This window comes from Bubalus bubalis, chromosome 2, assembly GCF_019923935.1.
Source record: "Bubalus bubalis isolate 160015118507 breed Murrah chromosome 2, NDDB_SH_1, whole genome shotgun sequence".
Classification (NCBI taxonomy): domain Eukaryota; kingdom Metazoa; phylum Chordata; class Mammalia; order Artiodactyla; family Bovidae; genus Bubalus; species Bubalus bubalis.
In genome coordinates this window covers 41,523,109-41,666,796 of record NC_059158.1, presented here as the reverse complement: position 1 = coordinate 41,666,796, position 143,688 = coordinate 41,523,109, and the positions used below count along the sequence as shown (strand labels likewise).

The 143,688-nt window shown below is 46.1% G+C and overlaps 2 protein-coding genes and 1 long non-coding RNA gene across 4 annotated transcripts; 2 read left to right on the top strand and 1 right to left on the bottom strand.

Moving 5' to 3' along the window:
* Positions 1-28,316: 28,316 nt before the first annotated feature.
* PNPLA1 (patatin like phospholipase domain containing 1) lies at positions 28,317-83,875 on the top strand. 2 transcript variants are annotated; one of them, XM_025270904.3, is made up of 9 exons: positions 28,317-29,121; positions 57,734-57,966; positions 59,787-59,852; positions 60,919-61,128; positions 62,046-62,106; positions 73,880-74,500; positions 77,344-77,422; positions 78,557-78,682; positions 82,449-83,875. In XM_025270904.3, the coding sequence occupies exons 1-9, from the start codon at positions 28,917-28,919 to the stop codon at positions 82,627-82,629; spliced, it is 1,782 nt and encodes a 593-aa protein (XP_025126689.3). In that variant the 5' UTR covers positions 28,317-28,916; the 3' UTR covers positions 82,630-83,875. The 2 variants fall into 2 exon arrangements, with proteins under 2 accessions (XP_025126689.3, XP_025126720.3); XM_025270935.3 differs by lacking the exon at positions 82,449-83,875 and having other exon boundaries at positions 73,880-74,446; positions 78,557-78,686.
* Positions 83,876-88,611: 4,736 nt separating this feature from the next.
* On the bottom strand, positions 88,612-109,280 carry BNIP5 (BCL2 interacting protein 5). Its single transcript, XM_025270894.3, has 11 exons — positions 108,429-109,280; positions 100,865-101,490; positions 98,212-98,276; positions 97,739-97,979; positions 96,576-96,707; positions 95,016-95,077; positions 94,481-94,718; positions 93,526-93,657; positions 92,649-92,713; positions 90,819-91,061; positions 88,612-89,104 (listed from the first exon to the last, which is right to left on the bottom strand). The coding sequence occupies exons 1-11, from the start codon at positions 108,458-108,460 to the stop codon at positions 89,069-89,071; spliced, it is 1,872 nt and encodes a 623-aa protein (XP_025126679.3). The 5' UTR covers positions 108,461-109,280; the 3' UTR covers positions 88,612-89,068.
* Positions 98,283-105,219, top strand: LOC112580777. Its single transcript, XR_003105085.3, has 4 exons — positions 98,283-98,760; positions 99,351-99,439; positions 102,180-102,230; positions 104,946-105,219. It is a non-coding gene; the product is annotated as an uncharacterized LOC112580777 (long non-coding RNA).
* Positions 109,281-143,688: the final 34,408 nt, after the last annotated feature.

The following is a 143,688-nucleotide window of genomic DNA, read 5'->3' as shown; positions in this document are numbered from 1 at the left end:
CCTAGGGACTCCTTGGAAGAAAAGTTATGACCAACCTAGATAGCATATTGAAAAGCAGAGACATTACTTTGCCAACTAATGGTCCGTCTAGTCAAGGCTATGGTTTTTCCAGTAGTCATGTATGGATGTGAGAGTTGGACTGTGAAGAAGGCTGAGCGCCGAAGAATTGATGCTTTTGAACTGTGGTGTTGGAGAAGACTCCTGAGAGTCCCTTGGACTGCAAGGAGATCCAACCAGTCCATTGTGAAGGAGATCAGCCCTGGGATTTCTTTGGAAGGAATGATGCTAAAGCTGAAACTCCAGTACTTTGGCCACCTCATGCGAAGAGTTGACTCATTGGAAAAGACTCTGATGCTGGGAGGGATTGGGGGCAGGAGGAGAAGGGGATGACAGAGGATGAGATGGCTGGATGGCATCACTGACTCGATGGACATGAGTCTGGGTGAACTCCGGGAGTTGGTGATGGACAGGGAGGCCTGGTGTGCTGCGATTCATGGGGTCCCCAAGAGCCCGACACGACTGAGCGACTGAACTGAACTGAACTGAGGGAACACACATGGGGCTTCCCAGGGGCTCATTGGTAAAGAATATGCCTGCAATGCAGGAGACGTGTGTTTGATCCTTGGATTAGGAAGATCCCCCTGGAGGAGGGCATGGCAACACACTCCATGGGAAATCCCATGGACAGAGAAGCCTGGCGAGCTACAGTCCATAGGGTCGCACAGAGTTGGACACGACCAAAGAAACTGAGCTGAGCTGAGGGGAAACACATTGTCAGCTTCAAATAGATAAAGGCACACTGTTTCCCAGAGTGGTTGTGTCGCTTCTCATACTTGCGAGCTGATTGAGAGTTCCCTTTGCTTCACTCCCTTGCCGATGCTTGGAATCATCAGTTCTTAAAATTTTACAGACTGATACATAACTCATTGTGATTTAACTTTTTATTTCCCTGATTATGCACCATTGCTTTTTTTTTTTTTTTTTGCTTAAAATATATTTTGACAACAGTTCCTTATGAGAGTGGCAAAGAGTTCCTCCTTCTTTCTTGGACTGAAGAGTGTCCCATGGTATGAAAATCTGACTAACCAGTTCCTTATTGATAGACGTTGGGTTGTCTCCACTGTTTTACAATCCGTTCTGCAATGAATAGCTTTGTATAGAGGTGGGGCAGTGTGTCCGTCTGTGAGGGAGTCTGTGTGTAGGTTTCTTACACAGGAAACTTCTGAGCCATTTAGATGAAAATGGAAGATCGTTTTTGCTCCCCTCTGGCCCTCTTGTCCGTCTGTTCCTGGCAAATTCCCTTAATTTCCTGAGTCCTGCGGATGGGAGCTGGGTCTGTCCGGCCTTGTTTCTCCCAGGTGATGGTATGTGTCTCCCCTCTCCTCTCTGAACCAACCCAGAGCCAACTTGTCTGCTGCTCTGCTCCACCCCCTCTCCACCCCACCCCCACACGGATTCCTTAGGGATGCCTACCCTGGCATCTCCTCCTAATGACCATCCCTGCCTCAAGAATTCCCTGGTGGCTCAGATGGTAAAGAGTCCGCCTCCAAGGCAGGAGACCCAGGTTCAATCCCTCCTGGTGGGAAATATCCCCAGTATACTTGCCTGGAGAATCCCATGGACAGAGGAGCCTGGCGGGCTACGGTCCATGGGGTCTCCAAGAGATATGACTCCAAGAGATATGACTAGAGATATGACTACTCAGATATGACTGAGTAGCTAACACTTTCACCAAGGAAAGGAAAAGAAAACTGACCACCACCCTTAAAGAATGGATAGCCTCAAAGGGGAGGGGGTGGCAGATACGTAAATCAACGGGGAAGTCTTAGGACAAATCCCAGCCCAGCACCTATTGGCTGTGCTGCCCCGGTAAGCCTGGGCCAAAGGAGGCCCCATAATCTTTACAAAAGGAGGACAGTACTCTTCCCTGGGGCTTGGGGCGGAGTGGGGTCTGTGTTCACTTACCTGCAGGTCATAGCTTTCTTTGTTACCTAGGGAAGCTCATTCAGGGAAGCCGTGATCATGACTGTGATAGATGCAAGTTGAGGGTCTGAGAGCCTGAGAGCATCCAGAGGAAGGGAAAGGAAACATGTTGGTTCACAAGGAGCTTTTTCTTATTCTGCTAGAGAGCCCACATATGCTGTCTATGGTAGGCATTTCAGGGGGCCTCTGAACTTGTGCAGCAATAAAGCCAACAGTGAACAGCCTTGACCTTAGGTCGTCCAGCATGAGCACGTACATCTGCTAGATGAGGCTCTAGAAGGGGAGACGCTGAGTGCCCTGGGCACCGTTCAATACGTCCTCCCCTGAAGCTGCCCATCAACTCAACCATAAAGAGACTTTTCCCTTCCATAATTAGACTTTCCTAGCACTTTCTCCCTGGAGAAGGCAATGGCACCCCACTCCAGTACTCTTGCCTGGAAAATCCCATGGACGGAGGAGCCTGGTGGGCTGCCGTCTATGGGGTCGCACAGAGTCGGACACGACTGAAGTGACTTAGCAACAGCAGCAGCACTTTCTCCCATAGACTCTGGCTATCTGGGTACATGTCCTGTCTTCTGGGTACTTCTTTGGGGAGTGGGTAGGCTGAATTCCAAACCTCTGTGCCCAGCACACACTAGGTGGGGCACTCAACACAGGTGAACTGAGTTACCACTCACTTCATGGAACATCTCCTCATTTGATCCTCAAAACAACCTTATGTGGGCCTGGCAGAATGATCATCCCCACTTTACAGGTGGGTAAGCTGAGATTCCAGAGAAGGCAATGGCACCCCACTCCAGTACTCTTGCCTGGAAAATCCCATGGATGGAGGAGCCTGGTGGGCTGCAGTCCATGGGGTCACGAAGAGTTGGACACGTCTGAGCGACTTCACTTTCCCTTTTCACTTTCATGCATTGGAGAAGGAAATAGCAACCCACTCCAGTGTTCTTGCCTGGAGAATCCCAGGGACGGCGGAGCCTGGTGGGCTGCTGTCTATGGGGCTGCACAGAGTTGGACGCGACTGAAGTGACTTAGTGGTAGCAAGCTGAGATTCAGAGCCACCTTGTCTTGCCCTTGGCCATACTTGGCCTTGGCCTCAGGCTGAGGAGGAACGGAAATCCAGGGCCCCTTACTCCAAGACTCACTCCCCGTGGGCCACACTCTGAGGTTGGAACCTTGTCACAGTCTTATTCTCTGGCTGTTTCTCCATACATGGAAATACTAATGGCCAGGGCCTTCCAAGCCTTATTTTCTTATTTATTTGCCAACAAAGATTAGAAAGATTATTAGAATATCTACCCAACATTTTTGAGTTCACAAACACTCTAGGGAACCTCTCTGCATATACTTCTCAGAAGCTGAAGGAGCAGGTGACATTATTATCCCTTCATATGTGTACTAAGTTGCTTCCACTGAGTCCAACTCTGCGAACCCATGGACTGTAGCCCTCCAGGCTCCTCTGGCCAGGGGATTTTCCAGGCAAGAATACTGGAATGGGTTACCATTTCCTACTCCAGCAGATCTTCCCAACCCAGGGATTGAATCGGCATCTTCTGTGTCTCTTGCAGGTGGGTTCTTTACCACCAGCGCCACCTGGGAGGCCCCACCCCCTTCATATCAGTTCAGTTCAGTCGCTCAGTTGTGTCCGACTCTTTGGGACCCCATGAATCTCAGAACACCAGGCTTCCCTGTCCATCACCAACCCCCGGAGTTCATTCAGACTCACGTCCATCGAGTCAGTGATGCCATCCAGCCATCTCATCCTCTGTCATCCCCTTCTCCTCCTGCCCCCAATCCCTCCCAGCATCAATGAGTCAGCTCTTCGCATGAGGTGGCCAAAGTACTGGAGTTTCAGCTTTAGCATCATTCCTTCCAAAGAAATCCCAGGGCTGATCTCCTTCACAATGGACTGGTTGGATCTACTTGCAGTCCAAGGGACTCAAGAGTCTTCTCCAACACCACAGTTCAAAAGCATCAATTCTTCGGCGCTCAGCTTTCTTCACAGTCCAACTCTCACATCCATACATGACCACAGGAAAAACCATAGCCTTGGCTAGACGAACCTTTGTTGGCAAAGTAATGTCTCTGCTTTTGAATATGCTATCTAGGTTGGTCATAACTTTCCTTCCAAGGAGTAAGCGTCTTTTAATTTCATGGCTGCAGTCACCATCTGCAGTGATTTTGGAGCCCAAAAAATAAAGTCTGACACTGTTTCCACTGTTTCCCCATCTATTTCTCATGAAGTGATGGGACCGGATGCCATGATCTTCGTTTTCTGAATGTTGAGTTTTAAGCCAACTTTTTCACTCTCCACTTTCACTTTCATCAAGAGGCTTTTGAGTTCCTCTTCACTTTCTGCCATAAGGGTGGTGTCATAAGGGTGGTGTTAGGACCAACCCCAACCCCCTTCATATAAATGAGGTTAAATGAGTGGTGAGTAGCAGAGCTGGGATTTAAACCCATGCAGAGCCCACTTTCTTAACTAGCCTATACCACTGACTCTCAATCAGTGGTTTTTAATATATGACACTAATAAATTGTCATTATAATATCATTTTAAGACTTGAAATGATGGCTCTCTGCTTAGTATTTTAGGGATGATAGGAAGGTCTTTGGGGGAATTCCACAGTAGTCCAATGGTTAGGACTCTGAGCTTTCACTGCTGAGGGCCTGAGTTCAATACCTGATTAGGGAACTAATGATCCCACAAGACAAATAGTGAAAAACAAGCAAACAAATAAAAGAGGAAGATCCTTCACCTATAAAACTAAATACCTTGGGACTTCCCTGGTGGTCCAGTGGCTAAGACTCCATGCTCCCAAGGCAGGGGACCTGGGTTCAGTCCCTGGTCAGGGAACTAGATCCCACATGTCACAGTACACATTTGCATGCCACAACTAAAAGATCCTGCATGCTGCAAGTAAGACCTGGTGCAGCCAAATAAATAATAAAATAAATATTGGGGAAAAAAGCTAAACACCTTCCCACCAGTTAAGAGTTGCTTACTATTGCACAAGTAGAACTATATCCCTTAGGCTGACAGCTTTGATCTTGGATGAAACAAGATACTCTCAGGTCTTGCTCAACCTTTTAATGCTCAGGCCTGCTTTTCATGCCATGAACAGCTTCCTTCTCTATAGTTCTTATAGTAAAAGCAAAAGGGATTTTCCCCAAATGTAACATTAAATCACACTATTAAATATGACTATACAAACTCCTCCTCTCACTACCATCACTATTATATGAATCATCTGAGGGTCTTAAGCTCCTATTACTAAACCTGGATTCTGATCTGAAACCATTCACCTCAGAGCTTCCCAGGTGGCTCAGTGGTAGAAGAATCTGCCTGCCAAGGCGGGAGACTCACGTTCAATCCCTGAGTCAGGAAGATCTCTTGGAGGAGGAAATGGCAACCCACTCCAGTATTATTGCCTGGATAATCCCATCACGGGAACCTGAAAGGCTGACAGAGGAGCCTGGAAGGCTATAGTCCATAGGGTTGCAAAGACTCAGACGCGACTAAGCATACATGTATGTCGTTCACCTCAGATTGGGACTTGAAACCATGTGTCAGGACCCCAGCCCAGCCAAAACCCAGCTTGGGACTCAACCCACATGTCTGGGACTTGAACCCAGCCAAAATCCATGGTCTTCCAACCGAGATCACACACCTGGTTTCGGGACCTAATGAAGCTCAGGTTCTTGTCTCATTGCAGGAAGAATTCATTGAGAGACAAAGTGATAGGTAAGAAGTGGATCTATTTTAGAGAGAGACATACCCCACAGACACAGTGTGGGCCACCTCAGAAGGAAAGGGCCACCTCAATACGTGCTGTGGTTAACTTTTATGGGCGGGGTAATTTCATAGGCTAATGAGTGGGAGGATTATTCCAACCATTTTGGGAACAAGGTGGAGATTTCCAGAAATTGGGCCCAGTTTGGGTCTTGGCACCTGTGGGTGTGTCATGTAGCTTGCTGATGTGTTACGATCAGCTTATACCAAGGATCAAAGTCTAGTGGAAGTTGACTTGGAGCTATTCAGTTTATGTTGTGTCCTCAGGCTACATCATTCTTTTAAAGGCTGTGTCCTGCCCCCTCCCCTCCTGTTTCAGGCCAACTCGCACAGTGAAACCAGCTACCGACACCAGGCTGTGGTGAAGGAATGTCCAGTGTTGATTGCTGTCACTGACCAAGGAGAATGGGCAGCTCATACTCAAAAGACCCCAACTCCCCAGGGGCCTTCAGGGAGGGGGTTTTTAAAGGCAATATTAGGGGTGTGGGTTGCAAGGTGCTTGATCAGCTCTTTTGTCTGTTGGTGAGTGGTGAGGTCATGGGGTGATGTTTTAGGAGTCAACATCATAAACCTTCTGGTCCCAACCAGCCTGAGATTCAGTGTGTGCTTACGGTCAGCAGTTTTCATCAGTGGTAGAGGGTGGGGTAGGTGGGAGGAGTGTCTGGTTTCTATAAAAACAGCTTAGGAATGTGTGTCAGACATCGTTATCTGTATCTTTCAGGGAACTGGGAGTTCAGTGACTGCTATGTAGCTGATTTATGGCCTAAATTTTTATGAGTTTCCCAGCCCAACAGCTATTCTTTGTTTCTATGTGTTCACGTTTCGCAGGTCATTAACTCTTGAGCCAGACTTTTGAGACTGAGGGGAGGCCTGAAGCAAAGCCATTTACTCACAGAGATGGGGAACCCAGGAGGGCAGGCTCACACACCCAGAGGGTCCTAAAGGGTCTCTCTCACTCCCAGCCCACTGTCCTCTGTCCACCCCATCCTGCCACTGAGCTCCGTGCTTTCGCCATCCTCTCACTTCATCCACTGTTGCCCTGGCCTCCCTCTTCCTTGGCCTGCTCTCTTGCAGTGACCTCGTCTTCTCTGGCTCACTATTCAGCCCCACACTTAACCCTGAGGCCCCCTGAAGATCCCATGTTCGACCCTCTCTTCAGCTCTTCAAGCCGTTACTCCCATGGGCCCCATAGTCCACCACCTTTCACCGCCCCCTTCAGATCCCTTCTCTCCTCCTTTCCCCACCTGGACTCCACTGTTAGTTATTGCAACTCCTCTCTTGTCCACACCATCCCCTCCCATACCTCAAACTTGCTAGATTGTATTCACTTGGCAAAACTCCAGCCCAGTCAAATCCAGCTCCACCTGTTCTGCGGTATATTTTCCTGTTTACTTGGCTCGCCTCTGTCTGCCCAGAAGAATGTCAGCCCCAGGAGGGCAGGGACTGTCAGCCCCAGGAGGGCTCTGTCCCAGAGTCAGACCAGTGCCTGGTGTACCCTGGAGGCATGTTAGTGAATGTGCGTGTCTGTTGCATGGATTTCTTTCAGAGGTTGGAGAAGGATCTGAGAGCTTGTTTACCGTGGGGCTTTCCTGGTGGCTCGGACAGTCAAGAATCCACCTGCAGTGTGGGAGACCTGGGTTCGATCCCTAGGTTGGGAAGATCCCCTGGAGAAGGCAACAGCTACCCACTCCAGTATTCTTGCCTGGAGAATTCCCAAGGACAGAGGACCCTGGTGGGCTACAGTCCATGGGGTCGCAAAGAGCCTGGACACAACTGAGCGACTAAGCACCCAGGGAGAAAGTGGAGGATGGAAGTCACAGTGTGACGAGGAAGGCCCAGAGCAGAGGGAGCAGGATGAGGAGGACGGGCAAAGTCCTCAAGTTTGTCCAAGGAGAATGCCACTGTTCCTTCCTGACTAGCTCTTCTTGTTCTGGGAGAAGATCTTGAAAAAGTTCTTCATCCTCAAGCCCAAATTACAGGATTCTAAAACCTTTACTAAATTGTTGCTTCCTGCTAGTGCTGGTTACTTAAGACTTCTGAGAAAACGTTTGAATAGCCATGATTAGCAGAGAACAGAAGGAAGGGTGAGTGCTGGAGGCGGAGCCCCGTGGGCCCAGGGGTCCACCCTGCAGTCACCAGTCCTCTGCTCCTGTCTGCTGCGCTGCCCCACTCTGTGTCACAGCCTGTCGTTTGCCCAGCTGTCCTTACCCTTAAAAGAACCAGAGAACATGTTGTCTAACCCACACTGAATGCTCATGAAAAACACCATGGAAGAGATTTGTTACCAGGTCGAGTCCTTGGACTCTTTAATCAACAGAAGTTGGTAAGAAGCCAGACAAGGAATTCAGGTGAAGCTTTACTGGGACCCAGGCTACAGGGCAAAGGAGCAAAAGCAAGTGACAGGTTCCCTCGCTCTGCTAGAAGGGCGGGCTTGTTCCTTGAATAGGGTGAGGGTAGGGGAGGATTAGGGGCTGGGCCAGGGATGGCTTGGGGGGTATGCCCACCCCCTTGGTGGTAACCGTGTACAGAAATTATGCTCAAGGCTCATCCTGCTTTGGCTCCTAGCATCTCAGAAATGGCTAGAAGGTTGTGGCCTTTTTATATCTTATTGTTCATAATTTCCCTGACTGAGCATGCCTGAAGTTATGTTTTAGTCCCTTATAGTTTCTTTGTATTGTGTTGCTCTGGTAGAGGGTCGCAGGTCGCAGTCTGTCTCAGATGGAAGGATCCAATAAGACTTCAGCAAACCTAAATGATGTGCTTACAGGGCAACACACGTTGCCTCATTTCATCCCCACAGCAGGCCCCTGAGATTGGTGCTGTTATTACCCCCATTGTATGGAGAAGGAGACAGAGACAAGGAGGCTACACAGCTTCACACACAGGAGGTGTTGGAGCCTCTGTGCGATTCAAGAGCCTAAGTTTATAACCTTGATGCTCTAGGGTCATAAAGGCCACACCAAAATGACTTCTCAACGGAAGCAAACTTTCCCTTGAAGGCTTTTGAGTCCTGTCGACAGAAGGAACTCTGACCATCTGAAACAGGAAGCCCTGTGGTGAGGCAGACGCTGCTTGTCAAACTGTACATTTAGAGGTGTTTCAGCCCCGAGTCTGCAGGGGAAGTGTGAGAGGACAGGGGAAGGGGAAATGAGGCATGGTTTATCCCATTTTGTATCCCAGATGCTTTCTATGCATTAGCTCTGCTCAGTTCTCACAGTGGGCCCAGGTCATAGGTTCCCACACTAGCTGGGGGTAGAAATGGGATTCCAGCTGCACACATTTCATCTATCAAGAGGCTTCCCAAGGCGGTGTTACACAGGACGTGTTTAAACACCACACATAAGGCATTTCTGGGTCATGGGCTTGGAATTTAAAGTAATCTTGGTAAGCCCGAGATGAGGCTCTGACCATTACATTCTTTCCTTTCTCTTTATCACTTGAGAACTAAAAATTTATGTACAGAATAGAGTTTCCACTGAGATGGATAAAAGAGTTTGAACCAACTAATCACAAAGTTTTGACTCCAAAAAAGGAAACAACTTGTTCTAATTTTCCAAACCTTAAGTCAAATATATTTTTTTGTAACTGAATTGTCCACAGGATCCCACTTGGCATTTTTGTCTTTTTAAAGATCAGTGAACTAACATGAGATTTCTAAATAGCGGCAGCTCGGTGTGATAGAGCTCTGGACTGGGGGTAGGGCTCCTGGGTCCTGGACCTGGCTCTGATCTGGGCTTGCTGTGTGACCTTGAGCAGGTTACCTCAGCACTACAAAATAAAAGGCTTATGTCTGATGAGCATTCTGTTCCCCTCTAGACCTTAAGTTCATAAGTTCTAGGATAGGATCACAGGCTCTGGACTCAGACACTGGAGTTCAAACTCCTGAGTCATCACATACTAGCTGGTAAGTGAGCATGTTAGACAAGCTACTCTGGGATTCAATTTCTTCATATGTAAAATAGATTAATAATGCATCTGTCACAGGGTTGCAATGACTGAATGAGAAAATTCTGTAGTGCCAGCACGAACAGAAGATGCACTCAGTACTGGTTAGACACAGTAGTGATGAGGGTCCTTTATTTTATGAAAAATCAATAAAGAACCAGATCATAAAAATCTGAACTTGCTTGAAGCTTGGGGTGACCCATGTTTTAGCCATGAGACATATGCTACTGGGTGGCTTCTAGGAAAGCTTTTGTTCCCTGATAGAAGGTACAGTCACAAGAGGAGAGCTCGCTGCTGTGGCCCCTTCTTCTTCATTTTTCTTGCCTTAAAAATAGATATATTATGTGGAGCAGTGGCAACACCTTTGTGATCAAGAAGCACAGTCACAGGGAGGAAAAGCCATCAAACCAGGTGTATCAACGTGTAAGGCTGGAGTCTAGATCCTGGATGACTTTGCTGAACTGAGAAACCAGCAGCTGCTGGCTGTTAGACTTCCCACTATGTTAAAATACAAATCCTGTTTGTTTAAGCCACTGTCATCTGGGCTTCCTGTTCCATAGCCGAGCCCATCCTATCTCATACATCATTCAACAAGCGTTTATTATGTTTCTACTAGTACTAGACACAATTGTAGGAATGAGGTTTACAATGAAGGATAAGACATCTTTAAGGTTTTACAGCCTATTCAGGCAGACAGGCTTTTTTTTTTAATGCAATAAAAATGTAAGATGTGGTACAATTGAAGTTGCTAGATGTTGTTAGCCTGAGTGCATAATGGAAGTGGTAGACAATTCCTTCTAGTCTTTTGAAAATGCTTTCAAAATAGATACTTTGCTTACCAATACATCTCTAGCACCTCTCTTAGTATATAGTCAGTGGATTTGGTTAACTGTTAGTGCTGCTTACCCTGCACTGAAGGATGAGCTCACTTCCGTGCCTTTTTGAAGTTAGGTGTGGCCACAGGACTTGCTTTAACCAATGAATTGTAAGCAGAATCGATAAATGTCACTTTCAGATGGAAGTAGGTAAAAGGTGGTGCCAATCTCTATGTCCTTGCTGTTTGTTGCTGGAACATAAACTCGCCAAACTTGACAAATACAATGAATTAATCATTAGTTGAATGAATGAATGAATAAATTGTGGCAGTGTTGGGGATGGAATAAAGAGTGGGGAGACCCAAGGCAGGGAGTTTGGAGCTAACAGTACTGGTTCCCTATTATTGTTTTCTGGGCTTTTGGCTTAAACCAAGTATATTGGTTCCCTACCCTAACAGAAGCTGCCTTTTTACTCTTTTCTTCTTCCTGCTGACAGAGTCTGCATCCCACTAATGAGACTGAAAATGCCAAGTGATGGCTTTCCCAGGCTTCCTTGCAGCTAAGGCCTGAGCGTGTGACCCACTGCTGGCTAGTAGACCGGTCTTCTGGAGCCCTTTCTGGAAAAGGCTTTTCTCTCACATAAAAAGCCTTGGGCTTCCTGATGGTCCAGTGGTTAAAAATCCACCTTGCAATGCAGGAGACACCGGTTCGATGCTTGGTCCAGGAACTAAGATCCCACATGCCTCGGGGCAACTAAGCCTGCGGGGCGCGACTCCTGCAGTCTACGCTCTGCAACGAGAAGCCAACACAACGAGAAGCCGCAACTGGAGAGTAGCCCCTGCTCATCACAACAAGAGAAAGCCCCATGCAGCAACAAAGACCCAGCACAGCCAAAAAAAAAGATAGCCTTTCCTCATTGTTTAAACCACTGCAGACTGACTTTACTGTTACTTGCAGCCTAAAGCCTCCACAACTGATACAGAACTGGTTGCTACAATTATGGCAGGAACCCATGTGAGAAATGAGGCTTAACTGGAGGCACAGAAAGGAAAGAATAGAGCAGAGGAAAGCTTGGAAGTAAAGTCAGTAAGGCTGGGTGACTGATTGGGTGCAGGGGTTGTGCTGTGTGCTGTGTAGAATAAAAGAAGTTTAAACCCCAGGTTTTAAACCCCAGAGGTTTAAAACACTAATATTAAGGATCCCAGCAAGAGAGATACATACTGAATGAAAGCACCAAGTATACCAGGCAGCCTACGCCAAGGGCCAACCTGTACTGTAGGAATTGTGAGGAGGGAGGGAGGGGGAGCTGGCCCTGGACTTGAAGGATGGCTGGGCTTTGGGTTTGGATGGGTAAAGGAGATTATGATCATCTGGGCAGGCCTTTCCTGATATATCTTTGACCAAATTTTATAGCTAGAACTCTACAAATAACCTTTGCCTTATGACTTCCGTTTTTAACTTTGTTTCAACTATTTTCATATATTAGATGAAAGGCAATAGAGGGACCCAGTTCAGTGTCAAATATCCTTTTTTTTTTTTTGGCTGTGCTGGGTCTGAGTTGTGGCACTTGGGATCTTGGTTGATGGCTGCCGGCTCTTAGTTGCAGCATGCAACATCTAGTTCTCTGACCAGGGATCGACCCCAGGGTCCTGGCATTGGGAGCACAGTCTTAACCACAGGACCACTAGGGAAGTCCCTGCCAGATATACTTTAAATGTAAATATCATTTAAAATATGGCTACTTAGTCATGTGGTAGATACGCTATAGGTCATTTATCTATTTCCTTACTCTCAGGTGCCATTGGTTTTCAGTGCTGGATATCTAAAATAGTGCCATGGTGAGCTCTTTTGGCTAGAGTTTTTCCAATGCCTTAGATTCTTTCCTTAGCATAAACTTTCAGAAATGGAATAACTCATTCAAAGAAATATTGAAGGCAGCCTCACCCAAGACACAACTGACTACAATTCTTGATAAATAGCCAAATTGTTTTCTAAAATTTTTATTTAACATTAAAAGTGCAAGGTTGGATCGCGTGACTCGGGAAGAACTTAGTGTATATTATGGCTATTTCCGCCTTGTGAGCTTAGCCCTTAGGACTCTCCTTTTCATCTCAGGTTCCTAACAGTCCAGGAAGGCTGCTCCTGTTCTGAGCTCATGTGGTCTGAATACAGGGGCTTAATTTGGAGATACAGTTAATGAGCTAGAAAGCAATCAGTTTCCTCATCTTTTCTAGAAACAAAACTCCAATGTTATATCAAACAGCTGAACAAAGCAACGATTAGATAGCCAATAATCCAACGTGATGATTTAAAAAAATAAACTCTTAGGTTTAAGTAATAATTAGGTTTCTTAAGAAATATGTTTCTGCTCTTTTCTCACTTATCCTGAATTATTTTTAAGCATAGCTTAATCTCCTCCTAGGCTTGGTCCTCTGAGTAGAATGGACCATTCTTCTTTTTAAAAAAATTAATTTACTTTTGGTTGCACTGGGTCTTTGTTACTGTGCTCAGGCTTTTTTTCTAGCTGCGTGGAGCGGGGGCTGCTCTTCGTGGTGATGCACAGGCTTCTCATTGCAGTGGCTTCTCCTGTGCAGCGCACAGGCTCCAGGCTTCCTTAGTTGCAGCACATGGGCTCAGTTGTTGTGGCTCTCGGGCTCTAGCATGCAGGCCCAGTAGTGGCACACAGGCTTCAGTTGCTCTGCATCACGTGGAACCCTCCCGGACCAGGGATCGAACCTGCGTCCCTCGCATTGACAGGTGGATTCTTATCTGCCTCACCACCAGGGAAGTCCAGAATAGGCCATTTTAATTGGAATTCAAATTCAAAAGTCCTCAGGGCTGATGTAAGGACCTATCTGGCTTCCTAGACCAGCAACCTGTTATACTGGCTGTGGAGGCTACTTAACTTTCAGCCTTGGTCTCAGACTCCCTTACCTGCCTCTCCCACCCACCACAGGTAGAGACCAGGTTGAGATCACTCTGGGCCCCCAGATAAGCAGCAAGAGGGACCGGACAGACTATCATCTGTCTCCTCCTGAAGGAAGGACAGTCCTGGGCATTGAGAAAGGAACACAATCCTAGCAGAGACTGGAAAAGGATGTTCAAAGGGATGCGAGGGGCTTACCTCCCAATTTGGCTAGACATCAGATGTCTGCATCATCGAAAAACCACAGGAGTACCTGAGCAATGAATTAGCAAACCTTTGCCCAATTAAAGGGCTAATCAAAACTCAATGTAGTAAGTTTCACTTTAATTCTTTGAATCTTGTTTCCCGTTCTGTACATCAGGATTTAAAAACTCTCTTAGTACTTTGCTATAAAAACCAAATGAGGTGATAATGTAAGGATCTCTGAAAACAGATTAAGAAATTATTATTGACTTTGTTTTTATTAATGAAGTACAGCTGACATCTATATTGCACTTGATAGCTTACAGTAGGTCTTCTCAAACACTAATGTGCATCTGAATCACTTGGGAGTCTTGTTAAAAGCAGACCTTAGATTCAGTAGGCCTGCAGTATGAACTGCTGCTGCTTGTTCACACACCATACTTTGAGTAACAAGAGCTGGTAGCAATTTGAAAACATGAAATTTTCTAACTGGCAATTCCTATCAGACTTCAAATCATCAGCTGGACAGTCGTTAGTGTACCCCATATGTCATACGATCAAAACTCGAGGTCTGAACTGATTGTTGGAATAGACACCCACAGTGGCCAAGTAAGTGTTATCTCGGGTTTGACAAACTATCCCTGGAAGATGGACATCTCAGGAAAAGTCCAAGGATAATGGGTCTTTCCTTGTAACCACAGGTAGAGTTAGGGCCCAGAGCTTTGTCTGATAATTATTTAAGCTAAGCTGAGCAAGTGGTGATTATTGTAGGCTTATAAAAAGGACAGAAATGGTAGGGTCCTAACAGAAGCAGAAGATATTAAGAAGATGCAAAAATACACAAACTGTACAAAAAAGATCTTCACGACCCAGATAATCACGATGGTGTGATCACTCACCTATAGCCAGACATCCTGGAATGTGAAGTCAAGTGGGCCTTAGGAAGCATCACTAAAAACAAAGCTAGTGGAGGTGATGGAATTTCAGTTGAGCTATTTCAAATCCTGAAAGATGATGCTGTGAAAGTGTTGCACTCAATATGTCAGCAAATTTGGAAAACTCAGCAGTGGCCACAGGACTGGAAAAGGTCAATTTTCATTCCAATCCCAAAGAAAGGCAATGCCAAAGAATGCTCAAACTACCACACAATTGTACTCATCTCACATGCTAGTAAAGTGATGCTTAAAATTCTCCAAGCCAGGCTTCAGCAATACATGAACTGTGAACTTCCAGATGTTCAAGCTGGTTTTAGAAAAGGCAGAGAAACCAGAGATCAAATTGCCAACATCTGCTGGATCATTGAAAAAGCAGGAGAGTTCCAGAAAAACATTTCTGCTTTATTTGCTATGCCAAAGCCTTTGACTGTGTGGATCACAATAAACTGTGGAAAATTCTGAAAGAGATGGGAATACCAGACCACCTGACCTGCCTCTTGAGAAACCTATATGCAGGTCAGGAAGCAACAGTTAGAACTGGACATGGAACAACAGACTGGTTCCAAATAGGAAAAGGAGTACATCAAGGCTGTATATTGTCACCCTGCTTATTTAACTTATATGCAGAATACATCATGAGAAACACTGGGCTGGAGGAAGCACAAGCTGGAATCAAGATTGCTGGGAAAAGTATCAATAACCTCAGATATGCAGATGACACCACCCTTATGGCAGAAAGTGAAGAACTAAAGACCCTCTTGATGAAAGTGAAAGAGGAGAGTGAAAAAGTTGGCTTAAAGCTCAACATTCAGAAAACTAAGATCATGGCATCTGGTCCCATCACTTCACGGCAAATGGATGGGGAAACAGTGGAAACAGTGGCCGACCTTATTTTTCTGGGCTCCAAAACCACTGCAGATGGTGATTGCAGCCATGAAATTAAAAGATGCTTACTCCTTGGAAGGAAAGTTATGACCAACCTAGACAGCATATTAAAAAGCAGAGACATTACTTTGTCAACAAAGGTCCATCTAGTCAAGGCTGTGGTTTTTCCAGTGGTCATGTATGGATGTGAGAGTTGGACTATAAAGAAAGCTAAGCACAGAAGAATTGATGCTTTTGAACTGTGGTGTTGGAGAAGACTCTTGAGAGTCCCTTGGACTGCAAGGAGATCCAACCAGTCCTTCCTAAAGGAGATCAGTCCTGGGTGTTCACTGGAAGGACTGATGTTGAAGCTGAAACTGCAATACTTTGGCCACCTGATGCCAAGAGCTGACTCATTTGAAAAGACCCTGATGCTGGGAAAGATTGAGGGCAGGAGGAGAAGGGGATGACAGAGGATGAGATGGTTGGATGGCATCACCGACTCAATGGACATGGGTTTGGGTGGACTCCGGGAGTTGGTGATGGACAGGGAGGCCTGGCATGCTGCAGTGGGGTCGCAAAGAGTCGGACACGACTGAGCGACTGAACTGAACTGAACAGCTTAGTGGGTTATCTATACCCTGGTGCTGGGGGATCCCTCCCTCTAAAACCATTGATTATCTCCTGAAAACTGTTAAAAAGTATACTTTTTAAAAACTTTTGAAAAGATGATGTAAAATATCAGTCAGGACTATTTTGAGAAAGGAAGATCCCCACAATACCATCACACAATGGTTTATACTGTTACAGTTTCATTCCAGATGACACGTTTTTATATACTGTGTTTCCTTGATCCTAAAATATCATTGATTTTAAAACTCAGTATTAATTTAGTAAATGCTTTTTAGGGGCAGGAAATCCCATCCCAAGAACCTGTTAGGAATGCCCACTGATTGAGATGTATTCTGACATCAGAAACTTTAAAATGTGAGTTAGAGTTGTGCCTTATGACTTCCTTGGTGGTACAGTGGATAAGAATCTGCCTGCGAATGCAGGGAACACACATTCGATCCTTGATCCGGGAAGATTCCACATGCCATGGAGCAACGAAGCCTGTGCTCCACAACTACTGAGCCCTCACACCCTAGAGCCTGTGCTCCACAAGAGCATCCACTTGTGATTCTCTCACAACAGTCTCAAGAGACTGCAGTGGGAAGCCTGCACCCCACCACTAGAGAGTAGCCCCCCACTTGCTGCAACGAGAGAAAGCCCATGTGCGGGAATGACAACCCAGCGCAGACAAAAATAAATAAATAAAACAGTTTAAAAAAGCTTTGTGCCTTAGCGTTGAGGAATATAGTAGAAAAAAAAATGTATTGATCTATTTTACTTTGCTATGTACCAGAAAGTGGTTTTTTCGTTTGTTTGGCTGCGTCAGGTCCTGGTTGTATAATAGCAGGTGGGATTGTCATTGAATCAGGCAGGATTTTTCGTAGCAGCGGTTGCATTCTCTGTAGTTGGGGCATGTGGGCTCCAGAGCACATGGGTTCAGTAGTTGCTGTGTGTGGGCATGCAGAACGTAAGTTCCCCGGCCAGGGATTGAACCCATGTCCCCTGCATTGCAAGGTGGATTCTTAACTACTGGGCCACCAGGCAAGTCCCCCAGAAAGTATTTTAAATTAGTTGATTTTTTTGAATCAGAAGCACATTCAGCTTCAGCATTCAGAGGGCACATAAGTTGTCAGTGGCTTGTTCCCAGCGGTCCACCCCTCCGTCCCCTTCCTAGAGGTTCAGGTGTTTTCAGTCACTTGGTTTGTTGGTCAGAAGTATTTTGTGCTTACAGTTAGAAGATAAGTCTTACAATCTTTGCCTCCATTTTCACACAAATGGCATCATATCATATTCCTTTTCTGGAATCTTGCTTTTTCACTTAGCAAAATATCAAGATCACCACATCACTCCCAGACCATTTTGATTTCTTTTGTTTTTCTAAGATTACACCACAAGCATTTCTCTATCTTTCTATACAATCACTAAAATCATCCTATCATTCAACAGATATTTATTTGACAACCGTGAATTGCCAGCCTCTGATGTACCAAAGTGCCCTCCCCTACGAGGCAGAGAGTCACGCAGTGGGAGCAGCCAGAGAAATAAATAAGAGCACAGAAGCGTCCCCATTTCCCCAAGGGGCCTCTGAGTATAGTCTGGGCTCTCCCATGGGGAAAAGAGTGAAGATTAAGGTGATGACGGATCCTCCTACAAGCACTGGCCTGTGTGAATGAATGAGTTGGTTACGGCTTATTTGTCAGGTTTGTGAGCTTGGTTAACGTGCATCCACCTCAGATACAGACCCAACCCCCCAACATGCTGACTGTCACTGCCCTGGATGCCAGCTACAGTGAAATTTACAAAGGTGGTAAATGAGGAATTACAAAGGTTAATACTTCGTAAGCACATAAGCCAGGCACCTTCGAGGAGGTGACTATTATTTTCCCATTTTATGTATAAGAAAACTAAGGCACTGAGATGTTAAGTAACTTGGAATTGACACAGCAGTGATGTGAACCCAGAGAGCCCGGGTCCCTGCCCAGCTACACTGCACTGCCTTGAGGAAGGTCGTTGGACTTGACCCTGGGGTACATTTTATCTTTGTTCTGTGGATGCTGACCCAATCCCTTTCCCTTCTCATATCTCAGCAAGGGTAAACTTGGGGTGCCTTTAATTCCCACTGATTGGGTAAGAATTTTTCTAGGTTGAGCTAGTTTTTCCTCCTCTCCAGAGGATTGCCTGCCAGTGCCTTTGAGGTGGGGGCTCTCCTCCTCCCCTGTGGGAGGGATGCGGAGCCTATTCCTACTCTGCAGCTGGGGAACTCAGAGCCTTCGGTGGCCCAGGCTGCAACTCAGCTGCTCCCAGGGCTGCAGGGACCTGGGCAAGTCCAACTGCCTACAACCTTCGTCCTCTTCCCTCTGTCTCCCCCCACCTCACACCCATCCCACAGACAACCTCTCATTGCCTAAGACTCCCAAACACTTCCCCTTGGTTCCCAGACAACTCCCCCTCCCCCAGACAAAGGCAAGCCTGGATCTCATCAACCAGCACGTGGCTGTGAGCACTGCCCTTTATGTCTTCAGACCCAGCTGCAGAAAGAACACATGTAATCAAACTGTCCCAATGATGCCCAGCCTCCTGCCCCATTTCTAATAATTCAATTTCTTCTCAGCTATTGGAACAAAAGGCCCTCTTCACCTCAGAATATTCCAAATGCCAAAACAAATAGCAGCTTACAGCAAATGGCACCACCTACAGCAATTCTTCTTTGTTTACCGTAATGCAAGTAACAATGAAAACAGAAAAGACTGGCAATGAAAAATGGGTTTCCCTCCCACCCTCAAACCCTGGTCCCCCTCCTCAGAAGTGGCCACCCTCAGGAGTTTTGTATCTGAAATTTTCCGTGCACACACACAGAGAATCTTTTTTTTCCCCCTTTTTGACATAAATGGTAGCATATTATATTTATTCTTTGGATCTTTTTTTTTTAATGCTCTCTATTTACCAATATATCTTGGAGAACTTTCCATATGAGTATATCCAGATCTCCCTTATTCTTTTCTATGGCTGCAGATAATTACATTATGTGACATATGAATACTGACTATAATTAATCTAACTAGCTTTCCACTGATAGATACGTAGGTTATTTTCTATATTTTCGCTATTACAATTGGTGCTCTATTTAACTACCCTGTGCATATACTGAGGAGGTGGAGGGGATCTTATCAGTATTTCTGCAGGATAAATCCCTGCAAGCATTTATTGGTTGGTCAAAATATTCATTCATTTCTCTCCGTAAGTTGGCTGTAGTAGCGCTTAGTTGTCTTTAACTTGATTCAAAGCAGTTTTGTTAGATTGTATTGTGACAGCTATCATTATCAGCGTGCAATTTAAAAAAATTATCAAAATTGGTGAATTTTGTGTAGCCATTTTAATATTGAAGATAGAAGAAAAAAGCAACATTTTCAGCATAGTTTGCTTTATGTGAGAAAAGTAAAAACGCAACTAAATACAAGAAAATGTTTGTGCAGTGTATGGAGAAGGTGCTGTGACTGATGAAATGTGTCAAAGCGGTTTGAGAAGTTCTGTGCTGGAGATTTCTCACTGGACCATGCTCCACAGACAGGTATACCAGTTGAAGTAGATAGCAAGCAAATTGAAACATTAGTTGAGAACAATCAGTGTTATTACCATATGAGAGATAGCTGACATGCTCAAAATATACAAATCAAGCACTAAAAAATCATTTGTACCAGCTTGGTTATGTTCATCACTTTGATGTTTGAGTTTCACATAAGAGATAAAAACCTTCCTGATCGTATTTCCACATGCAATTCTCTACTTAAACATAATGAAAATGTTCCATTTTTAAAACAAATTGTGATGGGCAATGAAAAGTGGATATTGTACAATGATGTGGAACAGAAGAGACTGTGGGACAAGCAAAATGAAACACCAGCAACCGCACCAAAGGCCAGTCTTCATCCAAAGAAGAGGATGATGTATATGTGGGATAGGAAGGGGGCTCTATTATGAGCTCCTTCTGGAAAACCAAATGATTACTTCCAACAAGCACTGCTTCCAGTTGGATAAGGAAATGGCACCCCACTCCAGTATTCTTGCCTGGAGAATCCCATGGACAGAGGAGCCTGGCAGGCTACAGTCCATGGGGTCACAAGAGTCAGACACGACTTAGCAATTCAACCACCACCACCACCACCCCTGCTTCCAATTAGACCAACTAAAGATAGCACTTCATGAAAAGCTTCTGGAATTAGTCAACAGAAAACACATAATCTCCCACAAGGACAATGCAAGACTGCATGTTTCTCTGATAACTAGTCAAAAACTGTTAATAGCTTGGCTGGAAAGTTCTGATTCATCTGCCATATTCACCAGACATTGCACATTCACATGTCCATTTATTTCAGTCTTTATGCAATTTTCTTAATGGAAAATATGTCAATTTCTGTAAGACTTTAAAAGGTACGTGGAACAATTCTTCGCTTAAAGAAGATAAAACATTTTGGGAAGATGGAATTTTTATGAAGCTGTCTGAAAAATGGCACAAGGTAGTGGAACAGAACAGTGAACACGTTGTTCAATAAAGTTCTTGGTGAAAAGAAAAAGTATGTCTTTTATTTTTACTTAAAAAAACTAAAGGAACTTTTTGGCCAAGCCAATATTTTAAAACTCGTGGTGACAAACCAGAAGGCAGTTTTTCAAGGGAGATTAAATGAATAGCTTAGGCTTGATACGTAAATCATTTAAAATAACCAAGACTCTATTTAATACGAGAGGGCATCTTTATGACTTAAAGATACAAGCACTTAAGCCATAAAGGGAAAGAATGATACATTTTACTACATTAAAATTTTAAAATTTGGTACCATAGAGACATCATAAAAAAGTCAAAAGGCAGGTCACAAACTGGGAAGGATATTTACAATGCATTTAGTGGAGTTAATATTAGCATCCATGACTACACATTATTAACTGCCCTCACCCCAGTGGGGAAAGGCTAAGAATAAGTAATTCAGAGAAGAGGAATCTGGAAGGACACGAAATATGAGATGATGCCTAGCCTCATAAATAATCAGGAAAATATCAGTGGAACAACAGTGAGTTCACACCCTGCAGATTGTTGTTGCTCAGTTGTTCAGTCGTGTCCAATTCTTTGAGGCCCCATGGACTGAAGCCCGCCAGGCTTCTCTGCCCGTGGAATTTCCCAGGCAAGAATACTGGAGTTGGGTGTCATTTCCTACTCCAGGGACCAAACCCATTTCTCTTGTGTCTCCTGCATTAGCAGATGGATTCTTTACCCCTGAGCCACCTGGGAGGCCCACCCTTCAAATTGGCAACATTTAAAAACTCTAGTGATACCAAGAGAAGGGAAGCTATTAGATCTATTATAAAATAGTACAGCCACTCCAGAGAGCAATTTGGCAACAACTGGTCAAATTGAAGAAGTGCCCTATTTTCCTATTGTGTGTATATATATTAGTATATAAGTTGAGAGTCCTTGGACTGCAAGGAGATCAAACCAGTCAATCCTAAAAGAAATCAACCCTGAATATTCATTGGAAGGACTGATGCTGAAGCTCCAATACTTTGGAGCTTGCTGTCTCCAATACTTTGGCCATGTGATACAAAGAACCGACTCATTGGAAAAGACCCTGATGCTGGGAAAGATTGAACCCAAAAGGAGAAGGGAGTGGCAGAGGATGAGATGGTTAGATAGCATCACTGACTCAATGGACATGAATTTGGGCAAACTCTGGGAGATGGTGGAGGACAGGGAAGCCTGCAGTCCATGGGGTCACAAAGAGTCGGACACAATTTAGTGACTGAACAACAACATATATGTATGTATGTGTGTGTATATATATATACACATATATATATACACACACATAATTGAGGGGGGCATGTGGGATCTTAGTTTCCTGACCAGGGATCAAACCCACGCCCCTGGCAATAGAAGGGCAGAGTCTTAACCACTAGACTGCCAAGGAGTCCCCTTGTATGTATTCATGATGCTCTGGCATTTGTGGCCTTCCTACTGAGGAGAGACCACTCCTCCTAGGGTAGGCCAATTCTTAGTGATAGCAAAAGGCTCAAAGCACACCTTTCATAGCACAGTAACCAATCCAGAGCTCTTACTCTGAATCACCTCCTCCATCTGGCTGTTATACTTCAGGAAGCAATACTCCTCTCCCCTAATCACCTAGGGCTAGGTTCCAGACACCTTGAGACCACCGGAGCCTGCTGACACTATTTAAATCAGTCAATCCTAAGTTCTTTCTCTAACCTGCCTTGCCTTTCTTGCAGAAAATACAATCAAGCTTCTGTGTCATGCCTTCCCCTCATCCCATCTGTCTCTTGACCAAACCTGGTGCCTCTCCATGAGGCCATGCATGGCATGGCAAGCCTCCTTGAATCCAGGATGTAAGTAATAAAAATTTTCTTTCATTGGCATTAGCTTTTCCATGTCACCACTCAGTCACCTCCATATATTAAAATCCCACGGGTACTGATAAACCCACATTGTGATCTGAGAAATTCCCGTATCGTGTAAAGCGAAATGTACAATAAAGAGTTCTCACTGCAGCATTGTTGGTTACCATAAAACACTGGAAACAACCTGAATGCCCATCAATAAGAGAATAATGAATACATTGCCCCATGGTCATAAAATGGGTTACCAAAAGCAGTGTCTAGAGCCATGTATCCCAACGCCGAATGAAAGCAGCAAATCGCAGAATAAGTCAATGTGTTTGCTTATATGAAATTTAAAATATTTGTAAAACAATACTATATATTATTTATAAAACATATTCATGTAATAAAAATATAAAAACGTGGAAGAGAAAGACTTTCCAATCTGGGACATGGTTTCCCACGGAGGGAACAGTAGGAGCAAAATCAGGAAAGAGTGGAAAGGAAGTTTCACCTCTATCTGTAATATTTCATTTCTTTAAAACCAAGCAAATATTTGTCCAAGATGTGATAAAATGTTAAGATCAGTTCGATATGTCTGGTAGGTACACGGTTGTTTGCTGTTCTATTTTCAGCACTTTACCGTATGTTTGAGCTGTTTCATAATGAGAAGAAGGTGTAATTTCGTTTGCATGAATGATCTCAAGGTCATACGAAAGGACAACATGACAGGGTTATGTCATAACCTAGCAAGCTCTGTCCCCATCTCAAGGGTGTCAAGTTTCTCCTCTCACCTTAAGGCTTTTACTATCATTATTACAGACTTTTCATAAAAGGTGTAAACACTTTCACCCCACAGAGGATATACATATATGTTGATCAAGTGTATAAAAACCAAGTCACACAGCTCCAAAGTCAAGTGCTGTATTAGAGGACTATCCAATTAATTAGTAGAACACCACTTGTGTTTTAGGGGGAATGAGGAAGAAAAAAATATTCTATTTCTTCTAACTAGAGTAATAGTTGATAAACAATTTCCAAAAGGTATAATAAAATTCATCTGAAATTTTCAGATTGAATTTTTTAGAATTTTTAGGAATCAGATTTCAGCTATAATAACTATCTATACCTTAAAGTATTTCCTCTGAAAGCACAGGACTAGTTTTTATCTTTTCTTCTCAAGATCATTTCTACGTCTTACTAGAAGTATTGACTAGTCCTTGCATTAGCCCCAAGGTTTTCAGCAGCAAATGTCGAATGCACAGTGGCTTCAACAATAAAGGCATTCAATTATCTGATATAAAAGGAAACGTGCAAATGGTTTGGGGGTTGGGACAGTCACTCAACGATCTTCTCAAAGACCCAGGCTCTTTCTGTCTTTCTCTTCTGATGTCTTCAGTGAAGTAGCCAGCCTCCTTTGTCCCTAAGAATTCCCACCTTCTGGTCTCACAGACCAGCCCTGGTAAAATGTGGGAGGGGTGTGAATATAGCAAAAGGAATGCTATCACTTCTGAGAATCTTGTAGAAAGACGATGGCTCCCATCGGGGGTTCACACTCTCTGTCTCCTACTCTCTCTCGCTCCCCTGCACCTCTCACTCTGGCAGAAGAAAGCTGTCATCTTGTACAGTGGAGAGGCCCAGGTGGTGAAGCTTTCTATCAATAGCCAGCCAAGATCTGGTGCCTACTAACAGCCATGAGAATGCATTTGAAAGTGGATTCTTCCATCCCCACGACCCTTGAGATGATTGCAACCCTGGCTATCAGCTTGACTACGACCTCATGAGAGACCATTACCAGGTTCCTAAAGCTTGGAAACTGTGTAAGTTCATAGATGTTATTTGAAGGAATTAAGTTTTGAAGTAATTGGTGACAAGGCCATAGATAACTAATATGTATGTCTGCCTGTTTCCCCTGATGGGTACAAGACGGCTGCCATAGCTCCAGTAGATTTCCCCTTACATCTCATTGACCAGAACTGTCTCTTATGTTGGTCTCTAGCTGCAAGGGAGGCTGGGAAATCAAGTATCTGCCCTTTTAACTGCTTACGGGGAGGGGAGCAGGAGCAGCAGGCTGGGAATGGCTGCTGTGTAGCAATACTGTCTACCAGACCTTCCCCCGGTTTCAGTTTGTCTTTGTTTTCACATGGTGTCATTTAACTTGTTCCTTCATACTCTGTAGGCTTCCCCACGTGGTTCAGTGGTAAAGACTCTGCCTGCCAATGCAGGAGACACAGGAGACTTAAGTTTGATCCTGGGGTTGGGACGATCCCCTGGAGAAGGAAATGGCAACCCACTCCAGTATTCTTGCCTGGAGAATCCCTCGGACAGAGAAGACTGGTGGGCTACAGTCCATGGGGTTGCAAAGAGTCGGACACGACTGAGCAAGAGGCTTCCCTTCATACTCTGTGTTCACTATAACTAGTAGCTAGGCCTTCATTCGATTCAGGTTAAATGCCATTGGCAAGGACAATGCTATGACGTTCATATTCTTTCATGTCCAGAAACAACCAGGTTCTTCACTAAATAAACATTTTTATAAGATTTAAGTAAAGGGTGGTATACCATCAATGAGAAGCTAACCCAGAACCTCAATGCCGTCTTTCTCCCCGAGAGCAGTGTCCTGGGTGGTTTCACATATTTTATATTTATGGAAACCCCAGGTTCTTCTATAAATTCCTTTGGGTTGTCTTGTTGCAATCATGTGTGATAAGCAGTCTCAGTTTCTTCCATGTGATTTCCTCAGAGGCTGATGAGTCATAAGAGCAGTTAACTTGGAGTAAAACGCCCAAGAGGATTATGAGCCGACTTTAAAATCAAACGCAGGTGTCAGAAGGCGATCCTTTGCTGACAGCGTCCACTTGGAGTTCTCGGGGCTTTGAGCTCAACACCAGGAACAATGGGAAATGAGATGAGGGGCAGGGTGGGGGAACTCAGTGGCCCCAAAGCCCAAGTCAGGTGTGCAGACCTCTCTGCCGGGCCCAGCGTGCGGGAACACGTTGACAACTCCCATGGGCCTTCCCAGTGAGTTTCTAGTTTGCTTGTTTGCACAGAACCTGGCAGGCTACAGTCCACAGGGTCGCAAAGTGTTGGACAAGACTGAAGCAACTTAGCACACACGCACAGACGCTGTGATGTACCTGCTGTGGTCTCCACCATCCCCTTGGAACTGAAGAATATCTTTGCTCAGTGAGGACGGTGGCCTAATCCAACAGCCAGGCCCCAGGAGCAAGGTGCCAGGAACAGAGGCAGGACTCAACACTGTCTTTGCTTTCTTTCTTTTTTTTTAATTTTTGGCCACATCGCATGGCATGTGGGATCTTAGTTCCCTGACCAGGGATCGAACCTGCGCCCCCTGCAGTGGAAGTGCAGAGTCTGAACCACTAGACCGCCAGGGAAGTCCCACAGTGCTATCTTTGAAAGGGTGGTGGGGTCCCAGCCTTCTGGAGTCCCCGCAGTCCATGTACAACAGGTGGCCCAGCCTCCTCTTTCACTGTGAAGAGCAAGATGATCAGGAAGAATACTTGTCCAAGGTTGTCTTCCTTCCACATGACACCATGCCCACCTCCAGCTGCTCATCCTTCTCTGCTGCTCAACGGCAGGGGTCTCTCTCCCTCTCTGGAGCCTTCCCTGCCCCTCCGCCAAAGTTCCAACTTCCAGCTGTCATCTCAGACACGTCCTAAACTCACCCTCCACCCAGTCTCCCCAGCTCTGTCCTAGTTTTCCCAAAGGCAACCCCACCCCTCCCAGCACCCAGGCTGAAAACGAGCATCAGCCATGACTCATTCTGCCTGTCCAACCGGTCCCCAGGTCCTCTGAATCTCTGATGCAGTGGCATCATTAACTTATCTTTCTTCAGCCGCCTCTGTAACCTGGCCGCCAACATCCTTAGGAGGATGTAGCTCTATCCTCCTTCCTCATCCTCCAGCCTGTCACACTGCCTTTCCAAGACTCTCCCCCTCGAGAATTCTTCTAGCTCCTCCTACATGTTGCAAGTGCATCCCACCTTCTTCTGTTGACCCCATCTTTCTATTCCACCTTGGCTCCCAGCTCCACCTGTTCTAGAAACCTTGGCCCTTATTGCCCTTTGATAATAAGAGACACACCATGTGCCAGGCATTTTATAACCATATCTTATGTTTTAACAGTTCCTGTACAGTATATGCATTACTGTCCCCATTTTACAGATGAGGAAAACTGAGGCCTGGAGAGGTTACCACATGTCACATTGCTTATACATAATAGAACTGGGCTTCAACCCACTCCTGTCTAATCCTTCATCCTGTGTAACTGCTTGCCATCACACCCCTTCACCCTCTGTAAGGACTGCACACTGCTTCTTGCCATAGTACCCGCCCTCCTCCTGCTAGCTTCTTTAAACCCCCCAACCCACAACTCTATCACATAGCTTCTCTGAAGGTTCCAGCCCATGCTGCTCACTCTCATCTCTGAACTTTTCTGGCAGGAGTCTCAGCCCTGCACAATTTGGTACCTAATTATAGACTCCCTTGTATGGTTCTCATTTGTCTATCTTGTTTCCAAGTGTAGGTGTCAGTGTTAGGGGACGGGGCTTCCACTCTCTACCATCTCCCGGAGGCAGGGCCCCAATGTGCCAAAAGCTGATTGGACTCCACCCAGCCTCACCCTACTCTTCACCCCAGCCTGTCTGTGGCCTCAGATCTGTGTGTGTGTGTGTATGTGAGTCTGCACACATACACACAAGCACAGACACAGATGTGCACACGTTTTCTCTGTTACAGATACATTTAGTCAGGAGTTCCCTTCTCAAATAGCTGGAACTACCTACCCAAGACAGAAAACCCTTCCTGACCGAACACTGAGCACTGCTCCCCAGTGTGAAGTTCCACTAGATCAGTAAGGTGAACAGAGTTGGCCGGAGGTCCCCTGGTGGGTTTTGGGCTTCCCCGGTGGCTCAAATGGTAAAGAATCCACCTGGGATGTGGGAGACCTAGGTTCGATCCCTGGGTTGGGAAGATGCCCTGGAGAAGGGAACAGCTACCCACTCCAGGATTCTGGCCTAGAGAAGTCCATGGACAGAGGAGCCGGGTAGGCTACAATCCATGAAGTCGCAAAGAGTCGGACACGACTGAGCGAATTTCGCTTCATTTCACTTCACTTCCCCTGGTGGGTTCAGTGTGGCTATCACATCCTAGCAGAGTATGGAGCTGGACTGAGTGTTGGGCAGGAGACTTTGTGTCTCCATTCCAATTCTGACTCAGCTTCTGTGTGCCCTGGGGGGGACAGAGAAGGGGGACACCTGCCACTTCGCTGTCTTGCAACATCCTTGGGCAGTGACATTTGCTGGTAGTGAGGAAGACTCTCCTTGCCAGGGCCATGTTGCACTGCTCCAGACTGGCATGACCAGGGCTCCCTGGAGCTACCCTTGGTCTCCCCACCACCTGCCTTTCCCTTTAGGCTCCAAATCATCTCTCTGCTCTGACCCAGATGCCCCCACACCTGAAGTCCCAAGCTGTTCATCCTTGGGATTACTGACATCTCAAACATGTGACTTCATGACATGAGATGTCATGAATACTGACATTTCAAATGTCTCATTTCAAAATGAGCATACAGTATGATGCCCTAACACAGAATGATGGAGATTTCAGATTGACTTCTTACGGGACACTTAGGATACAGCGCAGAGATTCAGGGTTTAGACAGAGAGTGCTAAGAGTTGGCGTGTTGGCAAAGGGCGGAGGAGAGAAGGTGAGAGCTGGAGAGGCGGTGGGTGGGGGCCCTGGAGCCCAAACTCTTTTCCTTTACAATTTTGCCGGTGGCCAGTCCTAACATGTGAATAAACAGATGAGTAAGCAAAGGGGCACTTATGCAAGAACAAATAAAAATAATTGTGTCACACCTCACACACGCCACCCAGAGCCTGGAGCAGGATCCCAGGGAGGGGCGTCGCGGTGGGGGCATGGGTGCCGTGAGCTGAGTCTCCTTCAGAAACCAGAGCCAACTTGGCAGCCCTGTCGCTGTGGGAAAGGAATACCCTTTCCTGGAGGGAGGCCAGCGTTTACTCCCTTTACAGCTGCAGCGTGCGGGGGAGGGAGGTGCCATCCCATACCCATCCGTGGAGGTTTTGCAACCCAATGAGTGAACCCTTTGGGACTCAGGGCTGAGCAGCACCTCTTCCCGGGCCCGGCCCTGCGTGGCGGCCACCTGCGATCCAAGTGGTACCAGGCAAGTGCAGAGGAGGGCACTCACAGGGCCAGGACACTGCCCACCGGGGCCTTTACCAGGCTTTGGGGCTGCCTCCTGACCGAGCTCAACAGGCCCAGGCAGCTGCTGCCTGAGCCACCGTGGGTGTCCCAGCCGCCCAGGGAGCGACAGCCACATTCCAGGCTCTGGGCTGGCAGGGAAGGTCGGCCGCAAGTTTCGACAGGAGACTGGCTGACGTTCAGGCACATCGGCACTGAGAGGTTCCTCCCTTCCCCGGGAGGTCCCAGGTTGAGGAGATGGAAGAACAGGTGTTCAAGGGGGACCCTGACACCCCTCATTCCATCTCCTTCTCGGGCAGTGGGTTCCTCTCCTTCTACCAGGCCGGGGCGGTGGATGCCCTTCGGGACCTGGCCCCCCGGATGCTGGAAACAGCCCATCGCTTCGCTGGGACATCAGCAGGTGCGGTGGTGGCAGCCTTGGTCATCTGTGGGATCGAAATGGGTAAGGCTTTTGTTCTGGATTCCCTGGGGAGCTTCTGGAGGGGTTCTACAAAGCAGAACCTGAGGGTGGCTTGAGGATACTTTGGGGAACAAAGCCAGGTCTTCTGGGTGGTGGGAAGGGAAGATGTAGGTTGAGTGGGATAGCATTTGTGTTCAGGGTTTGCTGGGTCCCAGTCTCTGACCCACTGGCTGAGCTTGGCAATTTGTTTCCCTCTCCCTCAGCACCCTGACCTGTGACACTGTCTCCCAGGGTCTGGGAGAGGGAAAGGCGGTATCTCTCTGAAACATCCTGTCTTGGGAGTTACACCACGACACAGGCATACAATGGGTGAAGAGCTGCTCCATCCTGGCCTCATTTAAAAATACAAATATCCTTGGGAAGGACAAATTGACATCTTCATCATCTTGGTGGGGGTGGATTCGTGAGACCAGCTTCCAAGTGGCTGGAAGTGAAAGCCCTGGGCTTGGAGGGATGGACAGAGGGGTTGGCGGAGGGAAACTGGGAAGGAATATGGGAGGCCTCACTTTGCCTGCTGCCCCATTTGTCCAGGGGGCCCGGAAGGAAGGATGGGGCGACACACGGAGAAGCAGGAGCGCCATCCTGTGAAAGGGGAGTGGACTGTTCCGAGCAGCCCACACGGCAGGCCCAGACCCGGTCCCGGAGCGGGCAGCGGGAGCATTTACTCATTTGCTGCACTACCATTCTGTGCGAGCCTGTGTTCTGGGCACTGGGGACAAAGTCCCTGCCCTCACGGAACAGAAATTCTAGAGAGAGTGGACGCACATGATAAGCCTCCAAACAAGTAGTCTCATAACATCAGATCAGGAAGTGATAAGAACTATGAATAAAATCACAGCAGGAAAGGGTCAGAGAATAAAGTGAGGACTGTTTGAGGAAGGGTGGTCAGGGAGGCCCTTTTGGAGGAGGTGACATTCAAGCAGAAATCCGAGCAAAGCGAGAGAGCAAGCCATTTGATGATTGGGGAAAAAAGACGGTTCTGGGTGCAGGACCAGCCGGGGAGCCCGTGGTGTTGGGGAGTGAGGAGGGGGCTTGGGGGTGAGGCTGGAGGGGCAGGCAGGGGCCAGGTCACGTGGACCTCGTAGCGGGGAGAACCAATTTCACTCCTGGGGAGTGGGGAGGAAGGAGGGAGGCAAAGGGGACAGGTGGCCGAGAGCGGGGGCTGGAGCCCAGTCCTCAGGCGTTGGGTCCCCGTCAGGGCTGGATGCTCTGTGCCGCAGTTTCTACTCTGTCCAGCTGAGATTCTACTCGCGTCTCATTCTCAGGTTACATTAGAGGGTTAATGGCCTGAGTGAGTGAACTGGTTGGTATGTGTCAACTGCCCCGCTGTGCAGAGTGAGACGAAGGGGGGAGGGCAGAAACAAGGAGAGCAACGCTGGGGGAGGTGGGGGGCGGGTGAAATGAAGGGGAGAGTAGCGTGGAGCCATATACACTAACGCATGTAAATAGACAGCCGGTGGGAATTTGCTGTACGACTCAGTTCAGTTCAGTTCAGTCGCTCAGTGTCCAACTCTTCGCGACCCCATGGACCACAGCACCCCAGGCCTCCCGGTCCATCACCAACTCCCGGAGTTTACCCAAACTCATCTCCATTGAGTCGGTGATGCCACCCAACCATCTCATCCTCTGTCATCCCCTTCTCCTCCAGCCTTCAACCTTTCCCAGCATCAGGGTCTTTTCCAATGAGTCAGCTCTTCACATCAGGTGGCCAAAGTATTGCAGCTTCAGCTTCAGTATCAGTCCTTCCAATGAATATTCAGGACTGATTTCCTTTAGGATGGACTGGTTGGATCTCCTTGCAGTCCAAGGGACTCTGACTCAGAGAACTCAAACTGGGGCTCTGTAACAACCCAAAGGGGTGGGAATGGGTGGGAGAAAGGAGGGAGATTCAAGAGGGAGGGGGCGTATGTACACTGATGGTTAATTCATGTAGATATGTGACACAGATCAAACCAATATTGTAAAGCAATCATCAATTAAAAATAAATATAAAAAAATAATAAAGTTGACAATTAAAAATAAATTAATATAAAAATTAAGTTGACAAAAATAAATAAATACAAAAAATAGAGTTGAATGAGCAATAAAAAAGGGGGGGGGTAGGAAAGAAACAGGGAGAGCAGTAGAAGACTGTTCTCTGAAGCAAGGGATGAACAGGGCAGGTGGCCGGGCGGTGAGCGCAGTGAGGGCGTCAGCTTTAGGGTGCACGTTGGAGGAAGGGCCAGGGATGAGGGGCCCACTGCAGAGTGAGGAGGGGAGCCAGCAGGGCCCCTTCCTGCCTGCAGATCTGTGCTAGGTGAGATGTCTTTCTCTCTGTTTTAAATAATAATTGTAATACCCATTCCCTGAGTACCCCTTCCACGCAAGACAAATTTTTTTTTTCTCATAATTCACAAGTGATCACTTCTTTCTCGATTCAAACAATGCAAAAGTATTTAGAGTATAAAGGGAAAAAGAAGCCTTCACTCACCTCCCCCCTTGTCCCCAATCCCACTTCTCCTCCTGGAGCCCGTGGAAGGACTCTGCTGGGATCCTTCTAGATCTTTTTTTTAATGACAAGTCCTCTGTGAATGTAGCAGTTCATCCTTCAGTTACCCAGTGGACCCTAGGACAGGCCTTCAGAAAGGGGCTGGAGTGAGCATCCTCTACTCCCTGGTCTTGGAGTCACAGACTCCCTCCCCTTGGAGACACCCCCTTTTCTGGGATTTCTCTCATTCTAGGTACTTGGGTCACTCGCCTGCTCCCTTGCCCCCATTTCCTCATGTCTTTAGTTCAACTTCTTAAAATGCACCAGCCAGAAGGGTCAGTGGTGTCTCTGTCTTCGGGCATTTGAGAACTTTCAGAATTAATCCAGTTCAATCAATAAACACTGCCCAGATGGTTGGATGGCATCACCGACTCAATGGACATGAGTTTGAGTTGGTGATGGACAGGAAGGCCTGGCTTGCTGCAGTCCATGGGGCCGCAGAGTCGGACATGACTGAACTGAACTGAAAACTGACTTGGCCAGGCTGTGAGGGACATGGATGCCAGGGGACAGGGACTCAGACCCATGAGAAGGGCCCCTGACGGCGGTGTGACCGAGGGCTGGTCTGCGTGCCGGCCACATGCCTGTGACTGGGAGGGAAGTTCAGGGAAGGGTGAGGGGTGTGGTCTTTTCATTCAGCAGCATGTTTATGAGATTGAGCCACCGTCACTCAAGTGTACTTCATTCATTTTAACTGCCATGCAATTTACTACTAACCAGCCCTCCCCCGAATCAGGCACTGTTCTCTTTGGTGTATTAACTCATTCAGTCCTCACAGCAACCCTCTGAGGTGAAAACTACTATTATCTCCATTTTACAGAGGAGGAAACTGAGTCACAGAAAGCTTAAATCACTTGCCTAAGGTCATGCAAACAGTAGTTGGTAAAGCTGGTGTTTTAACCTAGCCTGACCTTTAAGCCACTTTGCTGCTGCTGCTTTTTTTTTTTTTTAATAAATATCTATTTACTTGACTGCACCAAGGTCATAGTTGTGGCATTCAGGATCTGCGTTGTGGCATGAGGGATATTTAGTCATGGGATCTAATTCCCTGACCAGGAATTGAACCTAGGCCCCCTGCATTGGGAGCTCAGAGTCTTAGTCACTGGACCACTAGGGAAATCTCGCCACTCTGCTTCTTGACAAAGCAGTGTCAGGGGGCATGGATGCTGGTTGTATGGACACCAGGGTCAAGGAAGCCTCTCTGAGTAGGTGGAATTTGCACAAAGACCTGAAGGAGGGGAGGGAGTGAGCCACGAGAACGTCTGGGGAGAGCATTCAGCAAAGAGGGACACATGACTTGTCCCATCCTGTCATCAGTTAGAAGCAGAGCAAGAACCAGGACTCAGTCTCCTGATTTTCTTTAATCTTCTTCACCTCTTTTCGGATCTATTCAATTAAAACTGTATTGTGGTTCATTTAGCCATCCTGTTGATGGACATGGCCAAGTTTTTGTTGTTATAAACAACACTGCAATGAGCATCCTTGTTTGGGTCTCTCAGGTCCACATGGAATGTTTCCCTAGGATACATATCACATGAACTTTACCAGACTTGGCTAAATTATTCGCCAAAGTGGTTGTACCAATTTAACCACTCAGTTCAGTTCAGTTCAGTTCAGTTGCTCAGTCATGTCCGACTCTTTGCGACCCCATGAACCACAGCACGCCAGGCCTCCCTGACCATCACCAACTCCCAGAGTTTACCCAAACTCATGTCCATTGAGTTGGTGATGCCATCCAACCATCTCATCCTCTGTCATCCCCTTCTCCTCCTGCCCTTAATCTTTCCCAACATCAGGGTCTTTTCAAATGAATCAGCTCTTCACATCAGGTGGCCAAAGTATTGGAGCTTCAGCTTCAACATCAGTCCTTCCAGTGAACACCCAGGACTTATTTCCTTTAGGATGGACTGGTTGGATCTCCTTGCAGTCCAAGGGACTCTCAAGGGTCTTCTCCAACACCACAGTTCAAAAGCATCAATTCTTCTGAGCTCAGCTCTCTTTATAGTCCAACTCTCACATCCATATATTTAACCACTAGCAGTTCCTGATTTCCCCACAAAGTCATCATCAACCTTTGGGACTATCAGACTGTAGGGTTTTTTTATTTTTTTGGCCACACCAGGTGGCTGGCAGGATCTCAGTTCCCTGATTAGGGATTAAACCTGGGCCACGGCAGTGGAAGTGCAGAATCCTAACCAGTAGGCCACCAGTGAACTCCCAAGACTGAAGAGTTTTAAGTCAATATGATGAATGTGAAGTTATATCTCATTTTATTTTGCTTATTTAATCTGCAGACCCTGATTACTAGTGCTGTTAAGCATCTCAATGTATTTATCAACCACTTGTGTTTTCTCTTAAAAGAAACAAACAAAACATTTTACTTGGCTGTGTTGGGTCTTAGTTCACGGGAGATCTTTAGTTGCAACATGTGGGGTCTAGTTCACTGCCCAGGGATCGAATCCAGGACCCCGCATTGGGAGCATAGAATCTTAGCCACTGGACCACCAGGGAAGTCCCCACTTGTGTTTCCTCTTCTGTAACTTACCTGCTCATGACCCTTTCCTGGTAATCTTTTTCTCTTCAACATGTGGGTGTTCTTTATATAGGCTGTACATGAATCATTTGTCAGTTATGGACATTGTAGCTAACTTATCTCATTCCACAGCTTGCCTTTTTATCTGACAATGTCTTTTGTTACTCAGAAAATTCCAATTTTGATGCAGTCAGGGATATCAAATCTTTTCCTCCTACAATTTGTGTTTTTTAATACCTCTACTTTGTTACAATGATTACTTCTGTATTTTCTTTCAAGAGTTTGGAAATTTTGCTCTTTCATATTTAAGTTCATCCATCTGAAATTTATTTTGTAGCTCTTTTGAGGTAGAAATAGAAGATTTTGATTGTGGTAACCAAATACCCCACAGTATTTGTAGGCAACTCTTTCCACACTTTTCATACTGTTCATACTGTTCATGGGTTCTCAAGGCAAGAATACTGAAGTGGTTTGCCATTCCCTTCTCCAGTGGACCACATTCTGTCAGACCTCTCCACCATGACCCGCCCGTCTTGGGTTGCCCCACGGGCATGGCTTAGTTTCATTGAGTTAGACAAGGTTGTGGTCCTAGTGTGATTAGATTGACTAGTTTCCTGTGAGTATGGTTTCAGTGTGTCTGCCCTCTGATGCCCTCTTGCAACACCTACCGTCTTACTTGGATTTCTCTTACCTTGGGCGTGGGGTATCTCTTCACGTCTGCTCCAGCAAAGCACAGCCACTGCTTCTTACCTTGGACAAAGGGTATCTCCTCACTGCCGCCCTTCCTGACCTTCAACGTGGGATAGCTCCTCTAGGCCCTCCTGCGTCCCCGCAGCCACCGCTCCTTGGACATGCCCCGGGCGTGGGGTAACTCCTCCCGGCCGCCACCCCTGACCTCGGATGTGGGGTAACTCCTCTTGGCCACAGCCCTTCGGGCATGGGGTCCTCCCGGCTTCTGCCCCTGACCTCAGAGGTGGGGTAGCTCCTCTCCGCCGCGCTTAAGTGCGCCAGTCGCAGCCGCCCACGCTTAAGTATGAACAGTATGAAAAGGCAAAATGATAGGATACTGAAAGAGGAACTCCCCAGGTCAGTAGGTGCCCAATATGCTACTGGAGATCAGTGGAGAAATAATTCCAGAAAGAATGAAGGGATGGAGCCAAAGCAAAAACAATATCCAACTGTGGATGTGACTGGTGATAGAAGCAAGGTCTGATGCTGTAAAGAGCAATATTGCATAGGAACCTGGAAAGATAGGTCCATGAATCAAGGCAAATTGGAAGTGGTCAAACAAGAGATGGCAAGAGTGAATGTTGACATTCTAGGAATCAGCGAACTGAAAGGGACTGGAATGGGTGAATTTAACTCAGATGACCATTGTATCTACTACTGAGGACTGGAATCCCTCAGAAGAAATGGAGTAGCCATCATGGTCAACAAAAGAGTCCGAAATGCAGTACTTGGATGCAATCTCAAAAACAACAGAATGATCTCTGTTCGTTTCCAAGGCAAACCATTCAGTATCACAGTAATCCAAGTCTATGCCCCAACCAGGAACGCTGAAGAAGCTGAAGTTGAACGGTTCTATGAAGACCTACAAGACCTTTTAGAACTAACACCCAAAAAAAATGTCCTTTTCATTATAGGGGACTGGAATGCAAAAGTAGGAAGTCAAGAAACACCTGGAGTAACAGGCAAATTTGGCCTTGGAATACGGAATGAAGCAGGGCAAAGACTAATAGAGTTTTGCCAAGAAAATGCACTGGTCATAGCAAACACCCTCTTCCAACAACACAAGAGAAGACTCTACACATGGACATCACCAGATGGTCAACACCAAAATCAGATTATGTTCTTTGCAGCCAAAGATGGAGAAGCTCTATATAATCAACAAAAACAAGACTGGGAGCTGACTGTGGCTCAGATCATGAACTCCTTATTGCCAAATTCAGACTTAAATTGAAGAAAGTAGGGAAAACCACTAGACCATTCAGGTATGACCTAAATCAAATCCCTTATGATTATACAGTGGAAGTGAGAAATAGATTTAAGGGCCTAGATGTGATCGATAGAATGCCTGATGAACTATGGACTGAGGTTCGTGACACTGTACAGGAGACAGGGATCAAGACCATCCCCATGGAAAAGAAATACAAAAAAGCAAAATGGCTGTCTGGGGAGGCCTTACAAATAGCTGCGAAAAGAAGAGAAGTGAAAAGCAAAGGAGAAAAGGAAAGATATAAGCATCTGAATGCAGAGTTCCAAAGAATAACAAGAAGAGATAAGAAAGCCTTCCTCAGCGATCAATGCAAAGAAATAGAGGAAAACAACAGAATGAGAAAGACTAGAGATCTCTTCAAGAAAATTAGAGATACCAAGGGAACATTTCATGCAAGATGGGCTCAATAAAGGACAGAAATGATATGGACCTAACAGAAGCAGAAGATATGAAGAAGAGGTGGCAAGAATACACAGAAGAACTGTACAAAAAAGATCTTCATGACCCAGATAATCACGATGATGTGATCACTGACCTAGAGCCAGACATCCTGGAATGTGAAGTCAAGTGGGCCTTAGAAAGCGTCACCACGAACAAAGCTAGTGGAGGTGATGGAATTCCAGTGGAGCTGTTTCAAATCCTGAAAGATGATGCTGTGAAAGTGCTGCACTCAATATGCCAGCAAATTTGGAAAACTCAGCAGTGGCCACAGGACTGGAAAAGGTCAGTTTTCATTCCAATCCCAAAGAAAGGCAATGCCAAAGAATGCTCAAACTACCGCACAATTACACTCATCTCACACTCTAATAAAGTAATGTTCAAAATTCTCCAAGCCAGGCTTCAGCAATACGTGAACCGTGAACTTCCTGATGTTCAAGCTGGTTTTAGAAAAGGCAGAGAAACCAGAGATCAAATGGCCAACATTCGCTGGATCATGGAAAAAGCAAGAGAGTTCCAGAAAAACATCTATTTCTGCTTTATTGACTATGCCAAAGCCTTTGACTGTGTGGATCACAATAAACTGTGGAAAACTCTGAAAGAGATGGGAATACCAGACCACCTGACCTGCCTCTTGAGAAACCTGTATGCAGGTCAGGAAGCAACAGTTAGAACTGGACATGGAACAACAGACTGGTTCCAAATAGGAAAAGGAGTACGTTAAGGCTGTATATTGTCACCCTGCTTATTTAACTTATATGCAGAGTACATCGTGAGAAACACTGGGCTGGATAAAGCACAAGCTGGAATCAAGATTGTTGGGAGAAATATCAATAACCGCAAATATGCAGATGACACCACCCTTATGGCAGAAAGTGAAGAGGAACTAAAAAGCCTCTTGATGAAAGTGAAAGTGGAGAGTAAAAAAGCTGGCTTAAAGCTCAACATTCAGAAAACGAAGATCATGGCTTCTGGTCCCATCACTTCATGGGAAATAGATGGGGAAACAGTGGAAACAGTGTCAGACTTTTTTTTTGGGCTCCAAAATTACTGCAGATGGTTACTGCAGCCATGAAATTAAAAGATGCTTACTCCTTGGAAGGAAAGTTATGACCAACCTAGATAGCATATTCAAAAGCAGAGACATTGCTTTGCCAACAAAGATCCATCTAGTCAAGGCTATGGTTTTTCCTATGGTCATGTATGGATGTGAGAGTTGGACTGTGAAGAAGACTGAGTGCTGAAGAATTGATGCTTTTGAACTGAGGTGTTGGAGAAGACTCTTGAGAGTCCCTTGGACTGCAAGGAGATCCAACCAGTCCATTCTGAAGGAGATCAGCCCTGGGATTTCTTTGGAAGGAATGATGCTGAGCTGAAACTCCAGTACTTTGCCACCTCATGCGAAGAGTTGACTCACTGGAAAAAACTGATGCTGGGAGGGATTGGGGGCAGGAGGAGAAGGGGATGACAGAGGATGAGATGGCTGGATGGCAATACTTACTCTATGGACGTGAGTCTGAGTGAACTCTGGGAGTTGGTGATGGACAGGGAGGCCTGGCGTGCTGCAATTCATGGGGTCGCAAAGAGTCGGACACGACTGAGTGACTGAACTGAACTGAACTGAACTGAACTTCCCACACTTGTTTGAGATGCTGCCTCTGGCTTATTCAAGTTCCTGGAATCCCTGGAGTCTCTCTTCTCTTCTATTGGTGAATTTGCCTATTTCTGCACTATATCACAGTATTTTGATCATGATAGTCTTATAATAAGGGGTATGGCATATATGGCAGCCTTCTCCTTCTTTTTAAAATTTCTTCTTCAAATATCGACTCTCACTCTTTGTGCCTGTTTTTGTTGTTGTTGCACTAGGTCTTTGCTTTCCCTCTAGTGCGGTGAGCAGGGGCTACTCTGTAGTTGCAGTCTGCAGACTTCTCATTGCGGTGGCTTCTCTTGTGGAGCGTGGGCTCCAGGCATCCAGGCTTCAGTAGGTGCAGTCCTCGGGCTCAGTAACTGTGGTGCACGGGCTTAGTTGCTCTGTGGCACATGGAATCTTCCTAGACCAGGGATCAAAACCGTGTCCCCTGCATTGGCAGACAGACTCTTATCCACTGTACCACCAGGGAAATCCCTTGACTCTTATTCTTGACCCCCTTTTCCCTCATGTGAAAGAGCTCTCTTAGGATTTTGATTGAAATTATAGCTTCTCATTTATAATATATTAATAGCCTACCCATCTCTCTATTTCTTCTGACCTTTTTTGTCCTTCAGTAAAGATTTTTTGTGTCTTTTATGAGATTTAATAGCTTTTGTTGCTATAGGAAACAAGATCTGTTTTCTACGGCGTTTTCTAATCCAATTGATTATTGCTGATATAAAGTAATGTTGATGGCTTTTGTTTGTTGATATTGTCTTGGGCAACCTCATGAACATCCTCAAATATTTCTAAAAGTTCCTTGGTAGATTATTCTATACTTTAAGTGTAACTAATCATATTATCTGCATACAAACAACAGGCTTATCTCTTTTAAAAAGACTACTTCAACACACGCCCCCAGCCTCTCTCCTGCAGGCCGAGCCCCGTCCTCTTGTTCCCAGCCTGGGCTTTTCCGTCCTCTGATGGTGTTCTCTTCATTGGAAGCGGAGGCAGCTGTGGGTCCATCTTCTGCTAACACGAGCCTAGTTCTGCATTAGGGGCAATTTGGGGGCACCTGAAAATGTTTGCAAAACACTTAACACAAGAGCCTGGTTTTTCATTAGAATTGCATTAGAGAATGAATGTTCATTCATTTACCCGAGGAGAGATGGTTTCCCTGACAACCAGTGGGGGGGATTCAGGATTTCCGACCTGAGGCTAGAAACTACTCCTCGACTTGTCTGTCCCTGTCAAATTTCAACTTACCTTTCAAGCACTAGCTCAAATGCCAAAGTTATGCATTTTTCTCTTATTGAAGAATGAGGATTTGGTGAACTTAAAATCCCATCCCCACTTAAGCTGCTACTTGGTACCTTCCTCCCTAAAAAAACTTCATGGCAAGCCAATTGTTCATTCGTTCATCCAATGATTGTGTATGGAGCATATACAGGGCCCTGCAGAAGATACAGAGATATAACACAAGATGAAGCTCCACCCATGCCCTCAAGGAGCTCACAGTTTACTCAAACTCAAAGGCAGTAACCAACGAGTTATCGTATAACAAGTTCCAACCATATATTAGAAAATTAAAAGGCAGAAGAGTGCAGAGGGAGAGAGCAAACAGATCCCATAGTGGAAGACCTCATGGAAGGGACATCGAGATAGGGCTTGAAAAGTAAAGTGAAGTCGCTCAGTCAAGTCCTACTCTTTTCGACCCCATGGGCTGTAGCCTACCAGGCTCCTCTGTCCATGGGATTTTCCAGGCAAGAATACTGGAGAGGGTTGCCATTTCCTTCTCCAGGAGATCTTCCTGACTCAGGGATTGAACCCAGTCTCCTGCATTGTAGGCTGATGCTTTACCATCTGAGCCACCAGGGAAGTCCAGGGGCTTGAAAGATGAGTAGAAATCTGACATGTAGAGACAGGTTGGGCAGGAGCCTCAGCTTCTAGCAGGACTCTGCTTGACAACAGGGCAAAGTCACGTCATTGGGACACATAATGCCTTCAGGGGGTGGTAAAGTCCTCAGTCCTCTGGTGTCAGGGTTTGAAGTGAGTTTCAGAAAGGCAGCTTTTGACTCAGCAAGAGTTGTCCAAGGTGGGAAAGGGCTATTTGGAAGCAGGGGAACATCTGTCCTTGGAGAGGCCCACGCAGAGGCTGGGGGGCACCTGATTGCCACTGGTGGGTCCCCTTCATTTATCTCGGTGACTGACAGGACCTGTCAACTTGGGGTCTCCAAACCCCCAGGCTGAAAGTTACAGTAAGAAGTACTTTTCATATTGTGACCCAGTGTGAACATAAATCTAAAAGAGAAGTTTCATGACTAAATACTCACCATACTCCATGCCACACTTTTGATATTTTTTTCCTAGTCATTAAAAAATTCTTCACTTAGTCAATGATTCTCAATCTTGCACGATCACCTGGGAGCTTTGAAAACATCCACTGCCCAGGCTTCTCCCCCACACTAATTAAATGAGGATCTCTTGGGGCGGAAGCCGGCACCAGTGTTCATTCAACTCCCAGCTGATCCTGGTGTTCAGCCTCAGTTAAGCCCCAGTGCCCTTGGCAAAACTAAGATGTACTACCCGTTGCAAGTCTAGGATTGTACAACCGGGCAAAGAAAATGGGTCAGGCGTTGAGGACTAACAAAATTCCATATTTATTAATGGGGCATGGATTTTTCCAGAATAGAGAAAAACGGTGTTGCTCCAGAGGCTTCAGACTGGGCTAGATTCTGTGAATTCCTCTGGCTGAGCCATAACCGAGGAAGACAGACCTTGTTTCAGGGGCTGGTCCATACCTCACCCTTTGCCCAAGCTCACATCGAAGCCTATGAAAACCCATGGTTGGGAGCCTCTACTGGCTGTTTCTCTTTTTCTATGGCTTTTTGTATATTTGCAGTTGTATCTCCAACATCACAATCAATCATACAACATTTTAATTACCTGTCAAAGCAACGCCAAACCCCTTAGCTATTACCTCTCAATTCCTCCATTCAATTGCCTGGCAGCCACTAACCTACTTCTTGTCTCTATAGATTTGCCTATGCTAGACATTTAATATAAATGGAGTCTATACAATACAATATTTGTCCTTTTGTGTCTGGCTTTTTTCACTTAGCGTAGTGTTTTCTAAATTCATCCATTATAGCACACGTCAGTACTTCACTCCTTTTTATCGTTGAATAATATTTCCTTATGTGGATATAACACATTTTTAAAATCCATTTGTCGGGGAATGTTTGGGTTGTTTTTAGTTTGAACTATTATAAATGATGTCGTTATGAACATTCATGTACACTTCTTAAACTTTCAAATAACTTTCTTTTTTGGCCACACTGCTTGGCATGTGGTTAGTTCCTCAACCAGGGATCAAACCCATGCCCCTTGCATTGGGAGCATGGAGTCTTAACCACTGAACTGCCAGGGAAGTCCTTAAATAACTTAAAAAAAATATTTATTTATTCTTGGCTGTGCTGGGTCTTTGTTGCTGCCTGGCTTTTCTCTAGTTGTGGCGAGCGGGGGCTACTCTCTAGCTGTGGTGCGTGGGCTTCTCATTGCGGTGGTTTCTCTTGTTGTGGAGCACAGAGAACTACACTACTACTCAACCAACTAAACTAGCTCCTCAGCTGCTAAAGCTCAGAGTTTACTAGTTGCAGCACATGCGCTCAGTAGCTGTGGCTCCCAAGCTCTAGAGCACAGGCCCAATTGTTGTGAAGCACAGGCTTAGTTGTTCAGTCTCGTGTAAGATCCTCCTGGCCCGGGATCAAACCCGTGTCTCCTGCGTTGGCAGGCAGATTCTTTACCACTGAGCCACCAGAGAAGCTCTTAAATAACCTTTTAAGTGGAAAATTTTAGAGTGTCTTGGAGAGAATAATATAATGCACCCTCAAGAACCCACCCATCATCTAACTTCAACACTTATCAATATTTACCAATGGGGCTTCGTCTGCATATTCCCAACCCTGCTTTGTTCTGTTTCTTTTAATATCATTTTGAAACAATTTTGAATCTGCATAGAAGTTGCATGTAGCCTCCCTAGGCTTTGTTTTCTGCAGGAACATTTCACAACAGGTTATCTCTCCAGGTAAGGACTGAGTCTGAGAAGCCCAGGGGGAGTGAGGCTGGTTGGTCTCCTGGGAAAGAATGGTGCTGGGTGGGTACCAGCTTCAGTGGCTGTTCCCCTGCTGGGTGGGGGACAGGGGCAGGGGACTTTTAGCTGCCTTTTAGCTGAGCTCATCAGGTGACTTTGTTTTGTCCTCTAGAAGTAATTATTTTCCAAGATCTCTTCCACTGCCTTCTCACAGTGACACCCCACTAAACACCCAAACCACTAAGTAAAATATGAAAAGGAGGGAGCTGAGGCTGAGGGTTGGAATTGAGAGTTCTCCTCTTCAAGTGCATAGCAGTCTCGGGATGTGTCCTGCCTCTGTGCCTTGGCTCAAGCTGTCCCCTCTCCCATGGGTACTGGCCCCTTTCTTTTCTCCCCGTGTCCTGTCTCCCCATCCTCCAAGTCCCAACGCAGACATCACCCCTGTGAGAGTCTCCTCACTCCTGTTGGTTCCTTGGTGCTCCCACGGCTGATTCTCGGAGGGCACCTGTCTCAGAGATGGGAATCCCGGTGGGAAAGAGGACTTGTCTAGGAAGCAGGCTGTCTGGATTCTGAGAACAAAAGCGTCTACAGTCACACTGTGAGTCTAGTTAGCCACTCACCTTATTTTCACATGGTTTTTCAGAACAGGGTTTAGGAAGCAGCGAGGTAGGCTTCAAACTAGAGCTAGTCTGAACCCAAAGTCTGAACTCTGTCCACCTTCCCTTTCCTCTGGTCCCAGCAATCCACTCAGCAGCAAGTGACCTTGACCAGGCCACCCTGAGACTCAGCTCAGCTACGGAGCAGTGGGAGGGAATATGCCTACCAATCCCTCCCCACAGCTTGCTCGGGATCAGCAGTGGTCCTTGGGAATGAGCTCTGCAAACTCGGATTGACACTGCAGGTTGCACTGGTTGGAGGGGCAGAGCTTCAACAAAACACAAGAACATTGCTCGCTCCTGTGGTCTTTGCACCCCAGCCCCCCAAGGCTGGTGTGGTGGCTCCAGGTTAGGACCCAGGTTCCTTCCACTGTGTTGCTCACAGTCCAAGAGGGCTCCTCACCACGTCTGCATTCCAGCTAGTTGCAGAGGGGAAAGGGGGGCACAAATCTCCCCTCTGAGGGCAGGCCTTGAAGATGACACACATCATGTCACCTCACATCCCACGGATCAGAAGTCATTTTCATGACCACACCTGACTGCAAGGGAGCCTGGGAAATGTAGACTCTATTCTGGAATGTCATGTGTCCAGCTAAAAATTGAAGGCTCAACTGCTAAGGAAGAAGGGGAGAATGGATACTGGGGACAACTAGCAGTCATTGTCATAGTAGTTACAGTTTGATATATGAGATATATGATGATGATGATGGAAAAAGTCTGTCCTTCCTGGGACAAGATCTGGATTTTATAAACACCAGGTCAAGTCCAGTGTGTTGGCTGAGGAGGGGCTCAGCACTGAACCATCAGCAGGCTGCCCTCCTGGCAGCAGGCATGTGAGTGCCCCCCCAGACCTTCTGTGTCCCCTGCCTAGACTTTCTGGTGTCCTATCCAGAGTAAACACCTCTTCCCAACACACCGTCCCATTTTACCCCACTGGATCTCTTTCCAGGATCTCAAGTTCACCCATAGAATCTGTCCACTTGATGGTATCCTGTCTTAATTGTTTCAGACATTGTGTCTCATCCCATCAACTAGATTGGTTGAGCAATCTGAGATCTTATTGGTCCCGTGGCTCCCACAAACTACTGGTCCAACAAGTACTGCTTGATAGACTCCTGACAATTGCCAGCCTTTGGCAGGCGTGACACTGAATGTGTCTGCAATTTCTACTTTGGGGTTTACCTAATATGACTTATAATACTAGAATGCCATAGAAGGAAAGTCAGCAACTCCAACTCCTCAACTTTATGGATGATTGTATTTAAACTTTTGAAGTGGAAGTGACTGATTGAAGGTGGACCTCACTCAGGCTAGTGATTTCCAAACTGTGTTCTAAGGAACCCCAGGATTCTGGCAGGTGGGTGAGGTGGGGCTAGGAAGAAAAGAGCAGGGAGAGGATACACACTGAAGCCCTGCGGCCTTCCCCCAGCTTCATTGAGTACAACCCTGCTATTTTCCATTCTTCATAAAATTTCATTTAAAGAAGTGTTCCAATGATTTTTTTTTTCCTGTGCCTCCCCTGATCTCCAATTATTTTTTTTGTTTGTTTTAAGTTTGAAAGTCACTGCTCTTGTCTAACCTACTTAATGTGCAGACAAAAAAGTTGAGGACCAGTTTCTGGCTGAATGTACAATGATAAGACAGGCCATTTGCCCTGTTGCTCATCCTAGGTCCTAGGGATCCAGCCTCGAACAAAACAGCTCTCTGCCCTCATGAAGCTGGCTCTCCCTCCGTGAAATCAAGCCATAAATAACTCAACATAGAAAAACATCAACAGGCATGCTCAAAGGAGAAAATAAAGCCAGCAAAGGGTGTGGTGAGTGATCAGAGGGTGAGATGTCAGGTGGGCTGGGCGGGGAGGCCTCGCGGAGGCGGAAGGAAGGGAGGGAGAACTTTGTTTTCTGAGAGAAGAGTCTTCCAGGCTGTGAGATTTGCAGGTGCAACAGACGGGCTTGCATTGTCAGGAAGGAAGGCAAGCTGTCCTTCCGGACAGCATATGGGTTCCAAAAGGACCCTGCAGAGCCCCTGGGAGGCCCAGGGGCGTAGCTGGGGCCCCACCCCACACGCGTGGGCACAGCAGGACCCGGCTTGCCTCCTGCAGTGGAGACTGGCGTTTTGGTCTGCCTCCCGTGCCTGGTCGCTGCCGCCTCGGGCAGCCCCTGCCACCCCTCCTGAGGCCCTGGAGCCGCGGGCGGCTGAAGCTGTTGCAGGTGACCCAGGGGTACTCCTGTTAGTGGACCCACTGGGGCCTCGGGCCGGTGCTGAGAGGACAACAGTGCCTCTGTGAGAAGTTTGGCTCTGGCGCTTTCTTTCCTCAGTCACCCACGTGCCTGTCTTTGTAGCTCAGTCAAGGGACAAGACACGGCAGGGCTGATGGAGAACGCAGCTCCCAGGAATGAGGGGCTAGGCTGGGCTGGTCCTCAGCCCACCAGCGACCTGCCGCCTCCTTAGTTTTCCCATCTGGAACTTGGGGGTGGGAACACATCCTTAGGACGTTATGATGAGAGACAAAAGAAATCCTGAATGTGCTGGGCAAATAGTCATCACAAAATAAGTCTTTGATGGATGAATGTTGAATGAATGGATGAACAAGAGCAAAGAAAATGATCTTGAAATGGAAAAGCATAGGTCATGTAGCAGTTTTCAAACTTAACTGAAAGAACACCCTAGAGATGTTGTTAAATTTATTAAAACAGAGAACTGGACTCCAACCTGGTCTGGTTAATATTTTTTAATACTTTAATTGTGAACTCATCTGCACAAAGACTTGGTTTTTCTATGGGAATTCTGTGCGGCCTGGGCAGTGGAAGGACTGACTATCTGAGCTGGTTTGCCTTGGCCCTGGCCAGGCGCCCAGGGTGATCAGCAGCTCAGGACCAATGTTTATGGTGATTACCCTGTAGGTGGTGTCAATTCAAGCTCTAAGCCACAGATAATGCCAGCTTGGGGGCTTTGCATGTTTACGGGAGACTTTATGTTGTTTCACTGACAGCCCTACACAGAGGCAGGCCATTGCCATGTTTCATTGGCCCAGCAGCTGTTGGATGGCCCTGGCTTTAAGCAGGCTCTCGGTTCAACTGACCCTCACACAGCCCAGAACCAAGGCCCTGTCGCTGCCAGTTTCTGGTCCAATAATCACAGCAACAGCTTTCTCTCACTCAGCACTGGCTTTCAGTTCCTTTTTCATTTCTGTTTTCTTTCTTACTTGTGAAGTCAACCACAGTTCTGTTGTGGTCACTGATGATGAAGACAATGTTGTTACTAAAGCTGGAGAGTTTTCTTTTCAGCTCAGCGCTCTATTAGTGGAACCAGAAGCCTCTCCAAAGTTCTTTAAACCACTCTTGCCGCCTCTTGCCAGCGAGCGTATGTGTGTGTTGTTGCCCAGATACAACCTGAAGTTCAGCCCTGGCTGCTGGGTGCACTTTTCAGAATCAAAATGTCCTCATCAAAAATCATCCCCAGAGTTCTTCATCTGCCTGAGATGGCAGTGTTTTCTGTAACATGAACTCTGCTCTGACTCACACTAATAATACTATTTATCAGGCCCTTGGAATGTGCCAGGTATTATGCTTAAAGCTTTGCATAAATCATTTACTTTTATCTTCTCACCATCCTATATTTATACCCATTTTACAAAGTGGGAAACAGGTGTTCAGAGAGATTAGCTACCACAATGAGCCAAGACTGGGACTCTCTTCATTCCTACATTTCTTTATCTTCTCTAATGATTTCAGAAGTTGCTTTGCAAGCAACACATCAGCTCTCCTACCAAACTCCATGGGCCAAGCAATCATTTGCACATTGGTTAAGGAAGCCAGATCAAATGACATGACGTATGCAAAAAAAAAAATACCTTTTTATAAAATGTACAGAAATGACATCACTGGGTGGAGGTGGTTGTAACTCCCCCTGTCGTGTTGGAATCAGTATCTTTCAATTCACTGAATAGAAAGTAATTTGTATTTTACATGTTTCATCTCTCCAACCAAATAGACAAAAAATTATTTTCTCCAAACAAGCCTTTGGACTAAAGTAGAAGACAGTTAAATGGAAAATTGGGTAAAATTCTGAATGTGTTGATTACGCAGTAGAAACATCTATTTGGAAAGCAACTCATGCAGGTGACCTATATTAATTCAGTCCCCTCAATATTAGCAGATGTTAACTGAGCCCCTGCTGGGTGGCAGCACTGTGTGTCTAATAGCCTTGGGCAACCTTTGTTCGTTATTTTTTTTACTTTAATAATAATAAATTTGTTATTCTGAAATAATGATAGATATACAGAAAAGTTGCAAAGATGGTACAGATAGTTCTGTATATCCTTCACCCATGTGTGCATGCCAAGTCGCTTCAGTCGTGTCCGATGCTCTGCCACCCTAGGGACTACAGCCCACCAGGCTCCTCTGTCCATGGGATTCTCCAGTCAAGAATACTAGAGTGGGTTGCCATGCCCTACTCCAAGGCATTTTACCAACCCAGGGATCAAACCTGCATCTCCTGTGTCTCCTGCATTGGCAGGCAGGTTCTTTACCACTAGCACCACCTGGGAAGCCCCCATCCGTCACCTATTGTTACCCTCTCATATAACCACAGTCCATTTGCCAACCCTCAGACATTAACGGTGATACGTTACCATCAACTATAGATTGTGCCAGTTTTTCTATTGATGTCCTTTTTCTGTCCCAGGATCCAATCCAGGATCCTACACTACATTTGGTGGATCCATTTTTAGACCCGCTCACTTAGTATTAAAATAGCGATGTTTTCTTTGCTTCTCTTTGGGATCAAATTTGGTTTGAGTTCTATTTCCAATTCTACAGGGAAAAAGAGGCAGACAAATGATAAACAAATATGTAGACTGGTTTGACTCACATTTGAATTGGGAATTGACTCATCAGTCCTGAGGGTAACCCACCTCTATCCTCCTGAGATCACCATGTAAAGAAGAATCTCCTCTTCAGTCACAGCTTAGGCTCCTGTGTCTATGGATGTAGGGGCAAGAGTTAGGACCAGGCTTGACACAGCAAACTGCTCTGTGGTTTGCCCCCTCGAAACCCCAAGTCCAGCTGAGTCACTGAAGAATTCCACCTTCCTGACCAGCAGTCAGGAAGAGTCCCAACAGTCTAATAGAGAAGATACTCTTTGATTGCCTCCTTCAGTTCATTCATTCGTTTCTCATCATTCATTATTTTTTTTAATTGATTAATTTATGGCTTCCCTGGGTCTTCATTGCTGTGTGTCAGTTTTCTCTAGTTGCAGCGAGCGGGGGCTGCTGTCTAGGTGCAGTACAAGCGCTTCTCATCGCGGGGGCTTCTCCTGTTGTGGAACACGGGCTCTAGGAGCAGGCTTCAGTGGTTGCAGCACACAAGCTCTATAAAGCTGACTCAGTAGTTGTGGAGCACAGGCTTAGTTGCCCCACAGCACGTGGAATCTTCCTGGACCGGGGACTGAACCCACGTCCCCTGCATTGGCAGGCGGATTCTTATCCACCGGACCACCAGGGGAGTCCTTCACCATTCATTACTGATTTATTCCACATTTATTAAGTCCCCAGAGTGTGCCAGGTACTGAATTAAGTGCTGGGGATATAAGGAGGAGCAAAACAGAAATAAGGGAACATTAGATAGGGCTTTCATTTCATTCTTGAATACCTACTAAGTGTTCGGCACTGAGCTAGGCAATAATGGGGGAGGAGGGTGTTCTTAATACAGGTCCTGTCCTCAAGGAATGTGCTAGCCACAGAGACAGGATGGACTACTCAAGGCAGCCTGAGATAAATGGTGCAGACAGTAATGGGGGAGAGAGAGCTAACAGCGGGGGTGATCGGGATGGGGCCCAGATCTTCAGCTGGGCTTTAGGTTGAAGTCTGCAGAGATAGTAAAAAGTCAGTAAATAAATAGAAGTCTGTGTATTGGGAAGAAAAGCAGGATTGTGCACTCTGTTTACTGATGAGAGAAGAGACGGGCTTGAGAAAGGACTCTGGGTCTGCAGATAGGGGAGCATATGTTTGAAGATGTGATCTGAGTTCTGTTGCTCTTCCTGTCTCCCAGGGATATCTGAGCCCTTAGGAGCTATGCCTAAACTAAACCCTAGCAAGGCAGATCCCAAGAGCCTCTATGGAACCAGCCACCCCCACACACCACCCCCCCGACCCTCCCGCCTCACTGTAGGAACCAGAGGCTCTGGAGATGAAGGGCATGTCCCTGGTGGAGACAGTGGCTGTGCTGGAAAGAGCACTGGCTTTGGGGCCCTCAAGAATTCAAGGCCTAGCTCTGCTGTTTTCCAGCGTGTGACTTTAGCCAAGCTACTGGTTGAGCTTCTATTTCCTCATCTAAAGAGGAGATAACCATAGTACCTACCTCAAAGGGATGTCATGAAGATTAAATGAAACTATGAGGCCTTGGAGCCTGGCACAGGGCATGGCACCAAGAGGTACCAAAGAGTGGTAGCCAGTTGTTATTTGGTCACTCAGTCATGTCTAACTCTTTGCGACCCCATGGACTGCAGCACACCAGACTTCCCTGTCCTTCACTATCTACCTGAGTTTGCTCAAACTCATGTCCATTGAGTCAGTGATGCCATCCAACCATCTCATCCTCTGTCATCTCCTTTTCCTTCTGCCCTCAATCTTTCCCAGTATCAGGGTCTTTTCCAATGAGACAGCTCTTCTCATTAGGGGGCCAAAGTATTGGAGCTTCAGCTTCGGTTCTTCCAATGAATATTCAGGGTTGATTTCCTTTAGGATTGACTGGTTTGATCTCCTTGCAGTCCAAGGAACTCTCAAGACTCTTCTCCAGCACCACAGTTCAAAAGCATCAATTCTTCAGCACTCAGCCTTTTTTATGGTTCAACTCTCACATCCATACATGACTACTGGAAAAACCGTAGCTTTGACTATACAGATGTTGGTCGGCTAAGAGATGTCTCTGCTTTTTAATATACTGTCTAGGTTTGTCATAGCTTTTCTTCCAAGGAGCAAGCATCTTTTAATTTCATGGCTGCAGTCACCATCTGCAGTGAATTTGGAGCCCACGAAAATAAAATCTGTCACTGTTTCCAATTTTCCCCCATCTATTTGCCATGAAGTGATTGGACTGGCTGCCATGATCTTTGTTTTTTGAATGTTGAGTTTTAAGTCAGCTTTTTCACTCGCCTCTTTCACTCTCATCAAGAGGCTGTTTAGTTCCTCTTTGCTTTCTGCCATTAGAGTGGTATCATCTGAATATCTGAAGTTGTTGATATTTCTCCCAGAAATCTTGATTCCAGCCTGCGCTTCCTCCAGCCCAGCATTTTGTATGATGCACTCTGCATATTAGTTAAATAAGCAGGGTGACAATATACAGCCTTGACGTACTCCTTTCCCAGTTTTGAACCAGTCCATTGTCCCCTGTCCAGTTCTAACTGTTGATTCTTGATCTGCATACAGGTTTCTCAGGAGACAGGTAATGTGGTCTGGTATTCCCATCTCTTTAAGAATTTTCCAGTTTTTTGTGATGCACACAGTCAAAGGCTTTGGCATGGTCAATGAAACAGAAGTAGATGATTTTCTGGAATCCCCTTGCTTTTTCTATGATCCAACGGATGTTGGCAATTTGATCTCTGGTTCCTCCATAAACAGCAGAGTGGGACTGAATGAACCCTGTAGTTTCATGAGAACTTCAAGACTCACGTAACATAATGGTGGTCTATGTAGGTAGGTCACAGACCCAACTAAGTGAAGTCTTGGACAGCTGGGGCAGTGAATACTGCCAGTCAGCAGAAATGAACTTCAATTACCATGGTTTTGAAAGAGGGAGGCATGGGCATTCCTCTGCAGTGGCGCCCTAATTTGTGCAAATCTCAAATGAGAAGATGCTCTGAGATGATCTTTTCTCTTTATAGCAGAGTTTTACCAGGAAGTCCCCTGACTATACCCGCACACGCAAAGACTGGAGGGTGACTAGTTCACAACTCTTGCATTATCCCAGTGTCCCCACAGTAGTGAAGGGAGAGTCTGTAAGGCGGGACAGGACACAGCCTGGAGGGAGGGCAGTATTTGTTTCTACCTTGGAGCAGAATTCCAAATAGACTTCTGGGTCCACCAAAGAAAACAGAAAGAATAGAGCTGGGACACACTCTCTTTGCCTGTTCCATCTCAAGATAATCAGTAGATGCTTCAGTGGAAATTTGTGGAGATCATGCCTGCATTCTGGGCAAGAAGCACAGAGGGGCTGTGTGAGGCCCCAGGCCCCGGGAAAAAGCACCACAGCAGCTTGATAGGAATCCACGTGATGCACCAGTGGCAGGCACTGCTGTTTCCATGGCAATCTGATATAGGATGATTTGAACTTCTTAATGCCAATTCTTTGGTAAACCCTTAGGGCCAGAAAAAAGGTCTGTGTGGAAAATTGTCATTATCCTTAAGAAGTATTGTTGTTGTTGTTGGTTTTTTTTTTTTTGTAGGGGGGAGTTGTTTATTTAAGTGCTTACTAGGTCAGAGTTGTTTTGCTCTTGCCTAAAGCCAATAATGCATTCAGAACAGAGAAGGAAAATGTGAGTTTTTTCATAGATTCTAGTTCTAGTTTCTGCTAACATAGACAGTATGACCTAGGATATATCCATTCTTTATTCATCTCTCCATTTAGCCCGCCAGCCAGCCCGCCATTCAGCCATGTGTATTGAGCTCAACCTTTGTCCTGCTGGATTTCTTACCTGTGAAATGAGAGAATGAGTCGGTTTAGCATTTTTGACCTAAGCTCCTAGATCCTTAGGCGTTTCAGGGTTGTGCTTTCAGGACCTTCCTTTCCAGGATGGGCTAGGGAGATTGGGCAGGGCCTGAGACCCCACTTGCCTTCAGCCCAGAGCAGCCCTGTTTTTAGTTGTTTTATATATTGAGATTTCTTTTCTTTTTTTTCTCATTATTTACTTTTAATTGGAGTATAGTTGCTTTACCATGTTGTGTTCATTTCTACTGTACAGCAAAGTGAACCAGCCATACATATTCATGTATCCCCTCTTTTGTGGGTTTCCTCCCCATATTCGTTTTGAACAAAGACTCCTTGACTGAAAAACCAGGGGGTCTCTACGGCCCTTCCAGCGGTGACTCTGCAGCTTCAGGCCAATTGTTTTTCAATCAGTGCCCCTGCAGTGCAGGGTACAGAAATAAGACGGAGAATAAACCTGTCTCCCCCTCATCCCCCGCCGGGGGGCTTGCTGTCTCTGTGAGGATAAACTGAGAATATAGTGTGAAAACCTGCCTGGGTAAACGACTGTTGTTAAGATAATGCAAATAATAATTATTACAGTGGAGTCGGGCAATCAAGATATACCCACAGGGAAATACAGCCTATAATTCAGCCTACAATTAGGGATCAGGTAAAAAGCAGTAGACTCCCAGGGTCTCCACTCAGGGACTCGGGGAATTGCATGGCTTTCCTGGGAACGCGAGCCTACTCGCCAATGCCTCCCGGAGCCGGGGTGGGGGGTGGTGGGGGGCGGGCTGCTGCGCCCCCTACTTCAACCCCCACCCCCACACCCTTGCCCACCGCTCCCGCAGCTGCAGGGAGCCTCATGGTGATTGGCTAAGCTGGAAGTTGTTGCTAGGCTACCAGTCCGCGGGAGGCTGGGGCCTCTAGTCCCATCCTCCACCGCAAATTCATCCCGCACAGCCGAGTTAATTCGGGCACCCTGTGAATGGGATCCCCAGCAGTTTAAATTGTCAGCTGCCAAGCGCCCATCTTTCTAGGATTTAACACTCAGCATGAAGGCTATGTGAAGGAGGGGCAGAGAAGCCCTCTGTTTTTATACTCTGGGTCACCTTAAATAGCTGTTTCTTTGAGCCTCAGTGTCCTCCCTCGAATTCTGGGTTTACTCATATATTCATTATTCATGGATGCATCTGTGTTTATTAAGTGCCTACCATGTTCCATGCACTATGGGACAAAGGGATGAATGATGTGGAGACCATCACTGCCCACGTGAAGGGGGAAACATTAGGCACTTAAGCAAATAAGTAAGATAAACATGTATCTAATTCTTTCTTTTCTCTTCAGTGATTTTACTAAAACCCCCTTTCCCCTATTAAATCTGTAGGGTCCCCCAAGTTGACAGGGGAAGGACTGCTACTGCCAACTGTGCCTAACCTACATTGCACCTAACCCATCCCCTCACTGTGCCCTGAAACTGGGGTACATCCTCTCATCTCCATAGTGCTTGTACTTTGCTCTCTTGAACCCGTAAGTGAGCCTGAGTGCACCTTGATGAAGATGTGGGTTGGAATCATTGTCCCATGTTCAGGTGAGAAAGCTGAAAGCCAGAGACATCAAGAAACACTGTCCATGGTCACATGGAGAATTACTAGCATAACCAGTATTAAGCACTTATTATGTGCAGGCTCTTTAAAAAAAAAAATTGTCTTCCTAAAAAGAATGGAAAAAAAAAAAATCTTCCTCATAACAACCCAGTAAGGTATAATTGTTATTATACCCATTTTATAGGTGGCAAAATTGAGGCTGGAAGAAGTTATTTGACTTGCCAAGGTAACCCAGGTAGTGTGTGGCAAAGCTGGAATTTGAACCAAATCTCCCTGGCTCCAAAGCCTAATCTCTTTTTAAGAACTGGATCTGGTCACAGAAAAGAGTCTCTGAGTGGCTAAGTCTTGGAGTGGTTTCCAAATGCTCTTCAAAACCTCCCAGTCCCAGGATCTTATTTATTTTTCAACTGAAGTTTTTGGTACAATACACTCATAAAACCTGGTGAATTGGCCATACTTATCAATATGACTGACTCTGTTATCTATCCATCTGTGATGATCTTGCCTTCAAATTTTTAATGAGTAATTAAGTAACTCTTCCCTGTAAGCATTTCCATTGCTTGCTCTGTTAGCTTTTTATTTTCCTTTGTTCATGTTCTGAACAAACACCGAGCACCCACCAAGTATTGTGGGAGGCTTGGTGGGTGTAGGTGAGCGTGGCCCATCCCTTCCTTGAGGAGTTCCCAACGTAGAGCAAAGTTTCTGAAGGGTCTTCCATGGGCAAAGTGCAGTGAGAGGTCATGGAGAGAGGAGGACCACAGAGACCTGCCCTCAGAGAATCTCCTTGATTTTGGAGACAGACCCACAGTTAGATTAAAGACAAAGGTGGGAAAGGAGGTGGGAAGGAACAGAAGCGGCTGTTGTGGCGGGTGTGGGCTGGGGGTGGGAGCAGCCCACCTTGAGTTTCCCACAGAGCTGCTTTTAAATCCTATCTTGCTGTGGTCCCTGTGGGACACTATGTTTCAGAGCCCAGCAGCCTGCAGCTTGGAAGGAGGACTTTAAATGGGAGAAGGTGCTAGAAAGAACAGAGATGCATAAAGAAGCCAGCCAAATTTATCCCTCCTCGAAGCACCCAGCAATTGCTATGCTTAACATTTGATTTTCTACCAATAGAGACTAGTTTAACCAGAAGATTAGGTGTTTTTCTCTGAGAAGACAGAGGGACAAAGAGATGCAGAGAATGAGACCTGAAGAGAAGCAAGGTGAGACAGAGATAACTGCACACTTTGGGATGCCATCCTAGTGAGCAGTAGGAAAAAATATTAAACTGGGCACCTGAGTGGGAGCAATCAGACAATCTCTTGCCCCCTTTCAACCTGGCCACCCTCCTAATTTCCAGATAGCATCATTTTTCATAGGTAAGTATATAGGAGATATCCACGTTGTCTTGGCCACTGACCTGTCCCTGTCACCCACCACCATCCCTATACAACTGAGAGTTGACTGTAAATGGATAATATACCAAAGCAATGATTTAAGTATTACAAGACTAATATGCATGCCTTTGACCTAGCATTCCCATGTACAGGAATTTATCCTGACGACAATAATTAAGGACATGGCAAAGAATTTAGCAAGAGATGATTCATTGCAGAATTGTTTAGAAAAAGCAAGGAAACTAAGTAGCCAACCCCTGCTGGGGACCTGCTCAATAAATGATGATATATCTTTACAAATAGCTGTCCATGATGCTCGTGAATTAGGTTATAAATGGATTCTTACTGATGTGGAAAGACATGATTAGGTAAAAAAAAAGCAAGTGTATGTAGTATGACTCCATGTAAGTATTCTTGTAAGAATAAGTATATAAAATAGTCTAGGAAGACACAAACCAAATGTTAACCTCTGGGTGGAGGAATTCCAAGACATTAATTTTACTTTCTTTTTGCTCATCTGCATTAAAAAAAAAAATTCTTTTTTCCACAATGAATATGTATTTCCTGTGCAGTGAAAACAAATTTCCTTCCAGCAGTCTTAGTGAGCACCTCCTGCTAGGAATCTAGGAGTGGGGGGGTTAAGCTGAGCCAGGTACTCCTGACTCTGGGGCTTGTGAGAAAGGCCACCACCCCTGGTAGGCCACTTCAAGCTGCTCTTTAAGAATTGCCAAAAAGCGAGTCCCCACCCTAACTTGACTCTCCAACCTGATTGGTCTTATGGGCAAGAACTCAAGTGACCCAACAACACCTTGGTATCAAAATGCTCGGTTGCCTCATAACCTACTGGTGGGTTGGCTGCCGCCGCTCCCTGCCCCCAAGGCAAAACAGTCTGTACAAATTGGTACTTGGTAAAGGGTAACCCTGCTAAAATTGCAGAGCCTTCCCAGCTCACCAGGAGCATCCTCCCCTGTAAGGGGGTGATGGCTAAGATGCTGCGTTGATCAGGCCAGCCCCTACTACACCCAGGCAGCTGTGAGTCTGAATGCAGGAGAGAAAAGGCCGTCACCATGGCAACCCAGGCTGGCTCAGCCTCTGGGATCAGTCCAACACCCAGAGAAAGGAGGTGGGGTCTGGAGTCAGAACAAACACTGCCTGGTTGTCTGACCTCAGGCAGTACTCTTCGCTTTTCTTTGCCTCAGTTTCTACATCTGTAAAGTGATACGGAAGCTCCTTATCTTACGTGCTTCCAGGATTAATGAGGAATAACCTGTGAATGGTAAAATGTGAGAGGAGTAAAGCACCCCTAGCTTTGGTTTGTCCCCAAATCGCTGTGTATGACCTTGGACAAATCACTTAACCTTTCTGTGCCTCAGATGCTCTGTTTGTAAATAGGATAGTAATGTCCCCTGTGATGGCTTCTCAGATTTACTGTCAGGAGGCCATGAGAGTCCCAGAAGTTGGAAGGAATCTTGGTCCTTACCACCCAGGCAGGAATCCCTTTGATGAGTTCTTTGGCTGAGGTACTTGTCCTCTCTCTGCTGTATGACCTAAAGTGCCAGAGAGCTTACGACTGCACAGCTTTCCAAGTAGCCATTTCTACATGATGCTAATTGTAAGAAAGTTCTTTTGTATAGGATGTTTTGGGTTTTGCTTTTAAAAAAAACATTCAATTAATTTCTTTATTTTTGGCTGTGCTGGGTCTCCATTGTGGTGTACGGGCTGTTCGTTGCTACTCCCAGGCTTTCTCTAGTTGCTGCAGGTGGGGCTGCTCTCTGGCTGCAGTGTGCTGGCCCTAGGGCAGGCAGACTTCAGTAGGTGCTGCACACAAACTCAGAGTTGTGGCTCATGGACTTAGTTGCCCTGCGGCATGTGGAACCTTAGTTCCTGGACCAGGGAGTGAAGTCCTGTCCCCTACATTGGCAGGCAGATTCTTAACTACTGGGCCACCAGGGAAGTCCCAGTATAGGTTGTTTTACAATTAAATGTTTGCTGTAAAAATAAGCAGTCCTTTTCAGATCTGTTTCCACTCCTGATTTTCCCAGCGGGTTTGCACAAGATAAAAATTAGCAGCAATTGGCAAGAAGCAGGTACAGGCCCAGTTCTGAAAGCTTTTAGCTTAATGTAGTGAAGGAGATGAGTTCCTGGGTCACACACTCTAGGTTAAAATCCCACTTTGTTCACTTACCAGATGGTTGCCCTTGGGCAACTTATATTAGCTCTCCGAGCCTCAGTCTCCTGATTGGTAAAATGAGGCCAGAACTACCTACTTCACAGTATTACTGCTGGGACAGCGCTTCTTATTCAGTGCACAACTCTAATTTCCCTGGTGGAATTCTGGGGGTGGCAGGGGACAGGGCGGGTCACACCTTCCTCTGCCAGCCCCTGGACAACACATCTGACCTCTGAGCACCCCTCCCCAATCTGGCATGTGTAGGCTCTTATGTGCCCAGGCTGTGTCCATCTCAGAAGCAGGCAGACGGTTCACCTCGCTCGCCCTCCTGGGAACCCCTGCAACACAGCCTTGTGTGCGCATTTCAGGGCCTTCTTCCTCTCAGGCCTATGCCAGGGACCATAAAAGGAAGATGATGCAATGGCTTCAAGACAAAGCTTACCCTCCCTGTGATTCCCCTGCCTCAAGGTTAGCGCCCGCTCCTGCCCACAGATGCAGCAGGCAGAAGCATGCGCCCCAGGGTGTCACTGGGTGAAGCCTTTCAACTATATCACTGTTTTAATAGGACTCTCATAGAGGGCAAAAAGCCTCTAAGATTCACAAGAATGCAGTCTGGTGGTGGGGTAGAAACGTGGTCCTTTGCCCTCAATTGAAGGAGTCAGGACGCCTGACTAGCGGTGGGCTCTCGGGAGCCAGTGATTTCATTCCTCTGTGCCTCGCTTTCCTCACGTGCAGAATGACAGGTTGATGCCTGAGACCTCTCGTGTCAGAATTACAGGTTTTTCTATTTATTGGATGCAGGATGAGATGGCATAATCGCCCTTGACCTCTTTATGCCATAGGGACTGCTGAGCACCCGCTCCTCTCTGCTTCCTCCGCAGATGAATACCTTCGAGTCCTCAATGTGGGTGTGGCCGAGGTGAAGAAGTCCTTCTTGGGTCCCTTATCGCCGTCCTGTAAGATGGTGCAGATGATGAGGCAGTTTCTGTACCGGGTCCTGCCTGAGGACTCCTACAAGGTCACCACCGGGAAGCTCCACGTGGCCCTCACCCGGTTCACGGATGGAGAGAGTGTGGTGGTTTCAGAGTATACGTCCAAGGAAGAGCTCATTGAGGCAAGGGGGCGGGACCTGGGTGTGAGGGCGGGGCCGGGTGGGCGGGGCACGGAATCGGGGCGGGGCCTGGGTGGGCGGGGCTGGGAATGAGAGCGGGCCGGGGAGCTGGGGCCGAAAAGGAGAGGTTGGTCTTGGTTTTTTGACAGGCCTCTGGGACGGTCCACCTGTCTGCCTCACTTCCTTCTGTTTTCTGCCTCCCAAGTTCTTCCCTCCCTTCGCCTTCCTGCCATCCGTCTTTCTGTGTTAGGCACGCTGTTAAACGAGATGGACACAGAGAGACGCCAAAAACGAATCAGACTTGGTCACCATCCTACGCTTCAGCGCTCAGAGTCCCGCCCGTTTTGCCTCTGCCTTGCCCTCTGCTTTGATCCTGCAGCTTCTTAGAGGTCCGTCTGTATTATCAACAGAGGTCCTGTGGCTCCTGTCGGTCTGGGCTGCAGTGTTTCCCCGCTGAATTACTCCCAGTTTGTGGGAACGGCCTCCCTTCGCCTTTCTCTTCCTTTGGTCCTTGATAAAAAGGATTGCATTATCACGAAATGGAAAGGGGGCTCTGATAGTGCACTTTTCTAAGCTCCTTAATATAATTTAAAAAATAATTTTATTTACTTATTTATTGGCTGCTTATTTATTGGTCTTTGTTGCTGCATGGGCTTCTCTCTAGTTGCAGAGAGTAGGGGCTGCTCTCTAGTTGAGGTGCAAGGGCTTCTGTTGTTGCCGAGCCCTGGCTCTAGGGTGGCCAGACTTCAGTAGTTGCTGCTTCTGGGCTCTAAAGCACAGACTCAGTAGCTGTGGTGTGCGGGCTTAGTTGCTCCGAGGCATGTAGGACCTTTTTGGAAACCAGGGATTGAACTCATGTCTCCTATATTGGCAGGTGAATTCTTTACCACTGAGCCACCAGGGAAGCCCCCATTAATGTAAACTTTAGTTAGGAATTGTTAGTGTTGAAGAGTGCTGTGGATATCCCCAGTTTTCTTTCAGAACAAAGGGGTTGAGCACATGCCCCTCCTCCCTTATTTCCACTCCCCTTCCCTCCTCTGAATGCAAGGCCCTTGCCACCCATCCTCACTTCCCCACACTGGCATGGCTTTGATCCCGGTGAGGGGGAGGAATAGACAGTGGGCATGGACACTTCCTCCAGCTGCCTCATGTCCCTTGGGTTTATTAGCACCCAGTTCTTCCAGACTTTTGTCTCCCCAATCCTCTTCCACCACTTCCCCCTCCTACCCATACCAGCCAGAGCAGATCACACAAAGCAGGCTTTTGTGCCTTTGCACCTGCTGTTCCTTCTGCCTGGGATGCCCTTCCCCGCCCCACTTTACCTGCTCAATCAGACTCCAGTCACTCCTGCCAGGGAACTTCCCTTCATTACCTGCCAGCCTTGCACCCACTGGGTTGGGTGCTTCTTTAGGGCCACGTTGCCAATGCCCACCTCCATCACAGCATCGGTCACCACCCTCTTTGTACATTCCCAAGGGTGGGCATATCCTTTGATTCCAAAGGATCAGATTCCAAAGGCCCAGGCCAGATACATAACAATGGTTGTTGAATCCCATTGGATTCATGGAAATTTGGTGCCAGAAGGAAGCCTGGAGATCACTGAGGCCACTCTCTCCCTTTAAAGCTGGGACACCCCACCCAGACCAACCAAGGAGGTTACCAAGGGCCCAGCCAGTGTAACTGACTTGGGGCTCCACTTTCCTGGGCAAGGCCTCCACTTTGGTGTAAGGAGGCCAGGCTGGTGGTGGCCCAGAGGCTGCAGGTGAGTCCTCCCCACTCAGCCCCCAGGCCTCGGGCGTCTCAGCCCTGTTCTCTCCCCACAGGCCCTGTACTGCAGCTGCTTTGTCCCTGTGTACTGTGGCCTTATTCCTCCAACTTACCGTGGCGTGGTAGGTGCTTCAGTGTGGGAGGGGGCGAGCTGGGATCCAGGGGGGCCCCTGTGACCCACATCTGTGAGGGATGGTCTCAGAATTCAGTGGGAAGACCACAAGAATTGAAAAGGCCCTTGCGTTTTCCTACTCAGAATTCTTAATGTAGATGGATTTCTGGGGCTTTAAGATGGCCTTTCCCCCACTGGGTTGGGCTTCTCTCTGCACCCACCAACCCATTACTGAGCCTGGCAAGTCAAGGCTCCACAAGTTTGCCAGATTTTCCCAGTAGGAAAATGCAGTCAGGGTGAGACTGCGCCTCTAACCAGCTTCAGCTGATGCAGATGCTGCTGGTCCGCAGACCACACTCTGAGCAGGAGGATTTAACCTGCATCTCCTCCTCATTTTACATCTAGAGAAAATGAGATCCAGAGACTAGGAGTCAGCTAGCAGATAGACTCTTAATGCATGTCATCCATGTAATTTTCAGGCGCCCAGAGAGTTGGAGCCTCTGTGTCTGTGATCCTTTCTTCATAGTTGAGGAAACAGAAGCCCCAAGAGGGGAAGGGACTTCAGGGTGGACACTTGGTGGTGAGGAGGGTTCTGAAGGGTTTGTTGGGGGAGGTCTGACCTCAACAGAGGAAGGCAACTGGGCCCTGCAGCAGCCTAGAGGGGGAATATCTCACAACCTGCTCAGACTCACCGCATGTACACCTTCTCATAAGGCCCAGGGGGAAGGTTCCATTCCCCAGCCCTGCCCTCAGCCATTGAGGGACTTCACAAACAGTGACTGTGCCAACTTTATCCAGAGCGTGGATGCCCCCGAACCTTGGTGTCAGAGCTTCTCCCGAGGGACCCATTTCCTTTGTTTTTTTGGCCTTACCACGTGGCCTTTGAGATCTTGGTTCCCAGACGGGATCAAACCCATGCCCACGCCCCCACACCCCTCCCCTCCCACTGGGATGGCAGAGTCTTAATCTCTGGACCATTAGTTAAGTCCCAAGACCCATTTCTTTGATGACCTAAGTGGGGGAGAGGGCCTCTGACCCCAGATGAGCATTTCTCATGGGCACCCCCTGCCCCACAGCGGTACATCGACGGGGGCTTCACCGGCATGCAGCCCTGCTCCTTCTGGACCGACTCCATCACCATCTCTACCTTCAGCGGGCAGCAGGACATCTGCCCACGGGACTGCCCCGCCATCTTCCACGATTTCCGCATGTTCAACTGCTCCTTCCAGTTCTCCCTGGAGAACATTGCCAGGATGACCCATGCCCTGTTCCCCCCAGACCTGATGGTGAGAGACACGAGGGATCTGAGAGTGGGCACAGGGAGAGCCAGGGAGGGTGGTGGGGTGGGGAGGAGGACTGGGTTGGGGGAGCCAGGGGGGCCCACTCAGTCCATCTGTGTTTTCCCCCTTCACTGGTCCCTTAAACTAACTTGTAAACCTGTATCCTGGCCTTCCTGCTACCCAGGAATGAGCAAGTGCCCAAGGTGCTCCTAGCCTCAATTCTTTCCCCCTGACTATGTCAGAACTGCTGATAGGAATGTTGGCTGAACTCTTGCCCTCTGACATGCAGTGTGGGGTCAGCAAACTATGGCTCAGGAGCCAAATCCAGCCCATCGCTTGTGAGCTAAGAATGGACTTTCTATTTTTAAGGCATTGTTAAAAATAAAAATAAAAAAAGAAATGACAGAGACTATATGTGACCTGCAAAGCCCCAAATATTTACTATTTGGCCCTTTACAGAAAAGGTATTATGGGCAATATCTCGGGTAATCCGCCAGCATCCTCTGTAATACATACAGTTATTATTCCCATTTTACAAGTGAAGAAACTGAAGCTGTGAGAAGTCACATTCAGATAGCCACCAAGCCAATAAGTGGCCATGCTGGGATTTGAGCCCCGTCTCCTCGTTCCGCTCTTCCTACTGTCCAAATGCACCTTCTCTGGTTCTACTAGAGACCTCTCACACTCTGCGGCCCAGGGGACACTAATGATCAGCTGCGAATGGTTTAACACTTTCATGCAGCATCACTGTGGACACATGGTCAGGAACTGCCCCCCACTTAGCAGATAGCAAGGGAGGAGTACATTTTGAAAAGCCCATCCAGGGAAACTGAAGAGCAGTGGAAGCAGCTGCTTTGGGCCAGGGGGCCACTAGGCTCTGCATTGCTGCACCCTTACTTACTTCCTGGTGCTCTGCCTTGCAGATCCTCCACAATTATTACTACCGAGGGTACGAAGATGCCGTTTTGTACTTGAGAAGGCTGAGTGAGTACCATGTGGGGTCAGGAGGAAGTGGGGCGGGGGTGAGGGGGCGGTAGGTGGGGCAAAGACAGAAAGTAGAAGAGCTGAGTAAAGGAGCGTTTCCCCCAGTTTGTGAACTGGAGGTGCCCTTCAGCCAGGAGAGCCAGAAATGGGTACAAGAACCGACTGTCTTCATTCTCCAGGACAGGCCGCTGTGGCCAGAAATTATGGTCTCTGTGGAAAGGGGGCTTACTGATTAGACTGTGTCTACAGTTTTTGTACAGATAAATTTTCTGGATTTAAAAACTATGTTTAGGTTGGGACTTCACAGGCAGTCCACTTGTTAAAACTTCACCTTCCAAAGCAGCAGGTGTGGGTTAGACCTCTGGTCAGGGAGCTAAGACTGCACATGCCTCGTGACCAAAAAACCAAAACATAAAACAGAAGCGATATTGTAACAGATTCAATAAAGGCTTTAAAAATGGTCCACATCAAAAAGAATCTTTTAAAAAGCCAATATATTAAAAATAAATAAATAAAAGTAAAAGCTAGGAAATACATACCTCGTATCTCCTTCGAGAACTCCATTACATCTTCTTGTATTTTATTCTCTTTCCAATGAAACAGTAGTGTTAATATAGAACTAAATATGACTAGTTTATGTTTGCATGAGACTTTGAGTGACATATTGATCAACAAATGAGAGAGAAGAGCCCTCACCCTATGTTGGTTTGGAAAGCATGGTCCCATCCCTGTGTATCCTCTGTGCATTATCTGATATCAATGGCATCTATTACACACTCTAACTCCATGCAAACTTTTTTGTTAAAATGAAAGAAAAATGCTTTTCTATATCTAGAATTAATTCCAAGGGGCATATTTAAAAAAAAAATGATTGCTGGATCAAAGCATGTTTACCAAATGTTCGCTTCAGTTCAGTTGTTCAGTTGTGTCTGACTCTTTGAGACCCCATGGACTGTAGCATGCCAGGCCTCCCTGTCCATCACCAACTCCCTGAACTTGCTCAAACTCATGTCTGTCAAGTCGATGATGCCATCCAACCATCTCATCCTCTGTCATCCCTTTCTCCTGCCTTCAATCTTTCCCAGCATCAGGGTCTTTTCCAAGGAGTCAGTTCTTCGCATCAGGTGGTCAAAGTATCGGAGCTGCAGCTTCAGCATCAGTCCTTCCAATGAATATTTAAGACCGATTTCTTTAGGATGGACTGGTTAGATCTCCTTGGAGTCCGAGGGACTCTCAAGAGTCTTCTCCAACACCACAGTTCAAAAGCATCAATTCTTTGGACTCAACTTCCTTTATGGTCCAACTCTTACATCCATATGTGACTACTGGAAAAACCACAGCTTTGACTAGATGGACCTTTGTTGGCAAAGTAATGTCTCTCTTTTTTAATATGCTGTCTAGGTTGGTCATCGCTTTTCTTCCAAGGGACAAGCATCTTTTAATTTCATGGCTGCAGTCACCATCTACTGTGATTTTGGGGCCCCCCAAAATAAAGTCTGTCACTGTTTCCTCTGTTTCCCCATCTATTTGCCATGAAGTGATGGGACCGGATGCCATGATTTTAGTTTTTTGAATGTTGAGTTTTAAGCCAACTTTTTCATTCTCCTCTTTCACTTTCATCAAGAGGCTCTTTAGTTCTTCGCATTCTGCCATAAGTGTGGTGTCATCTGCATATCTGAGGTTATTGATATTTCTTCCAGCAATCTTGATTCCAGCTTGTGCTTCATCCAGCATTCACATGATATACTCTGCATATAAGTTAAATAAGCAGGGTGATAATATACAGCCTTGACGTACTCCTTTCCCAATTTGGAACTGGTCTGTTGTTCCATGTCTGGTTCTAACTGTTGCTTCTTGACCTGCATACAGATTTCTCACGAGGCAGGTAAGGTCTGATAGTCCCATCTTTTTAAGAATTTCCCACAGGTTGCTGTGATCCACACAGTCAAAGGCTTTAGTGTAAGTCAATGAAGAAGAAATAGATGTTTTTCTGGAACTCTCTTGCTTTTTCTGTGATCCAACTGATGTTGGCAATTTGATCTCTGGTTCCTCTGCCTTTTCTAAATCCAGCTTGAACATCTGGAAGTTCTCAATTCACGTACTGTTGAAGCCTAGGTTGCAGAATTTTGAGCATTACTTTGCTAGCATGTGAGATGAGTGTAATTGTATGGTAGTTTGAACATTCTTTGGCATTGCCTTTGGAATTGAAATGAAACTGACCTTTTCCAGTCCTGTGGCCACTGCTGAATTTTCCAAATTTGCTGGCATATTGAGTGTAGCACTTTCACAGCCTCATCTTTTAGGATTTGAAATAGCTCAGCTGGAATTCCATCTCCTCCACTAACTTTGTTCGTAGTGATGCTTCCTAAGACCACTTGACTTCACACTCCAGAATGTCTGGCTCTAGGTGAATGATCACACCACCATGGTATTTTGGGTCATTAAGACCTTTTCTGTATAGTTCTTCTATGTATTCTTGCTACCTCTTCTTAATATCTTCTGCTTTTGTTAGTTCCATACCATTTCTGTCCTTTATTGTGCCCATCTTTGCATGAAATTTTCCTTTGGTAGCTCTAATTTTTTTGAAGAGATCTCTAGTCTTTCGCATTCTATTGTTTTCCTCTATTTCTTTGCACTGATCACTGAGGAAGGCTTTCTTATCTCTCCTTGCTATTCTCTGGAACTCTGCATTCAGATGGATATATCTTTCCTTCTCTCCTTTGCCTTTCACTTCTCTTCTTTTCTCAGCTATTTGTAAGGTCTCCTCAGACAACCATTCTGCCTTTTTGCATTTCTTTTTCTTGGGGATGGTCTTGATCACTGCCTCCTGTACAGTGTAGATGAACCTCTGTCCATAGTTCTTCAAGCACTCTTTCTATCCAATCTAATCCCTTGAATCTATTTCTCACTTCCACTGTAAGGTATTTGATTTAGGTCATACCTGAAAGGTCCAGTGCTTTTCCCTATTTTCTTCATTTTAAGTCTGAATTTTGCAGTAAGGAGTGCATGATCTGAGCCACAGTCAGCTCCTGGTCTTGTTTTTGCTGACTGTATAGAGCTTCTCCATCTTTGGCTGCAAAGAATATAATCAATCTGATTTCAGTATTGACCATCTGGTGATATCCACGTATACAGTCATCTCTTCTGTTGCTGGAACAGGGTGTTTGCTATGACCAGTGAGTTCTCTCAGCAAAACTCTATTAGCCTTTGCCCTGCTTCATTTTGTGCTTCAAGGCCAAACTTGCCTGTTACTCCAGTTATCTCTTGACTTCCTACTTCTGCATTCCAGTCCCCTATGATAAAAAGGATATCTTTTTTCAGTGTTAGTTCTAGAAGGTCTTGTAGGTCTTCATAGAACCGTTCAACTTCAGTTTCTTCGGCAAGGCAAACCATTCAAGTCTATGCCCCAACCATTAATGCCGAAGAAGCTGAAGCTGAATGGTTCTGCAGATATCTGCAGAATAACTCAAAGATATTTTTGTGTGTATCCTTTGATGGGAAACATGACCTTGCCCCTAGGCTGCTCTTGGCTGTTTCTCCTTGGTCTCCCATTCCCTCCCTTCCCTAATTAACAACTGCTTGAACCTACCCATTTGAACTCGGGGAAGGTTGAGGAGGCTGAATGAAGGCTATTTCCTATAATCAAAGAAATAGGGGACAGAGCAAGACTTTGTGCCTAGGAGCCTGTAGGGCCCTGTGGAATCATGGTGAACTTTTTCTGTATGTAGGTGAAAAAAATATGTGTTTTAGGAGTGAGATTAAAAGATTGAATGTGGTTTTTCTTCCCCCTAGGATATATGCATTTAAAAATTTTTTTTCCTCCAAAATTGCCTCCTGCTTTCCCAAGCTTCCCTTGTCATGAATCTACTTTCTCCTGGGTCCTTTCTCCCAGCTAGAAGGATGGAGAGCAGGATGGAGGGGATGTGGACTCTGGAAGTGGGTGGCCCTGGGCCAGAACCCCCATCCCTCAAGCTGCTCGAGCTCCAGGAAATCACTCCACTTCTCTGAGTCTTGGTTCCTAATCTGTACGAAGGGTTTATTTAGATCCTGGTTCTCGACACACCAACTGTGTGACCTTGAGTAAGTAATTCACCTCCTGGGGCCTGTTTCTCATCTGTACAAGGTGGCTGGTGGTGTACCATATCTCCACTCCTAGCCACGGTCAATCCAGTCCACTGCCTGCTCTGACCTCAGAGACAGGCCCCTCCTCTCACCTCTCTGCAGACAGACACCTCCTAATCCTGACTGTCCTCTGACAACTCCTCCATCCTTCGCATTTGCACAGGGGACAGCTGGGAGACTGAACCGCAAGTATCCAAAAGGAGGACCACCTGAAGGGTGTGTGGTGGTGGAGATGAGGTCTCACCTCCAGAGCCCCAGGAATAGGAGGGTCTGTCTAGGGCCTGGGCTCCTTCCCACCACCAGCTGGGGAGTCCCTCCATTCTTTCCTCAGTGATGGTGTATACTGAGGACTTGGGGTTTGGGAATCCCCTGCTTGGTTCTTGGATCTTGGAGCAGACACCAATTCCCTGCTGTAGGAAATCCCTCTACAGCTCAGATTACAGCCTGGCTACCAGGCTGCCTCCATACCTGTCTCTCCCTTAGAATTTTCCTTTATCTCCCTCTTAGGGCAAGCCCCAGGGAGAGATACAAAATGGATTTTTAAGCATCTCTCATCTCCCCTGTTTCTCAGGAGCCCCATATTTCACCCTCTGGAGGAACCCATGCCTGGCCAGACTTCTCACCCTTCCCCCTCCCACCCTTGGCTGGTTGGGACGTTCTCACAGGTGTGAATGGTGGTCTTGAACCCAAAGATGAAACTCGAATAGTAGCATTGCAGCCATCCACTCCTGAATTGGGGACAGTATGTGGAGGATGGCAGATTCTCCCCAATGGCCCTGGAATCACTCCAAGTAGGAACAGACGCAACTCATAAGGGAGAAAGTGTCTCATGCTGGCTGCCAGCTGTTTTTGCTTCCTCTTCCAATTTGCCAGTGTGTGCGTGGCTTTCTCAGTGCAAGCTTCAGCTCCAGCACCTCAACCCTCTTGAGTTTGATGGGCCTGGAGTTTTCTCCTGGCACCAGATGCAGGCAGGAAATACTGACATATCCTGAGAAACTGTGGTTGGTGCCCAGAGCTACACTCTCTTAATCCCCACCTACCATCTGGGAGCAGAAATCGGAAGTCTGCTCCAGCCTCCTGTTTTCTGAAAGGGGGTCAGCTCCGGCAGGAAGCCACACCTGCAAGGTGTCACCCTCAACTCCTCAGCTCACATCCTGGCACCCTCAGTCTTCCCCCCTCCTAAAGGCTCACATTGACTTAATTATTTCTGCCAGCAGGTGAGCCTCCCTCTCCACCCTTGGTCTCCCCTGGCAGTCGCCTTCTGCCAAAACAAAGGGCACTGCTTGCTGGCATCCTTGAAAATCCGCCTTCCCTACACAGATGCGTGGACATGGGTGCTGAGTGAGACTGGAGCTCAGAAGTTGCCACGTTTGAAATATCCGTCCCACATCCAGGCATGCCTGGCTAGACTGATCTTCCTGCCTCTCTTCCTCCTGCTCACAATTGGATAGGTTTTCACACAGACACACACACACACACACACACACACACCTGTGAAACCAGCACCACAATCAAGATTGGGAACAATCCATCAAGCCCCCAGTTTCCTCATGCCCTTTTGGGATCTCTCCCACCTTCCCTCATTCCCCCACCCTCAAGCAAACCTTGATGTCTCTCTGTCATTATACATCAATTTTCATTTTTAGATTTTTTTTTGATAGATGGAGTCTTATAGTATGAATTCTTTTTTGTCTGCTTTTTTTCACTCAGCATGATTATTCTGCGATTCATCTGTGTCATTGCTTGGTATAAATATTTCATTTCCATTTGCATTCCAATCAACTGTGTGAATATACCACAGTTCATATATCCATTCACCCTTTAATGGGCATAGAGGTTGTACCCAAATTGGGGCTGTTATGAATAAAGTCGCTATGTACGTTTCCTGGCTTTCCCAGGCGGCGCTAGTGGTAAAGTGCCTGCCTGCCAATATGGGAGAATGTAAGTGACATGGGTTCAATCCCTGGGTCAGGAAGATCCCCTGGAGGAGGGCGTGACAACCTACTCCAGTATTCTTGCCTAGAGAATCCCATGGACAGAGAAGCCTGGCAGGCTATGGTCCATAGGGTTGCAAAGAGTCGGATATGACTGAAGCGACTTAGCATGCATGCATGTACATTTCACGCTTGAGTTTCTGTATGGACAAAAGCTTTTATTTCTCTTGGGTAAATACACAGGAGTGGAATGGCCAGATAGTATGGTGGATGTATGTTTAATATATAATGTATGTATGCAAATATATGTATAATATATAGTATTTTAATATAAAATATAATGTATATAATAGTTGTAAAACACACATAGAATTTATCATCTTAACCAGTATAAATGTACAATTCAGTAGTGTTAAACATACATTGTTGTGCAACCAATCTCCTGAACTTTTCCATCTTGAAAAACTAAAAGTCTATCCCCATTAACCAACTCCCCATTCCCCCTTCCCCCAGGCCCTGACAACCACCATTCTATTTCTATGAGTTTGAATACTTTAGATACCTCATGTCAGTGGAATCGTAACAGTATTTGTCTTTTTGTGACTGGTTTATTTCATGTATAATGTCCTCAAGTTTCAGCCATGTTGTAGCATGTGACAGAATTTCCTTCCTTAAGGCTGGATAATATAGACCGTGAATATAGACCAAGTTTTCTTTATCTATTTATCTATCAATGGACATTTGGGTTGCTTCCACCTCTCGACTATTGTGAAAAATATACTGCAAGGAACATGGGTGTGCAGGTATCTCTTCGAGATCCTGTTTTCAATTCTTAGATATGTATAGACTGAGACACATACCCAGAATGTATGTTTGACTATTTAAGAAGTTGCCAAATTATCTTCCAAAGTGATTGTATCATTTTACATTCCCAACGGTGTATGAGGATTCCAGTTTCTCCACTTTCTCACCAACACTTGGTATGGTCACTCTCTTTTAGCTTTTGTGTTTTTTTAAAAAAATATTTATTTGGCTGCACTGGATCTTAGTTGCAGCATGTAGAATCTCTTAGTTGTGGCATTTGAACTCAGCTGTGGTATGTGGGCTCTAGCTCCCTGACCACAGGTTGAACCTGGACCCCCTGCATTGGGAATGTGGAATCTGAGCCACTGGATTCCCAGCCACGGGAAGTTCCCTGGTCAGTCTTTTTACTATTAACCATTCTAATAGGTGTGTTTGTGGTATCTTATGGTGATTTTAATCTGCATTTCCTTAATGACTAATAATGTTGAACATCTTTTCATTTGCTAATTAGTTGTTCAAGTATATTCTTTGGTGAAGTGTCCGTTTGACTCTTTGGCCCAATTTCCCCCTAGACCTTTATTTGTTAAGCTTTATTTTTTTGAATTGTTTTAGATTTACAGGGAAAATGTGAAAACAGTACACGGAGTTTCCATATACCCCACATCTAGTTTCCCTCTTATTTTATGTCTCACACTTGTTAGATACTATGCTGCTGCTGCTGCTGCTGCTAAGTAGCTTCAGTCCTGTCCGACTCTGTGCGACCCCATAGACAGCGGCCCATCAGGCTCCCCCGTCCCTGGGATTCTCCAGGCAAGAACACTGGAGTGGGTTGCCATTTCCTTCTCCGATGCATGAAAGTAAAAAGTGAAAATGAAGTCGCTCAGTCATGTCCGACTCTTAGCGACCCCATGGACTGCAGCCTACCAGGCTCCTCCATCCATGGGATTTTCCAGGCAAGAGTACTGGAGTGGGGTGCCATTGCCTTCTCTGTGTTAGATACTATAGCATAGTACTTAGTACATGTATGGTGTATTGTTTATAATTAATGAACCAACACTGATAAATTGTTACTAACTGAAGCCTATTCTTTATTCAGATTTCCTCAGTTTTTACCCAATGTCCTTTTTCTGCCCCAGTATCCCATCCAGGATCCCATGTCACATTTAGTTGTACTGTCTCCTCAAGCTCCTCCTGTCTGTCACAGTTGCTCAGACTCTCCTTGTTTTTAATGACCTGTGTACTTTGGCCACCTGATGCAAAGAACTGACTCATTTGAAAAGACCCTGATGCTGGGAAAAATTGAAGGCAGGAGGAGAAGGGGATGACAGAAGATGAGACGGTTGGATGGCATCACCGACTCAATGGACATGGTTTGAGTAAACTCCGGGAGTTGGTGATGGACAGGGAGGCCTGGCGCGCTGCAGTCCATGGGCTCGCAGAGTCGGACTCGACTGAGCGACTGAACTGAACTGTGCTGTACTTAGTTGCTCAGTCACGTCTGATACTTTGCAACCCCACGGACTGTAGCCCACCAGGCTCCTCCATCCATGGGGATTCTTCACACAAGAATACTGGAGTGGGTTGCCATGCCTTCCTCCAGGGGATCTTCCCAACCCAGGGTTCGAAACCAGGTCTCCCTCGTGGCAGGTGGATCCTTTACCGTCTGAGCCACCAGGGAAGCCCAAGAATACTGAAGTGGGTAGCCTATCCCTTCTCCAGCGGATCTTCCTGACCCAGAAATTGAATCAGGGTCTCCTGCATTGCGGGCAGATTCTTTTCCAGCTGAGCTACCAGGGAAGCCCTTTTAATGAACTGCTGGCCAGATATTTTGGAGGATGTTGCTCAGTTGGGGTTTGCTTGATGTTTTTTCTCATGGTTAGACTGGGGTTGTGGATTTAGGGGAGGAAGACAACTGATGCAAAGTGCCGTTCTCATGACATTGTATCAAGGATACGTGCTGCCTACATGACATATCACTGATGACATTGACCCTGGTCTCCCGGCTGAGGACGGATTTCTGGTGTCTCCACTCTAAAGTTACTCTTTCTCCTTTCCATACTGTGCTCTTCAGAAGGAAGTCACTATGCAAAGCCCACATGGAAGGAGTAGATTATTTTCCACTTCTTTAAGGGCTGAAGTATCCACTGAAATTATTGGGAATTCTGCATGAGAGATTTGTCTCTTTCTTCCCCATTGACTTACCTATTCAATCATCTGTTTATATCACTATGAACTCTCGAGTACTTATTTTTTACTGTGAGTTATTATTCAGTCCTACTTTATTTATTTTGTTAGTCAAATTGTTCCAGTTTTGACCACTGGGAGCTCTTTCAATTGGCTCTTTGCCCATTTACAAAATGGAATTGGTTGTTTTCTCATTAAGAGCTTTTATGTGTTCTCTATAAATGCCCTTTTTCAGAAATACTATTTGCAAATACTTTCTCCCAGTCCATGATTTCTCTACCCAACTCCTTAAGAGTGTCATCTGAAAAGGAGAATTTTTTATTTCAGTAGGTCCATATTAACTTTTATCCTTTGTGGATCATGCTTTTGGTGTCTTTATCTAAGAAATCTTTGCTTCATTCAAGATTACAAAAAATCTTTCTCCTTTGTTTTCTTCTAGAGGATTTTTAATGTTTTAAAATACAAAGGTTTTATTATTAAAAATCAAATGACTGAGTCATGATGAACTCAGTTCAATTATTTTAGGCAAGTGCAGTATACAAGGAGATTAACATTTACCAGTAAGAAAAACAGGTATAGGCAATTAATTTCTTAGAGACATTCGTGATTGGAAGGAGTCTAGGGAAAAGGAAATGTTCAGTCTATAAAACAAAACAAACAAACAAAAATGACCCCCAAATTAAATAGAGCTATTTTTGCAATTTTATTAAAAATTCAGTGTTTTAATAATTAGGTGAAATAAGATATGTGCCCTCCAAAGAGTCACTCCACTTGCACCAAAAGACTTGGTTCTTTTTTTCCTAGTAGAGCAATATTTCTTTTTATTTTTTAATTGAAATATAATTAGAGATATAACTGACACAGAGCATTATATTAGTGTCAGGTGTACAAAGTGAAAGTGAAGTCGCTCAGTCATGTCCGACTCTTTGCAAGCCCGTGGACTGTAGCCTACCAGGCTCCTCAGTCCATGGAATTTTCCAGGCAAGAATACTGGAGTGGGCTGCCATTTCCTTCTCCAGAGGATCTTCCCAACCCAGGGATTGAACCCGGGTCTCCCGCATTGCAGGCAGACGCTTTACCATCTGAGCCACCAAGGTGTACAGATGGTGATTAAAAATTTGTGTATGTTGCAAAATGACCCTCACAAAAAGTCTGCTGCTGCTGCTAAGTCGCTTCAGTCATGTCCAACTCTGTGCGACCCCATAGACAGCAGCCCACCAGGCTCCCCCGTCCCTGGGATTCTCCAGGCAAGAACACTGGAGTGGGTTACCATTTCCTCCTCCGATGCATGAAAGTGAAAAGTGAAAGTGAAGTCGCTCAGTCGTGCCCGACTCTTAGCATGGACTGCAGCCTACCAGGCTCCTCCATCCACGGAATTTTCCAGGCAAGAGTACTGGAGTGGGGTGCCATTGCCTTCTCCGCACAAAAGTCTAGTTACTTCCATCACTACACAGAGTTATAAAAAACTTTTTTTTTTCTTGTGATGGGAACTTTTAAGATCTACTCTCTTAGCAACTTTCAAATATTCAATAGAGTATTGTTAATACTAACTCTAGTCACCAGGCTGTACAGTCCATCCTGTGACTTATTTATTTTATAACTAGAAGTTTGTACCTTTTGACCCCTTCACCCATTTCACTCACTCCCCACCATTCTTCCAGAGGCTTTTCATTTTTTTAGGTTTTCATTTATGTCTGTGATCTATCTTGAGTTAATTTTGTATAAGATACAAGATATAAATCTAAGTTGTTTATAAAAAATGGATATCATGTTATTCCAGTGTTGTCTGTCGAAAAGACTTTGCTTTCTCCATTGAAATAACTTTGCGTCTTGGATTAAAATCAGTTGTCTATGTATGTCATGGGTCTATTTCTGGACCTTCTGTTTGTTCCACTGATAGATTTACCCACCTTTATGTCAGGACCATCCTGTCTTGATCACTATAGCTTTACAATAAATCTTGAAACCTGGTAGTCTTAGTTCTCCAGCTTTTGTTCCATTTTCAAAGTTGTTTTTGTTATTCTAAGTCCTTCATATTTTCATATGAATTTTTAAAATGGCTTGTGAATTTCTACACTGAAAGCAATCACATTATATTTTTCTTGTCAACTTACTTTCTCATCCTCTGCAATTACCACCTCAAATCTTCTGCTCCTGACCTCCAGTCTTCTACTCTACTTGGCTTCCTACTTCACAGAGAAAACCAAAGCCATCCGAGGGGAGTTCTCTCGACGTTGCGCCACCAAATATACAGACTCACCTTTCCCTGACCCTTCTTCGCATATGTCTAGAGCTCACCCACCCACCTGGGCTCAGACCCCATTCCTGTCTCAGAATTCTTCAATTTTTCATCATTCCCCCTCTCTCTCCGACCTCCATCTCTCAACTGGATCCTTACCAGCAATGTTTAAATCTACCCCAGCCTTCTATCAGTACACAATCATTCAATATAAATTCAAGTAAGTAAAGAAAGGCTATTGAAAAGCACTAATCCAGGAATTCCCTGGTAGCCCAGGGTTAGAATTCTGGGCTTTCTCCACCATGGCTGGGTTCATTCCTTGGTCAGGGAACTGAGATCCCTCTGGACACATGGCAAAAGCAAAACAAAAACAGTGACCAGCACTCATCCTGTTTATTAAAATAATTTGGGAAACCATTTTTTGCAAACATCATGCTGAGGTCAGGGGTTAGAAATGCCACCTGTGACCCCATGCTGTTGTTTTTCCTAGATGCTGCTTATCTTAATTCTCCTTCCAAGAGAGTGATTTTCCCCCGGGTAGAAGTGTACTGCCAGATAGAACTCGCCCTTGGCAACCAGTGTCCTGAATGCTGTCAACCGAGCCTCCAAAGAGAGCCGGCCAGTCCAAAAGAATCCAGACAACTTCACACACAGTGGGCTCCCAAAGGGGATGGAAGGGGTGGCCACAGTCCACCTCTGTCCCCACCCATGCAGGCACCTGAATCCACATGTGACTGGCCTGTGGAGTCACCTGTTTCATCACCTGCATCGCCACCAGCCTCATCAGCATCATGTTCTCCAACTGACTTGCCACCTGCGTCACTCCCAGCTGTGCCCTTACGCCCCAGCTCAACACCTGGGCTGTCACCTGAATCACCATCACAGCAGATACAACCGGCTGAATCACCACCCACGTCCCCACCCGCACAGGCATCTGCATCACCCAGGCCATCCCTGGGGCCTTCCACTGTGGGGGCACCTCCAGTGTTGCCCCGATATTCTTCAGCATCACCTGCACAGCCACCTGTGGAGGAACTGGGCCCAGAACAGCCCCAAGGTGTGGACCCTTCTGGCCTGTCTCAGCTGCCTCACATCCGGAGCCCATTGGCGAGTGTGTAATGATGTGGTAGCTATAGCCATCGCTTTAGAGGGGTGCACTGGTGAAGTTAGCTAGCCCTTAGCTTTACTGGCTCTACTGGCTATGAGGAGAGGCGACCACGAGAGGGCAGTGTACTTGACTTTTTGTCTTTTCCTTTAGTTTGTGTATGCGTCGCTTCCTTCGTGTCCGACTCTTTGCAACCCTATGGACCGTAACCTGCCAGGCTCCTCTGTCCATGGGATTCTCCAGGCAAGAATATTGAAATAGGTTACCATTCCCTCCTCTAGGGGATCTTCCCGACCCAGGGATCAAACCTGTGTCTCTTATATCTCCTGCATTGGCAGGCAGGTTCTTTACCACTGGTTCCTGTCTAGTGATTCTCAAAGTGTGGTCCCCAACCAGTGGCAATAGCACCACCTGAGAACATGTTAGAAATAAAAATTCTCAGGTCCTACCACATACCTATTAAATCAACAATTCTGGGGGTGGGGTTCAGCTGTCTGCATTTTTTACCAGCCCTCCAAGTTCTTTTGCCCTCTCACGTTTGAGAGCTGCAATTCTAGTAGATTTGTAGTGTGAAAGCCACTGTGCCAGGGCAGTGGTACTCAAAGAACAGTCTGTGGACCAGTGCCAGCCTCTGAATTATCTGTTACTTGTGCACAATGAGATGAGTGCAGAAAGTGAGAGCAAGCATTTTGAAATGTTTATAGCAATAAGACAGAGCCGTGACATCCAAGAGTTTCATCATTTTCCTACTAGTTCATTTGTAATGCATTTTACCAAAGTACTAGTCCATTATGGATTGTAAGTATGATTTTTAGAAATTGGTTCTTCAGTACAGGTAGTTTGAGAGGCTTTGAAGCCCCCAGAGAGGCTTCAAAGATGAACTGTTCTCAATTCCTCACTCTCAGGAAATCTCCCTTCCGACAGAGGGAATGGCATGGATGCTAACTTCAAAAATACAAGAAGAAATTCTTACGTACTGTGTAACCAACAAAAACAGTGTTGAGGGTACTTACAGAGAATAAGATCATCTCTCTCTGGGGGGATATAAGGAAGGCTTCTCGGAGGTGAGGGGTAATTTGAAAGGGGCAGGATTTTGACAACTGTGGTTTGTGGGATCTGACCGAGTAGAAAGAACATTTCAGATTTTGTTTATTCTAGAGGTCCGGGTGCAGAGAAGGAAGGTACAAGGCACCTTCAGTGTGAAGGGGACACCTGATTGGCCACTGTAGGTGGTCTGGGTGGGGACCAAGGGAGAGAGGTCCAAGTGATGGAATGAGGCCAGGCTGTAGGGTCTTCATGGTCCATCGGTCGGGTTTTCATAGTTATTATGATAAATAGTAGCACAGGTTAGCAAGGCTTCCTTATTTGTGATTCTGCCCCAGGTCAGGTGTGACCCCCTCCTTTTTCTGGAGTAAGTTCACTTTGGCTTTTCTGTTTTTCTTTTCTTTCCTTTTTTTCTTTCTGTCTTTGGGAATAGGTTCACTTTGCCTTTTATTTTGTTTTCATTTTTGTTTTCTTGTCTTCCTTTCTTCCCTTTATTTATTTATTTATTTGGAATAGGTTCACTTTGATTCTTTCAATCACAAGACAAAAATACCAGAACATTAGGAGTCAGAAAGTTGGTCAAAGTGTTTCACTTGCTTTCTTATTCCCAGTTAAATGAAATGCATTTATTTTATGTTATCACACCAGTGCTTAAAGCCAGCCATCTTCAGGGGCCTGAACAATCATGGATCTGGAGTTGGCATTCCTCACTTGTATCGGGGGTGGGCAGAGGGTACAGATAGCCCAGTGATTTTCCACTAGAGGCAATATTACCCCAGGAGACATTTGGCAGCACCTGGGGACATTTTTGGTTGTCACCTGGTGGGGAACGTAGTCGGGAGAAGCCAGGGATGCTTCTAAACATCCTACAGTGCTCAACCCTTACACCAAAGACTTGCTTGGCCCGTGGCGTCAGGAGTCCTCAGGTCGAGAAGCCCTGCTGGGTCTCAGCGGTGACATCGGAGGCCATCAGGGGGAGTTAGACTGAGTGCTGCCCCCAGGGGTTCATGTTATTTGTTGTTTTGCCATGTTGTTGTTGGGGGTGGGAGTGTTGCAGAAAGTCCTGGGAAAAATCCATAAACAAAGGAACCACAAATAGATCTGGGCAAGTGAGGGACAGCCAGCAGGTCCCCAGATGAAAGGTCTCCAAGTTCCTCAGATAGACGAACGTGCTAATTTATTCCATATTATTAATCATTTACATGTGTTACATAATTACACCTTAATATTCATGTATTATATATCCCCATACTCGTCAAAAACATGCGAAGAGCTTACTTAAGAATAGTGGCCATGATGGGACTTCCCTGGTGGTCCAGTGGTTAAGACTCCACGCCTCCGATGCATGGGGAGTGAATTTGATCCCTGGTCAAGGGAACTAAGATCCCACATGGCCGCAGCATGGCCAAAAAATTTTGAAAAGAATACTGGTCATGAAATGATTTGTATTTCCTATTCCAGTAAAGAAGACCAAAAAAAGCATTACAGAAAGCAGATGATGGAAGGTTCAGGCCCCTGTGGGGGATTTTCTTGAAAACTTTCCCTAACACAACTGGCTGCTTTTCAGGGCAGAATTGTTGATAATATTATGTCAAGGGTTAGCTTCAGGCCTTTCCGCAGATGCTGCTACCCTGGATCTCAGTCAAGTCCCCAAATATGATTCTGGTCCCAAATACGAGAATTTAAGAAAAAGAGTTTCTAAACATTCTCACTTTCTTCTTATTGTTATTTCAGAAATGACTAAGTACTCCTCCTCGCCATCCCCATCTCACTCACGTCTTCTATATTTTTATTTTTGGCTGTAGCTCCCTTTGCCTCTTCAAATTTGAAAAGCACCGTGCCTCTGGCTAATGTGAAGGAAACCGCCAGCAAACCTCACGCAGTGTGAGTGTCTCCTTGACTGGGGACAGTTTCTTTCCTTTGGTCTGGGAAGGAGCCCAGCTAAATGATACTTTCCATCTCTTTAGCTGCCTGGGGATCCTCTTCTGGATGTGATTACAGACCACCGCCTCCCTTCTCTCTCCTTCAGTGGGGGGACATGGGGACACGAGTCTGTTCCTCCCAACAGTGTCAGTCCCAGTCCCTGCTGTGTGCACTGGGGAGTGTACCTCCTCTGGATGCGGTGGGGGAGTGTGCACGCTTCCTCATACCTGACTCTCGGGGATATCTCAGGTCAAGAGAGCTGGCAGGCTTGCTGCACCCTAGCCTTGGGTGGGTCCTGCACAGTATAAATTAAGGGGACTGTACCCCAAATCTCCCTTAATCCAAATTCTTTTCTAACAGCATAAGAAGGGGGCTAATACTGCTATGTTGCAGATTGTCTCCAGAAAATCTTCTTTCATAATGCACATCAAGCGTCTGGGTTGTGTAACATGTGCTCTGTTGTTACCCTTGCAGCTATTACGAGATGGCCGGGGAAGCTTTTTTTTTTTTTTTACTTCTCTGGGAATTACAATACCCAGACTCCCTTGCTGACTGAATGCCAGTGGGGTTGGCCGGTGGAAGGCCCCAGCAGGAGATCAGAGAGTAAATCAGGGTGTTGCTATTCACCAACCTCATCCCTCCCCTCCTTGGGGTAGGTCTGGCAGTGGCTGAGTTTTCCTATGGCCACCGTCAGAGAAAAGGGCCCAAGGCACTTTTATTTTTTATGTTCTCACTCGGTATCATACCCAGGATATTAAGACATACCTGCTTCTCACATTAAGTATAGTTTTAATTATAAAATTTTTGGAAAAAGTTTACATACATAATTTTGTGCTTGGACATAAATTATGCGTTTTATTCACATGAGAGCTTACTTTATTGCATTGATGTGTAACTGTATAAAAGTTTGGGTTTCATTTGACTAGTGGGTATGATGTTCCTTAGATAAACATTCATTGATTACAAAGTAAAAGTTCACTGGGGAACTCTGATGTTCAGCCGGGGTTGAGAATCATAACTCTGTGTGTCTGTCTACCTTCTGAGCTGGAGTGGAGCCCTGTCATTAACCAACCATCACTTCATCTCTTTGTCCAGGGAGAGGCCTGCTGAAGAGTCCAACTGGGTGAGCAAGGTATTCAAGAAGAACAAACAAAAGACAAGTGGCACCAGAAAAGGCTGCGTAAGACATCCACGAAGCAAGAAAACAGGCAGCAAAGTGCAGTGAGCATGACTAATGTTTCTAATTCCACAGAAAGGGAATGGTCTGCAGGAAGATTATAGGGGTAGTGAGGGGGTCAGTAAGGATCAGGATGAGGAGCTGGGCTTCGGAGTTGGATGCACCCAACATAACATCCCTGCTCAGCCACAGTCTCACCCAGGGAGCGTGCTTAGGACTCTTGGTCTTTCTGAGCCTCTATCTCCTGATCTGTAAAATAGGGCTAATACCCACTTGTAAGGCTGTTGTGAGGGTTTAACTAGGTCAACTGTGTAACTTGCTTCGCAGAGTGCAAGATGTGTAATAGTAGTCAATAATTAGTAGATATTATGATTATAACTCCTAGAAGTTAACTAGCTACTTCTTAGCTTCTGAATAGAACTCTACTTAAAGAATATTAAAGTTGTCCACTAGTCCACTAGTCCATCTGCTATCTTCTGGAATAAAGTTGTCCACTAGACCACTAGTCCATCTGATATCTTCTGGAATAAAGTTGCTATTTATTCCTTGCCCCGTGCTAAAGTCACTTCAGTCGTGTTTGACTCTTTGTGATCCTATGGACTCTAGCCTGCCAGACTCCTCTGTCCATGGAGTTCTCTAGGCAAGAATACTGGAGTGGGTTGCCATGCCCTTCTCCAGGGGAAGCTCCCAAGCCAAGAATCAAACCTATGTCTCTTCTATCTCTTACTTTGGCAGACAGGTTCTTTACCACTAGCACCACCTAGGAAGCCCATTCCTTATCCCAGAGTGGGGAAAAAAAGAACTGTTCTTAAAAACCCAACCTGTGGGTGCTCATGTGACTCACCATGTAGAGTTCCTAACTCTTGCCAACCTACAGCTAAAAGTCCTGACCAATGTAGGCCTGCTTTTAATTGCTTCTGACTCTATTAGATTGTTTTGGCTTAATTAGTCAAATTTTATCGAGCACCTACTAAATGCCATGGGGTCACAAAGAGTCAGACACAACTGAGCCACTAAGCACAGCACAAATGCCAAGCGCTCTTCCCCATTCTGGGGATATCAAAGATGAATTCAGGGACTTCCTTGGTAGTCTAGTGGTTAAGACTCCACGGCCCAAAGCAGGGGCCATGGGTTCAATCCCTTGTCAGGGAAGTTCTGCATGCTGCAGGGCATAGCCAAAAAAAAAAAAAAGATATTGGCTGATACAGCCAATAATGTTTGCCATGGCAGTATAAGGGACTCCTCTGGTGGTCCAGTGGTAACTCTGTGCTCTCAATGCAGGGGGCACAGGTTCAATCCCTGGTCAGGGAACTAAGCTCCTGCATGCCTCATGGTGTGGCTGGAAAAAAGCAAGATAAATTCAACTTGATCCCCAACTTTGAAGATTTACCCTAAAGTTTGATTTACATGGGTTTGATCCTTGGGTTGGGAAGATCCCCTGGAGAAGGAAATGGCGACCCACTCCAGTATTCTTGCCTGGAAAATTCCATGGACAGAGGAGCCTGGTGGGTTACAGTCCATGAGACTGCAAAAGAGTTGGACGTGACTGAGCAACTGAGTGCACAGCAAGGGTGTAGGACTCAGGGCAGTCACTGGTTTCTGGAACATATGGGTGGGATCAGTGCAGCCTGGAAATTAGTCACTCTGTTCCTTGGTCTCTAGCCTCAACACTTCCCTGACCTTTGAGTCTGTCTCTAGGAGCTCAGGGTCAGGTGTGTTCATGAGGGTGTAGGAAGGTCTGCCTTGGATGTGGGGAGCTTCCCTGCAGCTGGGGTGCTCTCTGGGAGCCAGGTCCAGACTTGGCTCTTTGACTCCAGAGCCACACCTCTTTCCATGCTCAGAAGAGTGGGAACTGTGCGCTTCAGCCAGAGCTTCCTTGGTTGATAAACTTCTAGGAATCAAGGTGTTGTACAAAGAAGCAGGATGTGATAAAAACAAACAAAACGATTTTCACAAGCTGTGGGAAACCTTGTTGTTGGTGAGTCACACATCCTGTGTGCAGTGTTCCTTTATAGAACAAGTTAATGAAAGTACTGGAGGCAATATACCAATTGATCTTAAGCAATTCCTTGCAGATTTATTGCTTTGAGTTTCAAAGACAAGGTTAGGGGACAGGGCGGGGGGAAATATATATATAAGGCATAGAAAAATAGAAGTGATCCAGCAAGAGGAAAGACCTGTTCCGAAACGACAGTCACAGGAGACACTGCCACATCCACTGGCTAGTCCTGAGGAAACTCCTGGTCTCCTGGCAGAGGAAAGAGTCTCGAATAAAAGCTCAGGATAGATGTTCTGGGTGTGTCTGTGTCTGTTTTAAATCAAATGTTCAATCTATACTCTGGCATGGGTTGTATTAGTCAGTTCTTGCTGCTTTGATAATGCTGTATAACAAACAGCACTCTTTCCCGCACCGCCCCGGCCAAGATCTCAGTGGAATACAAAACAAACATTTGACTTTTCTCTTTCATAGGTCTGTGAATTGGCTACGATAGCTCTGCCTAGGCTTACAGCTTGGGGTCAAGTCTGTCCCTGTCCCTTTTATTCAGGACCAGCAGTAATGCCAGATATGCTCTTCTCCTGGAGCATGGCTAGATAGATGTATCAGCCTGGCTGTCCTCTGCTGGCCTTATCTCTCCTCTAGTAAAAGTTCAGTGGTCATCTGACTCAGGATGTGTCACTGGCCTCAAAGTAGAAAGACAAGTAGAAAGAGAAACTGAAATACTGCCTACAGGCTACAGATGGAAAAGAAGGAGATCCATCTTGCTGATTGCTACTCACATCCTTTTTTTTTTTAATGTTTATTTATTTTTGACTGTACTGGGTCTTTGGGCTTTCTCTACTTGCAGCAAGCAGAGGCAACTCTCTAGTTGCAGGGCACGGGCTTCTCACTGTGGTAGCTTCTCTTGTGGAGCATGGGCTCAAGGCACTCAGACTTCAGTTGTTGCAGCTCACGAGCTCTAGATCTTGGGCTCGGTTCTTGCGGCACACCAACTTCATTGCTCCGCAGCATGTGGGATCTTTCCAGACCAGGGATCAAAACCTGTGTCCCCTGCATAGGCAAGCAGGTTCTTAACCACAGACCAAGTGTCAGATTCCCCAAATTTCCACTATTAGAGAACCTTTCCTTTGAGTTACTATGGAACCTCCCCCTATTCAAAGATAAATTTATACAACCTTGGAAATCAACTATAAGCCAATGAAAAATTTTTAATCGGTGAATTTAATAATAGTTAAAAGTTACATAGTAGTTATTATAGTCCAAGCACTGTGGCACAGACAGGCTAAGTAACAAGCCCAAAGTTACACAGTTGGTAGATGGCAGAGCCAGGATCTGAATCCAGAACATCTGTCACCAGGATTTTGATGTTGACCATTAAGTGGTCCAGCCTCCAGGGTAGAAGGAGCGCTGGAGTGAGGGTCAGAAGTCACAGGGTCTAGTGTAGCCCCTCCATTTGGGCAGGGAGAGGCCTGGAGAGGCGCTCGGATGCATGGCAAGGGGCAGGTCAGTCTGGCTTGGATGCCATGCTAAAGAGGTTGAACTTTGTCTGTGTTGCTGGGGAGTCATGAGAGGATTTAAACAACAGAATGACACAGTCAGATTTGAAAATTATCCACAAATACCACAAATCCACATCCCAGCATTTCCCCAGGATGAGTTCTGCAGGTGTCTCCCTGCCATTTCCCAGAGAGGGCAAGTGACTGGCTCAGGGTCACACAGCAAGTGGAAGAGGGCTTGGAAATCAGGATTCCCAGTTCCCCCTTCTGGTCTCATTTCCCCTCACGCGTGCTTCCTTGGCTTTTCACATCCAGGTCTGCCCCCTGCCCACTTGACTTCTCTCTGACCTCCACCTCCGAGACAGTTTGGGTCGCCTACAAGCCTCATCCCAGCTGCATCCAGGAATACAGCTGCCCCGAGGTGTGGAACTCCCCAGGGTGTCCCTGGGGGCCAGACACTGCCGGTCCTGTGCCAGGATGCTGTGGTGACCTCTGAGCCCCGTCAGCCCATCTTTCTTTCTGCCCCCACCTGCCTCTTCCTGGTCAAGGGTCAAGGCCAACACTAGCCTGTAGAATGCCTTGTGCACCAAGAAAAGAGCACCCTCTCCTTGAGAACTTGACTGCCACCTGCTGGAAAGTTGCCGTAATGGGCTGGGTTTTTTTGAACAATTGATTACTGACTGCTTGAACACTGTATGAATGACGTGCAGCATCAGTACGTCTGTGAGCGCCTGCCCTTTTGGACTGGCAGTGTATCCTTGTTCAGTGTGCAGTCCACACGACTGTACTCAGCATACTGGAGACCCCTCTACCTCTTCCTAAAAAACCAAATATCAACCAGACTTTTGTAAGTCAAAAAATATGGCAAACACGCTTTCACCAACTCCTGCTTTGCAAATGGAACTCTGCTTTTGCAGAAGACCACTTGTATGACAAAGTAAACCCTTGAACTGGCTTTTGATACAAATTGAGATTTCCTATTTCCACATATCAATGTGGCTATTTGCTCAGGATGCCCAAAGCATATGAAGCTGTGAGCAGTGGTCTCAGTGGATATAAGGGGAGGGGAGTACTAGATTTGGGACTTGGAGATGATGAATTTGTGTCCTTTTTCTAGGAAACTGTGAGCTGAGAGAGGAAACTTGAGCTGAAACGGGAGAGAACCTGATGCCCGGGAGGCTGAACCTTCTCCTCACTGTTCTCAGACGCCCTCCTTTCACCCCAGGCCTTGCAAGGACCGGGGTCCCACCCACCACCAAGCCTGTTGGGGTAGAGGGTCCTGCTTCCCCCAGGCAAGAGCCTCCTTGTCTAAACATCCTCCCAGCTTCCCTTGGGTCCTTCCACTACTCTGCTCTGGACAGACAGATGGACGTCAGAACAGACAGTAAGAGAGGGCAGCACAGCCTCCTCCCAGGCAGCTGGGCTCTGAGTCCTCCTCCCAACCCGGCCTGAGTTTGCTTCTTTGAGATCCTCGTCCTCCCCCAGGAGTTCATCCACGGGGCAAAACTGTCGGGGGTCAGGCAGAGCTGAGCCATGGACACCCTTTCCTGTTTCCTGCAGTGTCAAGAGACCACATCTTCTTCTGCTATTTGTTTTTTGTTCACACAATACACAAAAGGCTTGACCTGGAACCAGCAGACTCCATCTCGGCCACTCACGGGAATCCCCTGGAGGCACTGACCTGGCCAGAAGCCTTTACCAGCTTTTACCCCGGGGATTACTGGTGCAGCTGGGGGAGCGGGCGGCCCTGGCCTTCCCCAAGTCCTGCTGTGCTGACAGAGGAAATGGGAGGCCGTGTGTGTCCCCCCTCCCCTTTCCCAGCCCAGATGAGGGCAGACTCTGTCTGCTGTTCACACCTCAGTGAAAACGGCCCACAAGAAAGAGGCCTTTAACTTCAATTTTTGTAGCCTGTCCAGAAAAAAAAATAAAATTAAATTAACTCACTGCTTGTGGATAACCTCTGGCTCCAGCCAAACCCAGTAAGGAAAAACAGACTGTCCACAGGCCTCAGATCCATTTGCTCAACAAATCCTAGAATGCAAATCCTAGAAGACTAGGTGGAAGACAGCCCTGCACTGTGGCCCCTGAGAAGGATGCATGCAAATCTAAGCCCAGGTGGGTGGGAGGCTATGGCATGGAGGCGGGTGGACCCTACATGAAACAGGACCATGTGAGGGAACAAGAGTCCACACACATCCTCTTCAGACGGATCTACCTGGAGGAATCTAAGTACCTTTGAGAGGCCTGAGAGGAACCAAATCTCAGGTGTTCTAGTGTCCGCTGCCTTGTTCAGTTCTGTGGCCCCGCCAGTCAAGAGAGGAGCCCCGGGAGTCAGGTGGAGCGGTCCTGCTGCCTTCAATCCTTTCCCTAAGAAGGTCTTGCTGTTTGCGAGTGACTGTGTGTCCAGAGGCCCTGGGAATGTGAGCTGGGAGGGAGGGTTGCAATCTTGCACAACTCAGGAATGCTTATTCCCTGGTGTGGAAAGGAGAACTGAATATAATATTAACTATTGCTCTAACTCAAAGCCTGTATTTGAGCCCAGATGCTCTGAGGTAGTTAGAGAATTGTTCTTGCCTGAATTCCAGGGTGGCTAGAGAAAAAAAAAAAAGATACAGGACTCCTTGTTAAATTTTAACTTCAGATAAACAATGAATAATTACCTCGTGTAAGGGTACCCCCAGCATTGCAATTATTTGTTGTCTGAGGTTCAGGTTTAACTGGGCCACCCATATTTTTCTTTGCTAATTTTGGCAGCCCTAATAGTTCCTCTCTTCTTTTTATGCCTTGGGGAAAAAAAAAAAAAGAAGAAACAGCAACAGGAATGGGTTGTGTTTTGAAATCAGAAGGTGTCACTGGTGCCAAGGCCAGAACACTTGCTAGTTTTCCAAACAAACGTATCCGAGTAACGCACCCCCTGCAGCCCAGCTAACACCCAAACTCAGCCAGTTCTCTGCTGACCCCTTTACCCCATTATCTCTGGGTTTGTTTTTTTGTAGAGTTGGGTTTTTTTGGGTTTTTTTTTTTGCCACCCCGATTGCACAGGATCTTAGTTCCCTGACCAGAGATTGAACCTGCGCCCTTGGCAGCAAAGTTGGAGTCCTAACCACTGAACTACCAGAGAATTCCCACACGTATCTCTGACCCACCCAGTTAGCCTCCTGACTTGTCAGGACACTAAGAGGTTAGTTAATTACGTCCTGTTATCACTCGCCCACCTTTCAAAAGCCTTTCAAAGCAGCAGGGTCTCCCCTGTGCCTCAGTGCTCTTGAGGCCTCCAAGGTGAGTGGAGGAAACCCCACGGTCCTGTATTCCTCTTGGCACAAGACTGGCACCGCAGCCAGCGAGGGCTGTGAGTGTGCTGAGGGCAGGGGTCGTGTCTTGCCTCTGTGGATTCCACAGAGCTAGCACTAGACCCGACACATAAATATTGGTTGAGGGTGGGCGGGCACTACAGTGGCTCTCAGAACAGCGTCCTTGGTGGCTCTGTCTGTCGCTGGCTGTGTGACCTGGAGCACTCCCAGCCTCAGCGTCCTCGTCCGTGAGACAATGGTTGTGTGGCTGTCTCCTGCCCTTCTCAAAGCATTAAGGCGCACCTTCAAGAGCTGGGGAAAGGAGACTTAACTTTTCAAAGAAGACAAGCTATGCATACAAGTTCCCTTTCCTCAGGTTGCCGCTGGAAGAACTCACGTGTTATCTGAGACAGGGGAAAGGAGGCTTTAGATGACTTTCAATGGAGACCACATTTTCTGGACCAAAAACCAGGCGCTGTATCCTGTCCATTTTTATCCTGGTTTGAGTGACTGAGTTTGGGTACCAGAGTTTAGGAATCAATAGGACAGATGATGCAGCTTTAGGACTGGCCCAGATTTTCGCAGACATACAATTCACTGTCACCTGAAGAATCACAGAGTTGTAGAATGGCAGGTCTGGAAGGCAAGAATCTTGTCTCCAAGGTCATCAGCCTGAAGGCAGCTGGATTAAAACCCAGGTCACCCAATGCTCAAGACAGGGCACCTTTTTTTTTTTTCCACTGCCTCAGCAAGTTGGCACCACAAGGATGGGACACCTGAATAGCATCTGGACAGGGCCCCCAGGCAGGAAAAAGGAGGCAGACCCCTGCAACCTTGCAGGCTCTGGACTGGCCTAGACGTGGCAGGTGGCTCCATCTTGCCTCCACGGTGAATAATCCAATCCAAGTCAGACTTCTTTGCAAACCAGTTTCTTTATTTGCTCAGATAACACAGTACAAAAATGAGACTCAGATGCCAGCATCGAAAACTCATACCAAATACTTACATAACTTAAAGAACATCATTTCAAATAAGAAACTCTGTACAGAAGGTGCCTGACCTTCTTCTCAAAACTGATTCTGATCTTTCACATTTTAGTGCTGTGTTCCTGAACACTGCCTAAAATGAATCCATAAAATAAATAAACCTCCCCCACTTCTTGGGAGCAGCAATAACACTAAATGACTTTCAGAATCTAAAACTTTGCCTCAAGTTTGAGGCTAGTCCCTGCTAAGTGCCCAAGTTTCTCTGCCCTTGGCTTCTCCCCCTCCTCAGCTCTACCCTATGGAGCTCGTCACAACAGCAAGACAGTGTCCACCAAGGATAACAAGGATGGGTTGGCCATCCAGGTTTTAACACCCTCTCCCCGATGGCCATGTGTTCCAGGCAGTGTTAGAGGGCTGTGTTCATAACCCTGTCAAGCATTCATGCAGATAATAGACACATGTCAAGTTGACCAATTGAGCCAGGCTGTTGGAACCGTTGAGCTGTGTAGAAGACAAAACCTTGCCTTGGTGCAAAAACAAAAAGGAGCCCATTTCTCAAGATACTTTTCTGCCATCAGCTGGAAAATCATCATCATAAATCTATAAATCCACAATGTCTCAGGATTCAATGTCTCCTGCAGTTTGGTGTTCTTGAGCAGTGCACACTCATTCAACCATCCCTGGCAATCTAGCTTGAAGCCCTCTCCCATTTCCTGAAAACTACCCAGATTATAGCTATCATAAGAATAGCAACTTATACAGACATGGCACTGTGTCATTTCAGAACTCTTTGTGTTGATTTTCTTAGTGACTTTTGGCAAATCCCCACGATTGAACCCCATTCAATTTCCAAATTTAGTTTTAAATATCATTGTGTGGATTATTTGGACTTCCCAAGTGGCTCAGTGGTAAAGAATTTGCCTGCCAATGGAGGAGACGCAAGTTTGATCCCTGGGTCAGGAAGATCCCCTGAGGAAGAAATGGTAACCCACTCCAGTGTTCTTGCCTGGAGAAACCCTTGGACAGAGGAGCCTGGCAGGCTACAGTCCACGGGGTCACAAAGAGTCAGACATGACTTAGCGACTAAACAAGCAAAACATGAGATGGCAGAGCTGAAAGGCATTAGCTTCATTTCTTGGTTGTAGAATTACAGGACAAAGGGCTGCTGGCTGCTGCTGCTGCTAAGTCGCTTCAGTCCTGTCCGACTCTGTGCAACCTCATAGACGGCAGCCCACCAGGCTCTGCCATCCCTGGGATTCTCCAGGCAAGAACACTGGAGTGGGTTGCCATTTCCTTCTCCAATGGACAAAGGGCTAAGAGGATTCTAAGACCAGTTGACCCTACTCTGCTGCTTCCCCATCTAGAGGTTGCAGGGTTCCTGGGAGGGTCTACAAATCCATATGGGCACTAAGTACTGTTGAAGTACAAGCTGAACAGATTATGTGATCCCTGGAGCTACACAGCTGTCACGGGCATGTGGATGTTCAGGTGAGAGACTAAGCATAGATGTATTTTTAAAACTAAAGTCAGTCAAAGTTGTTCAGTCATGTCTGACTCTTTGCGACCCCATGGACTATCCAGTTCATGGAATTCCCCAGGCCAGAACACTGGAGTAGGTAGCCTTTCCCTTCTCCAGGGGATCTTCCCAACCCAGGGACTGAACCCAGGTCTTCCGCATTGCCGGCGGGTTCTTTACCAACTGAGTCACAGGGAAGCCCATGAATACTGGAGTGGGTAGCCTATTACTACTCAGGGGATCTTCCTAACCCAGGAATCGAACTGGGGTCTCCTGCATTGCAGGTGGATTCTTTACCAACTGAGCTATCAGGGAAGCAAGAGACTTATTTAAAAAACTAACATCTGAAAAAAGTATCAGCAGCTCTTCTACATGATGTGGGCATATTTTTAGCCCTGATGAACCAAGAAAACATGTGATAAACAAACAAACAAGGGTACATAAGTCAGCACTAGGCCCTAAGGCTGGCCCCAGAATGCAGAGGCCTTGATTTCTGGTCCAGGGCTCTAGACCAATGCCTACTGAGGTAACTCCCCTATTTCCTCTCCAGCTACCAATTCAGAGGAGAAACACTGGTCTCACAATTCCAGTTGAGGACCAAGGCCTCCCAGAGAATGTCTGGCAGAATTGCCTGGATCTCAGGAGTTCCATTCATTCATTCATTTGGTCAGTACTTAAAGATTGCCTCCAGCTATGTGGGGTGGGTATATTTAGCCACAGAGTGAAAGCGTTTGCTATCTCTCCTTAGAGATATTTTAGCATAATAAAACCAGAAGGGGTCTGATGGGTCACTAATCCAGCCCAGAATCCAAGGTCTGGAGAGGAGAAGGGACGTGGGACTTGTACAGAGTTTTGCAGCAAGTTTGGAGGTAGGTCAGCACGTGGAGTCCTGGTCTCCTAATTCCCAGTCCAGTGCATTTTCCCCCATGGCCTTTGCCTCCAGTTTTGTAGACGAACACCTTGTTCATTCTCTGTCTCAATGAGCCCACGATGGTGCATAGACACAGAACAGCTGTCCACGCTTGTCTTCAGTCATGTCTGTGAAGCACTGGATTGGGAGAACATGGAGCGTTTTCAGGGTTCCCTGGCTGAAGCTACCAACGTTTGCATAGTTCAAGGGAACTTGAGTGCAAAGCACAGCTTTCAATCTGGACTCTGGATCTGAGAACTTGTGATGTTCTGGGAGGAGAAAAAGAATACAGATTTTAGCCATAGTCCAATTACGTATGGGTCCCACCCTGATAACAACAGACTTCTCATTAACCCACTAGCTCCCACCTCTGGGTCTTTGTTCACAGAGTACCTCCTGCCTGCAGTGTCCTCTTGGTCCTTTCTCCCCATCTACAGCCTCTCCATCCTCAAAGGTCAAAATCAATGCCTGCTACCTTCTGGAAGGCTCCCAGAACCAACTTGCTTTATTGGCCACAGTGCTAATTTGGCATTTAATTGGTATTTACTTTTATTATCAGTAAACAGTCTGTCTTTTTCCATTAGAACCTTTCACAGGCCCTCAGAACCTTTCACAGGCATCTTACACAGCTGGGCTAATAGGAGGCTCTCAATATGTACTGATTGGATGGATGAGTGAATAAATAAATGAATGGCTAGTAAAACCAGAAGATACAGTGTTAGGGCTACTGAGGATGTCAGAACTGATGTCTCTATAATATCTTCCACAAAGAACTCAGATCACTCCATCCGGTGTTACCTAATCCACCTTAGAGGGCAAATTGTCCCTAGTCTCCAGGAGAAGACAGTGAGTCTGAGAAAAGAGAGGTCTAAGGTCATAACGGGTTCCCACCAGGAAAGTCATTGAAATGATGAGGTACAAGTATCATGAAATAAGGCCTGCTTTCTTGAGAGACTTATCACAACGGCTTCTAAAGTTAATTCCAGGGGGAGACAAAGGGTTTGAGTAAGAGTGGCATCATTGCAATAAAGGTCTGGTTCCCCAGGGGACCATTTGGATCTGGAAGTTCTGGTCCTTTTTGTCGAACACCAATAGGACGTTTCATTGCTTTAAAATCACAACTTCCCTCAGTAGTTTTTGCACTTTGCTACTGCTAAGTTGCTTCAGTCGTGTCCGACTCTGTGTGACCCCAGAGATGGCAGAGACGGCAGCCCACCGGGCTCCCCCGTCCCTGGGATTCTCCAGGCAAGAATACTAGAGTGGGTTGCCATCTGGACTTTAGAAGTGGTTAAATGTTTGTAAGCTGGTCATCTTAAGTGAATTTGAAAAGGGCGGGGAGAACTTAGAGTCCAGCAGAAAATTCAGATTTTAAAAAAGATAATAAGTTTTCTGTCTACAGGGACCATTCCAGAGCCTCAGGGAAGGGAGGATTATTAGGGAAAGCCTGAAACCAATCAAAAGAGTGAGTGATGGCAGAAGAGAGGCTATTCATAATCAGTCAAGGCAAGGTCCTTGAAGAATGTCCTCTGAGAAGCCTTTCAGAACCAAACAGCCCCAGGGAGCCTTCTCATCTACCTCACCATCCCTTATGTAATCTTACTGTACTTTTTTCTTTAAATTTTATGACCGTCTCAGTTGGCAAGCCAAGCGGCACAACCCCTGAAACAGCAAGAGGGTGAAGCTAAGATAGTAGCTGGTCCAATATTCCATACTGATATCAAGAAGTATGAAAATACCCCTCCTGTTGGAGACCAGAGCCAAATAAAAAGAGGATGCTAATTAGCTTATTAGCAGGTAAAGCGGGGAGGCTGGGAAAGATAAAAGACCCCTGTGGTACAGAATTGTCTCAGAAGGCCTGGACAAGGAGGTGGCATTTGAGCTGGACCCCACAAGCCCTGAACTAAGCAGGGGAGGGGAGAGGACACAAAGCAGGTCCTTGTGATCTGAGTCTGTCACGCCTCGTGCCACGGGGCCGGTTCTCACCTGCTGGGCCTTCTCGTATGGGAACTGGCCGTAGCTGGATCTCCTGTATTGTAGGCCTGTGAGACTGAGGACGGTGTGGTAATTGTTGCCAGCACCTTGGTTTCCCAAGCCAAAGACGAATGGGTAGGTTCTCTTGGGCTCGGTGGCGTGGGCCCCTCGGCTGCGCAGCGTGGCTACGAGCTTTCTGAGGGAAGAGACTGAGGGCTCGTAGAAAAATTTCTTAAAGCTGGGGTGTCGCTTGATCTGGAGGCAGAAGTGAAGGCAGGCCATCAGTGTGGCTGGCAGGTAGGTACTCCCCACCCCCTAGCACCCCTCTTCCACCAATCCCACGCAGTCAGGCTGGGCACCTCCCTGTCCCTGGGACAGCACGCCTTGTTAAATTCCTCCACCTTCCCTGGCCTCTCAGAATCTGCTCTGCAAGGTACAGCTCCAAGCAGCACAACAAAGTGGGGAAAAAAAACCCAAAAGACAAAATCCAGGTCTTTGGATTCAGATAATGGATACTTAAATAGGATTCACTAGCTGTGTGACCTCTCTGAGCCTCTGTCATGTGTAAAATGGGGGTAATAATACCTTCCCCCAACACACTATTGTTGGGCAGAGAGGATTAAGTGAGATAGTTTAATGTTTTGTGAAAAGTGGATATTGGGTGAATTTCAGTTCCCGCCCTAAGCCGCCTCCTCCTAATACCTAAATGTCTTAGGTTGGGTTCCCCCAGAGGCAGATCCAAAGACTAGGACTCAGATGCAGCTCCCTTCTGTGGTGAGTGATCCAGGCAGACACGGATGGGGGAGTGGAGACAGAGGGGCAAGAATGGGAAGCACCCCCTCAGGCTGGCAGCTGAGCCTGATCCCCTTGGGGCACTTTGGGAGCCCCAGAGTTATCCCCTCAAGGTGGGAGGGAGCTGGGGTATGTGCACACCAGCTCCCATCAGCTGATGATTGAGGGCTGCTCCTGGCAAGGTGGAGAGTGTCACGCTGGCCTATTGTATGGGTGTAAATGGCTCTGGAGGGGCCAGTCTTCAGGCAAAAGGATGCAGGTGCTGGCAGTCGGGAGCTGGGCCAGGTGATCTGTGGTGCCAGAAGATGTACCAATAACATTGGCCACAGGCTCAGCTGTGAAGAATCTGCCTGCAATGCTGGAGACCACTTACAATGCAGTAGATGCTGGTTTGATCTCTGGGTCGGGAAGATGACCTGAAGGAGGGCATGGCAACCCACCCCAGTACTCTTGCTGGGATAATCCCATGGACAGAGGAGCCTGGCGGGCTACAGTCCATCGGTTCACAAAAGTCAGACATGATTCAGTGACTAACCCAGCACCACCACACTGATCACTCATCTATGACCTGCCTCTTTGTATGTGATCTGTGTCTGTCTCTCCCAGTAGACTGTGAGGTTTTCAAAGGCGAGGAACCTTATGTTACGAGCTATCTAGCAATAGAGGGAACTCTAAAAGCTTGAAAGAATTAGAGGCCTTATAATTGCTGAAGCGTGTGCCAAGACAGAGTGAAGGGCAGATAGAGGACGAGATCAGAGGGACTTGGGAAAGGAGGCTTCCTTGAGCTGAACTTCAAGGATGATTTGGACAGGGGGAAGTCCTGGTTGGCAGGTGGAGACACAGAGCTTTCCGTTATTTTAAATTAACATTGATCTCCTCTGCTGTGTGTCTGGCATATTCTATATATGCACTAAAGTTGGCAAGTAGGTATTTATCCTCCATTTTGCAAAAGAGAAAACAGGCTCACAGATGGGCAGGCCACGGTCACCCAGATGCAAAGATGGGGACTGAACTCCGGTTCAGTCCTTGGGGGGACTTAGCACTCCTCACCTGCTTTCCCAACTGGCCATCCACTTCTTGGAGAAGGGCTACCAGCTCTTGGATGATCAGTTCCTCTAAGAAAAATAAAGAAGGATTGAGGGACTGTTAACAAGTTCTGCAATAATCCATCCATCGATCCCAGAAGTATTTTGCCTCTAAAACACAGCACACAGATTAGTTATGAAGAGCAAAGAAAAATCTTCCCCTAAACTAGAGCTGGAGCATGAGGGTTTTGTTTCGTTTTGCTTTATAGACAAAGAAGGCTCTTGGACCTGCCGAGCCTCACCTGCCACCACATTCAGCTCCATTTTGACAGATGGGGAAACTGAGACCTTATCCAGGCTTCAGAATAGCCTGCACCATCAGCCTGGGCCGTAAACAATGGCGTGCGGGTGGTGGCTCTTACCAAGACTTAATTATGAATATTCGGAATATTTGGAGACCCATTGTTATAAACTGTTGGCAACTTGAAATCAGCCAAGGTGGGAATTTTATACCACAGAAATCTGCAAAGGCTACAAATCAGGGCTTCCACTGGACCCCGTGCCCCTAGCGTACCGGAGCTTGTTTGCAGTAGGCCACTGGTTATGAGATCCAGAGCAAGCTAGGAGTCTTACATGAAACATTCACGTGAAGCAGTGGCATGCCGTGGGGGTGAAAGCACATCCCACAGAAGGGACAGACATTCTCTACCTGAAGAAGGCTGTCCACCTGCAACTCTGCCCCAGTTCAAAGGTCAACCCTGTGTCCTCTCTGCCCTTCTAGAGTCTCCTAGGGTATTTGTAAAGCTGCCTTCCCAGTTCCCTACTAGGGTTCAGCCTGTGGAAGCCATGCAAAGGGGAAGCCCCGGGGCAGCTGTCCCAGGAGAGAGCAGGGTGACACTAACTGGATTCATTCGCTCCATCCGGCTGACGTCCCGCTTCCAGCTTGTGGCTTCTGGCCTGGGAGGGTGCTTCTGGGGCTCCAACTGGCTCCCCTTCTGTGGGTGGGGACCCCTGGAATTCGAGATCCTCCGGATCTGAGGGCAAAGAGGAGTTGGTGTGAATGTGTTTGCACCTGTCTCAAATCCATCAGCACATTACTGAACCCAGGTTCTGACAAGAAGCTGTCCAAAGTCTCTGGCTTAAGAGGGGTCCTGGTTTCCCAGGCTCCTCAGGGAAGCCCCAGCCCCCCTGGACCTGCCTCAGAGGAGTTCACAGAGCTCTTTGTCCCTCCAGAAATCGCATTCTCTCTTCCACCTACCCCCTCTGCCTCCTTATATCTGGAAGGAAAGCAAGCAGGCCTGCCAACAAGTCTCAGCAAGTGAGCCCCCTTCCCCTTTAACTTGGCAAGCCTTTGCTGAGCCCCTTAGCCTGTCTGAACCTCACTTTTTCCATCTGTCAACTGGGAGAGTTGTGAGGGGGATTAAATGAGATAGTATGTGTGAATGTGGCATGCAGTGGGCACTCTGCCAATGTTGGGGGGGATTGTTGTACCCCAGTGGTTCTCACACCTTAGTGTAGTGAAAAAGCAGAGGCCCAGGACATGTCCTACTTCATCAAACCTGAGTCTCTATTTCTCTCTCACCTTTCCAGGTGATTCTGATTCATGTATGGTGCTGCTCTCATACAATATTTGTTCTCAGGTGTTTACAATGGGCGGGGGGGAGAGTGTGTGTTGTGGGGGGTGAATCCTGGCATCAACCAACTCCTTTCTCCTCTTGTGCCCCCACACCGCCCTACTCTGCTCAGAGTGAAAGTCAAGACTGAACGGTACACCACACATCTGGCCAGCCCTGCCCTGGAGGAAGCCACGGGGCCAGCGGCAGCCTCTGTTACCATGGCAACCCCGGGTCTGCTCACCAGAGTCGCTGGAGATGGGGGGCCAGTGGCCACCGACACACAGGGGCAGAAAGCTGGGCTTCTTGGGTGGCCGGGAGTCTGGGCTGGCAGCACCTGCAGCCCCCGCTCTCTTGGGGTCCTTGGAGCTGTGTTTTTTACAGAAGGCTTTTCTGAAGCTTGACTTTCTCTCTTGGCATTTCTTCCTGCAGGCTGGGGCCAAGTTTTCTACAGCTACCTCCGGCTCCTGGACTTGAAGTTGCTGTGGGGGAGATAAGGGAAACTGAGTCAGGGCCCCTGACTTTACAAGTCAGCTGAGACCAGCAGCCCCAGAAACAGAGACCCACTGTGGGCCAGATGGTGTGGTTAGGGGAGAAGGGTGATGATGCTCAGAGCTGGGGAGACAAGGACAGCCTGCAGCAGTTAGGGGAGGCTCTGGGAAGGAGGGGAGAAGGGAGCCAGGCTCTGGCAAAATGTAGGATTGGGGGAGGGGCTGTGCCAGGTTCAGGGGGTGGGTCCAAAGTGAGGGCAGGGTCTACATGGGGGACGTCTTCCTCACCTTGTCTCTGCACTGCTCCTCTGCATCTTGGAGTAGGGCAATGATCTTCTGGATGAATTCTTCTAAAAAAAAAAAAACAAAGGGGATGCTCACACTTGAGTGCTGAGAAAAGCTTTTCTGTGGTTAGTCTTCATTTCCTAAAGTGTTGAGAAAAGCTTTTCTGTGGTTAGTCTTCATTTCCTAAGACCCGGTGGCTCCCTGGGCGATTCTCACAGGCCTCCAGGGTGGATGCTAATGAGCTTGCATTTGAGGTCATCCCTGGCCAACCCCTGGTGGGGACCACAGATTCCCCAGAGGTGGCCTGAGGGCAGAGCTGGTTTCATGGGAACATGTGCTTAGTTGCTCAGTCATGTCCGACTCTGGGAGCTCTCCAGGCAAGAATACTAGAGTGGGTTGCCATGCCCTTCTCCAGGGGACCTTCCCAACCCAGGTCTCCCACATTGTAGGTGCATTCTCTACCATCTGAGTCACCAGGGAAGCCCCAGAATACTGGAGTGGGTCGACTATCCCTTATCCAGGGGAACTTCCTGACCCAGGAATCAAACCACGGTCTCCTGCATTGCAGGCGAATTCTTTACTAGCTGAGCTACCAGGGAAGCCCTGAGAACATATTCATGTATTCATTCACTTATTCATACCATGGGAACATATTCACTTATTCATTCATTGCTGTGGAAGGGCCTAGACATGCCTTGTTATGCTTAGGAAAACAGCCGAGACCCCTGCCTCCAGGGGAAGGTGTCTCAAGGCTGTCTGGTCCCAAATGCCCCCTCCCTGCTCCTTCCTCCACTTCTAGGTAGATCAGGGGCCCTTCTCAATTCTCCTTCAAGGCACGTCCTCTGTGAAAAGCAAAGAAGGCAAAATGGGAGAGGTAGGGAGAGCTGATCTTCAGACAGACAGAAAGGACAGTGATTACATGATTATAGGCTTGGCTCCACCAATGATAAAATAATAATGATAAAGGTGGCAGCCACCATCGGTTCAGCTTCTCTCCTAAGGCCTCGCCCCTCTTCCTATCCTCTTTATTTCTCCTGAGGCTCTGCTCTCAAGCTGGGTTACACGACAACACTAATAGTCACAATAAACTGCAGCTGACATTTTTTTAGCAGCTCCCAGGTACACCTCTAAATGCTTCATCGCCACTAATTCATTGAGAACTTCCAACAACTCTAGGGAGTGGGTACTATTCTTATCCCCAATTTATAGATGAGGAAACTGAGACCAGAGATGAAGGAGCTTGTCCAAGATCACTCAGCTGGAGAGGTCAGAGCTCAGGTTCAAATCCAGGTTCTAAAGATGTACCTTCTACGGAGCCCTTGCCACAGGCCAGTGCTTCCCTTGCATCTCCTAGTGTCGGCCTCCCCAAGGAGGGCATTATTACTTGTGTGGTTTTACAGCTGAGGCTCAGTTTGGCTTAGGGCCTGTGTTCTGGACCCCGAGCTGCCTCCCCAGCCCACAGTGCTCAGAGGCAGGAAAGGACAGGTCACTGCCTATCTCTGGTTCAGTTTCTCTTCTGACATTTTCCAAGGGGCCTCTGAGAAGAGAAGAGTGGGTACTGACTGAATTCTGTGGCTCTGTCCTGCTGCAGGTCCTCATTGGGTCCCCCACTTTCTGCTGGGGTGCAAAGCTCAAAGGGACTTGGATCTCCACCATCTGTAGGTACAGCCTCTTGGACTTTAGGTTCTTCCACACCTAAAAAGCAAGAGGAAACGGTGGGTGAGCTTCACCAGCCTGAGGGTGTTGACTAACGCACAGAAGTCAGCAGAGACTCAGAGTGCGCTCCATGGCTAGTGCATGCAGAGGCCTTTTTGGGGTGGCAGGGGGCTGCTGGGCAGGGCCGTGGCTCCGCTGTACTGAAGACCAAGCTCCCTCACCCCTTTGCACGTCCATCCGTACAGCTGTGCCTGTCCTGGGCTTCTCCGCCACCCCTCCTCCTTCCCCTGGAAGCTCATCCCGCCACCATCTTGGCTTCACCTGAGAACTGGAGAGTAGATGCCTGATGCCCTGGCCCAAATTAGACCCATCGCAGCCAGGCTCCCTCTACATGAAAATATCTCCCGTGGCCTGAAATCCCACCACCGGGGATCCACTCTTTAGTGTTCAACATTGCTTCCCCCTTTTTAAAATGTGAATTCCCCTGGCCAGGATGACCTGCTAGGCTGCTCCTCCCTGACACCAGGAAGACCGTCTCTCCCAGTAACTCTGGCTCTATCGTGATGGGCCCCGTGACCACACACATGATTTTACCTCCTGAAACCCTAGTTCCCTCATCTGTGAAATGGAGATAATAAGATGTACTTCCTAAGATGAGGACTGATGGCCAACACACAGCCAGAAAATGTCTTATTTTTACAGGCGAGGAGATTTGAGGCGCAGAGTTAGGGATTATACAGCCCGGCACCTGGATCTCCTGCCTCCCAGGCTCCAGTTCCCTTCTGCACGTGCTACCGGCTGCCAGGGTGTGGAAGCTGAGGCTGCAGAGAGACCACGATAGTTGGTGGAATTCTCTGAACAGTTTCCACCGGGGGCTTAGCTGGGTTGCCTAGACGATGAGGGTTGGTGTGTGGAGGTAACCTTCTGGCATTCCTTTTGCCCTCCCCACGCTGCTCAGGGCAGAGCGAAATTCAGAACTGGGAGGCAGCTCTGCACATGGCCAATTCAAGCCGTGGGGAATGTTCCAGCGCGGGAGGCAGTGTTGCTATGGTAACCGTGAGCCTGCTCACCGGGGAGGCTGGAGCTGGAGGGCCGATGGCCGCCCACACACAGGGGCAGAAAGTTGGGCCTCTTGGGCTGCCGGGACTCTGCGCTGGAAACATGGGCAGCCCCTGCTCTCTTGGGTTCCTCAGAGCCACATTTCTTAAAAGAAAAGGCTCTCTTGAGGCTAGACATTTTCTCTTGGGATTTCTTCTTGACGACTGGTGCTGGGTTTCGTGGGGTCACCACAGACTGAAGGGCTTGATGCTGCTGTGGGAGAGATGAGAGAGAAACTGAGTCAGGCCCCTGACCCTCAGGAGAGGGGAAAGGTCCCCAAGAAGCAGCCGAGGAGCACGCAAGGGCTTCAGGGTGGCCCCAGGCACGGCTGGTGACGAGGCTGGAGCAGGGGGGCAGGCAGGCCCGCAAGGACAGGTAGGGTCTGAGCGAGCAGGAGGGAGGGCAGCGTGCCCCTGGGCATCTGTGCAGATGGTTCGTGCCTCACCTCATCCTCCCACTGGTCTCCCACTTTTTGGAGCAGCTCCACTATCTTCTGGATGATGATATCCTCTGGAAGAAAACCAATACACCTGGTTAATCTTTGTAGGTGCAGAGAGGACTCTTTTTAATGACTGCCTTGGCCTCCTGAGACCAACTTGGGACTTCTGGATTAAGTGAGGGTCCTCTTAAAACAGCTCCTTTAGGCCACAGACTGGGGATGGGGGAGCACAATCCCAGGGCCTGGTCCTTCTAAGAAAGGCTTGGAAGGTCCACAGGTGAAGGGTACTAGGCCAAAGCATGCAATTTTACGCAGAAGTTTCGAGTCAGTCCTTCAGGCATTCAACTTGTACCCCACAATTTCCTTTGAACTTTACAGATCTGTAAACATCTACTTTGAGTTTGTGACCCAAGCTGTGTGACCTTGGGTAAGTGTCTTAACCTCTCTGGGCCTTCATCGCTTCCTCTGTGACATGTGACTCATAAGTCCCATCCTGGATCCCTCAGGAGGCTGTCAGGCCGTCAAAGGAGACTACGTTTGGAAATACCTTACAAGGTTAGAGATGATTCGACCTACAAAATTTCAGCCAGGGAAATGATGGAGCACCAGCCCATCTGAGGTGGACAGAGGCACTCCAGCAGGCAGGACACAGATAGACTGCCACGCTGGTGCCCCAACCACACTGCCAAGTCTTTACACAGAAGCCCAAACAATGTAAATGGTTTTCTTTTGATATTCCAGTTGACCTACCCAAAGACAGTGTGCCCAGAGTGGCCTCTGCTAGTTGCCAGCAGATCAGTTTACACAAAAGAAGGTGCAGACAAGATCCCCTCTTCCCAGACTGTCTGCAGATGTTCTTACCCCTTGCCTCTCATTTATAAACCCTGTTAGGCTTTTGTTCCTTGACTCAGTCTACCAGCCATCTCCCTCTCACGTGAGAAAACAATCATCCTGCAGATTGCCTGCAAAATAACCAATTAAATGCCTTTGAGCTACTCCTTGACAGATGCATAGCTCCTCCATTTTCATATCTTTTAAAATATGCCCCTTCTTAGTAGGAAATTAGATTCATACAGCCTTATGGATTTTACTAAGGGCAATAACAAGACTGGGGTAGTGTATGAGACTGTCCTTATTTCTTGCAGATGTGTGTCTAAGTATTTAAGGATGAAGCATCACTTTACTTAAAGGGGTTCAGCAACAATGAAGCAAGGATGGCTGACTATTAACAATTGTAAGTATGTGAATGTGCACAGAACTATTCTTTCCACTCTTCTATATATTTAAATATTTATGTATATATATGTGGGTGTTTATATATATATATATGTATATATTCCTTCTATAAATTTTAAATGACTTAAAAAGTTCCCATGCTCATTAACACATAAGGCAGAAGCATTTTCCAGAGACCAGTCTAATTCCTGAGATTCCCTTCTGTGAAACTCTAACATAAATGGACCAGAAGCACCAGAACAGCCAAGGTCAGCACATGCATTTTGTGAGGTCTAAACACCCAAGGTCCAATCAGTCGTCTGGAGCAATCCATTTTGTTTGCTAACAGTAATATCGAGCTTTCTGAGCTTCTCTTCCTGCTGGTGACCTACGGCTTGGAAAGAAACTTTCCAGACTCTAGCACCCCCACCTTCGAGGAGCAAGAACTGGTGGAAATCAGAGACTTCTCCACCTATAATAAAGATGAAACCAAGTGTGTGGGACTATGTGTGGGTGTCAGTGAGATTCTTCTGACTTTGTTAATCAACACAGTGCATGGAATTCACAGCAGGCCAGGCACTGCTGGAGCCAGCTCTTGGCTTAACCAAAACCATCAGAAACCCTCCTGGGTTTCCATTTGAAAAGAGGCTGCCTCAGCCCAGACATCTTTCTCCACTCCCCTACCCCCAAGTATCCTGGATCTTCCTTAGATCTCTTCTCCCCCTGAAAAACATGGTGAGTTTTGAGTCCTATAGGGCAAATTTCCATCTTCTTCCAGCTGCCTGTGGGACATTCAACTCTAGGACACGAAACATCAGAAACGGAAGGCACCTTAGGGACCAGCTCACTCATTTTACAAATAAGAATCAAAGAGATATCAGAGAGGGATAGCAACTTGCTCAAGGTCACACAGCAAACTTATCCCAAACTTGATGGAATCAAGTCTAGAACCAGCAGCCAGCTGTTTCTACTTCCCTGTCATCTACCCCAGGCCTCACACGTAGATTAATGTTGAGGGATAGAGCTTCCTGCACAGCTTCCCCTCTGCCTTCATATTTCTCCCTGGCTGTGCTCCTCAACTCTGAGTACTTAACAATAATAGCATCTGCCACTTATGAAGCCCTTGCTGTATGCCAGCTCTGGACTACGGCTACCTGTTATAGTCTCCGTTGTATCAGTGAAAAAAAAAAAACAAAATTGAGGCTCAGTGAGGCAAGTCTCCAGCCCCAGGTCACCCAGCCGGTGAGTGGTGGAACTGGGGTTTCACCTCCAGTTCTCAGCCCCCGTGCGGCTCTGCCCCTAAGAAGAGATGCTGTTCCTGATGGTAGCCCTACCTTCCAAGTCCCTTTCTGTTGAGAGGTTTGAGGAAGCAGCTCAGAGCACCCCAGCCCCTGGGGTAGGGATAGGGGTGGGGTCACCATAGAAACAGGCACAGTCTGCTCACCCCTGGCTGCTGGGCCCAGGTCAGCCCCCTCGCTGCGTGAGGCCTCAGCCGCCTTGGCCTCTTGGCCCTCGGCCTCCTGGTCTCGGGCCCCCCTGGCCTCCTCCGCACTGCGTTTCCTTTGACTGTGTTTCTTGCGGCTGGCCTTCTTGCTGTGGGCCTTCTTCCTGGGAGCTGGCTCGCCCAGGCTCTCGGGGGTTTCTGTGGGCTCGGAGGGGCCCTCCTTCCCCTTTGCCTTCTTGTTGGTCTTTTCCTTGGGCTCCTCAGGGCCTGTCCTGAAGAATAAGTTCACCACAAACCTCAGCCACCCCTGAGGGGCCTGCCACTGGGCCTTGTCCTTCTTGGCGTCCTGCAAAGGCCTCTGCTCGCTGAGAAGGTCCTTGGTCTCCTCTGGGCTGGGGGCAGCAGCTGTGGTGTCCTGAGCCTCCACAGACTGAACTGGACTCTTGAGACATCTGGCCCCATCACTGGCCGTCCGACAAAGACCTCCCCTGAAGGGGCCGGTGGGCAGGGAAGGGCCCTGGCAGTCCCACGACTCTGAATCCTTCTGGGCGTTCTGCAGCCTCTCCAGAGACTTGGCTCTCCTCCACGACAGAGGCTTCCTCGGGCCCCACAGAGGCTCCATTGCACTACAACCGAAACAGACAGCTCCCTTAGAAGAGGCCTCGGAGATTGCGAGGTGGGCTACTGGTGCTGACCTGTGTGCCCATCCAACCCACCCGTCATGTGAATACTATCAACTCTCAAAGCCATTGTCTCGTTTAAATTCCTCAGCATCCCTGGGAGGGTCGGGTATCCTTGTCCCGTGTCCCAGAGGAGGAAACCGATCCACAGGAGGTCATGCCCCAGATCTCACAGCTAGACCCCTAGAACCTCCAGGAGGAACACCCTGCCAACACATTGATTGTAGTCCACTGAGACTGAGTTTGGTGATCTTAGTTCCCTGACCAAGGACTGAACCTATGCCCTCAGCAGTGAAAGTGCCATGTCCTAACCACTGGTGTGTATGTGTGTGTGTGTGTTCAGTCACTCAGTTGTGTCCAACTCTTCGTAACTCCATGGACCGTAGCCCACCAGGCTCTTCTGTCCATGGGATTTTCCAGGCAAGAATATTGAATTGCCATTCTCTTCTCCAGAGGATCTTCCCGACCCAGGAATCAAACCTGGGTCTCCCTCATTGCAGACAGATTCTTTACTGTCTGAGCCACCAGAGAAGCTCTACCTTCCCAAAGGGGCCCTCCTATTGGCAAGATTTCTTCACATGTTTAGCAGTTTGTTGCCTGAGCCTCTCTGCCTCCCCTCTTGTCTGTTTTGCTAGGTCTTGTTTCCTGAGTACCTACGAAGATGCCTGGCACATCACTGGCACACAGTAAGTACTTATTAAACAAAGGAATAAATGTATAATGAGCATTTAGTAAACTGAACAATACCTAAGAGTGTGTAGTTAACATACAATAAATGAATTCGGACCCACTCCATCTTAAAGCAGCCGGGACCCTTCCGTTCTCCATCCAAAATGAAGCAACTACTCATGGAAAAGAAAAAACAACCTCCTCTTTCTGGGCAGCATTTTAACCAGGCTGGGGTGTGGGCAGAGCACTTGAGTTGTGTGCCTTTAATCTGAAACTCCTGAGGCTTTCCAATTTTCCTGAAGTTGTTCAGAAACCCTTTGCCCTTTGGTGGAAGCTAAGAGAAAAAGGAAATATGGTTTGGAATCTCAGTCCTGAGTTCCCAGAGATTCCTATGCAGTTTAGATTTGTGGGTTGCCTACTCTAATTTGTGGAGAAGGCAATGGCAACCCACTCCAGTACTCTTGCCTGGCAAATCCCATGGACGGAGGAGCATGGTAGGCTGCAGTCCACGGGGTCGCTAGGAGACGGACACGACTGAGCGACTTCACTTTCATGCATTGGAGAAGAAAATGGCAGCCCACTCCAGTGTTCTTGCCAGGAGAATCCCAGGGACGGAGGAGCCTGCTGGGCTGCCGTCTCTGGGGTCGCACAGAGTCGGACACGACTGAAGCGATTTAGCAGCAGCAGCAGCACTCTAATTTGTAATATAGCTTCATCATGCATTTACTATTATTATTGTATTAAGTATTAATGTATCTACATTATATCTTCTGTGTTTACCAACTGATTCATTCCTTTAAAATGTATTCTATTACTATGTCCAGCTTAGAGACAAAAATGAGAAGCTATAATTGTAGTTTCAGATGTGCAGGGATCTGTGTGAATATAAGGAAGATACATAAAGAGAGGGAAGAAAAGGCACAGGGAAAAACAGAGAGATTTGAAGGTGAGAGTTAGCAGTCAGTGATGCCTTTCTTCCTTCAAACATGAGTTTCAGGAGGAAGGGTAGGGAGGATGGCCAGAAGCCAGTGGGTACCACCCGGCAAGGCATCCACATGCTTGCAGTCTTGGAGGAAATGAGGTGAGGAAACAGGCAGTTTGTATGGATTTATTTGTTGCTCAAGGTTCCTTAAAGAAGCAATAGAGTTACGTGAAAACTTTCAGCAATGTTATTTTATCTGAAAGTTGTCTAATGTTCTTCAAAGCCTCAGAAGCCGCCTTACAGTTATGCTTCCAAAATGTGGCATTAAGTGGGATAAGAAAAGAAATCATAGAAGAAATATTTTGCTTTCTTCCCATTAATTTCTTTCAGCAAACCTTTAACAGGCGCCCACTATGTACCAGGAAGTGCTCGGTGCTAGGGAACGAAATGCACCTGGAGCCCTCACATGGGCAGGGGTAGAGGTGTATGTGGTGAGGGCAATAATTCTCTATTCCCCTGATAGCTACTCTCACTCTTTATTTATTTAGTTATTTTTAATTTTATTGTTTTTTTTTTTTTGCCTGTACCCTGTGGCATGCGAGATCTTAGTTCTCCTACCAGGGATCGAACTTTCCACCCCCAGGACTGGAAAGGCGGAGTCTCAACCCCTGGGCTGCCAGGGAAGTCCCTACTCTCTTTAGTAGCACATGGTTTAAAGAGAAGATAACTTGAGGTCGAAGTTCTATTTGATGTTAAGATCAAAGTTAGCTGAGCCAGAAATATTCCTTGAGGGACTTCCCTGGCGGTCCAGGGGTTAGGATTCGCTTTCACTGCCGAGGCTACATCTGGGTTTCGTCTCTGGTGGGGAAGCTGAGATCCCACAGCTGCTGGCCAAAAAGAAAAAGGGGGAAAAAACAGAGATATTCACTGAATGATGTCAGGGTGCTCTCTGCTAGCTCCATATGTTCCTGTGATCGGGCAAATTGGATGAGGTTGGCAGAGAAGCTGCTCAGTAACAGAACTACCAAACCAGCCCCTTTGCTTCCTGCACTAACTTGGCTCGAGGGGGTCTCCCACACAGAGGGCCTGGCATCTTTGATCAATGAAAGAGAAAAGAGGCACAGTTATTACTGAAAAAACCTGTCATTGCTATGGAAACGGTTTCCCCCATTGCTGATGGTGGCAGTGTCCTCCTACCACATTCAAAGGACACTCTGCTACTTCTAATCAGAGCATCAAGACAATTCTACTTGACAGTGGTTTTCCTTCGTGCAGTTTTTTCAAGAAAACTGCCATGATTTGGCCCCTGCTTTCCTGAAACAACAGTGCTCCCTAGCCCAGAGGAAGGGGAGGGAGGCCGAGAGGAGGAGCAGCTGCAGGGCCCCAGGGGCAGGGCGAGGTGGGGGGCGGGGTGGGGAGGGAGCATGGCCTTGGCATTCCAAGAGTGTTCCCCAGGGAAGAGAAACTCCAGGGTGTAGCCAGATAAAGAAATAAACATTTTTTTTAAAGCCAACCCTCCTCCAAGGAGACACCTGGAAGATCTGTGGGGCAGATGTGTCCTCAGACTTTTAAAGTCTCTAAGCCCTGCCTGAGAAGATTGTGTTTTAATATTAACCACCTCCCCCTCCCCCCCCACACACATACTACCCACACCATACAAACACACGTACACAGATTCTGTGCGTGCTGAAATTAAATCTTTTCAGACTTTCTAATTATAAAATTCTGCCTATCCAGAATTCATCAAAGCAAATCTTTCTTTTTCCTTCCTCTTTTTTTTTTTGTTGTCCTGTATCCCTGCTTTGCCTAGGACATCATCTAAGTTCTGCCTGCCCGTAGGGGAATTCCACCCTGTCCAGGTCACGCCTCCAGATGGAAACCCTGAGACAGCTGCAGACCTTGGCTGCATGAAACCCAGCTGCTCTTATCAACTTGTTGATTGCATTGACAGAAAGTGGATTTCAGAGCAAAGTCCTAGTCTGCTCAGAAATACCCGTAACACCCCAACAATCTGCTGATCGCAGGACTTCTGACATGTACCGGTGACGTATTTAAAACCAGCAGTAAAATACCAGAGAAAGTGCACAGAGCGGACCTTGAGTTACTGCGGAAAGGGAAATTGGCCAGTTTTTCACACGTGTGCTGCCATTTGGGGTTTATTTTCTAAATTATACGCTGACCTCATCTATACATCATTCTCTAATTCACGCACCTGCCAAGCTCCTCTGTAACAGCTCTGTCACCGCTCCCTACAGGGAGTTTAGCTGCTCCCCTTCTCCACTCCTGGACTACAAACAATAGATACAACAAACAGCTGGCCACTCCGAGGGAGCGTGGTGTGGACCCAGGGTCACATCCACAGACTCTCATTGCTATTGGCTGGAGGTTTGCGTCCCGCTCAGATTCATATGTTGAAACGTAATCCCCAGTGGGATGGTAGTACAAGTGGGGACCTCTGGGGTAATTAAGTCATTTGACCAGAGCCCGAATGGAAGAGACCAATGCCCTTATACAAGAGATCCCAGAGTGCTCCCTCACCCCTTCCACCGTGTGAGCACATAGAGAGATCCGGTCTCGGAACCAGGAAGCCTCACCACGCACCGAACCTGTGGGCGCCTGAGTCTTGGACTTCAGCCTCCAGAACCGTGAGAAACAAATCCCTGCTGCCTCTAAGCCACCCTGTCTATGAGAGTTTGTGACGGCAGCCCAGTCGGGCTAACAAGCTCATGTGACCCCGAAACATGCTCTCTTACCGTCAACCTACGAGAACTCATAACACCCTAAAGTTTCCCTCCCAGGCCCCCAAGTGTAAATACAGGGCCTCATTCTCTGGGTATCCGTCTGCCCTCTGCCCTCCCTGTCTCGATCCAAGTTCCAGAGAAAGGGCCCGAGTCTGCCTGGTTTCTATTGTGTCCACACTGCCTGGGAGGCTCTCAGTGTTTCTGGAACAAATATACAAACACAATCAGCTTACCAGCCACAGGGCACCCAGCACATCCTCCATACACAAGCTCTCAATTCAACTTGGCCCCAGCCTGGCAATGAGCCAGGCTGGCAGTGGGAGGTTGAGGCTCTGAAAATAAAGAGATTTCCCCAGGGTCTCGCAGTCCAGAAGCAGGGAGAGACGGGGCTTGAATCCACTTCTCTGGATTCTGAATTCTTTTTCCAGCACTCAGTGGCCTCCCGCAAACACACTCATACACACACACACATACACACTTAGGGGTGAACAAATCTGCTATTTCATGCTGACATGGATAACCATGTTCATACACGTGCCTGCTGTGACTTGTACGGCTGGAGTCACACACTCACGTGTGCCCAGGTATTAACATTTCTGTCCCAGAGGCAAAGATTGTAGACACAGGGTAGGACTCACAGACTCTTGGCCGGAAGCCAGTCGGTGAGTAGGAGAATCAAGGGCTGACCCTCAGCTCACGTTTCCTACTCATCAGCACAAGTGAGCCCATGGACACTCCGAACACCAAAGGTCAGTGCCTGTTTGAGGTCAAAGTCTTCCATTTGGGCTCTCAAGATAACTGGTCCACACCCACAGCCCACACCCTCTGGTAGGACAACTCCAACAACCACTGGAGGACTGGAGTGGGGGACAAGGTGGTCATCTCTTCCCTCAACACTGGACCCATCCTGCTCTCACACCCGCCTCCCAAGTGTTAAGTGGGAACAATCCAGGTATTCCTTCTCCTTCATGGGGTCCCTAGGCGGTTCCTAGAATTGGAAGAGTCCTGAGAAGTGTAGGGCTCCTTCGTACACTCGCCTTCCCTGTTGGGACACTCCCTGCAATGGGAGCTCACCACCGTTCAAGGAAGACAGTTCCACCGTCAGCCAGCGGGAATTAAGGACAGGCCTCCCTAAACAGGGGGCTCCCCAGGCGGTGCTAGTGGTAAAGAACCCACCTGTCAATGCAGGAGACATAAGAGATGCAGGTTCGATTCCTGGGGCAGGAAGATCCCCTGGAGGAGGGCATGGCAACCCACTCCAGTATTCTTGCCTGGAGAATCCCATGGACCAAGGAGCCTGGTGGGCTACACAGTCCATAGAGTCACAAAAAGCTGGGCACAACTGAAGGGACTTAGCACACACACACTCCTCAGAGCTGACCTGGCTAGCGGCAGGCCCTCACGCCCTGAGGAGAGGCTACCTCACCCCGAGTCCCTCCAGCCAGCCCATCACCCGACGGCCCAGGTCTCTAGATGTGTCCTCATATCTCGTTGCTTCTGGACCCCTCTCCTGCCTGGATATCTGTCCCTGAGAACTCTCCAGCTCGTCCTTGGCCACCTTAAAATGTGAGGCTGGGCAGGGACGAAGGGCTGCAGCCATGGCCTGACCACAGCAGAGCCCAGTGGGGTTTTGCCTGAAGCTTCGGATCAAAGAGGCATCTGAGCCTGGGGCTGGAAAGCTGGGGTCAGCTCTGCCAGAGCCAACCTGCAGCTCAGTGTCAAGAGCTAGACTTGGACCATCTGCCCAATCTGATTGTCACCATCAAACACACATCACCTGGTACCTATTTTCCAAAAGGTTGGGATTTGCATCTTTTGAGGATCTTTTGAAATCCCAAACAATGAACTCCCTAACTGTGGACCTTCAGACTCCGAGACACAGAGGTGGGACAGATTGTGGGGGCAGTAGGGTCATCAACACAGAGCAGGAGAACTCCAAAAACGACCACAGCACCCCTCCATCCAGCACTAGAGTTTGTGCAGGTACCCCCATCCCATCTTCACCCCATCTTGTGCTCTATCCACGACCACAGACCACAGGCCACGCAATGTTATAATTGCCCCTAAAATCCCTGTTGGAGCAGCAGGCCACCAGAACTCTTTTCATAAGATCTCCCTGTCCTTGGACTAGCTTCCAAGAAATGTAAAGTGATAAAACCTTCATCCGACCATCGGTAATAACACCTCTGTTTCTGCAAACTTTCTCTTTACTACATACCTTCACGCCAAGCTGTCACTTGACCTCCACAACATCCAAAAGGGAAATGAGCAGGAGAGGTATGTAATGCTGCCCCCGTTCTACAGATGCAGAAACTGAGGCCCAGGGAAGTGAAGTTCCCTGCTCAGGACTGCTAAGCAAGTAAGCAGCAGGGCTGGGACTTGAGTTCAGAGCTTCTAAATCCAGGTGAGTCCCCAGCTCCTTGCATGACACCTGGCTGAAATCATGTCATTGAACTTTGTACTTTTCTGGAGATGAAGAGACCAGGAAGCTAGAAGCAGTGTTGGGACTGGACTCGGGGTTTACCCTCCTTTCAGGACCCCAAGATACCCACCTACTACTCCAGTCGTCTAAGGAGAGTATCATTCAGTCAGCTTCAGAGCATGGAAGTCGCTTCTGTCGCAGGACACTTGTCATCGGAAGCTCCCAATCAAGGGGCTCCGCGTCAGGTACTGCCCACAACGTCTGGGCACCATTCCCTGTCTGCTGGAAGGTGTATCCAATGAGGGGTAGTAGTTCCAGCTCTCCCAGGGAGATGAAGCTGCCGGTTTCCAGGCTGTCTCAGAAGATGCTTTGGTCAGAACCTTATATATCATGCTGCCCAGGGGGTGAGCTCATGGACAGCCAATCCGGGCCCCCGCCCCCGCCACCTGCCCATCCTATCCCAAGGGCTGCTTCCTGCTCCCCCAGAGATAGCAGGCTTACTGCAGCTACTCCGGAAAAAACAGTTTCGCTTGACAACTTCCTTATTACACCCAGGATGAAACCAATGCTCAGAAAAACAAACTTAGACCTGGCTGGAGGAAGCCCAGTGCATAGAATGGAAAACAAGAAGTTCTTATGGGAAATACAAGTGGGGAGATGGGAGGAGGTAGATTCAGCATCTGCACACCCTCCTCTGTTCTCTCCAGAGAACACTGAGGAGGGGATGATAAAGAAAGAAAGGTCACTGAATGTAACATAAAATCCCTGACCTGGAGACAAAACATGGAAGGAGGAGTTGATGAGGAACCTGCTTTCCAAATCCTGCTACCCCTGGTAGGGTCGCCGTGAGTCTTGACAGAACATTCTAAGAAGTCTTAATTAATAGTTTCATTTTCTGTGGTGCCTGAATGTTTTAATTTTTAAATATTTTATTTTATTTTTAAATTATTTTATGCCTTGGCCATGCCCTGTGGCTTGTGGGATCTTAGTTCCCCGACCAGGGATTGAACCCAGGCCTCCACAGTGAAAGCAACAAGTCCTCACCACTGGACTCCCAGGGAATTCCCATGCTTGAATTTTTTTTAAAAAAGAACTTATACATGCTTGTAATCAGGAAAAACTAGTTTTATTCAAACGAAAGTAAAATGTGTCAGAAATCCTGTTTTGGTTAATTGACATGGGGAAGTGTTGCAAAGTAAATACTGAACCCACTGAGCTTTGGAATCACCCAGACCTGGAACCATCTGCAAGCTGTGTGACCTCTGGCAGGGGACACTACGTCTCTGAATTTATTTCTCACTCAGAACTGAATGACCACCTTCGAGGATGATTGCAGAGCCAAATGTGATACTTCTCATAAAGAAAAAAGAAAATATATTGAGCTGCAGTCCATGGGGTCTCAACGAGTTGGACATGACTGGGTGATTGAACAACAACAGGTACTTTTCTAAGTCCTTTCTGTGTATTGAGTACCTAGTCCCTGGTAAGTACTTAACAAAGAGTCAATATTTTATTAGTGGAGCAGAGTTAATGCTTTATCCACTCCATCAGCAAAGAGGTTTTAGATCCAACTTTGCCTGGCTACTGGCTCAACACTGAATTTAGAGAATTTATTAGTCCAAGAACCAGCCCAGATTTCAAACAAGGGTTAAATTTATATCCCACATTTTTATTTAACAAAGCTTTTTGTTAACCATGTTCTTCAGGTCCTGGGTGCATCATACATACTCTTCTTTATTCTCAAGACAGTGCCCTCTCCTGGCCCTCTTGCAGGCTTCCCTGGTGGCTCAGTTGGTAAAGAATCTGTCTGCAATGCAGGAGACCTGGGTTTGATTCCTGGGTCGGGAAGATTCCCCTTGGAGAAGGGCATGGCAACCCACTCCTGTATTCTTGCCTGGAGAATCCCATGGACAGAGGAGCCTGGTGGGCTACAGTCTATGGAGTGTACATGTAGCTGGGAAGAGAGACAAACAAGAAAAAAAATATATATATAAAAGCAGGTGGAAGAGAATGGGGAGAATGGGGAGTTAGTGTTTCATGGGTACAAAGTATCAGTTTGGGAAGATGAAAAAGTTCTAGAGGTTGGTGGTGCAGATGGTTGTACAACAATGTGAATGTATTTAATGCCACTGGGCTACAGACTTAAAAATAGTTACTGTGGTCAGTTTTATGTTCTGTATATTTTATCACAATTTTTGTTTTTTAAGGCAGATGGAGGCATGGGGCAGAGAGCCATGTGGGGTATGGTGCATGTACCTGCCCTTTGTTGGTTGTTTTTAGTCACTAAGTCGTGTCCGACTCTTTGAGGCCCTGTGGACTGTGCCTGCCAGGCTCCTCTATCTATGCGATTTCCCAGTCAAGAATACTGAAGTGGGTTGCCATGTCCTTCTTCAGGGGATCTTCCCAACCCAGAGATGGAATCCACGTCTCCTGAATTGGCAGGTGGATTTTTTTTACTGCTGACCCACCAGGAAAGCTCAAAAGGCTGCAAGAGTCAACAAATAATTACAATGATTTTTGGTTTAACAAGTACATACAAACTATGCTGCCAAATTTTTTGAAAAAAGAAAAAATTCACATTTCTTTAGCAGATGAAGAATCTGATTCCAAAATTAATGATTTCTAAATAAGGTGAGAAAAACAAAATATATCCTTCCATCAAGCAAATTAGTATGTTTTGAGAAAGATAATCTTCTAAAATTTCAGCAAAATCAAGTAACAATAAATGTAAGTTTCAACTGATCTAACTGCTAGCCAAAGTCAGCATTTTAACAGTGACTGTACATATGATGCTGACAGAATAAATCTTCCTCTCATTTACAAACTGAAAAGAAAGCCAATAATTTTAAACACCTATATTAGAACTAGGTGTACACTTGGTCTCATAAGAAGGACATTTAAATGACTACAGCACTTTAAAAAGTACATCCATTTCTTCTCCCATCTGACCAGGATTTTCAGAGCATTGTTTATTCGTTAAAAATTCGTGTTTAACAAGTTAGAGTTTTGGTACCTGTGTGTGCCTGCTCAGTCGTGTCCTACTCTTTGCGACCCCATGGACTGCAGCCCACCAGGCTCCCCTGTCTGTGGAATTTTCCAGGCAAGGATACTGGAGTGGGTTGCTATTTCAGTATACAATTTTGTAAAATGTGCCACATCATTAGACTATTTTTACATTAATTGGACCCTAAATAAAGAACATCAATAATTAACCAGATTAATACACCTGATTACCAACTTAATCTTAACTGTGGACTCTGTTACACATGTTTGCAATATGATGAAACCTGCTAATAATTTCCTAAAGCAGACTTAGGTAAATATAGATAATTGCATAGCTATTTATTAAAATAAAGGATATTGCTCAAGCATCATAACCCAAAATAGTATGAACATGTTTTATGTGAACTGTTCACTGTATTTTTCAGGATTAAAGAGAAAGCAATAAGGAGAAAATGAGAAAAGCAATATCATTGAGCATTTCAAACTACCCTAAATTAAGGGTTCCTAACCCCAGACCTTTGTACCTGGGGCAGGTAAAATTATCTTTGTTGTCATGAAATTTAGCTTGTCCTTCAATTATTATTGTAGGCAACAAACCACATTTAACCACACTTCTGTGATTTAATCACTAACAGAAATCATGTATTTTCATGTTGCTTTATGACTGTTAGGCTCTTAGTATCTTGCTTATGTTCATTATGATGGCTTGTAAACTGCCTCTATCTCATGCATCATATGATAAAGAAGTAAATATATCATTCAACTTGTTAAATATTGTGTCTTCCCTGGTGGCTCAGGCAGTAAAGAATCTGTCTGTAATGCAGGAGACCCTGGTTGGGAAGATCCCCTGGAGAAAGGAATGGCTACCCACTCCAGTATTCTTGCCTAGAGAGTTCCATGGACTGATGAGCCTGGTGGACTACAGTCCGTGGGGTTGCAAAGTGTCGGATATGACTAACAACTATATTGTTGTAGCTATTTTTATACAATTGGCTTCCTTTGTAATCCTACTTATACTATACATTTTGAAACAGTATTCTGAGAATTCGGCCTGAGATCCCAACTAACTGCTAAGAGGTTCATGACACTAAAAAAGGAATCCTTGCTCTAAACACATCTTAGGTTAAGTTTATGGCAACAGTGACTAGACAAGTAGCTTAACTATCCAAAACCAAAGTATCCCTAAGTACAGTTAGTTTGTAATGAACTAAATGAAAAATACCTTTTCCGTACTTTCAGGCTATCTATATTATACATCTAAATATAAGCTGATATTAACAGTCTTATGAAACCAACTCATTACACCAAATGAAATGAAATAGGACACAAGAAGGAATTATTCATTTTGTCAATTTCCAAACCAGATCCCCTCATAAAATCACAAAGCTTACCCTAACAGTTATAGAAAATAACTCAAAACTTAAAAAAAAAAAAGTCCTTTGATGCCCATTTAAGAAAGCCGTGATAAAAGAGCAAAATGTACAGAAAAACACGTGCTGCGTTTAGGCCTTTGGCTCAGTTCTCACGGTCACTAATATTGTCCTCTACTCAGTCCTGGCTCTCAAGGCCGCTGGGACCTGGACTCAGTAACCGAACGTTTCTATCTCCTTTTTCCTTTCTGTGTGTATCTTCTGCTCATATCAACCTATGAGCACACCAGGGTCATTTCCGTCTCCATACCTCTGTTCTCTTAAATGTAGCAATATACGTTCCACTTGTCATTCAAGTTAGGGCTATGCAAACTTGGTCCTCACTGAGCCCTCCCCTGGTCTGATAGGATCCTTGACCAACAACCGATTTAGCACTTAGTGCGTCAACTGTTTCACAACTCTTTCATGCACTGTCTTACTATGAACATTAACTCTGTTCGTGCATGCAAGCGTGTTCAGTTGCTTCAGTCGTGTCCGACTCTTTTCAGCCCTATGGACTGTAACCCGCCAGATTCCTCTGTCCGTGGGATTTTCCAGGCAAGAATACTGGAGCGGGTTGCCATGCCCTCCTCCAGGGGATCTTCCCTACCCAGGGATCCAAGCTGCATCTCCTGTGTCTCCTGCATTGCAGCTGAATTTTTTTACCACTGAGCCACCAGAGAAGCCCCTAGCTCTCTGTTCACTATGGACAAAACCTATGTTCCTGGAAGGACATAACAGTCAACAGTTAACTGACTAATATGGGCAAAAGAATGTCTAAAACTGCTACTAAACTAACACTCTGCACAAAAACACTAAACCATGACAGTTAAGTCATCACTTCTTAAAAAAGCCTTGTTAATACCTATAAGGCAACACAGCAGAATTGCTAAGAGTCGCACTATCTGTGCAACCTCACAAGTCACTTTTTTTCAACCTCGACTACCAGCTCGGGTGACTATTTCTGCATTATCTATTGAACATGTATATGTTAATATCTAATTTTAAACCTTTAATCCACTAGGTTCTCCACTGGAATTTTCATTCTTTTCCTGGTATAAACAAGTCTTACAAAGCACAGCTCAAGATCCACCTCTTCCATAAGTCCTTCCTTCCCCAGCTAAGAGTACGCTCTCCCTAGGACCTGGACATAAAGGGTCTCATCAATTGTTACCGAGTATTTCCTTGCACCATTTAAATGACCAGATGAGCCATGATAACTAAACTGAGAGCTGAACCTACCCTGTGTGTGTGCTATGTTGCTTCAGTCATGTACAACTCTGTGTGACCCTATGGATGGTAGCCTGCCAGGCTCCTCTGTCCATGGGATTCTCCAGGCAAGAATATTGGAGTGGGTTGCCATACCCTCCTCCAGGGGATCTTCCCGACCCAGGGATGGAACCTGCGCCTCTTATGACTCCTGCATTGGTAGGCGTGTTCTTTACCACTAGTTCCACCTGGGAAGCCAAACCTACCCTATGACCCAGGAATTCCATCCACAGGGAAGTGCAATTCCATGTTCCCGCAGGAGGGAGAACCATCCTGGGGCCAAACTGGGCCTCTGGCACGTTCTCTATTCAGGAATAGGGGCACCCTGACCCTGTCCTCAGAGACCAAGCCTGGGAAGGGGGCCTGTGTAGATTCTGAGGGTGCCCGTGGCCAGGGTGGCTGCGTGACATCTGAGGCTCAGTTCCAAAAGCAAACAAAAGGCCCCTTGGGCACCAAAAATTTCAAGACAAAGATGGCAGAGCATGAAGCCAATTGCAGGCCCTTCTGAGTGTGGGACCTCTGCAACTGTACAGGTTGCATGGCTGAGAAGGGGCCACTGGTGGGGACAGTTCCCAACCAAGTACTATGAGGAAAGATGACAGAGGGAGAGAGAGGGGGAGGTTGAGAGAGAACTTCTTTAGAAGTTTTTAAGTATAACACACAGGAAAGTGCATGAATCCTGACTACACAGCTTGGTGAATTTTCAGGCCGTAAATGTGTGTAAGCAGCCCCTAGATGAAGCAGAACATCACCTGCACCCCAGAAGCCCCCCCTCCTGCTTCTCATGGGTACCACTATCCTGTGTCACATGGCATGTTTTCTATTACATCTCGCTTTTTTCACTCTATTCCGTGTTTCTGTTTCTGAGGTGCAGCCATGCTGCTGTGTGTGGCTACAGCCGTAAACTCTCCAACTGGTGACACCAAGTCAGAGAGGACGTGGGCCAGTCAGATGTCGTGCTGGTGGGAGTGGACAGTGATACAGCTACTTTGGAGAACTGAGTACTGCTGCTGCTAAGTCGCTTCAGTCGTGTCCGACTCTGTGCGACCCCATGGACGGCAGCCCACCAGGCTCCCCCGTCCCTGGGATTCTCCAGGCAAGAACACTGGAGTGGGTCCAATGAGTACTAATATCTAGTAAAGTTGACCCAGCACCTCCACTGTTTTTGTCTTTTTAAATATTTTTCTTTCTTTCTTTGGCTGCACCAGCTCTTAGTGGCAGCTTGTGAACTCTTAGTTGTGGTACCTGGGATCTAGGTCCCTGACCTTTGGGATGGAATGTGCTTTGGGAGCGCAGAGTCTGGGACTCTGGGATGTCCACTCTTAGATACATACATGACAGAAATGCACGTGCTACCCCAAAACAATGTTTGTAAAACTGCCTTACATCAGCACTATTTGTTATAGCCAAAGACTCAAAAACTTGAAACTACTCAAATGCCCCAGAACAATGAGATGAGTAAATAAATAAATGGCAATATATTCACAAAATGGATATTTTTGCCCCCTGAGAGTCTGAATATTTGTTTATTTAGAAAGTCTATTTACCCTCTTGTGTGGCCTGGGTTTGCAACACGGAGACACAGAAGATAAACTTCGTCTTGAGTGAAAATGCAGGTATTACATGCTAAGAGAGATGGATAGGACTGAGGGCCCCAGTCTCAGGAGCTATCGGGAGAGCAGCTCTAAGCAACATATTTAAGAGAAGAATAATTTTCACAAGAGACACTCACACCTGTCTATGTTTGGAAACTCAGTTCCCACAAATCTGCCCCCAACCTGGCAAGAGAATTTGCGTTATGGAAATACTGTGTGTGTGCCTTTGGTGATTCCCAAGAGCAAAGAGCAAGTCCGAGAATGCACCCTCCTTCCCAGAGCCACACCCTCTGCCTGGAATCAACCAGGGCAAAGTCTAGCCCCCACTCTGTGTTTGGGCTCCAAGTTTCCTGGAGGGATGTCTTCTTTCTCCTCAATGAGAGGTCCCTGAGAGACTGTGACCTCACTCTTTCTCAAGCCAGGTAAGGACCAAGGACCAAAGTCCTGCAGTCAGAAGGTCTAAATCTTTTGGGGGATTTCCTGGCAGTCCAGTGATTAGGACTTGGCTGCCTGTTGTGGCAGCCTGGCCTGGGTTCGATCCATGATCAGGGGACTAAGATCCTGCAAGCTGCTCAGCATGACAAAAAAATTAAAAAAAAAAAAATATAAATATATATATATTCTTTTGGTTCCTGTGCAAAATGACTGAATTTAGGTCTTGCACCTGAAGTGCTCAATGAATCTCAATCTCCATTTACACTTCCCTGTCTCAGTTACTTTTTCTCTCCCTTCAGTGGCTCCCAGAATCTCCCCTCCCTCAGCTGTTTCTAGGTCTCCACAGCAAGTAGCTGACTCAGGTGGTCATGATGATGACCTGGCTTTGACCTTTGCACTACAGCCCAGCTTCTCAGCCCCAGAGGGCATATTGAGAATAGTAAGAACAACAGCCATTTGTGAAATGTTCACCATCTGTCAGGCCCTGTAATAAGAGCTTTTACATGGATTATTTATTTTTACTCCATAATAACGTTTATAAAGTATATAGTGTTATTTTGCAGATATGCAAAGTGAATGCTCAAAATGATAAAACGCTTAAGGGACACTGCTAAATGGCAGATTAAAATCAGTCTGTCTCCAAACATGCCATTAACCATGGCACTCCATTGTTCTTCTGAACCTCAATTTTCACAGCTGTACAATGGGAATTTAAACAAAAAAATTAATCAGCCACTCTAAGAAAGAAATGGAAAATTTTATTCAAACCAAACTGAGGATTATAACCCGGGAACAGCTTCTTGCAAAACTCTGGGGACTGTTCCACCCATTAGAGGTCAAAGCACAGTTATATACGTTTTTGAGACAGAAAAGGGAAAGTGTTAGTTGCTCAATCATGTCTGACTCTTTTGTGACCCCACAGCCCACCAGTCAGGAGCCCACCAGCTCCTCTGTCCATGGAATTCTCCAGTCAAGAATGCTGGAGTGGGTAGTTATTCCCTTCTCCAGGATATCTTCCTGACCCAGGGATCGAACCCAGGTCTCCTGCATTATAAGCAGATTCTTTACCATCTGAGCCAACACAGGTGTCCATTAATAACGTACTATTGATGGGTGACACAAAACAAGTGGTAGGTCATGGGTCAGGGTGGCCCCTTATAAGATCAAAAAGGAAGGTTATCTTTTAAGGAGTTGTCTTGGTGTTAGGAGAATGTTGCTCTTTATGGTTGAGCAGGTGAAAGCATGTAACTCAGATTGGGACTTGAACCTATGGTCTTTTAACTGAGATCACACACTTGGTGTCAGGACTTAATGAAACTCGGGTTCTCAATGTCTCATGGCAGAAAGAATTCAGTGAGACAGCTGCTGCTAAGTCGCTTCAGTCATGTCCAACTCTGTGCGACCCCATAGACGGCAGCTCACCAGGCTCCCCCGTCCCTGGGATTCTCCAGGCAAGAACACTGGAGTGGGTTGACATTTCCTTCTCCAGTGCATGAAAGTGAAAAGTGAAAGTGAGGTCGCTCTGTCGTGTCTGACTCTTAGCAACCCCATGGACTGCAGCCTACCAGGCTCCTCCATCCATGGGATTTTCCAGGCAAGAGTACTGGAGTGGGGTGCCATTGCCTTCTGCATCAGTGAGACAGAGTGATAGGTAAAAGTGGATTTATTTAGACAGAAACACACTCCACAGAGTGTGGACCATCCCAGAAGGGGGGAGTGGCACCAGAGTATGGGGTTGTCAGTTTTTATAGGGGTGGGTCATTTAACAGGCTAATGAGTGGGAGGAGTATTCCAACTATATGGGGGAAGGGGTGAGACTTTCCAGAAGTTGGGCCACTGCCCACTTTTTGACCTTTATGGTCGTCCTTGGCACTGTCGTGGTGCCTGTGGGCGTGCTACTTAGCTTGCTGATGTGTTACAGTGAGAGTATACTGAGGCTCAAGACCCATTGGAAGTCAACTTGTGCACCGTCTTGCGCCTACTTGGTTCTGATCAGTTTATGTTGTGTTTTCTGGCTATGTCATTCTTTTAAAGGTTGTGCCCTGCCCCTGCCCTCCTGTTTCACAGGTATTTCTGCCAATGGGGAGGCTTGGTTGATGCACGATGCACAGTAGAGGGGAGAGAGGTGGCCAAAGGGCAGAGAAAAGTATTTGTGTTTAAATTTTCCTTGACTTGCCTTAGAATATGAATATTTATTTCATCTGGAATAAGTGATACTGACCTTTCAGAATCACTGAGAAACTTTGAGGAGGCAATTCACGTGGGCACTTAGCCCAGGGCACACAGCAGGCACGTGGGCACAGGCAATGTTAGATCTAGAGAAGCCCACAGAGGAGCCTGGCGGGCAAAGAGTCAGACAGGACTGAAGCGACTTAGCACGCACAAGCCTATCATGCAAATGACAATGCAAACATCTCCTTGTTCCTCCAACAACATGATCTGATCCCTCTGGCCATGGACATGCTGTTCTCTTTGCCCATAATGTTCTTCTTGCCACCTGCCTTTATCCATCTTCACATGGCCAATTCCTTCTCACTTTGTAGGTCTCTGCTTGGATGGAACTAAAACACTTTAACCTCAGACTGGGACTTGACCCTATGTGCCGGGGCTTGAACCCAGCAAAAACCCAGTTTGAGACTCTAACCCAGATGGCTAGGACTCAAACCCAGCCAAAACCCACGGTCTTCCAACTGAGATCACACACCTATCTTTAGGACCTAATGAAACTTAGGTTCTTGATGTCTCATTGCAGAAAGAATTCAGTGAGAGACAAAGTGATAGGTAGGAAGTGGATTTATTTAGAGAGAAACACACTCTACGGAGTGTGGACCATCACATAGGGTGAGTGCAGCCTCAAAATGTGGTGTGGTTAGATTTTATGGGCTGGGTAATTTCATAGGCTAATGAGTGGGAGGATTACTCCAACTATTTTGGGGAAGTGTTAGTCACTCAGTCATGTCTGGCTCTTTGTGACCCCATGGACTGTAGCCTGCCAACCCCTCTGTCCATGGAATTCTCCAGGCAAGAGTACTGCAGTGGGTTGCCTGCACCTCCCTCCCCACCCTATCCCTCTGGGTTGTCCCGTAGCGCTGGCTTTGGGTGTCTTGCTTCGTGCGTTGAACTTGCACTGGTCATCTATTGTATATATTGTAATATACATGTTTCAATGTTATTCTTTCAAAGCATCCCACCCCCGCCTTCTCACTCAGAGTCCAAAAGTCTGTTCTTTACATCTGTGTCTCTTTTGCTGCCCTGCATGTAGTATTGTCGTCATTGTCTTTTTAAATTCCATATATATTTGTTAATATCCGGTATTTGTGTTTCTCTTTCTGACTTACTTCACTCTGTATAATAGGCTCCAGTTTCATCCACCTCATTAGAACTGACTCTAATGCATTTCTTTTTATAGCTGAGTAACATTCCATTGCGTATATGTACCACAACTTCCTTATCCATTCATCTGCTGATGGACATCTAGGTTGCTTCCATGTCCTAGCTATTGTAAATGGTGCTGCAATGAACATTGGGGTACATGTGTCTCTTTCAATTCTGGTCTCCTCAGGATGTATGCCCAGTAGTGGGATTGCTGGGTCATCAGATCAGATCAGTCGCTCAGTCGTTTCCGACTCTTTGCGACCCCATGAATCACAGCACACCAGGCCTCCCTGTCCATCACCAACTCCCAGAGTTCACTCAGACTCACGTCCATCGAGTCAGTGATGCCATCCAGCCATCTCATCCTCTGTCGTCCCCTTCTCCTCTTGCCCCCAATCCCTCCCAGCATCAGAGTCAACTCTTCACATGAGGTGGCCAAAGTACTGGAGTTTCAGCTTTAGCATCATTCCTTTCAAAGAAATCCCAGGGCTGATCTCCTTCAGAATGCACTGGTTGGATCTCCTTGCAGTCCAAGGGACTTTCAAGAGTCTTCTCCAACACCACAGTTCAAAACCATCAATTCTTTGGTGCTTAGCCTTCTTCACAGTCCAACTCACACATCCATACATGACCACAGGAAAAACCATAGCCTTGGCTAGATGAACCTTTGTTGGCAAAGTAATGTCTCTGCTTTTGAATATGCTATCTAGGTTGGTCATAACTTTCCTTCCAAGGAGTAAGTGTCTTTCAATTTCATGGCCGCAGTCCCCATCTGCAGTGATTTTGGAGCCCAAAAAAATAAAGTCTGACACTGTTTCCCCATCTATTTGCCATGAAGTGATGGGACCAGATGCCATGATCTTCGTTTTCTGAACGTTGAGCTTTAAGCCAACTTTTTCACTCTCCACTTTCACTTTCATCAAGAGGCATTTTAGTTCCTCTTCACTTTCTGCCATAAGGGTGGTGTCATCTGCATATCTGAGGTTATTGATATTTCTCCCGGCAGTTCTATTCCCAGTTTTTCAAGGAATCTCCACATTGTTCTCCATAGTGGCTGTACCAGTTTGCATTCCCACCAACAGTGTAAGAGGGCTCCCTTTTTTCCACAACCTCTCCAGCATTTATTGTTCGTAGACATTTTGATGACAGCCACTCTAACTGGCGTGAGATGATACCTCACTGTGGTTTTGATTTGCATTTCTCTAATAATGAGTGATGTTGAGCATCTTGTTAAATACTATTCTTAAAAATATTTTTTTCAACCATCTGAAAAATGTAACAACCACTCTCAAAGGTTCTCAGGCCATACAAAAACAGGTGACAAATGATAGTTTGCTGACCCTGGTAATACTGAGGGTCATATGCTTTGGGTTGTCCAAGCTACTCTCAGGGATGCAGCAGAATCACTTAGAGCAATGACGCACGCTGCTAAGTTGCTTCAGTCTTGTCCAACTCTTTGCAACCCTATAGGCTGTAGCCAGCCAGGCTCCTCTGTCCAGGAGGTTACCCAGGCAAGAATACTGGAGTGGGGAGTCATTTCTTCCTCCAGGGAATCTTCCCAACCCAGGGATCAAATCTGCGGCTCCTGTGGCTCTTTCATTGGCAGGTGGGTTTTTTTACCACTAGCGCCAGCTGGGAAGCCCAGAGCAATAATGGTGCAGGGAAAAGTGGGGCATAAGAGGATGATCCCAGAGAATTTGACTTTGGAGGCCAGTGGGATTTGATTACAGAACTTTCACAGGACTGCGGAAACAGACTCTTGGAGGGCACAAACAAAACCTTGTGTGCACCAGGAACCAGGAGAAAGGAGCAGTGTCCTCACAAGAGAGTGAGCCAGATTTGCCTGTGAGTGTCCAGGAGTCTCCAGCAGAGGTGTGGGTCGACAGTGGCCTGCTGTGGGGTCAGGGGCACTGAATACAACAGTGTGGGCAGGCATAAGTCCTTTTGAAGAAGGTTGCATTACCCCTACCACAGCTGGCCTCAGGCCTAACAACAGGGAGGGAACACAGCCTTGCCCATTAACAGAAAATTGGATTAAAGATTTATTGAACATGGGCCTGCCCATCAGAACAAGACCCAGATCCCCCCCAAAGTTAGTCTCTCCTATCAGGAAGCTTCCACAAGCCTCTTATCCTTATCCATCAGAGGGCAGAGAGAATAAAAACCACAGTCACAAAAAACGAACCAATCTGATCACATGGACCACAGCCTTGTCTAACTCAATGAAACTATGAGCCATGCCCTGTGGGGCCACCCAAGACAGACGGGTCATGGTGAGAGTTCTGACAAAACGTGGTCCACTGAAGAAGGGAACGGCAAACCACTTCAGTATTCTTGCCTCAAGAACCCCATGAACAGTATGAAAAGGCAAAAAGATAGGACACTGAAAGATGAACTCCCCAGGTTGGTAGGTGCCCAATATGCACCAGAAAAAAACTGGATAAATAGAAATAACTCCAGAAAGAATGAAGAAATGGAGCCAAAGTGAAAACAACGCCCAGTTGTGGATGTGACATGATGGAAGTAAAGTCCGATGCTGTAAAGAACAATATTGCATAGGAACCTGGAATGTCAGGTCCCTGAATCAAGGTAAATTGGAAGTGGTCAAACAGAAGATGGCAAGAGTGAACATCAACATTTTAGGAATTGGTGAACTAAAATGGACCGGAATGAGCGAATTTAATTCAGATGACCATTATATCTACTACTGTGGGCAAGAATCCCTTAGAAGAAATTGAGTAGCCCTCAAGGTCAACAAACGAGTCTAAAATGCAGTACTTGGGTGCAATCTCAAAAATGAAAGAATGATCTCTGTTCATTTCCAAGGGAAACCATTCAATATCACAGCAATCCAAGTTTATGCCCCAACCACTAATGCAAAAGAAGCTGAAGTTGAACAGTTCTATGATGACCTACAAGACCTTCTAGAACTAACCCCCAAAAGAGATGTCCTTTTCATCATAGGGGACTGGAATGCAAAAGTAGGAAGTCAAGGGATACCTGGTGTAACAGGCAAGTTTGGCCTTGGAGCACAAAATGAAGCAGAGCAAAGGCTAACAGAGTTTTGCCAAGAGAACACACTGATCATAGCAAACACCCTCTTCCAGCAACACAAGAGACGACTTTACACATGGACATCACCAGGTGGTCAACACCGAAATCAGATGGATTATATTCTTTGCAGCCTAAGATGGAGAAGCTCTATACAGTCATCAAAAACAAGACCAGGAACTGACTGTGGCTCAGATCATGAACCACAAATTGCAAAATTTAGACTCAAATTGAAAAAAGTAGGGAAAACCACTAGACCATTCAGGTATGACCTAAATCAATCCCTTACGATTATACAGTGGAAGTGACAAATAGATTTAAGGGATTAGATCTGATAGAGCGCCTGAAAAACTATGGACAGAAGTTTGAAATACTGTACAGGAGGTGGTGATCCAAACCATCCCCAAGAAAAAGAAATGCAAAAAGGCAGAATGGTTGTCTGAGGAGGCCTTACAAATAGCTGAGAAAAGAAGAGAAGCAAAAGGCAAAGTAGAAAGGGAAAGATATGTCCATCTGAATGCAGAGTTCCAAAGAATAGCAAGGAGAGATAAGAAAGCCTTCCTCAGGGATCAGCACAAAGAAATAGAGGAAAACAATAGAATTGGAAAGACTAGAGATTTCTGCAAGAAAATTAGAGATACCAAAGGAACATTTCATGCAAAAATGGGCACAATAAAGGACAGAAACGGTATGGACCTAACAAAAGCAGAATATATTAAGAAGAGGTAGCAAGAATACTCAGAAGAACTATACAGAAAAGGTCTTAATGACCCAGATAACCACGATGGTGTGATCACACACCTAGAGCCAGACATCTTGGAATGCAAAGTCAAGTGGGCCTTAGGAAGCATTGCTATGAACAAAGTTAGTGGAAGTGATGGAATTACAGTTGAGCTATTTCAAATCCTAAAAGATGATGCTGTGAAAGTGCCGCACTCAATATGCCAGCAAATTTGGAAAATTCAGCAGTGGCCACAGGACTGGAAAAGGTGAGTTTTCATTCCAATCCCAAAGAAAGGCAATGCCAAAGAATGTTCAAACTACCACACAATTGTACTCATCTCACACGCTACCAAAGTAATGCTCAAAATTCTCCAACTAAGCTTCAACAGTATGTGAACCATGAACTTCCAGATGTTCAAGCTGGTTTTAGAAAAGGCAGAGGAATCAGAGATCAAACTGCCAACAGCCATTGGATCATAGAAAAAGCAAGCTGCTGCTGCTGCTGCTAAGTCACTTCAGTCGTGTCTGACTCTGTGCGACCCCATAGACGGCAGCCCACCAGGCTTCCCCATCCCTGGGATTCTCTAGGCAAGAATACTGGAGTGGGGTGCCATTGCCTTCTCCAGAAAAAGCAAGAGAGTTCCAGAAAAACATCTACTTTTGCTTTATTGACTATGCCAAAGCTTTTGACTATGTGGATCACAACAAATTGTGGAAAATTCTGAAAGAGATGGGAATACCAGACCACCTTATCTGCCTCCTGAGAAATCTGTATGCAGGTCAAAAAGCAACAGTTAGAGCCAGACATGGAATGATAGACTGGTTCCAAATTGAGAAAGGAATACGTCAAGGCTGTATATTGTCACCCTGCTTATTTAACTTACATGCAGAGTACATCATGTGAAATGCCAGGCTGGGTGAAGCACAAGCTGGAATCAAGATTGCTGAGAAATATCAATAACCTCAGATAAGCATATGATACCACCCTAATGGCAGAAAGTGAAGAGGAACTAAAGAGCCTCTTGATGAAAGTGAAAGAGGAGAGTGAAAAAGTTGGCTTAAAGCTCAACATTCAGAAAACTTCCATACTCTGCAGGCAGATAGGGAATATACGGACTGGTACAGCCATTCTGGACAACAATCAGGCCGTGTTAGTGAAAACGGATGTCTACTTTCCAGGGACTAGCAATTCCACTCCTAGCCATTCTCACAAAGCTGTTTAAGGGCACATAAACAAGCTGTGAAGAGAAGAGAAGTGAAAAGCAAAGGAGAAAAGGAAAGATATACCCATTTGAACGCAGAGTTCCAAAGAATAGCAAGGAGAGATAAGAAAGCCTTCCTCAGCGATCAGTGCAAATAAATAGAGGAAAACAACAGAATGGGAAAGACTAGAGATTTCTGCAAGAAAATGAGAGATACTGAGGGAGCACTTCATGCAAAGATGGGCTCAATAAAGGACAGAAATGGTATGGACCTGACAGAAGCAGAAGATATTAAGAAGAGGTGGCAAGAATACACGGAAAAACTGTACAAAAAAGATCTTCATGACCCAGTTAATCACGATGGTGGGCTCACTCACCTAGAGCCAGACACCCTGGTATGCAAAGTCAAGTGGGCCTTAGGAAGCATCGCTAAAAACAAAGCTAGTGGAGGTGATGGAATCCCAGTTGAGCTATTTCAAATCCTGAAAGATGATGCTGTGAAAGTGCTGCACTCAATATGCCAGCAAATTTGGAAAACTCAGCAGTGGCCACAGGATTGGAAAAGGTCAGTTTTCATTCCAATCCCAAAGGAAGGCAATGCCAAAGAATGCTCAAACTACTACACAATTGTACTCATCTCACAGACTACCAAAGTAATGCTCAAAATTCTCCAAGCCAGGCTTCAGCAATACATGAACCGTGAACTTCCTGATGTTCAAGCTGGTTTTAGAAAAGGCAGAGGAACCAGAAATCAAATTGCCAACATCCACTGGATCGTCGAAAAAGCAAGAGAATTCCAGAAAAACATCTATTTCTGCTTTATTGACTATGCCAAAGCCTTTGACTGTGTGGATCACAATAAACTGTGGAAAATTCTGAAAGAGATGGGAATACCAGACCACCTGACCTGCCTCTTGAGAAACCTGTATGCGGGTCAGGAAGAAACAGTTAGAACTGGACATGGAACAAGAGACTGGTTCCAAATAGGAAAAGGAGTACATCAAGGCTGTATATTGTCACCCTGCTTATTTAACTTCTATGCAGAGTACATCATAAGAAATGCCAGGCTGGATGAAGCACAAGCTGGAATTAAGATTGCCAGGAGAAATATCAATAACCTCAGATATGCAGATGACACCACCCTTATGGCAGAAAGTGAAGAGGAACTAAAGAGCCTCTTGATGAAAGTGAAAGTGGAGAGTGAAACAGTCGGCTTAAAACTCAACATTCAGAAAACTAAGATCATGGCATCTGGTCCCATCACTTCATGGCAAATAGATGGGGAAACAGTGGAAACAGTGTCAGACTTTATTTTTCTGGGCTCCAAAACCACTGCAGATGGTGATTGCAGCCATGAAATTAAAAGACGCTTACTCCTTCGAAGGAAAGTTATGACCAACCTAGACCGCATATTAAAAAGCAGAGCCAACAAAGGTCCGTCTAGTCAAGGCTATGGTTTTTCCAGTGGTCACGTATGGATGTGAAAGTTGGACTATAAAGAAAGCTGAGCGCTGAAGAATTGATGCTTTTGAACTGTGGTGTTGGAGAAGACTCTTGAGAGTCCCTTGGATAGCAAGGACATCCAACCAGTCCATCCTAAAGGAGATCAGTCCTTAGGTGTTCATTGGAAGGACTGATGCTGCAGCTGAAACTGTAATACTTTGGCCACCTGATGTGAAGAGCTGACTCATTTGAAAAGACCCTGATGCTGGGAAAGATTGAGGGCAGGAGGAAAAGGGGATGACAGGAGATGAGATGACTGGATGGCATCACGGAGTCAATGGACATGAATTTGAGCAAGCTCCAGGAATTGGTGATGAACAAGGAGGCCTGGCGTGCTGCAGCTCATGGGGTCACAAAGAGTCAGACACGACTGAGCGACTGAATTGAACTGAACTGAACTGAACTGAAACACGGATATCCATGGCAGCACCATTTATGGTAGCAGGGAGTTGAAAGATCCTGGGAGAAGGACAGATAAGAGGTAGTGGATGGACACCCTGGAGAATTATTTACACATTAGAAGCAACCGATAGAAATGTGGAAGTATCCTAGAGATGCAGTGTTTACCAGGGGGAAAAAAGTGTAAAAGAGAATGCTGCTAAGTCACTTCAGTCGTGTCCAATTCTGTGCAACCCCAGAGATGGCAGCCCACCAGGCTCCCCTGTCCCTGGGATCCTCCAGGCAAGAACACTGGAGTGGGTTGCCATTTCCTTCTCCAATGCATGAAAGTGAAAAGTGAAAGTGAAGTCGCTCAGTCATGTCCGACTCCTAGCGACCCCATGGACTGCAGCCTTCCAGGCTCCTCCGTCCATGGGATTTGCCAGGCAAGAGTACTGGAGTGGGTTGCCATTGCCTTCTCCAGAAAAAGAGAATGAGATGTACCAAACAACATTATGTAAATTAAAAATACAAATTGGAAAGACAACAATGCCAGCTTTGTAAGAACACATGCAAAAAGATACACATTCAGCAGTAAGCAGGATTCCTCAGGGGGAGAAAGACATATATGGCATAAACACATACAGGCATCCCCGGAGAGAGTACAGAAGGGATTGTCTTCCCAGGACCCAGAGCCATCCCCAAAGATAACCACATAAATGAAAGACAGTTCTCTTGAGGGCTGGCAAAAGGATTCTAGCTGCAAATGCAGTGGAATCCACATCTCTATCTAGCCATACCTAGCCACAAATGGGGTGCAACAGACATTTCTATCTGGCCATATTTGGGGATCCCCAACCTGATGAATGCCAAGCCAAGTTCTCAGGACACAAAATGAAACAAACAAGAAGGTAACAGCTAGCTCAGGAGAGAAAAATCAATAACCAATGGATCTGGATTCCAAAAGGAAGGGACAACATGAAATTCTATTTTCTTCTCTTTCTTGGGATAGACAGATTCAGGAGCGTTGACTCTAAAAGAATTCTGACCCTTCACTTGGTCTCTGCCAGTTTTCCTAGGATCCAGTGTGTAGGCTCCAAAGTGAGTGGGGTTTAAAATATAGTGTAATTCTGGTCTTTACCAAAATTTGGCAAGGTTTTCCATTACTTTTGTTTGTTTTCTTGGCCATGCCACATGGCATATGGGCTCTTAGTTCCCCGACCAGAGACCGAACTTATACCCCTTGAATTGGATGCTCAGAGTTTTAACCATTACTCTTAAATTTAGTTTCCCCTTGGCTATTTAAGGGAATAATTGGTAGCAGTTTACCAGAAAACCCCTCAGAATCCTGTCAAATCTGGGACAGACACATGTGGGGGCCATTCTTTGAGGATGGATATGAGGTAACTAATTCAGTGGATTTTTGTTTACAGTCCTGTAGTCTCTTCAGAGTGGAAAGGCAATTCGGAGGAGAATTGGTAGAATGAGTACCCAAGTCAAGGAGGACAGAGGGCAGCAGTAGGCGTTACATCAGTCTCATAGTCTTTTGTTATAGGTACTTATATCTTTAATTTTTATTAGCTTTTCACAATGAAGTTTTCAGTGATGTTTTCAAATTTTGGAATTTTGAAGTTTTTGGAGGCGTCTGCATACCAACTATAATATGTATCCATTCTATTTGGTTTGGGAACACTTGCCTTCAAGCACATCTCTTAAATGAATGATCTTGTCTAATTGGAACAGTCTTCATAATGGCCAGTATAATTCTAGGTTGTCATCAGTAAGATTAGTCCATTCACATGTGGAGACACTGTAATTTTTTAAACATAAAACTGGCTGGGGTTCCTAAAGAGGAGCCAACCTTAAAGCCTTTAGATGACTAGGATCCCATTTTTGGAGTTTTTCTCCAAGAGCAAGCACACAAAGTCCTAGATAGCCAAAGGGATATGCTTAGGGCTGGGGCTTGAGTTTTGTTCACAGCGTGACTTTCATGGGATACTTCTTTTTTCTGGCGGACAGCCTTTGCCCTCTTTGTCCAACCTGTGCCCCAGTGTCCCTTGTTACATGGAATTTTCTTGTGAGTGCTAAGTGGCCTATCGGGAAATCTGCTCACTTGTGACCCCTTTATTCTTACACAGGAGTCTTGTGCCTTGAGGATGGTTGTCTCTCATATATAAGTGGCAAGCACTCTGGCAGCATTTAGGTGTTCAATCTGTGTCTGCCAATTTTAGTTTTTGGTTTGCTCTCAGGAAAATCCAAGTGTATTCTAATTCAGAAACTAAAAGATCACTCACTGGAAGGACAATCTGTCCTTATCCAAATCCTAAATAGATTTGGAGAGCGCGACCTAAGGGAGGGAGCTTGAAATCCAAGAGCAGACTCATCAAGCCGGAAGAGGCGACTCTAAGAAGCACTGATCACAAGGGCTCAGCACAGGTACCTTGCTCACGGATGAGAGTCACTGTCCCTCCTGAGGTGCTCTCCCTTGGATCCCACTTCTGACACCATCCAATGTCAACCTAAATAAGGAGGTAAACTGAGGCAATCTCAAATTACCAGAAATTTTAGATTTGAGAGTAGCAGAGGAATTGCAATTTGGGAAATGCATGCTGTAGCCTGAATTAATTGACGGTTTGGGAAGGAGTCTATTTATGGGCAAGGAGTGCAAAGACAGGGAAATCCAACCAGAGACCAAACAGTAAGCTTATTGGCTTGAGAACGGGGAGAGATTCTTGACAAATGTTCATTGTTAAGATGTCTCAGTCTCCTGTAAATCAGACCTTTAATGGAAATCAATTTCTCTTTTCTTTTTTAAAAAAATATTTAAGTTCAGACAGGATCTTTCCTTGGGGCACACTGACTCTCTAGTTGTGGTGTGGCCTCGGCAGTTGCTATGCGGGCTTAATTGCTCCACAGCATGTGAGAACTTAGCTCCCCAAACCGGGATCAAACCTGAGTCCTCTGCAATGCAAGGTGGATTCTTAACCACTGGACACGAGGGAAGTCCCAGTCTCTCTGTTCTGAAGTTGTTATTCTGAGGGCACATGTGTGAGATTCTCCATTTCATATTTTCATTCATTTTATATTGAAATCCTTTATAGATATGGATGATACAGATATATAGGAAGGCAATATTGTTATCACTTGTAAAAATATTATACAGCCAGAAAATTGGAACCTACTAAAAACTCAGAATAATACAAAAGAGCCTGTGTGCCAAATAAATGTACACACACAAAAGTCATTTTTCTATTTACTGTTACTTAATTTTCTATTTACTGTATTTCTATATAACCAATTAGAAGATATTATAGCAGAAAATATCCTAGCCACGACAGCAATTTTTAAATAATTCTAGTTACCCTAAAGAAGAAATGATGAGATCCATAAATGATATAAAAGACGTGAGAAAATTTAGAAACATCCATGAAAAAAATGTCAACTCTGTTAATTCATAATCCATCATATATCCAGTTAAAATTCAAAAGAAATTGACACAGAATTTTAAAACTGACAAAAATTCCCCTAGCTCTATATCACTGGAAAATTAGCAAGTGAGTTTACAAATTTTTGGAAAAGAAAAATAATTAAGATGAGGAGGGCATGTTTTCTCTGCTAGATAGTAAATGTATTATAAACAAAGAAGTAAATCAGGCTGCATCCAGAATTAATGGGCAAATCAATCAAGGAAAAAAATAAGCTCTGAAGCCATACAAAATAGCATACAAATTTATTGAGAAAGAAAGCTCACAAACCAAAAAGAAGAGGGGATTGATGATACAGTAAATGATGTTGGAGAAACTGGCCGGAAATCAGAGGAGGATCGTTTTGGATCTACACTGTAGTTTAAAATATTTTCCAGACGCATTAAAGCATTACATAATAATTCCACTTAAAAAAAAAGCAAACAAAAGAACTTTAAAAAAAAGGTAGATAAATAAATTTGGATAAAAGACTTTGTAAGAACAGAAATAATAAACAGACGTTAGCTGCGCGGGGCTCACTTGGAGGCCGCAGCCGAGGCTTCGCTCGGGAAGAGACGCCAGACGCGGCCGCGCTCAGGCCCCGCCGCCCACACCGCGGTCTCGCGACCAGACGCTGAGGCGGCAGCGATTCCAGCCTCGGGACCCCAAGCACGCTCCTGGCTGCTTCCAGCCGCTCCCTCCTTTCTTTCCTAACCGCAGGCCCCGCTCGGTGCCGGACGACGCCGAGGGCTGCCGGCCTGGGTAGAGAGGAGCCCTGCCCTCAGCCTCGCCCGCCACCGGGCCTGCAGGGGCCGCGGGAGCTCGGCGCCCGCCCTTCCGCGAGCCTCTCCGTCGGCGCGCGGGAGCGGTGTCGGCGCCGGACGCTTCGCGGGCTGAGGCGGCGGCAGCCCCGCCGGCTCCCTCCCGTCCGCGGGCGGAGACTTCCGGACGCCGCTGAGGAGATTCCAGCCGGCGTTCGCGGGGGCGCAGAGCAGTGAGTGCGCGGCTTCCCCGCGCCGGCTCCTCCCCCAGCCGCCGCCCGCGTTCACCCACCCCTTTCGGCCGCCTGTTTCTCTTCGCCGCGATCGCCGGCGGGTTTCGACCTCGCGTCCCCGGCTCCGCAGGCTCCTTTCCCGCCACCCGGCCCTCTCCCCGCCCAGCCCCCGCCGCCTGAGCGTCCCTTCGGGGCACTGGACTCACTCACTCACCCCCGCTCCCTGCTCGAACCCCAGCCAGCTCCTGGCTCTTATCCCGGCTGGTCAGCTCCATGAGGCCCACCCGGGAAGCCCCGCTCCGGATCCGGCCTCTTCGTCCTTCAGGGAGGGTGCGGTCTGGGCTCTGCTTTCCCCAGAGCCTTGGCCCCCAGAAGTGCGAATCTTGTGGAAGGAGGGAAGTGGAGGTCCTGGGCGCTACTTGGGTTGTTTCCCCCTGGATGGGGAGCTGGTGTGGGTTATGGAGGATGTGGCTTCCCTTGTAGCTCAGTCGGTAAAGAATCTGCCTGCAATGCAGAGTCGGACACGACTTGGCGACTAAAACCACCAACCATGGAGGATGTGTATTTGGATTGGAGGCGACTTGAGGATGGTGTGGTTGGGGAGTGAGGGAGCCGGGGGGGGGGGGGGGGGGGGGGGGTGGCGATTTTTACCCCTTGGGTTAGGCTGTGGCCTGTTGGAAAACCTCCTTTCCTTCTCTTGACTTGCATCCTTGACAGTTCTTTTGGCAACGTTGATGCTTTTCCTAATCTGTGCCAGATGCAATTTTTAAAAAATGTTTATTTTTATTTTACTTACTTGGCTGCGCTGGGTCTTAGTTGTGGTAGGGGATGTGGTATCTAGTTCCCTGACCAGGGATTGAACCAGGTTCGCTGCATTGACCACAGGGGAAGTCGTGATGCAGTGTAATTCTTCGGCCTACTTGGCATTTTTCACACCTTTCCTTTCCTTTTTCTCCTCTCAACACGAAGCAGTGTCTGATTCTCCTCAGAGTGGTGCAAACAAGAATTACTGGGGAAGTGTTAATTATTCCATTTCTTCTTGAGTATTTTCCAATTATATATTTAAGATTTCTGTGAGAGAAGACTTTAGAATAAGGGACATCTTTGTTTTGTAGGATTTCTTTTGGGGTTAGGAGTAATAGAGAAGGAATAGATTCATCATCTAGTTATCTCAATTAGATTTAAGTATTCACTGCTTTATGTAATTCCTTCCAGTTAGACCTGGGAAATAATTTTTCTCCTTTCATACATAATCTTTTCTCCTTGCCCCCTTACTAGGTCTCCTATGCTTTTTTCCCCTGAAGTAAATATAAACTTGTTTCATTCTGGGTTTTTTTTTTTTTTTTTTAATTATTAAAGTGTGATACATTTACAGGAGACTTGGAAAACACACAACAAGTAAACTTGTTTCTTGAAGGAAATAATGTAGTTAGACCTATGAGGTTGATCCTTGTCCAGGCATTTTATGACAATTTCAGGACAATGCCATACATAAAGTATAGTCTATTAGTCATTATTGTTAAATAGGGATCTAAAATACTTATTGTGCACTCCAAGGGTATTATTGCCTGTCTTGTGTTTTGATGCAGAGCTATTTAGTTTGTATGAAAAATCCATTGATCTCTGTCCTAGAAAGATTTTAGGGTGAATAGAGATCATAAGTATCTGTGCATCTCCTTTGAATTTCTTGAGTTGTATTTTAATATTTATTTATTGGCTGTGCTGGGTCTTAGTTGCTGCACAAGGGACCTTCCATCTTCATTGTCGCATGCAGGATCTTCAGTTGTGGCGTTCGAACTCTTGGTTGTGGCATGTGGGATCTAATCCCCTGACCAGGGATCAAACTGGGGCCCCCTCCATTGGGAGTCCAGAGTCTTAGCCAGTGGACCTCCAGGGAAGTCCCTTTTGAGTTATATTTTAATTCACATTGCAGAGTTTTATGGCTTATCATTTCTTAATTTAAGTCTTTTACTAACTTCCCTTCCTTCCACCATAATTCCTGAAGCCATCTTATATATGTTTTTTAGAAGTATACTTGATTTTGTTTAAAACAGTTCTACATTTACAAAAAAATTAAGATCATGCAGATACCCCCACCCAGTATCCCCCATTATTAACATCTTACATTGGTATGGTACAGTTGTTACAATGAATGAACCAATCTTGATACATTATTAACTAAAGTCTGTAGCCTATTCAGATTTCCTTCTTTTTTTTTTTTTTTTTTTCCTGTTTCAGTATTCCATTCAGGATATTTTTTACTCTTCTTTTTAAAAAAATTTATTTATTTGGCTGCACAAGGTCTTAGCTGTGGTATTCGTGGTCCCTAGTTGTGGCATGTGGGATATAGTTTCCTAACCAGGGATGGAACCTGGGCCTCCTGCACTAGGAGCATGGAGTCTTAACCACTGGACGACCAAGGAAGTCCCTCCATTTAGGATACCACGTTACATTTGGTTGTCCTATCTCCTTAGGCACCTGTTAATTTAATTTTTTTTTAATATTGTGTTTACAAACTTTTTAACTCTGTGGAACTGTGAGGTTAATTATCTTATGAGGCTCCTATATTGCTGAGTAATGCCATTCATAGCTTTGACAGTGAAAGATTGATCTCTCTCTCCACTGGCAGTGTCTATATGCCGGGAGCCAGCGTGAGGAACTCCGCCCGTGACAAAGGTCATGAGGAAGGAGGCTCGGCATACGCAAAGGCGGGATCGAGCCTCAAGAGTCCCCCTGGAAATTCTCGAGCATCTACCCCCAAAACCAGATTCTGCCTACTTTACTGCTTTGTGCTCTCACTTACACCTCTGACTTTACAGGGGGCTGTCCCCCACCACCTCTCTCTGAAAAAGAGTTAACTTACAGCTCCAGTTAATAAAGTTCCTGGGTGTGATACTATTTCAACCTACAAACTCCTTTGGAAGTCCTCTAGCCTGCCTGAATAGGTTCTTCTGGCCACATGTGATTGTTCACAGCTTCCCAACCGTGAGAGGCATGAGATGTTCTAAACTGTCTTAATACAGATTCCTTTGAGCAGTTAAAAGATTGATTAGAAATTGTATTGGTGAAGGGTTTTTCACTTGTTGGGCCAATGTTTGCTGCTCTAAGTTTCCATAGCCCTTACCTACTGTGTCCCTGGCAGTGTATTGATTAATATAATTGGTGTATAGGAATGTAAGTAGTAGCTTTAATGTTTGTAACCTTGGACCCTTGAGTTAATTCTTTTCTTGTTATAGCCCACCACACCTTTGCCTTATAGGAATGCAACTTTATCTAATGCTTTTGGAGGGTGGCGCCTGACTTTAGAATAATCACCTTTAGAGAAAAATAAGCTTTCTGAAGAAAGGATCTTAAAATGTTAACAGGCCTCTTGGCCAGAAGATGATGTAATTCACCTAAACTTTTGCATATGATAAGTTTGCAGGAAGAAAGCCTGGCTTACTGTTGACTCTACCCCCTTCCTCCATTATCCTCTATGCACAACTTAAGGTATAAAAACTACTTTGGAAAATAAAGTGCGGGCCTTGTTCACCGAAACTTGGTCTCCCAATGTCGTTCTTTCTCTCACCTTCTGGCTGAATTCCCATCTGGAACGTGGATGGGAATTCCTTACTAACTATGCCTGGGCTTCTAAGATCTGACCGGGGAGGCCTTAGTGTTTCCTCTCCTTCGGGAGAACTGGAGGACACCTGCGGCCTACGTAGGTGACGTAAATTCCTTACCTTGGAATTTTATTAGCTTTCCACGTAAACCAAGTTATTCAGCCTCTTTTCTCCACTGAATTTTCTCACTGAGCTATCCTTATTTGATCACTCTTTATATCTTTAATTCTATCGTATCCTGATCGCCAAAGCCGTCTCCCCTTTGAAACCCCTGACTCCACCGGGGCTGGAGCCCGGTATCTATAGTTTTCTAATATTAGCAAAGGTCCAGAATCTATGTCATCTTGATGTAACTCTTCATGAATTTTTTATTTTTAGGTTTTAGAATTCCACAGTTCAGCTTTCAAGGTTGTGGCAAAGTCTTGTTTGTCTCCTTACTAGAATTCACCACACTTACGATTCTTATTATTTTGTGTTTGTTTTTGTCTATTTCCCACAGCAGAATGAAAGTCCCATGATGATTAAAAACTATTAATTTTTGTTGTTCATTGTCTCCCAGTGCCTAGAATAGTGCCAGGCTTGTTGTGGGTACTCAGAAAACTCAGTGACTGAATGGTGGTTGAATCTAATAGTAACCAAAGCTAGTAGTCATCTTTGCTATGGTGAAGTCTACATTTTTTCCTTATGCAATTAATAGTTTAACAATAATATTTTATACTTACATTTTTTCATTGTATATAGGGTTACTCCAGATGTTTAGGGGGCAGGGAACTCAATAATTTATAGCTTTTACCATCTGACTTAAAAAAGTATGACTGACCAGAATTTTATACTTTTAGTTAAATGAAATAGTTTTGTTAAAGTTATTGTTAAATTATTTGCTATTCATATAGCACCTAAAATTATGTCAAATGATTGTTAAAGATGTTCATGGAACAGGATTTGAAATTAAGTAGACTGTTTTGATGCTTTTGAACTGTGGTGTTGGAGAAGACTCTTGAGAGTCCCTTGGACTGCAAAGAGATCCAACCAGTCCATTCTGAAGAAGATCAGCCCTGGGATTTCTTTGGAAGGAATGATGCTAAAGCTGGAACTCCAGTACTTTGGCCACCTCATGCGAAGAGTTGACTCATTGGAAAAGACTCTGATGCTGGGAGGGATTGGGGGCAAGAGGAGAAGGGGACGACAGAGGATGAGATGGCTGATGGCATCACCAACTCGATGGATGTGAGTCTCAGTGAACTCCGGGAGTTGGTGATGGACAGGGAGGCAATTCATGGGGTCGCAAAGAGTCGGACACGACTGAGCGACTGAACTGAACTGAGACTGTTTTATTTAGCTTTTCAAAGTTTTACATTTCTGTGCTGATAATGAAGGTGAATTGTTTCAGTACATGAAGCCTCGTGTTGAATTAATGACATTAGTCTTGGTAATCTTCCTGTGAACTCTTGTGATTTCTTTATATTTCAGTAGTATACATGGTTCGATAAAGGAATGTTGACATAAAAACAAAAACCAGCAATAATGAGAAAATGGCCTGTGCCCTTATCAATGGGGGTTCAAAGGGAGGATTCCTGGAGTATCTCCCCCAATGACAGCTTCCAGTTTGCTGTGTCTCACAGAAAGCTTCCTTCCTGTTCACTTGGCACCTCAAATATGTCACCCAGGGCTTCAGTTTCACAGAGAAATTCTGGCTGCGGGCCAGGCCCTCTCTGTCACTACCTCCCTCCCAAAAAGAATGCCAAGCAGTGGCTCTGGCTTTCTGGCCACTGAACAAACCCAAATCAAATCTTCCCATTTGGGAGGGTTGGTGAGGAGAGAGATCCCCACCAGCAGAAGGGCCTGCGACTGACAACAAGCAGAAGGGAGGAGAGGGGTTTCAAGAAGGCCCTATTCCTCAGGAGCTGGCCGCTTACCCACAAATGCCTGTCTATTTCTCCTTCTATTTAGCATCCCTTCTTCCTCTGCAAATGGGCTTCATTACACCCATGTTCCTCCCAGGTCTGAACTGGCTGAAACAATGCAATTTAGTCTCTAGGAGCTGGGACCTCTTTTACAGATAGGAGGTTATGCAAATTACTAGGCAAAGAGAGTTTTGCAACATGCCATGAATAATTGCAGTAGCTTGAAGGGCATTGAGAGCAGCAAATATCTTCCGTCCCAATGTGTCCCTCTCTTTAGTGGGCTGAGTGATGACCCCCAAAAGGCTGTGTCCAAGTCTAAACCCCTGGAGTCTATGCAATGTGACCTTATCGGAAAAAGTCTTGGGGTATAGTTAAGGACCTCAGGATGAGATTATCCTGGATTGAGAGTGGGCCCTAAACCCAATGACAGATCTCCTTATAAGAGAAAAGCAAAAGGCTGTTTGAGACACACAGAGGGAAGACAGCCATGTAAAGATGGAGGTTGAGATTGGCGTGAAGCATCTATAAACCAAGGGATGCCAAAGATTGCCATTGGAATCTAGGAGAAAGGCATGGAATGGGTTTTCCCTCAGAACCTCCAAAGGGAACCAGCCCTGTTGATAACTTGATTTTGGACCTCTGATCTCCTGTGCAAGAATAAATTTCTGTTATTTTAAGCCCCTAGATTTGTAGCAATTTGTTATGGTAGCTACAGGGAACTAATACAGACTTTCACACACAGTCATTCAGCAATCTAGGTCTCCAGGTCTGGGCACCCCCACCCAGCTAACTCAAGTCCAGGTTCACGACTCAGCTGTCTGTCTTCTCTGAGTCACAAACCCACTGAGATTCCTCCTCCTCCTCGAGGAAGCCCTCAGGAGCACTGACTTTATTAGCCTGACTGTCCAGTAGAAGGGGTGCATGCCAGGCGGATGATAGTACCATCCTGTTACTTTCAAAGTGTTCCCTTCAGGGACTCTAAAAAATGAGCAAATAAAATGAAATAAAAGAGAAAATAGTTCATCTTGAAATAAAAAATGCAAAACCAACATCGAAAACAGTGAAGCTAAGGTTGATCCCCAAAGCATTACTCTCTCTCTGCAGAGAGTCGGACATGACTGAGCGACTGAACTGAACTGAACTGAACTCAAAGCATTACTCACAGGTTTTTCTGTCCTTAGTGACTTTTGTTCTTAGCGCTGACTTTCTATGGAAGTCTGGGGTAAGACCAGGTTTCCACCTGCAGAGGTTGCCCACAAGGTGAAACATGAGAGCCAGCCTCTTCCTGACAGTTCTGAAATTCCCCTGGGAAAGTTATCAGATGGTGGGATTTCAGGTACCAGGGTCCAACCAAGAAGGAGCTATGTTTCAAGGAATAGGTGGACCTTAGTATTAGCAGGTGACTGCACTCTCCGTTGATAAGGAAGGTCACTCCACTCACCAGGAAGCTATCCAGAACAGAATTTGAAGGTCTTATCAAAACAAAAGCCATACTGACAGGCAAGCCTGTTGGGCCAGCTGCTGGGAGCAGAGCCGTTGCACTGAGTAATAATACTTATCTGTGTATGACCTAAAAGACCAGGACCCCATAACACCCCCACATGTGGGAGAGAGTCACTGTTTTGAATATATTCTTCTGGGATTTTTTTTTTCAATTTTTCTAGAGTTAATTTTTTTAGAAGTTTTAGGTTTACAGAGAAGTTGGGAAGATAGTACAGAGTTCCCATATACCTCACACTCAGTCTCCTCTATTAACATATCACATTAATATGACACAATACTAATTTGTTACAATTAATGAACCAATTTTTATTATTTTGTTGTTTAGTTGCTAAGTTGTGTCCAACTTTTTTGCAACCTCATGGACTGTAGCCCACCAGGCTCCTCTGTCCATGAGATTTTCCAGGCACAGATACTGGAGAGGGTTGCCATTTTCTTCTCCAGAATGGGGTACTTTTAATAGCAAAAAGTATATGCTGTTTTCTATGATTCATTGTTGTTGTTTTTATTGTCACAGATGGGAACGTTCATCATATACTGTTCCACAAGTTGCTTTTTTTTTTTCTTAAGATGTTCTTGTGGTCGTTCCACAATAAACACAAAGACAAATAAACTATCTTAAAGGAGTTTTTGGCCAAAGAGAAAAGAAGACTCCTTTCTGCCTTCTAAACCCCAGATGATTTTTTTTTTAAACTTAGTGTGTGAAAATGTTCAGAACTCCAAGAAGCAGTCAGTACTCAGGAGGGGTGTTCAGCAGTGTCCCTGTATTTCCCTCACAAGGTGACATGAAGAAAATTGCATTTTATCCACACTGGCTCCTCAGCCTTCTGTGGATGACTTTTCTCCTTGAAACTTTCAAAAATTGGAACTCCCAGCTCAACTTAGGCAGGCAGGGGAGAGGGGAGGAGACCAGGAGGTGGGCTTACATCAGCTTGTCCACAGCTGGGTCGCTCCCTCCCTTCCAAAGGTAACACTCCCTCCGCTTTTAACCCAAGATGGTTGACAATAAGGAGATCCAAGTTGAACATTTCCTTTCTCACTTGAGATTCTGAGAGGTAAGTAAAATTCTCATGACTTAGTGGAAGACATAAAGACTAGTGAATATCCCATGTTTTCAGTTTAATTCCTTGATACAGTTTTTATAAACTATCTTATATAACAAAATCAACCCAAGCCTTGCTGTGCCATGTTTTCTTAATCAGGGTTTCACCAGTTCCAAATATTCATAGACCAGGATAGCATCACCATTTGACAAAAAGACCAAGCCCCCCAACCCTGTGCCTGCAGAAGTGTCCACATATCCATTCACGTCAGTACTTATGAATCTACTTTTCTTTACATTCAGTTCAGTTCAGTCGCTCAGTCGTTTCCGACTCTTTGCGACCCCATGAATTGCAGCACGCCAGGCCTCCCTGTCCATCACCAATTCCCGGAGTTCACTCCATGGAGTCGGTGATGCCATCCAGCCATCTCATCCTCTGTCATCCCCTTCTCCTCCTGCCCCCAATCCCTCCCAGCATCAGAGTCTTTTCCAATGAGTCAACTCTTCACATGAGGTGGCCAAAGTACTGGAGTTTCAGCTTTAGCATCAGTCCTTCCAAAGAACACCCAGGGCTGATCTCCTTCAGAATGGACTGGTTGGATCTCCCTGCAGTCCAAGGGACTCTCAAGAGTCTTCTCCAACACCACAGTTCAAAGGCATCAATTCTTCAACCCTCAGCTTTCTTCACAGTCCAACTCTCACATCCATACATGACTACTGGAAAAACCATAGCGTTGACTAGACGGACCTTTGTTGGCAAAGCAATGTCTCTGCTTTTGAATATGCTATCTAGGTTGGTCATAACCTTCCTTCCAAGGAGAAAGCGTCTCTTAATTTCATGGCTGCAATCACCATCTGCAGTGATTTTGGAGCCCAAAAAAATAAAGTTTGACACTGTTTCCACTGTTTTCCCCATCTATTTGCCATGAAGTGATGGGACCAGATGCCATGATCTTCGTTTTCTGAATGTTGAGCTTTAAGCCAACTTTTTCACTCTCCTCTTTCACTCTCATCAAGAGGCTTTTGAGTTCCTCTTCACTTTCTGCCATAAGGGTGGTGTCATCTGCATATCTGAGGTTATTGATATTTCTCCCGGCAATCTTGATTCCAGCTTGTGCTTCATCCAGCCCTGCGTCTTTACATTAGCTGCGTGGTATTTCATTGTATTTATTTATCCAAACCCCATTGCTGGTCATTTGGATTTTTCCTAAGCTTTTGTGACAATAACACAGTGCTTCAGAGAATATCTCTTTGAATATATGTTTGTACTATGTGAGAATATTTCTGAAAGGTATATCCTTAGAACTAGAATGGCTGGGTTACAAGGAAGACACGTTTAAAACTTTGGTAGACTACCAAATTCTCTTCCAAAACTTTGCACTTCTTCACACCTCCAGCTGTCATTTGTGAATGGCTGCTTCTTCCCACTGACACCCCTGAGCCTGTTCATTGCTCATAAGCCACTCTCATTTGAACTATTCAATTATTAATGAAGTTAATCATCTTCTCAAATACTTCTAGGCTTTTGAGTTTATTCATGAGCAGCTGGTTCTTTAATTGAAAAAAATATTCAATTTATCAAGTTGTATTGTTTCCTCCAGGAAGTGCTCATTATGCTCAAGAGAATACAAGGAAGCTCTTGCTTCCCATATATTTTGCACAGGAGTGTCTCACTTCCTGTAGAGAAAGCAGTTATTCACTTCAGTGTCAGCCATGCAAAGCACTCAGAGTCAGATATGAGCACTTCTCAAAGGAAACCACTTCTCCAGATTCCAAGGACCCGCTTCAGGGGTCAATCTCTAGATTCCACAGATGGGAAAAAGTCATTTCACAAAACAAATACAAATTTTACAGACACACACCAAAAGGATCATCCGTTATTTAGCTCAAGTAAGTACTGAACCTTGTTAAATATAATTTAATGTATTAAATGTTAAATTTATTTAAATTTTAGTAAATGTGAAGGTCTTTTAAAAAATATTTATTTAGCTGCGTCAGGTCCTAATCGCGGCACTCATTTCAGCCTGTGGGCTCTTCGGTTACAACCCATGGGCTTCTCTCTAGTTTGTGGCTCATGAGCTTTGTCATTGTGGTTCCTGGGCTTAGTTACCCCATGACATTTGGGATCTTAGTTCCCCAACCAGGGATCAAACCCATGTGCCTTGTGGCAGACTTTTAACCACTGGACCCCCAGGGAAGTCCCTAAATGTTAAGATCTTGATTGTCCTAATGGATTGACCCCATTCACATGTATCCCAACCTCCTCCAAGGGTCTCTTCCTCTACCTCATAGGCTGGAAAACCAAAGAGTACATTTCCCAGACTCACAGCTAAGAGTTTCTGGTTTGAGTTCAGATCTGACAGTTCACATGCCCTGGCCCATGATTTGGAAGGAGCAAGTGAGATAAGGGCAAATTTCTGTGGATGCAGCTGCTGCTGGAACAAAGCAGGGTTAAAGAGAAGCTGTGATCTTTGTAGCAGCAAGATTCCAGCATGTTGCTGTCTGGTGGTGGTGGTCTGGAACATTCCTGGAGGTCCCACCTGGAACCTACTCCTCCAGCCCTTTCAATGAATTTGTAAACCCCTGCTTCCTTTTCTGCTAAAATTAGCTGATGGAGTTTCTGTTTTCCTCTAACTAAAGCCAGACTGATAAAACTCACAAATATTATACTTGACAGGCCCATGTGAGATACAAGAAAGAAAAGGGTAGGCAAAGGGCAGTCAGCCATGAATCATGCTTATTATGACTTTTCTAATAGCACTTTAATCAGATACCTCATCCCTGAAAGAAATTTGAAAATGACAGAAAAGTTGCAAAGAAATACCATCTGATTCAATAAGAATCAAATATTCATGAGAAGAAGACATTCAGGTCCTCATCACCCTGAAAAGAAGTCCCATAGCCATTAATCATCGCTCCCCATTCCCTCTTCCCTCCAGCCCCTGGTAGCCACCAATCTGCCGTATATTTCTATGGATTTGCCAGTTCTGGACATTTCATGTAAAAGGAATCATACAATAGGTAACCCTTATATTTGACTTCTCTTACTTAGCATAATGTTTTCCACCTTCATCCATGTTACAGCGTGTATCAGAACTTTCTTCCCTTTTATGGCCAAATAATATTCCATTGTGTGGATATGCCATGTTTGTTTATCCATTCTTCCGTTATTTGTTTCTTTGGGTTGGGTTTTTTTTTTTTTTTGCTTTACAAATACTGCTGTGAATCAATTCAGTTCAGTTCAGTTCAGTCACTCAGTTGCGTCTGACTCTTTGCGACCCCATGAATTGCAGCACGCCAGGCCTCCTTGTCCATCACCAACTCCCGGAGTTCACTCCATGGAGTCGGTGATGCCATCCAGCCATCTCATCCTCTGTCGTCCCCTTCTCCTCCTGCCCCCAATCCCTCCCAGCATCAGAGTCTTTTCCAATGAGTCAACTCTTCACATGAGGTGGCCAAAGTATTGGAGTTTCAGCTTTAGCATCAGTCCTTCCAAAGAACACCCAGGGCTGATCTCCTTCAGAATGGACTGGTTGGATCTCCTTGCAGTCCCAGGGACTCTCAAGAGTCTTCTTCAACACCACAGGTCAAAAGCATCAATTCTTCAGCGCTCAGCTTTACTTCACAGTCCAACTCTCACATCCATACATGACCACTGGAAAAACCATAGCCTTGACTAGACGGACCTTTGTTGGCAAAGTAATGTCTCTGCTTTTGAATATGCTGTCTAGGTTGGTCATAACTTTCCTTCCAAGGAGTAAGCGTCTTTTCATTTCATGGCTGCAGTCACCATCTGCAGTGATTTTGGAGCCCCAAAAAATAAAGTCTGACACTGTTTCCACTGTTTCCCCATCTATTTGCCATGAAGTGATGGGACAAGATGTCATGATCTTCGTTTTCTGAATGTTGAGCTTTAAGCCAACTTTTTCACTCTCCTCTTTCACTTTCATCAAGAGGCTTTTTAGTTCCTCTTCACTTTCTGCCATAAGGGTGGTGTCATCTGCATATCTGAGGTTATTGATATTTCTCCCGGCAATCTTGATTCCAGCTTGTGCTTCTTCCAGTCCAGTGTTTCTCATGTGAATATTTGTGTATAAATATACATATAAATTTTCAGTTCTCTTGGTTATGTGCTCAGGAATAATATTGCTGGAGCATATCATAAATCTGCTTTAGCTTAAGAAAACGCCAAACCGTTTTTCATAGCAGCTACATATCAGCAATATATGAGGATTTCAGTTTCTCTGCATCCTCTCTGACACTTGTTACTGTTCATCTTTTTTATTACAGCCCTCTTAGTACATGTGAAGTAGTATCTCATTGTGGTTTGATCACATTCCCCTAATGATTAGTGATGTTGAGAATCTTTTCATGTGCTATTGACCATTTGTATATCTTCTTTGGAGAAGCATCTATTCAAGTCTTTTGCCCAATTTTTAATTGGGTTATTTGTCTTTTTTTTTTTTTAATTGGGTTGTAAGAATCCTTCCTATATCTTGGATATAAGTCCCTTGTCAGGTATACAGTTTGGAGATATTTTCTTCAATTTTTGTGTTATCTTTTTAGTTTCTTGATAGTATCCTCTGAGGCACAAAAGTTTTAAATTTTGATGAAGTTTAATTTATCTAATTTTTTTTGTTGCTTATGCTTTTAGTGTCATATTTAAAAACTATTGCTTAATCCATGGTTATGAAAATTTACTCCTAATTTTCTTCTAAGACTTTTATGGTTTTAGCTCTTAAATTTATGTCTTTGATACATTTTGAGTTAACTTTTATATATGATGTGAGGTAAAGGTACAACTTCATTCTTTTACATGTGGATATCCAGTTCTCTCAGTATCATTTGTTGAAGAGATGATTCTTTCCCTGTTGAATACTCTTGACACCCTTATTGAAAATGTGTGGGTTTCTCTCAGGACCCTTCATTCTTTTTTTTCCC

What these genes read in the sequence shown, in the direction of transcription:
- BNIP5 (XM_025270894.3), bottom strand. Translation starts at nt 108,460, where the DNA reads ATGATACTCTCCTTAGACGACTGGAGTAGTAG. An exon ending in GAGACCAGTGGGAGGATGAG is followed by an intron (nt 97,980 to 98,211) that starts GTGAGGCACGAA and finishes TCTCTCCCACAG; the next exon opens with CAGCATCAAGCCCTTCAGTC. An exon ending in ATGGCCAGTTGGGAAAGCAG is followed by an intron (nt 91,062 to 92,648) that starts GTGAGGAGTGCT and finishes TTCTGCCTCCAG; the next exon opens with ATCAAGCGACACCCCAGCTT.
- PNPLA1 (XM_025270904.3), top strand. Translation starts at nt 28,917, where the DNA reads ATGGAAGAACAGGTGTTCAAGGGGGACCCTGACACCCCTCATTCCATC. An exon ending in TTTGTACTTGAGAAGGCTGA is followed by an intron (nt 62,107 to 73,879) that starts GTGAGTACCATG and finishes TGTTTTTCCTAG; the next exon opens with ATGCTGCTTATCTTAATTCT. An exon ending in AAAACAGGCAGCAAAGTGCA is followed by an intron (nt 78,683 to 82,448) that starts GTGAGCATGACT and finishes TTTCACATCCAG; the next exon opens with GTCTGCCCCCTGCCCACTTG.